This window comes from Eulemur rufifrons, chromosome 21 (assembly GCF_041146395.1).
Source record: "Eulemur rufifrons isolate Redbay chromosome 21, OSU_ERuf_1, whole genome shotgun sequence".
Taxonomy (NCBI): Eukaryota; Metazoa; Chordata; class Mammalia; order Primates; family Lemuridae; genus Eulemur; species Eulemur rufifrons.
Window position 1 is genome coordinate 17203406 of NC_091003.1, and position 143322 is coordinate 17346727.

Sequence of the window (143322 nt, forward strand, 5' to 3'; positions counted from 1 at the left end):
TCATCTAATGGGACGGTGGGGAAGGGAGCATTTACCAAGAACCCACATTCAAACCCCACTTAGCAGCCACAGGCTCTGCTACAGATGAGGAAATGGCTCAGAGAGTTCCTTCAACACCCACGGGCAACTCGGCCGGCACTGCAGGGCTGGGATTCCGCCCCAGGCCTATGGCCTCTGAAACCCACGATATTTCCACCACGAGGGTGGTTTTCAAACTGACTTTTCTGTCAGTGCTTCAGGAGTTCTCTGAAAACATTTGTTCTACATGTCATGTTAAATATTAATAACTCTAAACCACGTACCCTCAAGGGTTTAAAACACACACTAGCTGAGGCTGCCCGAGACCTCACAGTGAGGTCTCCACTGCAGTGTGGGTGTGGACTTCGCGGGGGTCACTGATGGGAGGACACTGGCCCGGTGCTGCGATCACGGAGCCCAGGCCCAACTCAGTGCTGGTGGCCCTCACCTTGGAGTCATTCTAATACTTACAACCTCTGGGTGTTTCTTACCTGGTACATGGAGGGTAAGGACTGAAAGCAGGTGTTGGATATTCTAGTAATTCCCCTTTTCACACTTCAGTGTTGTCAATAACCAGAGCCAGCAGGCACGCTGTGACTGTTACCATTGGCCACCACTTCTCTGTAAAACTCAGGATTTTTTCCCCAAACAAAATTCAGAAATAAACTGGATGCTGGGACAGTTCACAATAGCCATTTGCATTCATTAAAAATGCTCTTCCCCACCCAAGATGTTATGACTTGAACATAGATGATTCATGCTAAGAAAATCTCGCTTGTTTTTATGTATTTGAAATGGTAAAGAAAAACAGAAACACTGGATTATACTATAATATCATAACCTTTTAATTTTGGTTAGGAGGGAGAGGAGGGCTCTTAATTTAAGCCTTTTGGTAGCAACTATACTAAACTGCTCTCCAAGATTTCTGGCTTGGCTAACTCAGAGAGAACCATGTTATTAGTACAGCTATTTACATACATTTGTTCTGTCTTCTGGAAGCCCGAGAGCACAAGAGGGGGAGGAAGTCAGGAAAGTTTTCTTTGTTCGATTCTGCTATAAAACTCATTGGATATTCTGGATGTCTCTGCCCCTCTCTGGGCCTCAGTTTCCTCAATGAAAAAGGAGGTTGGATTAAATTGGTTTTCAGACTTTTATTTTAAGCACCAAAACCTTTCTTCATATGTTACTTGGAAGTCTAGTAAGTATTTGGGTGGGCCTGGGGCTCCCTCCCCACAGCAGCCCCACAGAACAGTGGGAAAACCATGGAAGCAGGAGATCTAAGGTCGCTCCCGCCTCTGAACGTCAGGATTTCACGTAGCCTGCCTCTGGAAGACAAATACTCACCTCTGCACCACCCCCTCCTCGCTGAGCTCCTCCCTCCTGAACTGAGTTAGGGATAAGCCGATTCCATCCCTCGAACCTAAGATACCGCCTCACAGCACTGGCTGGAGAACCAGAGTGGCAACCCAAATCCAGGGGCTGAACAACTGTTTGTGGGTGAAAATGAAGATTTATTCAACTTAAATGGTCGCCGAGGCTACAGCAGAATCACTGCTGTTACAATAGGCGAGCACTATTGTCAGCAGCAACACACAGTATATTTCTTAAACAGCATCCAAGCCTCAGGGTTATGCTTTCGTTTTTAAAAAAAATCTTACAAACGAGTTGGGAGGCAGTTAAAGGCCAATTTTAAACGCCAATGTAAAACAAATTTCACTGAAAATACAATTCAAATGCAACTGCTATGAGCACTGTAAGAAAAGTTGACTAAGAACTCGGATATAATAGAAAAGACCTTAAATGGTAAATAAAATACAATAGCAGCGTTTAAAAACTTTGTAACTCCCATTTCAGAAGATGCCCCTCCCCTGCCCATACCCCCCATGCCTCTAACACCTACTAGCGTAGGAGGAGGCCTTGTTCTAGCAGGGAAGCAACTGGTATCTTCACAGAACACGCAGATGAACTGTACAGCAGCCGAGAGGAACCAGGCCTCAGTGCCGTGTGTACAGGTCACCTCCTACTCACGACTAGAAGCATCTCATACATCTGGTCCTGCCCTCAAGAAATCTTGTCAATCTCAGTCACCTCAACTTAGAACAACCTCCTTGAAAATGTGACTACAAATTAAGCAGCTGGGACTCCTGCCATGTTATCCAAAATTCCAAATGGAGAATCAATAATTTTACTCCACAGCCCAGGGCCCGGTTTTAACTCTGCCGTTAGCCCTATCCTCAGCTAATGCAAGTGGGTGGGTACAGCTGCAGCCCTGGGGACAGGTCACTTGAATTGGCACCAGCTAAATGAAATCCTGCAACAGCACCTTCCAATCAGCCCTCATTCATTATAGATCAATGGAGGTCAGGGCCAGAGTCAACTTCAATAGGCCTGGGATCTCCTAGCCTCGAGTGCAAGCAGCCAAGTGTAGCAGCTGTCTCAAGGACAATAGCTTATAATCTAATTCTAGAATATACCTTCAATTCCCATTTTGATATTTGTTAATAGCCAGAGATTGGTTAGCAGATCCTCTGGCACACTCTGTTCATTCTCCTTTATATCTGCCACAGTACCGTCATTCATTCTTAAAATATTCTTTGCTAACATGGAAAGTAACTGAGCATATTAGCAAAATTACTAGAGAAAAAATTTACTACATATCCTCACTAGAAAATCTCGTTGGATTAAGGCAGCAGTATCATCTTTTTGGACTGAGGTTAAGGAGGCCAAAGTATAGAAAGGAAGGTAGAGCGAGTGCTAGGATAGGAGAGTTCTGAGATGAAGACATCCCGGCAGCTCAGGGTCACTGTTAATACCCCACTGCTTCAGACCAGTTTCCTCCACGTGATGGCCTGAAGAAAGGTGGCCTTGCACACAGAGAACCGCAGCCACCTTCACCTGGGCAATTCCTTGCCTTTGATCCACACTGTGCGTGTCTCAGCGGCATCTGGGCTCTTCATCTTCCTATACGCAGCAGCTCCCCATGTACGGACCCCCACGGCCTCGCTGAGCCACGCCAGTGTCTTGGTTCACTGGGGGCTAAACCACCAGACCTCAGGAACAGCAGTGGCTATGTGTAGACACACGCCGGCTGGGGCACATAGGTTGTTCACAACTCGGTCTGATACAGACTGGGTTCCCTGGTGAACTGAAGGCAACTGAGGTGACACCCTCACCCCCTAGAGGACAGACTGACTCGCAAACACCTGCTGGACCGCACTCGCAGCCTTCAGATTGGAACCAGCTGAGCTGTTTCTAAGTGCTTATATACTTTAGGCAGAGGGTACATCCAGAAAGTAACCCTAGAGAGAGACTGCCCCCAAAGAGTTGTTAAGGTCTTTGGGGGGGGGGGAGCTCTGAGCAGGTCACTCTTTGGGCCCAGCCTACTCACCACAGAGGTTGGGCTGGGAAGCCCAAGGCTGGGCACCACTCAACACTAACTCCTGAGGAAGGTACTACATAACGTATCTCACGCACAGACCCGGGGGGGTGGGTAAGATACCCAACAGTGACGTAGGGGAAAGAAAATTCACCTCTGTGAAGAGCAAGAACTAGTCTAGAAGTAACTAGATGCCAGTCTCGGTGGGAAGCAGAAGTCAAAGATCTACGGCGCAGAGGTTCCTCCCTGTGTGGGGGGACGGAGGGTGGGAGACCTCTCCTTGGGCACACAACCCAACCACATCCAATGCCGTGTCTGCCCCCAAGTTCTTTCTCTGCCCGCCCACATTCTGTCATCCAAGAACCATAGGCAGAAGCGTTTTCCAGTCCCCACCCCTCGTCGCCTTGCACTCACCACTGCACGCAGGGCTCTGTTCCTAACTGACACCGCAGGTGCGGCTTGATGCTCCTGGGGTGGGGTGGAATTAAGGGGCCACAGCACTGGCTGCCCCGAAATCAGAGCAGCAGCCAAAAGAAGGCCTAGAGGCCAGAGGTAGTTTTAATTATCACTGATGTGCAATTCTTCAGATAAGGACAGCTGACTGCTGAGATGTCTGATCGCTTTACCTTCTTTTAGCTTAGGAGATCTTAGAGGCAAAATCATGAAGGAAAGTGTTTCAGAGCTTGGGCTTCATGGTGGGGCTCCTTGCCATGGTCTAGAGCTGAAAAGAAATCCGTAGTTTTCCTTTGCCCAAGGCCAGTTTCCCAGCAGCACCTCTAACCACTTCTGTGTAAGAGGGAAAAGGGATGAAGAGGGATAAACCACAGGGCAAAGAATTAGAACGTGTTAGCAAATGCTACCATGCGGAACACTCAACTTTATTCACTTTATTTATATATTTAACAATTCTAAAGTATTTACTTCTTGCTTTGACAAAAAATGAAAAATATAGGAGCAATGACTGACTCCTCTTTAGGAGAAAAGGGTTATATGTACAGCTACGGAGAGTTACGGTTCCTCCTTTACATACAAAGGAAAATATTAAAAAAGTGCTTCATTGATCCAAAAAGGGCTAAAAGTCGCAAGCATTTATTCACACTGTACATCAGACCCAAGAAACCCGTATCATAACCTCTTGGCACCTGTCACTAGGAACTGCACAATCTTCAATTAGACCAACTTACCCCTACCTGCACGACCAGACCACACAGAGTGCGGAGAACTACACCTTGTTTCCCTAGACTCAAACTCCGAGCAACCTGCCGCCGCTGGAAGTCAGAGATGTGCGCAGATGCTCTGGGCTTTGCCTGGACGGACAGCGCCAGGAAAGGCTTCTGGGCCACACCTTAATCACACTCAGGCACACACAGGAGCCACCTTCCTGAGACACAACTTGCCCTTGGCCATAGAACTGCTTCCAAAGGGGAAGGAGAGTACAGGGCAGGGTCAGAACTTAGGCTTATCTGCCCTGTCACCAGTTAGCAGCTTTCAGCAGAGCCAAGCATAGCCCTTCCCCAAGAGGGAGGGCAGGCACAAAACATGGATGCCAAGATTACAAAGCACAAACCCTAAACTCCTCTCCACCCTTCCCACACTCACCTCCACCACAAATATTCTTGATTTAAAGCTCTTTCTGGGCCATATCAAAGCTCACTGAGGAAAGGTGCCCCAAGTCTCCTCCAGGCCATGCCACTTCTCTAAGGAACCCTGCAGAGTCACCAAGGGGCCCTTCACTGCTGGCCAGCAGCCAGACACATGCCTACTCAGGCAGCCAGGAGCAGGGAAGAGGACTGCTGGGCCCTTCCTGCTGCTCCAAGAGGAGGAGGAGGAGGAGGAAGGCTGATTGTATGGGGACTTGCCCCTTTCCAGAGGCTTGTAACTCTAAAGGCTGATTCTACCCTCAAGGGGGAGATCCATGATTTGTTTGGCTTGGGAAAGGGGGATTTTTGGAACCCTGAGTCTGGATTTCCCTGTGCTGGCCGAGGAAGAGAGATTATTTGGGGGACCAGGCTCTGGAAGAGGGACCCAGGTGTGCCTGGGCTCAGGGCAGGCTTTGGCCTTGGCCATCGCATTCTGGCCAGTCTGCATTCTTATGCCTGAGGGTGGGAAGCACTATAGAGCCTGGCCCAGGGAGGCAGCCCCCTGAGGGAGCCCTAGACAACCTGGGTCAAGTTCAAAACAGAATTCCACAGGGGACAACATGCTGGTGACCCATTCCCAACCCCGCTCACCTGCCTCAAAGGGGGCCCCTAAGGAGTGCCGTTTACCATGTGCCCCTCCCTCCGAATGCCAATCCCAGGTATCTGTGAGGTGGGGCTGGCCCAGCCCTCTCGGGAGGGAGACGGCACCAGGCAGTGCTCTCCCAGGCAGTGCTCTCGGGGAAGTTGCTTCCAGCCTCCCCAGCCGCGCAGGTTTCCCAGACAGCTCTGACGTGGCAGTGGCATGAGGAATGGTCGCAAATGTTAGCACTGGCTTTCTTCCCAGCTCACTGTCTCAGATCTCCACTCCTGGCTCTGACCAGCCTCCTCTCACCCAGAAGAGCCAACCACACCATCCCTCAGCATCACCTGACAGCAGGCGGCTCAGCTGTTACAGAGGGCCTGGCATCCTCTGGTCTTCCATCCAAAAAAAAAAAAAAAATTAAGACAACCAAGGGACTTTTTTGTTTTCTGAAGGCAGAGAGGAAGGATGGAAAAAGTAGGGGCGGCGGGGGTGGGGGTGAGGGACAGGAAAAGAAACATCAATCTACAATCCAGTGGTACATCCCAAATTTCTGTCACTCCGTACAGGTAGTTCCATGCCCCCACTCCAAGTGCACGGGCTCTCGGTCTGCCCAGGCTGTGTGGACCTGTCAGAGGAATAGCATCTTGGCCTCTGCCCGCCCCAGGTCACTGAGCTTCAGTTTGAAGTGGCAGCAATGGGCTTATCCAGTTCAAGGTCAATGCTGGAGCTTGTGGGATGTAGGCTGCTATAGCAAGACTTGCACACTCGACTGGGTTCAAAGAGCTGCTGGCTGGGAACCGGAACCTTCTGGTTACAACAACTGGAGCAGAATACGTTCCCACAATTCCTTGAGATGGGAAGAAGAAATAAAACAATGTTAGTTTCAGGTAGCAGGTACGGGGTGGGGAAACCAACTTCAGAAGGCAGACTTGGCTGTGTGTAATTTGGATGTGCTGGAGACTCCTCTGAGATCAAACACTTTCATTTGTCTAGCCCAGGAACAAAGTGAGCAGGAAGGACGTCCCTACCTAGCAGAATCACATGCCACTTTCACTCCAGGGCCAAACATACTTGGCTGCCTCACCACTATGACTCGAGGTTTCCAGGTATACAGGAGGATGCTGCTCAAGAGAGAGCTGTGAGAACAAAATGGACCCAATGATGGGTAAGTCCTGATCCAAGAAAACCCAGTGGCCACATCCACCTGGACAATGACCTCTGTGTAGCTTGTGATCACTGAGAGGCCAGAGTCAAATGGAGCTGCCTTCAGGCCCTTCAGATGAGAGAAACAACTACTCAGCCCAGCCGGGGAACGAGGAGCCTTGCCCGAGGGCCACTTTCCCAGGGGCTCAGAGGCAGCAACATGAAGGGTAGACTGCTGCCATCTTGGATTGCTCTGCCAGCAGCATGCAAAGCCAGGAGACAAGCAACCCGTGATGCATGCTCGGAGTGAAGAGGAGAGGTGGAAGGACAAGAGCACAGATGAACACACGTGCACACACGTACCCCTTATTAGATAGGTGTCAGTCAATTATGGCTCACTCCCCTGCTCCATGCATCTCCAGAGAAAATCAGAGCTCCACCATAAGGCCTGACTACACCCAGGGCCCAGGCCTCCCTCTCCTCCTCCCCTGAAAGTCCAGCTCTGATGCATCCGTGCCACACAGGTGCCCGTCACAGCTAACAAGAAAGGGAAGTGGCAGAGGATGAGCTTCTGCCCACCTTACAACCCTACATTTGCTGGGCCCTAAAATACAACTCGATCCCAATGAGCCCAAGAATAAGAAACCCCAAGGAGCCGGACAAGCTCACCGAAGACTAGGGGGAAGGCAGCTCAAGGGAAACCCTCCTTCTTGGCCAGTGTCACTAACTTCATTTACGTTCCTCAGAATGCAAACCTACTGCTGGATTAAAGGCCACTTAGGCACAGAAGGAGAGAATACTGAAGACCATTTGGGGATAAAAATACTGCAAAAGGAAAAGGTGGGAAACAGTGGAATGGAAGGACAAAGATCTAAAACAAAATCACAACCCTGTTTCTAAAAAGCATGAGTCAGCAAGAACCGTGGTTACACAGGAAAAATTCTGAATGTTTACATTTATTTAACATCCCTGCTGGAGTTCAGCTGGAAAGGCTGACACGAACTTCATCAGTTAAGCTTTTCTGACTTCTTTCAGGGGATCCTGAAAGACCCTAAATGGAGACTTCACGGTAAAGCAATTATCTGGAAAGATCACCTCTGTTCAGTCCTGGACTCAAAAAAAAAAAAAGAGGAGGAGCAGTGATGCTATTTGACCTGGAAGTTACTAGCATCATTCTGGCGTCTTAATGAACGACTGACCCAAAAGAAACAGCTCCGACAACCCAACTGGCTCCCACAGGAGACCAGCCCCTGCTGAAACGCTACTTTTTATCGCAAGCAAGATGGCCTGGCTGACCTGTGTGGTCAGGAGGGGAGGACATGGCTGCAGCCTGACCCCCTCAACGGTCCCCTCAGTCAGCTGCTTTCAGCCCCCCCACGCCCGCCTGCCTGCCTGTGGACCCGAGCCCAGGCTTCACCCCAGTGAGTGCAGAGAGGGGGGAATGACAGCGTTAGTGTGAAGTTATTGTAGATGTACAGACATCACAGATAGGTTGTTGCATATGCTCACCACGTTTGATCAACACAGTCAGCGTCCCTGCAAGGAGGGGAGAAAGAGCTCAGGAGAAGCCAACCAAAGACACTCGGGCACGGGGTGCAGGATGGGGAGATACATGGTCCCAGAAGCATCATAACTAGGCAAAGAGGTTGTTCCATTTTCAATCCAGGTTCACCCGTGTGGGTGAGCCATGGCGTGACTCAGATAAACGTCTTATCCCAAGAACACTGAACATCCGCCAGACAGCTGCCATCCCGGCTGGGGCATAGCATCCCCAGTAACTACTAGTCCAATCCAGAAGGAAAAAGAAGTCAGGAGCCTTAAGGATTGGAAGGCTCTGTCCTTAGCCTGTCCCTACTGCTCCCCCCAGCTACAGCTGCTTACCAATGGCACAAGGGAAAACAAGTTTAGAGTCAGGAAGCAGGGAAGGGGAGCAGGAAAATGCAGTTCCCTGCCTATAGCAAGAGAACTATTTTTGCTCATGGCAGCCATGTGGAATGGGAAGAAACTTTATGCTAGGAATAAGAAATGGTGGTTCCAGTGTTGGCTACTGCTCTAACCAATCTGGGAAACAAAACAAAAAAGGCTATCATTTGCACATTTTAAAATTTAATAGTGATCGTTCTGAATTGGGACAAAGATACCAAATGCAGTTCCGCAAACACTAATTTTGGAGGCCCAGAAGATCAGACCCTAGGGGTCTGCTTCAGACAGAACACTGCCAGCCAGACGCTCGCAACCCTCCACTCTGCAGGCTCTGTGGGCCAAACTTTAGCCTCCATACCCAGGCCCACCCTACCGCACCCCGCAATGGCACCTGCAGTGGTGCTTCCTGCTGGCGAGCCAGAAGGCACTGTCACACGAATAGCAGTGGGCAGCCAGGTGGTCAGGGAGCCAACGGGTCATCTGCAAAACACATGGGACCAGGTTAGTGCCAGGAGATGAGCCACAGAGCTGGAGCCAGCAGAGCCATGCTGGGGCAGCAAGAGTCGCAAGGACCACATCAGCTCCAGTGGCACCAGCCCAGTAGGTTTGATGTCAACAGTACAAGAAAGGCGTCCAAATCGTTTCCCTGGAGGGGACTCCAATCTCCCCTGAGATAAAATGGCAGGCAGCAGCACCCTGGGTCACTGTGAGAGCTGGCAAGGCTCCAGTTCATAGAGGCAAGGAAGAGGGAGAGCAGCTTGCTGAGTCTCCCTGGCTCAGAAATTCTAAGTTTGATGTGGGTTTACAGAAGCTGAGATGCCAAAGGCTCAAGGCTAACCGTGCTATGAGGTTCTTCCTTGGCCAGGGGGATAGGGTAGGGATGGGAGTGGAGAAGAACCACAAAATGTTAATAGTTGCATACACGGCACTTAGAGCAGGGGCTGAGCCTGTACCTCTGTGTCCTGTTTATCCACCTGCTCCCAGCTGGCTTCAGAGAAAATCTCTGTGCTGCAGCGAGACAAACAGCTCTGATCCAGATTGCTTTCCGAGTCGGGGATTGAAGTCTGTTGGCAAACAAACACAGCTGAACAGAATGAACCTGGTCTCCTCCCAGAAGGAGAACGGGCTTGGTAAAGGAGGGAACACTGAGGACTCTGGGTGGGCCCGAGTGATAGCGCTGCCGAATCTGCAGATGCATCGGCCATCAAGAACCGGGTTGGACAGGGACAGGAGTGGGGCTGGGCTCAGCTGGGAGAGGGAGACACGGGTTATGTGTAGTGACTGTATGCAGTGACTCTGGAGTGGAAAGATAGGCCTTAGGGTTCCAGAAAGTAAGCGAGAAAAAAGTGACCAAAATGGAATGGGAACTCAGAGTGTCAGCTGCTCCAGTGGGCCTGTCAATCCAACCCTGCCACTTAGTTAAAGCTGAGTGCTTTGGCCATGCCCTCCTTTCTTGGGAAGACTCTTTGAGAACATGAAAAACCATCATTAGCAAGAAGGAAAAGCCAAGAAGTCACTCAGAATTGAAAGTCATCGGATGTGCCCGCCTTTAATGTACGCTGACCACTTCAGAGCCAGGCTCACACTTACACTTCAGCCTACTGCGTCAGACCCGCCCAGAAGCACCTCCTTGAGAACCTCCCCTCTGGTATCCCCATTTCTAGCCACCAAGCCCCATCAGTGCTAACTCCTCAACATTGCTAGAAACCAATCCCTTCTCTCCATTTTTACTGCTAGCACCTGCCTCGGGGTGGGTACAAATAGCTGTTTAAAGAGAATGAAACCAAGCTGGACATAGCAGCTCATGTCTGTAATCCTAGCACTTGAGGCTGAGGCAGAAGGATCACTTGAGGCCAGGAGTTTGAGACCAGCCTGGGCAACACAGTGAGACCTCCATTTCAGAAGGTGGGGTGGAAGAGAGATGAGAGAGAGAGACTGAGAGAGAGACAGAGAGAGAGAGAGAGAGAGAAAGAAATAGAAATAGAAGTAAACCTTTCAAAGCTACAGCCCATGTCTGGGAGGGCTAATACTTTACTAGCTACTAAGGTAGGACAGGAACTACAATTTGATAGGAATACTTGGCATTGCCCTACAAATGTCATTCTACTCAGGAGTTCAAGCCTTTCTGAAGACACGTGATCCTCTCTCTGAAGAGATCTGATCAACCATGTAGTGCGTGCTCTCTTCCGTTCTCTAACTGCCTAAGATGACATCTGTGGAAAGTAAGCAAAGCAGAAAAGCAGCGGCAAGCTGCCATTTCCATAGCTGAGGCTGATCTCCAGCCTCTCTCCACAGGGCTACTCTGGACCTTCCCAATCCTTTTAGAAAGCTGTACTAATCACCACGCACTGAGCACAAACCGTGCCTGGCCTCAGTGTGCCCTGTCTCCTCAGGCAGCTATGGAGGAACCAAAGCCTACTCACCACTTCATCGCCAAAGTCCCCATTAAAACGTAGGGAGCTGGTCAGGTACTGGCTCTCCAGGCGACTCTTCAGCTCCTGCACTTGTTTCTTCAAGGTCTCCACTTCCTGCTGGTGGCCTGACTCAATCTGACGCAGGCGCTGTTGGATCGTGTCTGTGTACACAGGCAAGCCATCATCGTCCAGGTGGCTGCGGGAAGGCTGGTCAGGGCTACCACTTGCCGACGGCCTTCCAGATTGGCTGTGCAGCCACTTGTGGTGCAAGTTCCTTGAGTGTAAGTGGGCAGAGCTGCCGCTTGTAGCGGACAGCTGGCGGCTGAGCAAGTCCTTGTTCCTACCAGCCTCCCCACTGGCGCAGTGCCCGTTGGGTGCGGGGTACTTCTGGAGGGTGCTAAGCCTTGGGGGCTGCTCTGAGGCCTGGTTTTCAGTCTCTCGGGCACCGTTGCACACAAGCCCCTCTTTACATTCGGCTAAAGGCAAGGCACAAGGGGAACGTGTTGGACTGAGAGTGCTGCCAGGGGAAGTCCTGTGCACCAGAGACCCCACCTGGGGCCTCTCAACCAGGCTCCTCTCTGAAGGCCTGGGCTCCGTGGTTTGGGGAAGCACGTCCTTGCTACTGAACCTGCCAGTGTTCACCAGGCAAGGTCTACGGTGGCCTTGGGGCCCACTCTCTGACTTCACCTTATCGTCCATTAGCATGTCCATGGAACTGTCCAGGTTTGGTCCTCTGGTCTCAAATGGGACTTGGGAAGGTAGAGAATGTGACTGTGAGGTATCATAGCCAACTTTTTCATCTGTTGGGACTAGAAGAACTTTTTCCTCATTATCCTGTGCCATCTCTCCTATTGGAGGCTGCTCCACAGGGACCTCCTGGGAATTCTCTCCGCTGGGTGGGGCCTGGAGAGAACTGGGGAGAACACTGTGCCCACCCTGCTGTTCAGGAACACCCTGTGAGAACAGAGACGGGCTTGGGCCTGGATTGCTCTTCAGAGCGGCATCACTCAGTTCTGGGTCTTGCTGAAGTCCCACAGCTGAGCCCTCGGGCATCTTCCTCCTGCTCTCCTTTGCTAATAGAGCCTCCTCTTTGACTTCCTGCATCTCGGTGCTCCCCCTGTGGGCAGGCTCCTCTACCCCACTCTCCTCTTTGGTGGCTTCTTGCAAAATGTTCTCCATCTGCCCCTCGGCCACTCCAGCTGCAACAGACAGCTCAGCACCCCCCAGCGCTCTGGTGGGCTTCCCCAGGCTGTCAGCAGCAAGAGGTTCCTCTCCAGGGCCAGCCAGGCTGCTCAGTTCTAGCGAGCGCCGGTGCTCCTGCCACTTCTCATTCAGGCTAGGGTCACTGCTACGCCGGCTGGGCAGAGGCACTGTATTGTCGCAGGCTGTGGTCAGATTGTCAAATGATCTAGTCTTTGGTAGCCTAAAAGAAAGGAGTTTGGGTGAAATGAGAATCTCAGAGGCAAGTAGGAGACGATAGGTTTCAATGGGCTGTTGTTTCATAATTGGCCCCATTATAGCTACACATGGAACTGTGGCATTCCTGGAGTGAGGCTCAGACTGCTAGAGCAGCGAAGCTGAGTCCTCCTCCTGGTCTGCAGATTCCTCACACCGCCCTCACCCCATGCCCCGTACATACAGATAAGCTAACAGCAAATGCTATTTTTAAAAAGATGTTCTTCACGATGCTGCTGTGTTTCTCAGCTGGTGGCAAAGTAGCATTGTTGATTTTTTGATATTAAATTAATGTAATATCTATCAATCATGAATTTAATAAAGCTAACTCACAAGTGGCAAAGCCAAATTCTCTATCATCTGACTGCATTTGCCTTTCAAGCCTCAGATGACTAATCATGGCAAGGAAGCAGGAGCACAGAGCAGAGGGTGAAACAAAAACCAGGGGGTCACGGAGAACTCAGAGGATTTGCTCCATAACTGAGAAACTGCTCGATGCTTGCAAAAGGAAGGAAGGAACAGGGCCCAACTCACTTCCAGAAACAAGGCTCTTACTGTTTCATAGCCCAGAAATCGTTACAACTTCCCTGAAAAAACTGTAGACATCTAAGAAAGTTGTTGTAGAGTAAGACAATGGCATGATCTCTGGCCATTCCTGGGCACATCCCAACATAGGAATCTACCCAAACAGGACGTCAGGCCTGTGGCATGACCCCTGGGCTCACCGGCTCAAGGGGGGATCCTCAGGGCTGGTGCCTGGGGCTGGGTATGGTGCACAGCTGTCGTCCACGGGGGTGGACGGGGACGGGCAGGGCAGGTACACCGCATTCCACAGCATCAGGTTACGCACATGGCACACAGGGTACAGCACCTGAGAAAGAGGGGAGTATGCAGGCTTAAACACGTCCCAATAAGTCTTCCAGAAATGTCTGGAAATGAGGATCAAGAACAAGCACCCAGCTGGGACACCCAACAGGGCTAGCAGGGTCTCCACAAAGAGGCAGCATTGGTGGATGCAGGTCTATTTTCATGACGACCAATACAGGACTAGAGATTATGCATGGCAACATTTTTTGCCTAAGAGCCCCTTGTGGGCATGGATATCTAAAGGATTTTTTAAGGATTCCTTTCTCATTAACTATTTCTCAGGTCACCTTTATTGAATGAATGACTTTCATCATCAGCTTGATCTGTTGCTTTTACTGCATAAGAAAGCGAGTCATCCTGTTAAACAGTGATTGTCTGATCCTCTGATACAAAAGCTTGGCTTCAGTAGACACTGTCAAACCTGTTTTATAGGATCATTTAAATTAATCATGTGAAAAGGAGTAAATTTTCTTCCTGTACTGTTATTTCCCCAGCAGGCACAGTGAAGGAGAGAGAGAAGCAGTTAGCGTGTATCTTTTTTTTTTTTTTTTTTTTTTGACTACTTAAATGTAATGAGAAGCATATTAATAGTCCAGCAAAGCAATATAACCTCTAATTAGCCTCCCTTTGACTTCTTTAGGGTCTAAGGTACATTCTGACAAAGGGAACATTATCATGTCTTGACACACAGATGTACGTGCCTCCTCTTCTCTGCTTAACAGAAGGTTCCTTTGGGGAACAAAGTCTTAAGGGGCTTGCCAGATCTCCATGTGGGCAGAGACTCACAAAAACACATATGCCCGTGCCATACACAGTTTCCTGCTCCGAGACAGAAGCTGCAGTGGGTCTCATTGCCTGTTGACAGAGGGAGGGTACTATGGGCCTGGAGGCAGCTCCTTCTGAGCTCAGTGGCATCCAGGAAGCAACTTAACTGCCTTTTCCACCCATTAGACAGAACATGCTAGAAATATGCTCTAGAGGTGGTGCTGGAAAAGATTCCGGTTTAGGGTGGCAAAGTAGAGATGTATTTTAAACCAAATCACCCTGAGCAGAGAATGGCTGGAAGGTCAGAGCCCCACCAGGAAGCAGACCATTCTCAGGACAGAATGGTAGAGAAAGAATGGCACCAACCCACCTGGAGACAGCAGAGATGCCTTCACAAACACAGTCACTACTCAAAGGCTCCCGTATGCCCCCCACCCTCAAATTCCTTCCGATCACAGAGGAAAGGTTGATGGATACGTACGGCTTCTGACTGAGAGGAGTACAGTAGGTTTCTGAAAGCCTTATTGCCTGCCCGAAGAAGCGACCACACAGAACATGTCCGTTCCTGAGTATGCTTTTCCCCTCTCTCCTTGGCGTTGTTGCACAGGAATGTTCCAAAGAGGCAGGAGTAGGTATGCTGCACCAGTTTCACCTATGGGAGTCCAATCAAGCAAAAATTAAGCAATAGGGCATGCATTTTCTGAGAGAAGGTCAGCCCAGCCGAGTCACCCTATCCTGACATCCCTGAGAGCACTTCAGCTCACCATGTCACACTGGGGGAGCCCATAAGCCACTCAACAGCCTCCTCCTCACACCACCAATTCTAGGGCCTGACCCCAACCACCATCCAAAGACAGACTGTTGGCACCCCCCCTCTTCTTAGCTCCCCTGGTAAACAGTCTGAGATTCTGAGTTAACAGTCACTCTCGTAAGTGACAAAGCATATGAACTGAGTACAGGAGCAGGTCTAGGTACAACTCACATCTGAGCTGAGAGCACATTTGTAAAACTACTTGTTCACTCAACAAATCATTACTGAGCATTTCACATGCCCCAGACATGACTATGGGTGCTGGCTCTGCAGCAGTAACTGGCCGGCACTTCTGCCTCGATGGAGCCTGCTGCAGCTGCAGGTGAAGGGTAACCAGTGCGACCGTGTACAACAAGGCAGGGTGGGAGGAAGAGGGCAGTGTGCGGCAGCACGGGAAGGCCTCACTGGCCGAGACCTGATGGAAGCGAGAGCAGGTATGTGGGCATCTGGGGGCAAGTGCTCCAGGAAGAGGCAACCGCACACACACAACCTTCCGATTTTTGAGTAACAGCAAGGAGGCCAGTGTGACTAAAGGAGATTGCACAAGGGGAGAATGGTGGGAAATGAGCCTAGACAGGTAATTCTAGGCGGCCCTGTACGCCATTTTAAGGACTTTGGCTCTTACTTTGTGTGAAATGTAAAATCACTGGAGGTTTTTGAACAGAAGAACGACATTGTCTGTCTTATGTTTTAGAAGGGACTCTTTGCTGGGTTGACTCTCTGGAATTAGGGGAGGAGATGACGGTGGCTTAGACTAGTGTGGCATCAGTAGAGGTGGCAATAAGTAATTAGGTTTTAGACATATTTTGAAATCAGAGCTGCAGAAATCTGATAGACTGAACGTGGAATATAAAATAGAGATGAGGACAGCAAAGGTTTATTGCCCTAAACTAACGGAAGGACATAGTTGCCATATGGTGAAATGGAAAACTTCTGGAAGATCAGGTTTGGGGTAAGGGAGATAGAGAAATCAAGAATAAAGTTTTGAACCTATTAAGTTTGAAATACCATTAAGACATCCAAATGGAGACACTGAGTAGTCACATAGTTGGATATGTGAGTCTGCAGTTAAGTAGAGAGGTCTGAGCTGAAGGTGTATAAATGTGGGACTCATCAGCATAGAGATGGCAATTAGAGCCACTAGACTGGAGGAGAACTTTAGAGAGGAAGCACAGATGAGCAGCAGCCTGGAGGCTGAGCTGTGGGGCATTCCAACATTCAGAACTGGGGAAATAAGCATGAATCAGCAAAAAAGACAGAAAGGACGAGCCACCAAGGTAAGAGGAGACTAAGAGCAAGGAAGTGCTATAAGGTAACTGAAGAAAGCAATTCAAGAAAGCAGCGGTTAAACTGTGCCATATAGTATGACAGATCAAAGATGAAGACTGAGAACTGATCACAGGATTAGCAACATGAAGGTCACAGGTCACTGGTCACCTTAACAAGAAGAGCTTTGGTAAAGTGCGGGGGGTGAATGCCTGTTGGAGTGGGTTTAAGAGAGAATGGAAAGAGAGGAGTCTGAGATAGCAAGGGTGAAAGACTTAAGGAGCTCTGTTCTAAAGGGGAACAGAGAAATGGGATGATATCTACAGAGGAATTCTGGATCAATAAAGGGTTTTGATAAGATGGGAGACACTACATCACATTTGTATGCTGATGGTTGCAGTATGAGAGGGAGGGAAGCATGCTGATGCGGAAGGCAGAAAGAAGAAATGCTGGAGCCAGTCAGCAGAACAGTTTAGAGAGGATGGGAGCTGATGTACTGGAAGACAGAGGGGCTGGAAAAAGGCAAGGATAGGGTGTAACCTCTGTCAAAGGAGAGGGGTAGAGAGCATGGGACAGAAGTAGGGGGTTTGGTAGATGGATTGGAGGGAGCGTGGGATATTCTGATTGCTTCTATTTCTAACTGCTGTCTAGGTTTTCTATCATCCCTTTTAGAAGCTAAGCTTAAAAGAACTCAAGGACTTTACATAACCTAGTATACCTGGATTCACTGAGTAAACAAATGCCTGTTTACTGTTGTTTTTTCTTTAATAAAAATGGGAGAAAAATATTGCCCCTCTATTAAACTCTAAAAAGGCTGCATAGTTTCATGTGAAAACTGGCCCACTAACATTTGTACTGACACCCCCTCAAACTGAGTCTCCAAAACGAAGAATCATAAACCCAAACTCACAAGGAATGCTTCATTGAATTCAAAAGAGCAAGGAAATTGCCTCTGAAGCTGATGAACACAGTCAAGCCACTGCAGAAACACTGGGCAACGCTCATTCAGATCATCTGAGTTCTCCCCATGACCACACCGGTCAGCAAATTTATGGCCAAAATCCAGCCACTCCATCTCCACGAGGACCTGGAAACCCTGCAGGGAAGCACCCAGGAAAAGACCATGTGTGCTGGACTATCCAGACTGCGACAGTCCCGAGCCCGGTGTTACAGACAGTGATCCCCTTTAACGGTCTCCCAGTAAGCCCATCCAGCTCAGCTCCTCGGCCAAAGGCTCTATATCCCTGATGGGACACATGCTTAGGGAAATTTCCCAATTCCCTCAACTTCATTCCATAATCATTGAAAGGGTACTAGCTGTGCATTTATCTAAGCCTTTCTTGAGTCTGTTTGTATCTTTACCCTCTTTCATTCACTATATAAAAGCCACACCCTTTTTTCTAAATTTCTTTTATTTTTAAATTTCTGCCTTTGTTGTTATACTTACAAAGTCATGTTTGTAAAATTCTTCCCCACCTCAGATTTTTTACAAACATTCCCATACATTTTAGGGTACTTTATGGTTTTTCTTACATCTTTAACCCAACAGATGGTTATTTCAGAGTAGGGCTCCTTCTCCACAGAACACTGTGGTAATATCTAGATTTGCTATCATAGTAAGCATGCCAAGGCCCTTTTACAGAAGCCCCATTTTCCTGGGGTAGCCAAAACTTTTCCAAGTAGATAGGCTGCAAAAGAAAATATGTCTATATTATCAATACCTTGTTACCCACAATCTGCCCCATTTTACAAGGCACAAGAACTGTGGTAGGTACCATCGCAACTTAGCTCAAGGTAAAGGAACAATGATTAAAAACAAGAAATTTTACTGTCTTTAGACCTGATCATAAAACCCTCAGGTTTCCCCCACTCATCCCCTCCCCTTTGGACGCACTGACCTCTATGGTTCGGTAGTAAGGGTCCAGCAAGAGCTTAGCCAAGGCCACGATCTGCGGGGTACGGTCCCAGCCATCTGAACAGTGCACTAGCACTGGTCGCTGATCACGATCCACAGTGTGCACTACCAGAAGTGCTGATTTTAGAAGCACAGACAAGTGATGGAGCCATTTAGTGCTTTCAAGAGCTGAGAGCCAACTACAAAACAGGAGGAGATAAGGAGATACTGATTTTTGACTTATTGCATCATGCCCAATGCCTGTCAAATTAAAAAGCAATTCCTAAAGACTTTTCTCTCCAAATATAACACAGGCAAAACAAACAGAAAACCTCTTTGTGTTTATAAAGCAAGTCCAAGGATGAGACCCAAGCCCTACTATATAATAGAAGGGAACCTTAGAAATAGACTGTGTAGGTCAGGCACAATGGCACACAACCGTAATCCCAGCACTTTGGGAGGCTGAAGAGGGAGGATCACTTGAGGCCAGGAGTTTGAGACCTGGACAACATAGTGATACCTCATTTCTTAAAAAAAAAAACAAAAAAAAACCCAACTTAAAAATCAGCTGGGTGCAATGGCATGTGCCTGGCCTGTAGTCCTAGCTACTCGGGAGGCTGAGGCAGGAGGATCACTTGAGCTCAGGATTTCAAGGTTACAGTGATCTATGATTATGCCACTGCACTCCAGACTCTAGCCTGGGCAACAGAGCAAGACCCATCTGTTTAGAAAAGAAAACAAACAGACACTGATGAATAGGACCACCTTTTGTTCCAAAATCTATATGGATAATTTCTCAGAGAAAATATTTAATATTTTTCAGTACATGATAAGTATGCACAGTATAAGAAAAATAGCTCTTTCTGGAATCTTCTCCTGAAGGAAATATAGCCACTTCTGAGATATAAAACAGTAAATATTTAATAATCAGCAACTCTGCTCAAAAAATTCTCAAAAAAGTAAAGAAAACCCAAATGTATCTATAGTAAGATGCTGGATGCCATATGCAAAAATGGTACAGGCAATATTGCCTTTTACCCAGACCCTAACTCCTGCCACTGTTCAAGCCTTGAATGTTTATTGACTAAAACTGGATGGGCCCAACCTAATGATTTAGACTTATGCAAATTAGCACACCAATGGCCACACCCTATTGCTGGGCTTAACACAGACTGGATTCAGCAGGGATCTAAATGAATCTTTTTATGAAAGGCCTTCAGGAGTATCAGACAGCAAGAACTGCCCCTTGGGAGTAATCACAAGCAGATCACACTTGTCTTTTTAACATTTTGTTTCTTGTGCTTTCCCCCACCCCTCCCAATGCCTAAGGAAGAGTTCGGATTTTCCCCAAATGAGACCAGATTTGTAGTTAAGACCACAATATAGCCCTTCAAACGCTGAATATGAGGAAGGAATAAATACTTCTGCCAGGGACTCTGAGGAGGTTAGAAAGGCCTACTAAACCTTAGGGAATGAGTATGACTTTTGGGAATAATCTAAGGAGAGGGTCTTGCCAGGCAAACAGACAACAGAATGTCACGCATAAGCACCGGTTTCACATAGATTAGTTTGGTCTACCAACCAGAATGTGACTCCTCAGACAGCTAACACTGTGTCTCAGTCAAATGTACCCCCACCACAGTGCCTAGCACACAGTAAGGAGGCCTACTGTTTAATGAATTCTAAGTCTGTTGTTGGTTAAAATCCAATCTCAAGAAGGCTTTCTACCTCCCAGTTAGGTACCTGAAAAACATTTTCTTTCCCTGATCAATTATTTATTCTCATTCCTCACGCCTCAAAAGAAACTGAAAGATAAAGCTTAAGAGCAAATACTAAATTACTTCCTAGCCTCTGGAGAAACAATAAACAGGAGAACCAGTGTGAGGTTCTCCTGAACCTAACTGAACTATTATTCAATACCAGTTGGTGCTATCCCTGCCTAATGGAGAAGCTACACTCCAAAATCTACCAGCCAAGGAGGTACTGCTAAGAGACCCCAAACTCCCTTGTTCTCCTGGCAAGCTGAAGTAGAAGCATACCATCCCCTCACCCTCCAACAGCCCCAAACATGGGCCTGGGGCTTACTAGGTGTCCTATCACTGCCACAGCTGCTTTTAATTTATAAGACTTTAATACTGCATTATGATTTGATGCCAAATACATAAAAGCATTACCTCCTTCTTTAATACTGCCCCCCCCCCCCCAGATACTGATATGAACCCGGTTAGGGCTCCTATAATTACACCTTTTTGATTCTGAGTTTCAAAAACAGTTTAAGAAAGAATTTTAGTACGTGGAAGGTATCAGAGATCATGTAGTATTAATTATATCCTTGTCATTTTATAGACAAGAAAAATGAGACCCACAGTAATTAAGCCACTTGGCCAAGGCCACACAATCAGTTCGTGGCAGAGCTCCTGGGTCCTTGGCCAGGCTCCTTCTACAGCCCACCTTAGGAGAAAGAGTGCTGCTAGTGGGTCCTAGAACTGCGTAGCAGATGCAAATGGCTAAGCCCCGAGGGAAAGCAGCAAGCTCATTTCTTCCGTCAGGCTTTCCCCAAAGGACACCACTTTACCCTCTGGGCTGATTGCAACTATGATGAATTTAATCATTTGTTACTGGGAATCAGTACAAGTGGTTCAGGCAGCATCTGATTTGGTAAATCAAATAAAGACTGCAGCAAAACTTGATCATGAGATTTACTGAACAGGACCCAGGGAAACAACTATGGGCCGCAGCACAGACATCAGAAAAAAAAAATTCTGTCTTCTCTGGCACCGTATTTCTCTGGCTTCCTGAAATAGTAAAAGAGGGGCTTTTAAATATTTATCTGTCAATATTTATTTTACAGAACATTCCTCCTAATTTATCTTCTATTCAAACAGTACCCTTGGAGGAGGTGTTATTTCACCTTCCTCACTGCAAATGCCAGCCATTCATTTTTAATAAGCAATAAAAATCATGATAATGTATTGAGTAAACAAGAGAGACTAGTTTAGAGATTGGGAGATGTAAAAGGAACTGACCTAATAACAAGTTTAACCCTTTTAGAACATGATGAATAAATTCTCACTCTTCATGGTAAAACATTCCAGTTCATAGCAGGTAAGTGTCACTACAGGACATCAGAAATCAAAGAATTAAATTACTTTGGGCCGACAGCAATGTAGAAGGGAAGGGAGAGGTCTCCGAAAAACAAGAAGGCAACGTTTCTGTTTTAAGGGCTGAGATTTGTTCTGTGCTGCACATTTTAGAACCTTTCAAAGGGCTTGATTTTCTCCCAGCTCTTCCACTGTGCTGTCATGCTTCTGACCCAGGAAGGAGATATTCACAGAGACTGAAAGTGTAACTGAAGTTTACCAAGAAACGTAAGGAAAGCCACTTCCAAACTCATTTTTTTTTTTTTAAAGAGCAGTGAAAAATGAAAGCCGAGGTCTTACTTTCCTGGATCTGGCATCTGAGTGCACAGCAACCGCAGAGACTGAAAACTCCTCCGAATAGAATGAATGTTTGCCATCCCCATAAACACAACTTCACAGTTCGGGTAATACTCTGGAAAGAAAAACAATAAAGAGAACACAAATAAATATGTTGAATTTAAAGCCCACATGGTGAAATTTAAAAGCAGCACATTGGCTACAAAATATACCCATTACAGATGCTGCCTAATGAAACTGCAATGTTTCGATGCTTGACTATTTATTAGCCCAGTGCTTTATTATAAGAGGAAAACGGTGCTTTTGAATTTTAGCTGTCTTTTTGAAAAGGGTGAAAAAGGAAAGTTAGATTTGTGAAGAAGACATTGACATAAAAACTCATTTTTAAAAGAAAGACCTATAAACTTCTACCTTACCCAGGTTTACTTCTTGGGCCTCATTTAACTTGTGGCTCTCTCTTCGAAAAGAACCTGGCAGAACAATGCCTTTGTGCATTCAAATTTCACCTTGGTACAGATGCTTTTCAATTTCCAACTTAGATCACATCTAAATAAGCAGCTTGGTGCCTCTGCCTACATCATCAGCACACAGCCGGCATGGGGGTGAGGGGAGGGTTCTCTCCTTGGGGAAAGCCAGCATTGCAAGGGTAGGAGTGTTACAAGTCAGGACAGAGGCCCCTTACTGGAATTCTGTATTTACTGCTGCAATTTCCATCTCAGGTTTTCTGCGTAGAGGCCCTCAGTGAGGAGTCTGCTAGGAGCCAGTGATGAGGCATTCCCTTTGGTCAAAGGCAACAAAAAGCTTTTAGAAGGCTGAGAAATCGAGCCCACTAAAGCAGCAGCTTCCAACATGAACAAGCCTTATTAGGGAAGAGGATCTGCTTTCCTTATCATGTACAGGTTGGCACAGGGAAGGAAGATTATGTGGCTTCACTGCACCTCTTCTTCCATTTCTCCTAAGAACATACAGTGGTAAGAATCAAAAGAGAAGTTCTGGCTCTTTTAGGACAGGATAAGGAAGATGGCTTACCACTCATTTCAAATGAGAACTAAGTTTCAGCTGGGCATGGGCTAGAGTAGACGCTTAAGGAAAGAGCATGGGGGACAAAGCACCATACACCTCACCTGGGCATTCACAGCCGCCTCCTTTGGCTCGGTTTGCCACAGCTGCTGCATAGGAGCGTGCATCCAAGATCAAAAGCTTCTGCGGTTGAATGGCTAAACTCTCTGCTCCTGAAGTATTTGACAAAGAAGAATCTAGGGACACGGGGGTGGGGTGGGGTGGGGGAACCAATTGAACCTGTTTCTCCCACAACTGTGCAAAATTAGAACCATAGCACATATTGTGATACAAAAAAAGCTCTATAAAATGAAACTCCCTAACCCAAACCCTTGATACAAAGGACTTCTCCCATCACTTTATATTCTATCTTGCCTTCTTACAAAAGTTGATGGGGATTTATTCTCAAAAACCAACTCCCAGAGCACACATGGGGTCCACATAGCCCAATCTTCTGTACTTCCTTTCTACACCTATGGTCCTTTCACAAAGCCCAATATTGCCCACCATGGTCTGGAGACACTGCAAGTTCCCTATCACATAAATATTCCAAATCTTGTCATGATAGCAAGAAAGAAAACAAACACTCTAGTCTCTTAAACCAACTTTGAAACAAAGGGTCTTCTGGTCTTTGCCAAGACCCATGACTCCTCAAAACAATCCCATCAAGTTCAGCATCATACTCTCTTCTATAAAGTTAACCCTATGTTTTCTAAGGAAAAGGTCATTTCAAGAAAAGGTTCTCAGACGCTATAAAAATTGTCGCCATGGGTTCAGGGAGCACCTTACCAAACTCCACATCAGAAAGGTCTCCCCCATTGGGAAAGTCTCGAGAACTGTTCCTAGTTGACAGCTTGCTGCCACTCGATCGGGAGTCAGAGGCACAAGCTTTGGCTACTGACTGCACCAGGTGCTCATCATCTGCATTTCGCCAGCCCCACCAGCTAACCTCCGGCTGTCCGCAGCGGGCAATGACAGCTCCATTGCTCTGGTGCCTGTGCGGGGAATAAGAGACAACAACTGTACCCATCCCAGGGGCCCCCATTCACATGCTCTGTACTCACACAAGAAGTAAAAGCAGTGGATTTTAAGTGCCTTAATGAACAGCCTGTCTCCAGGTAAGTGCTGGGTTAGCTTTAAGTTCTCTCAGTATTAAAAAGGACAGAGGTCTTATGCATCAACAAGAATAAACAAAACCTATGCATATCCTTCCTAATTATCAGAGATTTTTGTAAAGTTACCAACAAAATGACTGTGTACTCTTAGAAAGAAATATTCATAACTGAAATGTTTTTGGATCTTTACCTTTTGGAACACAAGGTAAAAAATAATCTACAAATACTACACTAATTCTACTACCCAATAATGTCCTGGCAAAAGAGAGAAAAGTGTGTTGCCTCACTGACTTCTGAGGGTCCACTGCAGCAACCGTGCACTCACAGCGGGCTTGGGGATTCTTTCCAAAACAAGATCCCACCTTTGGGATTGAAACACTTACTTGGCCCACAATGAATTGCTTTACAAAATCTCCCACGATTTCATGAGTCACAAACTGCTTTTGTTACAGGCAGATGGCTCAATGAGCCAGCTATCCTTCCTCAGGCTCTTAGAAGTAAAGGAGCAGCACCAACCTCAGTAAACCATACTCTGACAGGTTCTATTTCCAAGCAGACAGACCAGAAATTGTACTCATAGTATACTTTAAGATGCTAGTAAAACCCAGGCTTTTCCTAATTAGGCAAACTTTAGTAATTAAAATGTTAGAAAAATTGTCTTATTTGGCAGTAAAAACGAATAAAGTTCTGATACATACTATAACATCAATGAAGCTTGAATGTTACGCTAAGTGAAAGAAGCTAGACACAAAAGACCACATACTATATGATTCCATTTATAGGAAGTGTCCAGAATAGGCAAATCTATGGAACAGAAAGTAGATTACTGGTTACCCAGGGCTAGGGAAGTTGGGGAGGGAATGAGGACTGCTAATGGGTATAGAATTTCTTCTTCAGATGATGAAAATGTACTAAAATTGACTGCGGTGATGGTTGCACAATTTGGAATATAGTAAGTTACTAAGTTGTACACTTTAAAGGGGTGAACTGTATGTGGCATATCTCAGTAAAGCTTTTTTTCTCTAATAAAAGTAATCAGTTCACTGCAAAAATAAATTATCAGAATCAAAACCCAGTAAGCAAAAAATTTAAATATCCCCCAATTCTATTCAAAGGAAACTCTCCATGTCTTATTTTCCTTTAAAAATTGTTTCCAAACACATATATACATACAAACACATATGTATGGCATAGATGCATTTAAATGAAACATACTACTGAATCTACTTGTCTTCTTCAGGGAACAATATGAGATTTTTTTTTTTTTAATCATAAAGCTCATGAGCCATAAATTAAATCTGGCAATCATCAAATTCCACTGGAACTACCCACCAGTCTGCTTGTAGTTTTAAAATCCTCCCTCACTGGGAGACAAGTAGCTAGAAGTACTTGTACATTGCTAACATGCTCAACCGGCTCACATGTTGAATGGAGCCAAACTAGAAATAAAACCTCACTGATTCTTAAAATGACCCCTAGTAAATAACAGGCACTGGGTAACTGCTGAGCTGAATGACTCCAAACCTTCACAGAAGAGGCTGGTGGGGCCTTTCCTAAGCATCCTCTTCCTCTGCAATGCTTCCCAGCAGTGCCCAAGACGAGCAGTAGATGGCACTCTTCAGCCTGGGTTTGGGGTTTTAAAGGCCACTGGCATTATGATAGATTTCAAATAAACTATTGCAATTAGCAGTTATGTTTTCTGCAGTCCTCTAAAATGCTTTAGACTGCACGAAAGAGAACTCAAACACTACAGTTAAAAATCACTGAAGAAAAGCATTTCTATCACTTTAATAGAACCAGGAAAAGTACAAAAATTAAGATGTCCAGTAGATAAACCCCCCCCCAGTAAAACAATGAATGCTTCAATTTTACATAGAAACATAATTGTTTCCACTATCCCTAACTTAGGGTTAAGCAAGCTCCCTAAATGACTAGGAGTTTCTAATAATCACCACACGCATAAAGGGGAGCTTGTGAATTGCACTACAGATGGGTGCCCTTTGCACCATCTTGCTGTGTTAGAGCAATCTCTGCCTTCAATAATAAATCCAATTAAGTGCTCTCTTGTCACAGTAGGAAAAAGCCCTAATCAGGCACTGGTTCAGCATGGTGTTGTCAAGTAAGTGCAGCTGGCAAACTCAGGAACCATTTACTGCAGCCTACAGAAAACTAAACTCGGTAAATGTAAGTCAGATTCAGAGGCATCCTGACACCCAGGCTGACAAAGCAGAAGAGTGGTAGTGTCCCATTCTTCAACATACCCCTTACAAAACCCGCAAATATAGCAACCCAGTTTGGGGCTCAGAGATACAAGACACATGCTCTGAGACAGACACCAGGTTCCAGGATGCCCATCTGATTTTACATGGACTACATATACAGAGAACTTTCATTTGTAATCTTTTGAAAGCAGATTTTCTCTAAAAAAAATTGCAAATAAAAATTTTCATTTATGTATTTTCTAGGGTCTCTAGAAAGGGAAAAAAATCCTCGTGCCCTCTAGAATAAATTTTTATTACACTCTAAGAAATTTTTCTTCAACTAGCACTCTTAGGCTTCTGGGACAAAAGAGAATTCACCTAAAGCCTCTCGCTCTCCAAAAATGAGAGTACTTCTCCCCTTTGTTCAAAGTCTGCAAGCCCCACAAATGCCAGGGCTGCTGACCTAACACAGCTATTGGCCAGAGCAGCAACTAGCTGCTTTCCCCATTCTAGTTGGGCTGATCAATGACAAGACTCATAAATCCCTTCAGCTTTCACTACTCTCTAATTCCTATATCATCCTTACCACTTGAATGATAAGTAAATCTAGTGACCTACTTTTCTAGGGATTTCTGAAAACAAGAGTGGTGAAAATTGAGATTGAAAACTTAATGGGTTCCCCTGGGCCAGAGCAAATACCTTTCCATCTCTCTATTCAGGGAGAGCATCAGAATTTGCCTTCAGTGGACTAAATGAACAAGCTGGTTACCTCCATGGGAATTCCACAAGGAGAAAAATCCCTTCCTACAACCTCAATATTTCAGGGGAATGCCTCCTGGCACAAAAGACTTATTTCTAACTAAGCCACTGCATTGGCCCAACTCAGGGAGAGTCAAAAAAGTCTGCAAACTAAGAAAATGGAATGGAGAATGTAAACATAACAAGATAACATTGGAAACGTTTCCAGGAGGAGGAGGAATGACTTCTGAAAAATTTAACACAATCCTGTGAGAACTGAGATATTCACTGAATTATAAAAAGCAGCAATCAGGGATACAACCCACTCCCAATGTTGCTAAGAGAAGCCCAGTGTTTACAGGCTGTCATTTAGATGTCACAGCATAACAGCAAATTAAGAACAAGTGTTCCCATTTTATTCATTAGGAACAGACTGAGGTCAGTTAGGGAACTAACTAAAGGTGCCACAGCAAGGAGTATCAGAATAGACTTGAACTCATGTCTGTGACTCCAAAATCTGCACTTCATCATCACGCCACTGTCCCCACCTAGAACTTGCATCCCTTAGCTCTCATGCCTCTGATCGCCGAAATCTTCTATCCAGTCAAGCTCCAGGCTTCTCTTCTCTAAATACTCTCTCTCAAAATAGAGTTCTTCCACGTATCGAAGTTTCAACCACAAAGACAATCACAGATGACTCAACTCTATACTCCCAATTCTCACTTTCTAGGACTCCCCTAACATCTGAAGCTAAACGCAGTAACCGATTATCCTGTCACAAAATAAAAGGAACATCTTGAAATAGCAAGTCCAGCTAACTTTTTTACTAAAATGTCCTCATCTGTGTCAGCTGAACCACCAGCTAGTGTTCTGGATGCAGTGAAGACCAGAGTGTCATTGGAGGAGCAGGTTTAGCAACAAGGAAGTAGAGACCTGCCTGGAAATTCTCTGAACCCTCCCCTTCCCAGGTTAGCAGCAGCAGAGGTGAAAGATCACACACAGCAGGGCAATGGCACCAGCCCAAGCTAGGGCTGGTCCAGCGTACTTACCTGTAGACGACGGCAGGGATGCGCTTCCAAGACCTGAAGCTTGCTACACTTTCTAGTTCTTTGTCAGTGATCCAGGCAGGGACTATGAGCTCTTGGGGATAGCTACCACATAACCTAACAGGGAAGATGAGAAAAGGGGAGAAGAGAAGAGAAGAGAAGAGAAGAGGGGGAGAGGAGGGAGATATACTAGGTGAGCCAGTATAAGGATGTTGATTATGCTACCAAAGAGCTAGTTATAAAAGCAATGAGGAGCATTACTTGAATTTTGGTCCATCAACAGAATGGGTTGCTTTAAGTGTTTGTTTATGTACATATCAAGGGATACTATCTTGGATTTCCACTTGATGCTGCCTTTTGGGAATGTGGCAATCTTAACTATCAACGGGAAAAAAGGAGCTGGCGTGGGCAGTCTCTTTGTTCTCCATTGTAACTCTGTCATAACAAATATATAGGTCATTTCTAACTCCACAAGTGCCCAGTCCAATTACAAAACAGAGTCTGCGCCATCTCTACCACACCCTCAGTCTTCCAGGCTTTTGTGAGAGGGAAACATGAAGGACATTAAGTCCACAATTTTAAGTTTCCAAAAACTTCACAGGATTAACTAATTTATTCTTTGATTTGAACCAAACAGAGTGTCCTACTTATAGGTAACAAGTGCAGCCATGGGTATGTGGAACCAATACCAAATGCCAACCTACTTGTTGCATACACAAACTATTGAGCCAGGTTAGTAATGTGACTATGCTATTAATCACAATTTCTATAAAACATACTTCAGAACAAACTATACCCAGCGAAAAAAGCTCTTTTTTCATTAGGGAAGACAGATGCTAGCTGCATGCTAATAAAGCTGGTGTCCTGGGAAGCACTACTTCTGATAGGTCTATACTTACAGGACAATGTTTCTTTATGGGTAACCAAATTTTCCTTTTCAATAGTGAAGGCAATAAAGCCTTTAATTCAAATCCTAAAAACACACAAACTGACCCGCCGCCCCTGCCCCACCTACCTCTGCTCTAGCCTGTCCTATGCATTAGGGGAAGAGGCAGAAAAATACAAACTAGCTTAGCAGTTGAGGATTTTGATCATTTTTTCACTAAATCTCTCTCCTTATTCTCAATTTCTCAAAATAAAGTATGGCTAATTTAAAAGCCACTGAACAAGGAGAATGGCTATGACCAAGAGTAGTTACACAAACTTCCTAACACCTAACCCACAAACTTCTAAAAATAACCTGGGACATAATGATCACAGCTAATACTCTCACTATGAGTTCCGTTTCTTTTGTTTTATACTCTCATTCTTCCTTTGCAGTATGAAGAACTTTCAACACCCTGAAGACTGCTTTTGAGGTGGAACTAGTAAACTCAAAGACACAAAGTTAATTTTTAAAACTCATATTAGGGATTTCCCCCCCCACCCCGCCCCCTAACAAGCTTGGTTTAATTTATAGTTTTCTGATTCAATTTTCTGAACATTAAGTTCATTGTCCTATAGGTACTCTACTACCTTACCACTCTATAAGGACTATCTGCTCTCTTGTGGATAAACAGTTTCCAGTGTAGGAAAGGTGGGTTACACTCAGGAAAGCCTGCGGCAGCGTCACACTTCCTGAGGCCCCTCCCTCCTCCTGTCTCCACTCTCCTTCTCTGCTTTGACTTATCACCGAGAATAGGCAAAGATAAGACAGGTCTGCAGCTGCTTACTTCTCACAACAACCTGGGTTTCTTAAGTCCTAGACCAAGGCCCATGTTAAAAGCTGTATATAATAATTAGCTATAGCTTTTCAAATGAAAAACAAAAACACTCTGATGGCTGGCCACAAATGGACCAGGAAAACGGCTATAGTAATTTAAGGCAGCTCGAAGGACCACAAGAATGATTGGTGCTGCAGGGAAACTCAGGAGAAGGATATATTAATTTAAATCTCCTAGACAACTTTCTTTTGTTTTATAAAAACTTGGATCACAGACATCACAGTAGTTAACTGCCTTTCCCCACCCAAAGCACTTAAACGTTTTAAGGAAACAGGTAAAGGCTAAATATTTAATAATGATTATATTAACATTTAATGGTTAAATGATCATAGCTGTGAAGTTGGTTTTAAATCAACATATTAAAGAACAGAGTAATACAGGTTGAGCATCTCTAATCCAAAACTTCAGAATGCTCCAAAGTCTGAAACTGAATGCTGACGTAACGCCACAAATGGAAAATCCTACACCTGACCTCATGTGATGAGTCATAGTCAGAACTTTGTTTCATGCACAAAATTATTTAAAATATTATATAAAATTACCTTCAGGCTATTAAGGTGTATATGAAACAAATGAATTTTGTGTTTAGACTTGGGTCCCATTCCCAAGAAATCTCATTATGTGTATGCAAATTTCAAAATCCAAAAAAATCCCAAATCAGAAATACTTCCAGTCCCAAGCATTTCAGATGAGGGACACTCGACCTGTACTTATGTCTATTTCATAGGATCTAGAATAAAATTACGGTCATAAAAACTAGCTCCTAAGTGTTTTGTCACTGCTGATGAGGTCACTGATCCTATCTCTAATGTGATGCTAAGTGGTGATGAGAACAATGGAAACTGCCTGCCTACAGGTCAACACAGTATTATCTAGTCATGCCTGTGCCAGGGAGAACGGAGGCCTGGGGGGAGGGTAGAAAGGAAGGTTCCAGGATCCCGATAAGGAAGGATCATTTTCCACTCCCAAAGACAGCAATGGGAACAGAAGATTCAAGAAGTACTCTGAAGATCACACAATTATACCAGTGGTCCCCAACCTTTTTGGCACCAGGGACTGATTTCATGGAAGACAATTTTTCCATAGATTGGGGTCAGGAATGGTTTTGGGCTGATTCAAGCACATTACATTTATTGTACGAACCTCTCTGCTAACGATAATCTGTACTTGCAGCCACTCCCCAGCGTTAGCATGACCCCCTCAGCTCCACCTCAGATCATCAGGCACTAGATTCTCATAAGGAGCACACAACTAGATCCCTCGAAGGCACAGTTTACAGTAGGGTTTGTGCTCCTATGAGAATCTAATGCCTCTGCTGATGTGACAGGAAGCGGAGCTTACGTAGTGACGCCAGCGATAGGGAACTGCTGTAAATACAGATGAAGCTTCACTTGCTCGCCCACCACTCACTTCCTGCCATGTGGCCTGGTTCCTACCAGGTCACAGACCGGTACCAGTCCTTGGCCTGGGGGTTGGAGACCACAGATTTAGACTTAATAAATATAACCATTTCAAAGAAAAAGTCTAAGTTCAAATGTTCTGCCACATGAGAATTGGAATTTCTGCAAAGGCACTGGCTGTGAAACACAGTCCACAGGGACCCATATAACTCACTTGTACTTCTCATTGATGTTGGAAATCCTCCAGGCGTTGTTCATATCAAAACCCATCCTCTCCACCTCGTTTTTAAACCTTGATGTTACATGCTCCCCTAGGGGCCAGAGATGAATAGCAAAAAAAGGAAGAAATAAATACCATTTTGGAAAACAGGTAGAATAAAAGCATTAGTTACCCTGCTAGGTTATTTTTTTTAAAGGCATAAATTGTATAAATAATAAAATAACATATATTTAGCTTTAGTTTAAAAAGATCCCTGTCAAGTTAAGACCATAAAAAGGAAAGAAACTAATTTTGATCAAGAATTATTCCAACCAAGCTGGGCACGGTGGCTCACGCCTGTAATCCTTGCACTCCGGGAGGCCGAGGCAGGTGGCTTGTTTGAGCTCAGGAGTTCGAGACCAGCCTGAGCAAGAGTGAGACCCCGTCTCTACTAAAAATAGAAAAAAATTATATGGACAACTAAAAATATATACAGAAAAAATTAGCCGGGCATGGTGGCGCATGCCTGTAGTCCCAGCTACTCGGGAGGCTGAGGCAGGAGGATTCCTTGAGCCCAGGAGTTTGAGGTTGCTGTGAGCTAGGCTGACACCACGGCACTCTAGCCTGGGCAACAGAGTGAGACTCTGCCTCAAAACAAAAAAAAAACAAAACAAAAAAAAAAAAAAAGAATTATTCCAACTAATCCCTACTATCAACTCAGAGCAGCATCACTGAACTCATTTGATAAAGGACAAAACCGAAACTGAGAAAGGCTATCATGGCAGGTCTGTCTGGCCCCAAACCCCATGCTCTTGTCACTACACTGGCTACTTTCCCACTTCCACACTCATACCAACAGTACACGTAGTAAGAAAATCAATAACAAGACCACCAAGAGTATTAATACAGACCTACAATTCCTCATCCAAAATCCTTTGGTGCAGATTTCAGAACATGAGTGTTTCCCAGATTTTAGAAAGGTAAGACAATACATATCTTATAATATTAGGCTCATGCCCCCAACAGGATCTACTTAATTTAGCATTAATATTTCTCATTTCAGTGAAATGTATGGATAATTTACACCAACTTGGATAAATAAAGCAATAAATAGCCTCCTGTCAGCTCATACCAGGATAAGTCACCAAACAGAGTAAGAAAAGCCTTTTGGTTTTCAGAGCATTTTACAGAATTGCAGGTAAGAAAGAGGTCATGGAATCATAACTGCCAGTACCTAGGAACCTCAGGAAACACCATACTACTAAGTGCTGATCATTTGTGATACCATCCACCCATATAGGTATAATGTGGCTACATTCACCCTAATGAATTTGGCTTTTTATTCCTTAAGACAGCAACAAAGGTAGAAGTGAGTCTAAGATAAATGTCAGTAAATCTAAAATAACTTTCTTCCTTGAAAACAAACAGTCCTAGAGCAGTAATTTTATTAAAAAAAAAATTAAGTAGTACCCCTAATGCATAGTGTTACCAATTATAAAATAAGTACTAGCGGGGGTTGGGGAAAACCAGCACAACAAACAAAAGCACAAAACAGGCTGCCTTGGTGATCAAGGTATAATGCTTTGCTCTCCCCTAGGAGAGGAGTTACAGAATAGGAAACAGCAATTACTTGAATGAAAGACAATTCTGTAAAACTACTTCTCATTTAAACTGCTTTTCTTGAGCTTAAGCTAGGTATTACACGTTTCCTGAAGAAGAGCTATAAAAAGAAGAGGTTCACAGATGCAGGAAGAAATAATAGCTAAATCCGTCCCATTTTGGAAAAGTTTTAGAAGCGATATAGTGGGCTTCCCAATAGGAAAAAAGCTATCTGAATTGGGGTGCCATCTGTCTGCAAATTGCAAGGAATATTGACCATCAAGAATACTAGACAAGGAGGCCAGGCGTGGTGGCTCACACCTGGAATACTAACACTTTGGGAGGCTGAGGTGGGAGGGTCACTTGAGGCCAGCAGTTCAAGACCAGCCTAAGCTAGACCTCTTCTCTACAAGAAATAGAAAAATTAGCTGGGCATGGTGGCACATGCCTACAGTCCCAGCTACTGGGGAGGCTAAGACAGGAGGATGGCTTCAGCCTAGGAATCTGAAGTTGCAGTGAGCTATGATGATGCCACTACACTCTAGCCTAGGAGACAGAGATCCTGTCTCAAAAATAAAAAATAAAAAAATAAAGGAATACTAGACAAGGAGTTTTTGATTCATAATGCCAATCTAAAAGCTGTAAAACTATGGCAACTTCCAAGTTCATTAAGAGAAGATTTTTTTCCCCACCCTAGGACATAGCTCTAAGTCTCTGCAAAAGGTGAAAACACTTCTATTAATGATCTTACATATCAATACCTCTATCTTAGGATAAAACACATAGATACCCCAAAAGAATCTTGTGATCTAAAACTAACACTAGAAAAATAATAACCACCACCACTATTACTAGCAATTTACTTTGTAGAACCATTAACCCCAAGAAGAGCTTAGAACCACCATCCAGAGCATGAAATTCTGAGCAATACATAAGAGAAATATATACTGAGTTGCAGGTATAGAAAATCTGTTATTTCAAGTTCCATGAGAACATGGAGTTTTAATATCTTTGTATCCTCTAAAGCAGTGACTTCATAAACTTGGAAACTGATCACCACAATCCAAAATAAGAACTATGTTTCACATCACAACACACGTTTATTTTTTAAAAGGGGTTTCACAAAACAATATCCACTCCTACTATGTCTGTGATATAGTATCTTAATTTTCTATTGTTTCATGTCTTTAAAATTTGATTTCATGACCCACTAGTGGATCACAACTTGTTTGAAAACCACCACTTGAAAAAAATCTAGGGGATCTTAAATAAATGAGTAATTTAATAAGCTTTTAAAAATTATGTTAGATGTTCACTTATGTTTATTTAGCCAGAAGAGTAAATACATCAATTGCTAGATTCTCCTTAATTTCCACCTCAGAATTCCCATGTCTCAACTGATTTAATATTAGATATATTGTAATATCCCAAATTATTTTAAATATTGGGGCTATGAAGTTTTTGTTTGGCTTTATGTTTCCATTTCAACCCTTCTTGTCTACTTCCCCATCCCCAAATGGGGATTTGTCTCTTTTCAACACTTAGTATTTCTTATACTACAAATACAGTCCAGCAATTCTCATTTTAGAGGAAATGAAAACTTTTTTTAAAGCAACGAACTCTCTAACCTCTATCACACACTGTGTCAACTGGCAGTCTAAAAATTTTCCCCAAGAAAGTCTAGCTCCCTGGTTGATTCTGAGTATTCAAGCCCACAATCACACACAGCTTAAAGGCCTGGGATAGAAGGCACAGGCCTTTACCTGGCACGTGAGGAAGCAGACCACTACCAGAGTTACAGATGAGAACTATCCCTCCCACATTTTCAAATACGGACAGAGGAATTACTCTTTTTTATGTAAAAAGGTTTCAAAAGTCCTGCACACTTCCTGGGCTGCATTCAAACCAGAAGACAGGTAGGCAGCTGCACAGCAGTGTAAGACCCAGAGTCATATGACATTTGTGGATAAACAAGATGTGTTTGATGGATGTTTCTCACAAGAGAGATCAGAGAGGTAGGCCCGACACTACCAAACTGAAGCTGAACTGACCAGTCATCTGTCAGGACCTTCAGATTAATGCTTTAGGACAGAGCCATCGCCAAGAAGCCAGCTGCAATGAAGACCAGGAAGTTGAGGACATGGGAGAGAAGCTTTTAGCTTTAAGCCCACTCCTATTTTAGAGTTAAGGGACTAAGAGCAGGGTCAAGTGTTTGCAAAGGCTTTTGTAGGTTTCACAGGTGAACTCCAATAGCAATGCTGAGATTTATTCCAAAGCTCGAGACCTAGAGCTGTGGCCACAGTATGGCTAACTATGAATATGACAGATTCAACAACTAAAAACTAGATTTATATGAATACCAAGGCAATGATGTAATTTTCCCATATCCCACCTCTCTCATACATTCTACCCTTAACAGGCTAGGTGGAGGAGAATCCATAAAAGGATTTATTAACTGCAGAAAGACTAAATTTCTACCCCTCACAATCTATGCTTGTGATCTCACGTACTGGGGAAGATTATAAAAAGGCATGACTTTGAAGTATCTCAAGTGTTGTCTCATCCTAAAGATGACTTACAAGAATGTGGTTGTCTGGTATGCTCTTGTTTGGTGAGTAATGCTATAGCCACCCAACAACACTCAACAATTTTGGGTGGAGACAAAAGAACCAGGTTGACTGGCTTTTAAAATGCCACCAAGGTGGGGTTTTTCTTGTTATTGTTTTTTGTTTTTTTTAATTAAAAGCGAGTTTTTCCTCTGTACTCCACAGTGAAAATACATAAAAGGAAAAAAACCACATATACACAAACACTCAACCAAGTCATTGAAATACAGTAAGACCGATTCCATGTGAGTGGTAGCAGGTTAACTTCAGTGTGGATGTGTACACTGGGAAGAAACAAAATGTAATCATTACTCAGTTATTTCCAACAAATCAGTTATGATGGCATTACCTTGTAGTTGCATAATTTCCTAACTGTTTTCACAAGCATGGCACAGAAGTGGCACTCAAACATTTACTGAATTGAACTATGTAGCATTAACAGAGTTGATCTTCAAGATACCCAGATCAGCTTGGGCAGGAAGAACATGAATGTTCCAGTATGAAGTACAAAGGAAACTAAAGTGCAGAGAGGAAAAATGGTTTGCCCAGTGCTTTGTTTTTTTTCCCCCGCAACTAAATAAGAGTATGTGTTTGAATTCAGGTTTCTGATTCCTAAATCGGCACTTTACCCCAACACGTTCCATGCATCACAAACCCACAAAAAGACAGGACATGTTGTGGATATCTCTGTCCTGGTAGCCAAATACCAGATATAATCAGGAAGGAAAGGGCCTAGGGACCAAAGTCATCCTACCTCAGGACAAAGTCACCCACAATTAAAAGACAAGAGTCAGGTTCTGAATTGGTACCTCTTAGGAAATAGCCAAAGGGTTGGCTCAAATCCAAAAGAAACAACTAAAGTTATCAAGGAAATAAAGTCCTCTTACAAAGATGAGGATTTTTCAGTCTGTGGTTGTTAAGAGAACAGGATAAGAGAAAGCAAGCCTTGTTGACTGAATGCTGACAACCCAAAATTAGGAAATGTCTCTTGGTATTAGGGGTCTTAAAGTTCTTCTAAAATAATGCAACAGGATGCACTCATTAAGTTCATTATCCTAAGAGATGATAGAGACTAAAAATTTTAAAAATAAGATGCAATGGTTAAAAACTCAGCAAATGTACATGTAAGATTTGTGCACTTCATTGTCTATAAATTTTGTCTTTTAAAAAAGCCAGCTAGGTGTGGTGGCTCACATCTATAATCCCAGTGCTTTGGGAGTCCAAGGCAGGAGGATCACTTGAGGCCAGGAGTTCAATACCAGCCTGGGCAATGCAGTGAGATTCATCTCTACAAAAAATTTTTAAAATTAGCCGGGCATGGTGGCACATACCTGTAGCTACTCAGGAGGCTGAGGCAGGAGGATTGCTTGAACCCAGGAGTTTGAGGCTGCAGTGAGCTATGATTACGCCACTACACCCCAGCCTGGACATGAGTGAGACCTCATTTCTTAAAACAACAAAAGCCCAAACTTGAAGAGTCATAAAGAAAACAAAAAAATAAATTTAAAATGTGATAGCACCCCAATAAAGATGAAAAAGAGAGATGCAATGGTTAAGAGTGTGAAGTGAGAAATAGTTGAAGCACATTCTCATAAATTTCCAAGGTTCCTGTGGTCTCTTGTGGATGTCTTTGGATTCCACCAGCCTGGCCAGGCTTGTGAGAAGTTTAAATTCTGAGGCTTCCCCTGAGGTTCCACGAGGGCCTCTGTTTTTCAAGCTCTGTATCCACAGCACCCCACACAGTCAGGCACAAGCTGAGCCCTGGTTTTAAATCCCAGCTCTGTCAGTGACTAGCAGTGGGACTTGACAACAAGCTTTACCTGTGAGCCTCCATTTCTTTGGCTCCCAAAACAGAGACACCAGGCTATCCTCCCTGTCTGATGAGGTCATGAGAATCAAACAAAAGTAAACATGAAAACATCTTTAAAAATAAGATAATGCTTATTTTTGTTATAAGCATTTAAACTGAACACAATAAAAATCTGAACCAAAAGCTTCAATCAGTGATGGACCAGGGAACAAAGTATAACTAGATTAGCTTCAAATGTCTAAAATAACCCAGGGCAGACTTGAAGATTCAGGATTAAAATTCCCAGTATAAAGAAAGAAGTTCCAAGAGTAAACTTACTTGAGGGAGGCTCACAACTTTTCACTGCTCAGAAATTCAAGACTTTGCCTCGAAGCCTAACACACTAAGAGTCAGTGTCAGACCAGCAAAGTTCTATTTATGGCAGCATAAAGTTTACAGAAAACTAAATGCAGAGAAGCAACATAACTTGGTCAAGGCAAAGACAGTGAATGGGACAAAGATTATATGAGAAGTCAGGATGCCTGGATTCCAGAACAGGCTTAACAGCTCTATCTGTCCTTGAGGAAACAACTTGGCCTCTCTGGACCTCTGTTTCTTCATCTATGGGATAAAAAGGGTGACAATAGGTAATCTATGACTTGAAAATTCTAAGACAGTGAAAGCCATTTTGTATTCCACTACTCTACAGCCTATCCTCACACCTCTGTGCCTTTGTTTATGACACTTTCTCTCATGTTCTTTTCCCCATTCTCTAATCAATGAACTACTATTCAACCTTCAAAGCCTACTCAAACGCCACTTCTAATGTGAAGTCTTCCCAAGCATGTACACAAAACTCATGGCTTCTTTCTATTAGGCTTCCATAACAACCACGAAGCCTTATAGCTGATTTTAGGCCCAGCAGATTGTAATGCCAAGCCTAGTGTTCTTCCCTTCCCTTAGAAGGCAGGAAACATGTTCTATTAAGCTTATAAGAATGATGGACACATCATTATGGTGCTCCATAAAATACACATTGATTGAATACATGAATGCTTAGGCCTCCTATGTTAACGGTACCTCCAGCAAGTAGCCTGACAAAGCCCCTTGCCATTTGTACATCTTAGGAAGGCCTACCTGGTCTGCACAGGTCTCCATGTTGCTCTTTTTCACTGGCATAGACCTCCATACACCAAGCGTGGTATGCAAATGAGAAGAGATCTTCTATTTTAGCAGGTGGTCGGATTGCATTATTCAGTCTCTTCAGCCACTCTTGACACTGCTCAAAGGTTGAGAACTGACACCTTTGGTAAAGCCAAATAAGTAATCAGAAGACAGTTGACAATGAACATAAGAAAAGCCACCATTTCAAGAGTGCCTACTCATGGTGAAATGGGAACTACAATCGAGAACGCATCAGAAGCAGTCATTCACATATTCATCATCATTTACAATAAAAAAGGACCCAACAAATTTTAGCCAACGATGTAAAATATCAAACAGAAAACTGGACGTGTGGAAAACCTATTTTTTAGACTAATGAAATCCCTTGAGATTAATGACAATTACAGAAAAATGGCAGTTATTCTCTTTCATGAACAGGATTTCATTCTACTTCTTCCATCAAAGTTTTCTGCTTGTCCCTCTCAAGAAATATGTTTAGAAAAATCTTTTTGGTTTTGTAATGACATATTAGGCCACGCTAAAAAATAAGCCACAGCACTACTTTTAGTCAGTTAGGGAATAATTTCATTATCTGCTTATTTAGCAATTAGGACAAATCAGATCCAAAATAAAGACAGATTACACTGAAATTTTCAGCTGTGACCACATAGAAAACAAAAATTCTATCATCAACTGCAATTTTCAGTATATACAACTAACAGGTCAAAATAATTAGTGTAAACTGATTTAAGAATTTGTTTAAATATTTTGCCTTTTTGAATGCAGTGTTAAAAACTGAGTAATAACCATAATCAAACTTTTTAAACTGAGTTGTAGCCAGCATCTATCAAAAGCCAATTCTCACTGACTAAAAAGTAACTATTTACCTTAAAACCAACGGGTCACTTAAACCTCTCCCTCATCCCAATCAATGTGACTCATCAATATGCCAACACACAATGTTTACTGGCACCCCAGAGTAGGTCAAAGAGAAAAAGTAAAAATGTGCAGAATTTAAAATTTCTAGAGCTACTAAATTTCAAAACGAATTTTAGGCATCATTTTGCAACTATCACAGTTAAAATTAGATCAGATAAAAACCATCAATGGATGCTAAACCTATAGAGAAATTTTGATGAGAAGTAGGAGATTTGCACTGTCTCAAAGTGCCTTCCACAGATTGTTTATTAGTTGCAAGGCAGAAAATATAGAAGTTATACAGAAATCAGGTGACATCTTGATTGGAGTAATCAAAATTATCATCATGAATGAGGGATAAGTGGACACCGTTTGCCTCCAGATGTGATACAATACCCTGGAAAGGACACATCATGTACAGTATTCCAGCTGAGAATACACAACCTCAACTGAGGAAACATTTGACAAATACAAAATGATACTAAAATAAAAGATTGTATTGCTCAAAACGTGAATGTCATAAAACACAAAGAAAGGATGTGTAAAATGTTCCAGATTAAAGAAGGCTAAATGTAATATCTGACCTAGACTGGATCCTATACTGAGTGAGGGGGTGAGGGAGAATGCTATAAAGGATATCGTTAGGTCAACTGACAAAATTGGAACATGTATAGTATAGATTGGATAAAAGTATTATCAATGTAAAATTGCAAAGTTGATAATGATGCTGTGGTTATATAAGAAAATATCCCTATTCTTAGGAAAGCACACTAAAGTATTTTGGGGTTAAGGGCCATGATTAGGTAACTTACTCTCAAATTGTTCAGGAATACAATCTCTCTCTCATACATACACACACACACACACACACACACACACACACACAGAAAGAGAAGGCCTCCACAAATAATAAAGCCAATGACAGTAAAGTGTTAACAATAACACATGGGCCGGGCGCAGTGGCTCATGCCTGTAATCCTAGCACTCTGGGAGGCCGAGGTGGGCGGATTGTTGAGTTCGAGACCAGCCTGAGCAAGAGCGAGACCCCATCTCTACTAAAAAATAGAAAGAAATTATATGGACAGCTAAAAATATATATAGAAAAAATTAGCCGGGCATGGTGGTGCATGCCTGTAGTCCCAACTACTCGGGAGGCTGAGACAGGAGGATCCCTTGAGCCCAGGAGTTTGAGGTTGCTGTGAGCTAGGCTGATGCCACGGCACTCACTCTAGCCTGGGCAACAAAGTGAGACTCTGTCTCAAAAAAAAAAAACAAACAATAATACATGAATCTGGGTAAATGGTATACTGATGTTCTTTGTACTATTTTTATTTTTGTACTTTTTTTGTAAATTTGAAATTATTTCCAAATAAAAACCAAAAAACATTTTTCTCATGCCTGTAATCCTAGCACTCTGGGAGGCCAAGGTGGGAGGATTGCTTGAGGTCAGGAGTTCAAGACCAGCCTGAGCAAAAGCGAGACCCTGTCTCTACCAAAAATAGAAAAACTTAGGCGGGCATGATGGCGCATGCCTGTAGTTCCCGTTACTGGGGAGGCTGAGGCAGGAGGATTGCTTGAACTCAGGAGTATGAGGTTGCAGTGAGCTGTAATGACACCACTGTACTCTACCCGGGGCAATGGAGCAAGACTGTCTCAAAAAGAAAAAAAGAAAAAAAAAAAAAAAAAAGTCTTTCAACATAGCAAAGTACACTAAAGATAATTAGATAAAATATTTTAGGCACTAACTACTCAGAAAAAATATTCCTAACAAGTCTGATTCTCAAAAGGTGTTTTGCTAAGTTACCAAAACTTGGATGGATCCATTCTTTAAAAATATTTTCCACACTAAACAGAAACACAAATATACCACATACCTGATAACTTTACAGTCTTTGCAAGTCAAATGAAGCTGAAATATATCTCGGCATTCAACGCTTTCTATAAGCTGTAATGGAACCTGTAATTAAAAAAGATGATGTCCCCTTAGTCAATAAGGCATTGACCCTGCAGTTCTTCAATGCGTCCAATGAGACTGATTAGAAAAAGCTCTATAGGGGAAAGAAGCAAATAGAACTGTAAACTTATCTGGATCAATAGTACTCAAGTGATTTACTACAGAGTGAACCAGGGCTTCCCTTTACCTCTAAATCAATGGCCTCAAGTCATGTCATAGCAGGAAGACAATGAACAAAGAGGCAGCATCACCTCTGGAAGAACAGAGGAATCTCTCAGGGAGCAAACTTACAAGATCAAAGTACTACACTTTTAGATGCTATTACTGGCTACAATTCACAATGACACAGAAGCTAAAGGGGACCAGAATGGTAATTCCATCTTGCTTACTGAAAAGAACTGCAGATCACAATGTAAGTGGGACTATATCTGTTGTCTGCCCCAAATGATAGAGTGGGCTCACAGATTAGTTAGTGTCGGCAGAGGAGGCTCCTGAAAAAGGCTGGAGGTCTAAACTGCCTGTAGGTTGCACAGAGAAGATGACAGGATAGTAGCTGCTGGTCAGGCTGTTTTGCTTGGTAGAATAGACCCACAGGTATCAAGGAGGAGGAAGAAAGCCACACAGTGATCAAATATCCTAGAACTAGCTAGGACTGACTTGCTTCTAAAGATCACTTAGGAGACCTGCTTGCCAAGTGGGGCTTAGGTCTGAGCATGCTAGAATGGTTCCCTCCCTGCCACTCTGGTCAGCAGACTCTAATTGAACATAGGATTACGTAGGATAGTGGACAGGGAGACAGATAGCAGGCAACACATCTGGATGGAGGTGCCAAATCCTCAGGGTGACAAGCATCCTCCTCCTGTCCCTCAAATCATCCTGATTCAACCCCTGGCTTCAAAAATCAATTTCCAGACCTTCAAAAGAACCTGGTAAAATAATAGTGCATTCTCTTATTCCTTAAAAAAGGGGTGGACTACTTGTCTCTTATACTGTATCTATCAAGCCCAGCCAGAATGTGGCCTGGGAGTTGCAAATAACATTCCAACAATTGTGTTTAGCATGAGAAGAGGAAGACAGTCTCCTCCAACGCAGACAGAAATGAGCTAGTGCTGCCTGCACAGGGTGGCCCTCATGTTAGCTGAGCAAGTTTCAGCAACAGCTTCCTGCAAACCCTGCATACTACACAGGTGCCAGAGTCACCAAAGAACGCTCAGAACAAAGATGTGGGGATCAAAAAGAAGCCCAATGCTGGAAGTCTGGGACAAAGAAACAGAAACTGGGGCAAGGATTAAAGAAGAGAAGAAAGCAAAATAATATTACCCAGATAAATGGCTAGGAGTTTCTACCTCAGGACTAAAGTCTTCTTGCTTTTAAGTCTATAATCTATAAAAATTCCCTTACGAATGTAATAGGACTGGGAGTAAGAGAAAGACTAAGAAATCTTGCCTGTGTTCTGAGAAAAAAGGAGATTTTGGCCCTCTGTTTTTGTTTAAGTCCTTAACCCCAAGGTGCTGTGAAAACTGCAGCTGATGCGGCTAAGAATTCTTTCAAGACCTGTATATCTAAGAAGGAAAAAAAAAATAGTATCAGTAGAGATAAATTATAAAGGAGGAATACAGAGATTAAGAAGATAGAGGTTAGAAGATAACAATGATTTGTTCTCAGGCCAGTCCTTTGGGTACCCTATAACAGACTCTCATATTTCTTTTTTTTTTTTTCTTTTTTTTTTTTTTAAGACGTACCCCCTTAACTATCTTACCCCCTTTACCCCAAAAAGGGCCAGATTGGCAATTAAGAGGTCTGAGTTCTAGTGTCAGTTTTCTAAAATCTTACCAATTAACATTTTGCCAGCTTCTTTGGGTGAACCTTCAGCCTTCCTATATGCTACCAGCCTCTGCTTTCTGAACCTTGGATGGTCACAATTTAGGCAATCTCAGGCACAGGGCCTGGAGTGAAGTGAAAGTGTACTTTACAAAAATCCACATGAAGAGGTTGCTCTCCCAGCAATTACCTGTACCCCAAGTACTCTTCAATTGCCTTTCCTTATAGCTACAAAACATGAAAACCAGCTAATGCTATCAGCAGCTGGGGGGAATGAATCAGCCAGTTCTACTGTACTACAAAAAACAGTAAGTTTTACATCCCTACTATTGAACCAGAGCCCTAGGGCCTGTGCCCAAACTTGTAGAGTAAAAATAATAAAACACTTCAGAGCATGCAAAATATTTGCTACCTAAAATGAATTCAATATACAAATTTTTCATGTATTTTAACATTGCAAATTTAAGGAAGCAGAACAAAAATGTTGGTTCTATGCATTCAAATCAGAATGCAGATACTACTAACAAGTCACCAAAAAACACCATGTATATGCAAGTCACAAATATGGAGAATAGCAGGTTTTAATATTCATGCACATTGTCACATGCAGGAAAGTTTACTGTGCAGCAAGAATAGGGGCATATGAAAGAGAAACATCGATCTTTTATGAAATAATTATCTCCCTTTTTGCTTCTCCTTTCTACCCCAGTGTTTCCCTTCAGTGCTCCCTCCACAAATGGCCTCATTTAAAAAGGCAGAACCGCCATTTTCCTCATACATCCAACCAAAAAACACACTATTTCTCTGCTTTTTAAAGGCCCACTCTATTGCTTTAGGTTTCTCAATTTTCCTCACATATGAGAACAATCTCTTACCATTTCTATAACTAGATATACCAAACAGTCAACCACACAGGCAAAGAATTACAAATTCAAGAGCCAGTCCATTTTGTAGCCCAGGAAGGTTAAACTACACTACAAACTATTATAGCAGCAAAGTTAGGACCAGAATCCATGTCTGTCCTCCAGCCTGGGCTCCTCCCACCACATATGGTGGGCCGTTCTTTCTTCCTCTATAATTGTCCTTGTCTTCCATATGAGCTCTACTTTATTTTTTCAAATACGTGGCCTTTCCCCACCAGGGATCTTCAAGAGGAAAACAGAATTTAAACCAAGATTTCTTAAAGGCAGTTCCATTTGTAGAAAAATAGCAAGTAGTCTAAAATCACTTTCGAATCCTCTCTAGCCCGCCAATTCAATGTCTCATAGCAACTTACTTTCTTTTTGCCCCTTTCTCCTCTATCTTCTGCCCGCCAGGTAATTCTATTTCCCTCTGCAATGCTTTTCCTAACATTAATTCCACCAAACTCATGCTCAGACAATGCATCAAACACATTCAGTGCTATTAAACAATTCCTCAAAAGGCCAAAAGTTACATCATGGGCACTAAAACCCTTTAGAGCATCAATCCAAAAAAGCAGAAGAGCAGCAGTTAAAAATTTTAACAGACATGCACAGGTATTAAAGATCCACAGTACTGTCACATTCCAGATGGATCTGATGTCATCATACCTTACCATATTTACCTCAATTCATTTTGGGTGTGCATGTGCGTGTGTATGCATGCATGTGAATTACTTTTAAGCACCAGAATTTAAAAGAGGGATAACTTCTACCCTTTTAAAAACAAATGCCCTTTTTGGAATTACTAATCTTCTATACACATAATGAAGTAAAAATGGCAGTAACAGAGTGAAAATAAAGTGATGAGTCTAAATCTGAAATCTGTAATAAACTATGGAATTCCTCCAATCAGAGGAAGATGACTGTCATAGGTTAAAGACCCAAACTATTGGTCACCTTTGACATGTGCAAACCTCTAGTATTGGTTTCAGAAGTCTCCACTGGTGTATGAATGCTACACCAAAGTACATTTAACCTCATTCTGGTGCATGGAGAACAAAAGCGCTTACTGTACTACAGTTAGACAATGGGAAAATGTGAAGAAATGCTAAGGAAAGGTGTTTCCAGCTGCTACACTTCCAGTTTTTCCTAAGAGGCATTGACAGACCAGCCTGGAAACAGAAGTATTATTGTCCTCTTAAATACTAATGTTGATTTTACAAATTATTTCTGGTTGAAACTTGGTCTACATTTTTTTGAAGGTCACAATTCTGTCTGCTTATGTATCAACTGTGGGGCTTTATCCTCCACCCCATGAATTGTTCTCACCATAGCATACAACTAGAACTTTGGTAAGAGGAAAGGGATTCATGCAGAGAGGACACATTCTGCTGATTTGCAAGGTGAGCATCTGACACTCAAAACCAATCTGCTCCAAGCACAGGTGCAGCAACCGTCTAGGATTCTCATGCTACTTACTGGGATTTCAGAAGCAGCAGATTGAGAAGCAGTCTATTGAATTACATAAAAAAAAATTGTTTTAAACTTTTATGAATTCCACTTAAACACTTGTTTATAAATTATCTAAGCTTCAAAGAAATATGCCCATAAATATGTAAAAATATGGTTTGGGAAAAGCACAGAATGGGAACAATTCATACCTTAAATGCCATACATGAACTCTACTGCAGAGCTTCTTTGCCCTAGGAATTGGAACTTGATGTTCCGTGAATGTGTGTAGATTAAAGTAATGATGTTTATGGTATTGAAATCTACAGACACATTTTACTAAATGTGCTGTGAAATTAAAAGAGAACACATGATATCAGGTAGCTATTTAAAACTTGATGGTAGGTAATTTTCTAAAGTGCTAAATGTGTTGATTTAAGCACACAAAATGATGCAAACTAGAGCACAGGCCACATCATATACTGGCACATTTGGGCTTTGATGGTTTAAGTGTTTGATGTAGATGCAGTAACCTTTAAAGCGGGCCTCTTGATCTCACATATATTACTGAACTACTTATCTGCTTAGGAAAGGAAGGAGGGAAGGAAAAAGGGAGTGACATCACCACTACCAACTCTCTGGTCTCTATCCAGGACATGATACAGCAGGGGCCATTGTTTCTTGGAGTAACCCTAGGTTTCAGGAAACTTACCACTAACTGTGATGAGATTAATTTATTTGTATGGAGAAGTTCTAGTCTCTCTCAACCTGAAACGTTTAAAGTCACCAATGCCAAAATACTTTTGCACAATCAATTTTCTGTGCAAAACCATTATCTTGGGCTTTGTAAGTGATATGCAGGCTCCATGCCTTAGAGCAGCAGTCCCCAACCTTTTTGGCACCAGGGACTGGTTTCACAGAAGACCATTTTTTCATGGGGAGCGGGGAGGAAGGGAGGCGGAGCTCAGGTGGTGATGTGAGGCTGCCCTAGTACCAGCTGTGGCCCGGGCAGTTGGGGACTGCAGCCTTAGAAGGTTACAATGTTAAGTAACAGAGAAAACACTTTCACATAAAGAACTGGATCAAAAATAAGAACAGTGGTAAGTTTCCTTAAGCATCACATCTCAATCACAATGGGGACCAACAATTCTAGTAAACAACCTACTCACACGGTTACCCTTAGAGACAATGATGACACAGTCTATTCACACAGAAATATATCGTTTAAATATGAGCTTTAAATCCAAAGTGGGGGAATGGTCTAATGACCACTTCAAATCCATACTAATTTCAATTCATTTAATATTTACTGAATATCATGGCACCAGGAGACATGCTGGATACAAAGACAAATAACCAAAATTTACAACAATCTGGTAAATGTTGTATTTTAAAAATATGTTCAAGATACAGAAGATGCCAGGAGAGTGTAATTAACTGTCAGAAAGGGAACAGGGACTAAGAAAGGCTTCACAGAAGAAATTATCACCTGAACTGAGTTTTGACAGATGAAGAGAAGTTAACTGGTCAGGAAAGAAGAGAGAATGCAGAGGTGTGAGGTATGGCTGAGTAGTACAAGGAAGCTGGTTTTACAAGTACAAAGAGGAGAAGGGGGAGAGGAGGGAAGCACACAGAAAAGCTGGCAGGAACCAAAGATCACCAACAGCCTTACATCACACCCTGCTACATAATCTAATCTCATCATAAAAGTAGTAAAGGAAACACCGAAGAGCTTTAAGCTGATGAGTGACATGATCAGTTCCATGCTTTCTCTCCAACAGACCTTATTCCCATACAGATCTAAAAGCAGTCTCTGAAATACTTGGCCATCAATTAATAAACTGATAAATAGGGAATGATATGTGAAAACGCAATGATATGAAACCAGCACTCCCACATGCAATTTAATCACAATTTCATTGATTCTAGCCATTTGAACATTGAAAGAGCAAAATTAGCATTGGGAAGTTCTACTAATCATTACTATCATCACTTCTACATAGCTGCTAGGGAATTTTTGGTTACTAGGACTTTACAGGAGTTTCCACCCTTTCCCTCCCCATCACAACCACTTAAATCCAAATGGACCCTTCTGAACAGAGTGCTATATAGTATGAAATAACAGCACTGCCCCTTTCCTTGATAAATCTCGTGTGTCCTTCTAGCTAATGGACAGAAAAATGACATAATAATAACAGCTATGACCACAGCTAGAAGCCAGAAGGAATTCAGGCCAAAACTGCCCCTGGACATAAATTCTTAACTACAAAGAATAAGAAGTAATAAATGCTAATTACGAAGAAAATGACAGCCACTGAGTCTTTTGACAAACAAAAAGAATGTGATTGAGGAGTTGAGTAACTTTTTGGAGTGCTGAATAAAATGAACAAGGTTCAAACAATCCCAAAATGAACCCAAAACATGATCTGAATGGAGTTATACTCGTGAGCTATTATAAGGTGTCATAATACACTTCTCTATGCTAAAACTGAAGTGCAGAAAGTCACATTACCAGCAAGTAAAGAAGGAAGAAGGCATTCATTTGATGCAATTACATGAACTTTCAGGCCTTTGTGGGTTTCATTTAAGACTACTAATGATAGCAGCACACTGGAAGAACCAGTTCACCGGGAGGACCCTCATACTGAAAAAGGGTAAATGTACTCTTGAGAATTGACAGCCTTCCTTTTCTTCAGTAATATATAGTCCATTATGCAAATAAACATTGTACTTAACATCTATACTTATACCACTGAGGAGCTATTAGAGTAACTTCATCCTATAATGAGTCTGCAGTGAGCTCAAAGTACATCTCATCATCTGACATTAAGGCCCAGGAAATTGTCTCGACTGAGGCAGTTGGTAACTGCTAAAGATTGAGGAAAAAAAGCCTATTCAGCCTTTTTATACCTTTTATAAAGCATAATGATATAGCATCTAGTGCAAATCATTCAATGTTAACTCAACAATGGACACCTCAGCTGACAACTACATGCATCTTTTAAAATCAGGCATAAGAGCTGCTAGCTAACCTAGTGTCGCTTGAGTGCCAATTTAAGAGAAAAGCAGAGCACACAATGCTTTCACACCCAACTCTGTATGACTCTCCTTTCTTCAAGAACATTAACAAGTTTTTTTTTTTACTCCCCTTCTCCATCCACCCTAGAAGGAAAACAGTTGGTAATCACTTACATTAACAAGAGACTCCTTGAACTTGATGTGAAGTCTATAATTAGAAAGGGCAATGATGGCATCCTCAGCACGGCCCACATACTCTGTGCTCTCTCCATGAAGTTCAAGGAAAGGGACCTTCAAAATGGAAGAAGAAACCCTTCAGAGTTCTGAAGTAGTAAATCAAAGTCTTCGAACATGGGTCAGGTGAATGACTGGTAAATCCTCTGCCACCCAAGTTCAAAATACAGTATGTAAGTGGGCAAAGAATCTAAAGAAGATAGCTTTATACCCACCTGACTCAAATATACCTACGTAGTCAATCAAATTCTAAACTACTAAAGGAATGACACAGAGAAGATCATCTTAAACAGTGAATTCTCAGGAATAAATCTTGATAAAATAAGACCCGTTTTCCAGCTTGCATTTCTACTGCATGCATGGTGTAGGAAAACATTACATAAGTGATTACTTCAATCCATTAGCTTCACTACATAGTTACTATCGTGCTAAATATTTTACAGTCAAAAGTGGCCTGTAATTTACCTGAAGATTCTCATCCTCCCGGATCAGCTGCTTCCTGGGAAAGATCTGATTGGCCTGGATGCACTCAAGGCTGTGCCGAGTCTCTTCATCCTGGAAAAGCCCAAAACCTTAAAATAATTTCAAAGCTTCCAGGCATCCATATTTGGTTCTTCTGCCATGTCTACTAGCATAATCATAATGACAGTCTAGACCAAAGTGAATAGGCAGAAAAGCTCAAGGAAAAAATATTCATCCCAAAAAGTGTTCCGTCCAATATATTAGGTGACTATAGCTTAAGAACACATTGATACAGAAAGTGTCAGAGCTTAGAACATTTCTATTAGGCACTAATAGGTTGTTAGTACATTACTTTCAAGAGAAACTAAGATATAGTGCTTTTTTTCCTCTCAAATTCCTATTTTTGAGAAATATATACTAATTATTTAAGAATAAAACATGATGTCTGGAATTTGCTTCAAAATAATGGGGGGGAAGGTGGATTAAGGAAGAAGTGAATGGAGCATAAATGAACAGGATTGTCCATGATAATTGATGAAACTGAGAGTTCACCATCTAGACCATTATGTCTACTTTAATTGCATGTGAAATTTCCATAACAGAAAGCTTTAAAAAGATTTTTAAGAAAAAGTAAGCTTAAGAACCGAATGTCCCAAGTAGAACCACTATTCCTCATTTACTCTGCCTTATATTATAAAATAGACCCATTTCTACTAAGTCAATTTCAAAACCAGCAATAAATTCTCATCTACATGGCACTTAAACTAATTATGATTTGTACAAAAAAGTGATCGTTTACATTATGAATTTTTATGATATAGGAATACACAAGAGACATGCCATCTATTAGAAGGCCTGACTATAAATGATAATGGCATCTGTTTCCACAGCAATTTTTGAAAGAGCAAAAGTCACGTCACGTTCGACTGACAGCACTAAGAATTATACCCACTAGTTACTGGTCATTTCTGTATATTCGACTTAAGCACAATTTCAATAATTTTGTAAATCCTCCCCAGAGGGGAAAAATCCCTACCTATAAACAACACTTACGGTTTTACCTAACAGCAAATATACTCATAAAAATGGTAATACTCTAACTAGGGTGGTTCTCAAAATGAAGTCAACAAAATCTGACTTCACAGGAGCCCTGTGAGGTCAAAACCACCTTCATGATAATATTAAGGCATCATGTGCTTTTTCTTGCTGTGTTGACGTTTGTACTAATAGTGCAAAAAGAACTGGTGCATAAAACTGTCGGCACCTTAGCACAATCTAGGCAGTGGCAACAATTTCACTAACAATGACCTTGATAAAGCAAGGAAAAATTATTTTATTAAATCTTGACCCTTAAGTAGAAGTCTTCTGTATATTGGAAATATAAGTACAACACCTCTGCTGCATACTGAAGTGTTACAGGTGTCTCAAGGTAAGGCACTTGTGTAATCACAAGCTGAACTAGCCATTTTTTCATTAAAATACCCTTTCTAAGTGGAAGAACTGATGGACAAACTACAGTAATTGAGACTAGGGCATTTGGCAGATCTTTTCGCCAAATGACACTGTTAGCTGCCAATGATAAAGCTTTTATGCAAAAATTAGATCGTGGAAAACCTGTTACCTCCCACCATGAACTTGACAGTTGCCCAATACTTGGGACTTTTATCATAAAAGTGGTAGTGATGTTATTAAATGTTGCTTTAAAAAAAAACCTATATAATGAAATGTGTCAACTTTAGAAGATCTCCATTATTCAATGAACCCATTACTTTCCTAATAACCAATGCATGATGTTACCAAATCATGCACGGATAAAAGATCCATTTAAACTGTAAGAAAGACTAATGGCTTTAATGTAGCATAATACAAAAAGTTCACTGATACAGTTTCAGATTCCACACTGCAACTAACCTTAAAGGAATTGCCACTTATCAAGTTTTAGTGTAGTATTAAAGAAAAATATAAACAATTATCTGGGAAAACGAAATATTCTCCCCTTTTCTAACTACATATCTGTGTGAGGCTGCATTTTCTTTATATATTTCAAACAAAACATTGTAACAGATTGGATGCAGAAGCAGATAAGAGAATTCTCTGTCATTTATTAAGCCAAGCATTAAAGAGATATGTAAAAATGTTAAACAATGCCACTCTTTATATTAATTATCTTTGGATGAGTAAGAAGTTATTTTTCATCAGAAATGTTATGTCACCAGGTAATTGCTTTATTGTTATTTTTTAAATATTTTTCAGATTTCTCAGTTTTAATTTCTAATAAGATAAACACACATACACCACATAAACAATCCCTCTGGAGAGGGGAGGGCTCAATATATTAAGAGTGTAAAATAGAGGTCCTGAGACCAAAGAGTTTCAGAACTGCTCTTCCAGTATAATACTAAATACCAATTAGAGCTGCCTCATTCTAAAAGTCAGGCTTTCCCTAAAACCATTCTCCCAGTGCTAACCGATGACAGAAAAAGCCAAACAGACTTGAATAACCACCACCCACCCACAAATCCAGCACCTTTGCTACTAGTCAACGGGGCCCATCCCAGCCCTTCCACAGGGCCATTTTATCTTGAGGCACAAGCTTTTCAAGGGCCTTTTAAAAAGTTTGATATTCAAAATTTAGAAAGAAATGAGTGGCTTCAAATTCTGAAAATAAAACTTTTACAACTTCACAAATTGTCCATGAAATGCAACAAATTACAAAACTTCAGTCACTATTAAACACAGACTATTATTTTAAAACAAGCTGTATGTTAATGTCACTTCCCTAGGATTATTTATAATTATATTGAATCAAATAATTTCAAAAGCAAAATCATAACAATCTTTTCAATTTATTACATAGCAAAAAGAAATGTTTAATGAAGTTGATATGTTTTAGTAAGGTTGATATGATGTGGCCTGGGATCTCCACAAGTATAATTATCTAGGGTGTGCAAGTCTGTAAATGGCTCCACTCCTACAGACACCAAAATAACTTGTTAGATGCAGACTTTTGTACCAATCTGCACCATTTTATCCCTTTCCTCCCTTTTCCTGAGGTCAATGAATGAGTGAAGGAGTAATAAGGGAAAGATTCAGGCCGGGCGCAGTGGCTCACGCCTGTAATCCTAGCACTCTGGGAGGCCGAGGTGGGTGGATCGTTTGAGCTCAGGAGTTCGAGACCAGCCTGAGCAAGAGCGAGACCCCACCTCTACTAAAAATAGAAAGAAATTATATGGACAGCTAAAAATATATATAGAAAAAATTAGCCGGGCATGGTGGTGCATGCCTGTAGTCCCAGCTACTCGGGAGGCTGAGACAGGAGGATCCCTTGAGCTCAGGAGTTTGAGGTTGCTGTGAGCTAGGCTGACGCCATGGCACTCACTCTAGCCTGGGCAACAGAGTGAGACTCTGTCTCAAAAAAAAAAAAAAAAAAAAAAAAGGGACAGATTCATATTTGAAAGGAACCCATTTTTTCTATCATAAGCACTAGCCTTTGTATAAAAAAAATTCTGTTTGCATTCTTAAGAGGCAGCTCTTGACTTAAAGAACACTGAGTAATTACACTTAAACAGAACTAAACAAAAAAGATGTGAGTAATCTTGAATTTAGGGAGATTTTTCTCATAAATCAATAGGGGGTAGGTAGAAAATGCTATAAAACATAAGGGGCTGGGAAGCTTTTAAAAATTATTACAAGTAAGAGTACACTTTAAATATGCCTTCCCAGTTTTTTTTTTTTTTTAGAGATGGAATCTCACTCTGTCACTCAGGCTGGAGTACAGTGAAACAATGACAACTCACTGCAGCCTCAAACTCCTGAGCTCGAGCAATCGTCCTGTCTCAAGCAGCTGGGACTACAAGCGTGCACATGACTGCACCCAGCTAATATTTTTTCTTTTCTTTGAGACAGGGTCTTGCTCTGTTGCCTGGGCTAGACTACAGTGGCATCATCATAACTTGCTGCAACCTCAAACTCCTGGGCTCAACTGATCCTTTCGCCTCAGCCTCCTGAGTAGCTAGATCTACAGGCACACGACACCACAACTGGATAAATTATTTTCTATTTTTTGTAGAGATGGAGTCTTGCTATGTTGCTCAGGCTGGTCTCGAACTCCTGACCTCAAGTGATCCTCCTGTCTCAGCCTCCCAAAGGGCTAGGATTACACACATGAGCTACCACCCAAGGCTTGCTTGCTTGTTTTTCTTTTTCTTTTTTTTTTTTTTTTTTAAAGATTCCGGGTATTGCTATGTTGCCCAGGCTAGTCTTGAACTCCTGGCCTCAAAGGATCTTCCTGTCTCAGCTTCTCAAATTGCTGGGATTACAGGTGTGAGCCACCACACCCATCTTGGGCTAGCTTTTTAATTCACGTAAATGTATAAGGCCTAAACTTTTATTCTCTTTAAGATCATTTTACAAAGGTGCCCATAACTTCTTTAAATGATTCCCTGATCTAGTTTTTTGCTGACCTTTAGAACAGAATTGAATGTAGCAGGCTTTACAAAATATATATAAAGAGAAGCCATTTATCTATTCATTCTTGCTGGCACACTCACCTGGGTGCTAATCCAGACCAAGGCATGTAACCTAAGCAGCTACTGAAAACAAATGATTTTCAACATAAGAGAAATGAGAATTAGGCCAGCAAGACAAGAGCATGAAGTACTTATTTTTCATAGTCAAATCAAATAAATGCTCTTTTTAAAAGCTGTTGTCTTGGTAGGAATTAAAACTGAGAAAAGGGCCAGGCGCGGTGGCTCACGCCTGTAATCCTAGCACTCTGGGAGGCCAAGGTGGGAGGATCGTTTGAGCTCAGGAGCTCAAGACCAGCCTGAGCAAGAGCGAGACTCCGTCTCTACTAAAAAATAGAAATTATCTGGACAACTAAAAATATATAGAAAAAATTAGCCGGGCATGGTGGTGCATGCCTGTAGTCTCAGCTACCCGGGAGGCTGAGGCAGGCGGATCACTTGAGCCCAGGAGTTTGAGGTTGCTGTGAGCTAGACTGACGCCATGGCACTCTAGCCCGGGCAACAGAGTGAGACTCTGTCTCAAAAAAAGGAAAAAAAAAAAAGAAGAAAAAAAAAAAAAAGCTATTGTCTCAGCTCACATAATCTGTAAGGCTGCAGAATTCTTCTCCCTTGTACACAAAAATGCATTTAATCCTCAAGGGCTTAATTAACATTAGGACCAACTCCATTGACTTTCATAGACAAAAGTTTATCCAAAAAACATTTCTCGGCTAAACAGTTGAATTTGGCAGTTGAATTAACAGCCTGTATTTATTATAGTTTCTGTAAAATTCATAGGTGAAAAAAGGAGGCCAAACTTGAGATGGTTAATGAGCACGGAGTTGGAAAGAAAAACTGGAAGGTATTAGTCTGATAAGAGTCTTGGAAACAAATTTCTCCTAGGATATAAGCAGTAACTTATTAGTATTAGAATGTATTCCACATCATTGATTTCCTGGTATTGCAGAGGAACAGCAGGCATCGTGGAATCTGGCACTTTGTAGTCTCCACCCAGCTCCCTAAGGTCAGTGGGGCCATCTATGAAAAAAAGGACCAGTCACCACAGTTCCAGGCCAGTTTATGCTACTGGCTAAACTATGTAGTTAAGAGAAGATAAGTGCATACCTCAGAGGGGAAGTCATTATTAGAGATAAATATTTAAAATATGTGGGGAGGAGAGACTGATGACCCACTAGTCCTATTAACCAAATTCACGTCTCGTGTTGATGTTGGCAAAATGTAAAAATGAAAGTAATTACCAGTCCAGTCCTACTGTCAATTTCAATGACTCTTCCTAAGACTGGTATTGAAGGCGATAAAAAAATATCACTTCTCTTGATAAAATGCTTGGGATTTGTTTCAAAATAATCCAAAGGGGTAGGAGTGAGGAAATCAGATAACAAGAGTAGCCATGAATTGATGATTACTGCAGCTAAATGATGTGTCTATGAGGGTTCACTGTACTTCTATCTTTGCATAGGCTTGAGAGTTTCCATAATATACCATGAAAACATTATTTTCCTAATACTTAACCTCTCAAAGACAGAATCCAACCTCATTTAAGAACCTTTAAGAGGCCGGGTGCGGTGGCTCACGCCTGTAATCCTAGCACTCTGGGAGGCCGAGGTGGGCGGATCGTTTGAGCTCAGGAGTTCGAGACCAGCCTGAGCAAGAGTGAGACCCCATCTCTACTAAAAATAGAAAGAAATTATATGGACAGCTAAAAATATATATAGAAAAAATTAGCCGGGCATGGTGGTGCATGCCTGTAGTCCCAACTACTGGGGAGGCTGAGACAGGAGGATCCCTTGAGCTCAGGAGTTTGAGGTTGCTGTGAGCTAGGCTGACGCCATGGCACTCACTCTAGCCTGGGCAACAAAGTGAGACTCTGTCTCAAAAAAAAAAAAAAAAAAAAAAAAAAGAACCTTTAAGAGTAGACAGAAGAGGATGTTATTCTCAAATTAGTACAGAGGTATACATTAAAAACAAAATTTGTGCTCCTGATTTCTCTATACAAAACTAGGGATTAAGGACATACAATCTAAACACTAAAACAATATGGCATATTGTTAAATCAATAGTTCAACTTGCAAAATGCTACAGAGCTAGTAAAATGATCTTTAGGTATCCAATGAGTTAATATGTAAAATGTTTAATTCATTTAGTGAAATAAGCAAAACAGAAACTTAGTATGTTATTCTAACTATATAAAACATATGTAACATGGACTAGTAAAAAGGAATACAATCATGAGTTCTGGTGGTAGAACTGTAAGTATGAATGTTTACAAATTTGTTATAATGCTGCTTTATGAGAAATTTTAAAAACAAAAGACACATGGCCATGCTGCTCCCCAACTGTTGCACACAGAAGCATCTCCAGGACATGTCTATAGGGCCGGGACAGGGAGAACACTAGGAAAACTGTCTACTAGGCACCACAGAGACCCCAGCAGCAAGAATCACCACGCTGTTGCTAGCTATATGGTATACAAGCCTCAATACAGAACCAAGCTGCTTTCATAAGCCCATCACTTGCTATTCATTAGCCTTGTCATACACACCATATAAATACTACGCAAGCACTTTTTCAATTCGTTAAAAACTCTGCAGGAAAAGCAATAAAATAAAATACAGTCTAGAGAAATAGTAAAAGGTCAACGTTTGGGTACAAGACAAATCAGAAAATTGTAATGCCCATAAACTAAGAAAAAGATGGCCCAGCTTTAAGATGGGAGCTGTTACCTTTCTCTTCCTTTTAATATGACATTTCTGCACAATTAGTTTGTTTTGTTTCACTTTGTTTTTAATTTTGAAAAGCATTTTCTGTACATGTCCCTAATGAAGCTTGAAATTAACATGGCCTTTTCAATTCCTTCCTCTGTGCGCCAGCATAAAACAGTTTGGATCTAGGAAACATCACAAGGTAGAAGTAGGACAACATTACAGATGACCATTTCTTTTTTAAGCCTTGAAGCACTGTTTACATATCCTCAGAGAATGTGAAAATGTGGTTGGCGCATTGCACCATCTTCCCTACTTGGACAGGGCCCTAAATGGTCCATATGTCACTGAAATGTGCCCATTATATCCTGGTTTTGGTCAAAGATGTAGGAGGGGGTGTGCAGAGCTGCTCCACCTCCATGGGATCAAAATACTGTCTTAAAGAGATAGAATAGGGAAGGTAGGGAATTGCTTCTACCCAGAAAGGTAAATTCATAAAACATATATGCTTGTGAGGCAATGTGTATGTCAATTAGCTTGATTTAGCCATTCTAAAATGTATACGTATTTCAAAACACATGCTGTACATTATATACAATTTGTCAAAAAATTAAAAAATAAAGAATATGCAGATGACCATCTCACAATTCTCCTACACACACCAAACACACACGCACACACACACACAAAAATGTTTTCACCACATGCTACTTCCCAGAAAAGGAATAAAAAACCTGGAGTCCAAGAACTGTGTGTTTTAGTGTTGATTCTACTTATTAGCTGACTGAAAAATAAGAGATGATATCTAGACTCACGGGATTATAGTTAATAGAAATGAAACTGCTCTATACTCCGGAGTACTCTATAATTATTATTACTAGTGAACAATAAAATAAAAGACAAGAGAGATCTGGGAAACGAAAAGTAAAATGTTTTCTCACAAAAAAACTGGGTAACTATGAATTAGCGTTCATTTAGTTTTCAGGACAGAGGGTTTTTTTACTCCAATTTCTTTGTTATTTTCCGTACTTACCATGACAGGAGGCCCAGACTAGGAGGAGAAATCCTCGTCCCTTCTTCAGTGTCTAACAAGGCTCTTCTTTTCCCTTATGCCGAGATCTAAAAAAAAAAAAAAAGGGGGGGCAAAATTGGCAATAGTTTTTCCCCTAATTGGTCATACCCTAATTAAAGAGGCTGTACATATGTAGACCTAAAAACCTAACCAGAGTCAGCCAAGAAAAAGTTGAGTATCACCCTGCCAATTCCCACTCATCAAATCCAAACTCAATAATTCCTATGTAAAAATTCTTTTGGTCTTAACCTATTTCTGAAAAAAAGTAGCAAAGCCTAACATTCCTAATGTTGACAGTAATAAAACTTGGATGAAAATAATAAAACATCTGTTAAAATCAACATGCAAATGCAAAAACAATATTCTTGTCTTTCAGAATGTTTTGTGGTTATCTGTAAACTCAAAATGGATCCCCCATCTGTGGAAACCAAACTGACTCAGTTTGATAAGCAGAATATGAAAAAATTACCTTATTACCCAAATATTCTATGTTCTTCTGAAAACTTACAAACTGTGCTAATAGCTTTACCTGATTTTTTAAGAACGAAAAAGGAGCTATTCTTCTAGTTGGGAAGAATACCCAACTAGAAACCCAAAGATAGGCTAATAAAAAAGTGAATGAGTTGCTGTTTTCTTTTGATTGCTCTCATGCAAAGCTAACATTTCTGGTTTGCTACATCTCTGTAAACAGAGGATATTTCAGGGAGCTTGGGCTTCAACATTCAACATAAACCCTTTAAGAGCAATGTAAGTGAGGGAACAGAGGATATCAAAGAAGTAGCGGGTCCCAGATCATGTTTTGGAGGATTATGAACAGAGGAGTGTCATGAGACAACTTACTTTAAAGAATCACTCTGGCTATTGGGTTGGGGGAACAGACAAGACTGATGGGGGTGAGGAGTAAAGGAGGAAGCAGGGAGACCAATTAAGAAGGCTACTTCAATAATCCAGGCAAGAAACAATGTAGTGTTTAAAAGGTAGTAGAGTGAGGGAAATGGGAGGATGTTGCTGGGTTCTGGATATACTTTGAAAATACCACCCATAGGATCTGAGCTGATGAATTAAATATGGGAGAAAAGAAGTTAAGCTTTTTGTCTCAGCAACTGGAAGCAAGGATTTCCCATTTATTGATGAGGGATATCCATAAGAAAAATGGGTTCCCCACCCCACGTAGAGATAGGGGACAAGGAACAAGAAATTAGGAGTTCTATCTGAGACACGGTATGTTTGAGATGCCTATCAGATATCCAAATGAAGATGCCAAGTAAAGTATAGATAAACCAGCCTAGATTGGTTTGTTGCCACAGGTTGCCTGGAGATCAAGGAGGAGGAGGCTAGAGATATTAATATAAATGTGGGAGATATCAGTGTGTGAATGGCATAAAAACCAAACAGGAGAGGTATAAACGGAGAGGCTAACAAGACCAAGCAGGGTTTCCCTGCTTCCTCCTTTTAGAGGCTAGAATGATGATGAAGAACCAGATGGTTCAGGAATAAATCAAGTCAGAGTCATCATTCTTACCATTCTTCAAACCCAAACCAAAGCTTGGTGATTTCACCTACCTCAAGAACCCAAATTAGTATAAAATTCTCATTTATTCATTTCAATAAATATTTACTCAATACCTACTATATTCCAGGCACTGTTCTACACATTAGGAAGATAGCTATGAACAAAAAGTCATGGAACCTAATTTTACTGTCTGCCTTCCCCACTAGAAACAAAGAAATATCTAATGTTAGGTAGCGGGTAAGTATTGCAAAGAAAATAAAGCCGGTTTTGGTAATACAGAGAAACAGAGAAGTGCTGTTTTAGGAAAGAAGGTAAGGGTGTGCAAAGAAGGCACTTGTTGGAATTAACTATAACAAAAAGGAGAGGGGCAAAGGCAAATAAATTATTCCTGAAGTTATGAAATTACTAGAACTGGATGTTGCTGTAAAGAAACCTCTGAAAAAAGGAAACACCTACTGAATTTTTTAGTTGTTCTACTGTTATACAAAAAGTATTTGTATTTTAGGATTAAATTTCTAATGACAGCATCATATACACATTCGTAATGCTGTATCTTCAACTTATATGGAAGTGAATTAGATGTATTTTGCACAACTGTTAGCTCAAACTGTTAACTCCAGTGTTGAAGATACTAATCTAAAAAACATAGATGGAATGTGAAGGTGAAACCCTCACACGTTGCTGGTGGGAATGTAAAATGGTGCAACCTCTGCGGAAAACAGTTTAGCAGTTCCTAAAGTTACACAGAGTCACCATATGTCCCGTCAATGCCATTCCTAAGTATATACCCCAGAGAACCGAAAACATGTCCACATAAAAACCTGTATACAGGCCAGGCGCAGTGGCTCACGCCTATAATCCTAGCACTCTGGGAGGCCGAGGTGGGAGGATCGTTTTAGCTCAGGAGTTCGAGACCAGCCTGAGCAAGAGCAAGACCCCCGTCTCTACTAAAAAGAGAAAGAAATTAACCAGACAACTAAAAATATATAGAAAAAATTAGCTGGGCATGGTGGCACGTGCCTATAGTCCCAGCTACCTGGGAGGCTGAGGCAGGAGGATCTCTTGAGCCCAGGAGTTTGAGGTTGCTGTGAGCTAGGCTGATGCCCCAGCACTGTAGCCCAGGCAAGAGAGTAAGACTCTGTCTCAAAAAAAAAAAAAAAAAACAACACCTATACATAAATGTTCATAATAGCATTATTCATAATGGTAAAACTGGAAACAACTCAAATGTGCATCAATTAATGAATCAACAAAATGTGGTGCATTCTGCATATATAATGTACATGCAATGGATTATTCAACAATGAAAATAAAATATTGATATATGATATAGCATGGATGAAAACATTATACTAAGTGAAAGGACCTGGGGCACAAAAGGCCATATATTGTATGGTTCCATTTGTATGAAATGTACTTTGTTTCTATGGATTTACCTATTCTGGACATCAGTGGTTGCCAGGGGCTGGGTTGAGAGGGGAATAGGGAAAGACTGCTGGTGGGTGCTTGGTATCTTTGTGGGGTGATGAAAAGGTTCTGGAATTAGGTAACGGTAATGTTTATACAACATTATGACTATACTAAAAACTACTGAATTATATACTTTGAAAGGTAGATTTTATGTGATGTGAATTATAGCTCAATTTAAAAATCAGTGAAAAGTATGAATATAATCAAATTCATGAAATAATAATCTACCACAGAAAAGCTATGGGATCAACCTAGCAGCAACAAGCATTCTAAGCACCTAGACTATGACCTCTAAATGCTAATTCCCACCTGAAAAGGAGCCAGAGCTCCTAAGAAAAAATAGCCAATTCTAGGTCTAGAACAGAAAATGTACAAGTTGATTCTGGAACATCTTATTTAAATTAGAAAGCAAGAAAACCATCAAAGACTACTGAAAGTATATCAAAAAGACTTTGGAGCCAACTTGAAGATACACTCACTGGCCAAAAATGGAATAACTTGAGCAAAAACAGTTAATTGCAATGGATTGAGTTTTAGTATGTTTAAGTATGAGTTCATAATGAAACACATTCTCTCTCTCTCTCTCTCTCTCTCTCTCCACACACACACACACACACACACACACACACACCCCACCACTGGAAGATGCTAGGAAACCAAACTCTCATTTCTGAAAACCGGTAAGAGGAAAGATCTATCTATCTTGCTTTTCCCTATACAAACTAAACCTGTATAGAATCAAGTGTTATAATTGATGAGGGAAATATTCCACCTGATACATGAAGGAAAGAATCAGATCACTATTTACAACTGCTAATGAAACACAGGATGCAATAATAACCTAGTCTATGGAAAACTACAGGAAGAAAACCCAATTTTTTAAGCAAATTTCAAAATAAAGGAGATGGAAGAGAAATGTATAGATTAAAAGAGACTTAAGTGACCATGACAACCAACCGCAATATGGAACTTTATAATCACTTCCACATGTACAACATTCACTTCATACTTCTAACTGATATATTAAATCATTAATATGATTGTAAGTTCTATAAGCAATTTGTAATGTTATTTTCTGACTCCATACCCTCTATGAAAGATCACAGGGTAGGCATCACTTCACTAAAGAAATTAAAAATTTTAAATCTAATTTTATAAAGCAGCATTTAGGTTCTCCATCTGAAAGGAAGAAATGCTCCCTATCTCCTAAGAAAGAAAAAACCCTTATAATTTAACAGAGAAAAAAAGAAGTACTTAAGTCTCAGTTGTTACAATGAAATCCAGGCATTTGATCACTAGAAATTAACTGAATTAAAAGCCAAGCAGGGTCATTTTATCTAAGTGCCACAGGTAGTTCAATATTTATAATTGCTATGGAAAGATCAGAAAGACTAGCTTCAGCAATGGAAAAAGGTTTCTTGACTTCTGTTCCTTTGACTAGTTCCAAGGTCTACCTTTGGGAAATTAACAGAAGGAAGATTCCTGCATATTTATTAATGTCCTGCCACTAGTTCTCAATTAACCTCCAGTGAAGTGGAAAGAAGTAACTCTGGTTCCCCCTACCCTCTTCCCTCTTTTCTTCCCTACTTTGCCCCAAATCAGAGTCCTACACCAACAATACCTAAATTAAATGTTCTATTTTTTTTTTTTAAAGGAGGTGGGAGGAGGATTTGAATTTCAGAAGTTCTTATCTCTCCACAGAAACTTAAATTTTCCTAATTATAATCTTGTAATGACTTTTGCCCCTCTTAATATATATAATTGTATCTTAAATAACATTAGACTGCAGACTCTGTCCCTCCTGCCTCCTACCATTGAAAGAATAAAATTTTAACCACATTTTCTTGGACAGAAGACCCAAAATGATCAATCCCTATGAAGAGGAGCTTTAAAAACAGGCTCAAAAAGTTTTCTTAAAATAAGGTTTAAATTAAGAGCTCCCTCCAAAAAAAATAAAGAAAACAAGAAAAGAGCTCCCATTTTTTATGTACTCAAGAGGAAAAACTAATCAATGAGACAGACAGCAAAGACCAAAACTGTGGGGTTTTTTAAGGCAACTAAAACACTAGGCAAAATTCATGATAAAAACATACCAATGTCATTTTGAAACATGCCAAGTTTACACTTCTGTTATGTTTTGCTTCTCGATCCTGCCATAAAAACAGAATCTCCAAATTCCATCCTTTTTATACCATCCCCCTAGTTTGCCACTGGAACTATAAAGTGTATGTTCATGTATAAATGAGCATGCTTTTTTCCTATTTTGCCTACATACATGAGATAGAATTCTAGAAAAAATTTGGAAGTAAACTACACTGAAAAAATAGCTATTTGTATCCCAAACCTAGCTAATCTGCATATTACTTATCAGTATATGAATATTTTATTAGGAATGTTAATGCTCCTTTCCCCATCTATAAACAAACAGACTCTCAAAAGTTCCGGCTCCTTCTACTCAGTTTTATGTAGAGTAACAAGCATCAAAATGGACAAGGACCAGAAAAGCTAAATGAAAATTCAGATGTATCCTTTAAGCATATGACTTAACAATGAAAAGAAGAAACAGATTTGAATTTTTAACTGCTGTCATAATTAAACACCGTCCAACTCCAGCTAGCCAAGAGGTATATTCAGAGAAGAGAGACAAAATTCAAACAGTAGAGGCTGTGTGAAATTATAAGAACCCACTCTTCTACTAGCCTAGTTAAAATTTATATTCTGGCAATTAGGAAAGGGGCTACTCATATTTTTGAGAACAAGCCAATAAAAATGCAAATAACCTCCAATAACCACACACCACAACGTGGGCTCTGTTTAAATAGTGAGCTCAAATACCTACACTTTCTAAGTTCTCCTCAGACTATTAAATGGCCAAAAGACCAGAAATTATCTTGACCTGAACACCATCTTCAATTCAACACTTCCCCAGAAAACGGCCCACCCTTTTAAATAAATAATATTTATCTCATGTAAACAGAGGGATACATGTAACTGCCATCCAAATATATTTTGGAAGAAAATGAACTTTTTCAGCTAAAACCAAAAGGCAGAATTCATCAACATGTTTTACTTAAAAAAAAAAAAAAAAAGGCAGGCAAAAGTACAAAGTTAAATCAGGGCTAACAAGAAGTTTTTAAGTAAAAGGGATTTCTCCCTTTACACTTTTAAATAATTGCATTTAAATCAACATCTCAGAAAACTTCAGACAAGCCTGGGTTCACACTGAAGACAAAAACTAAACTTTGAATTTAAAAAATTCTTACAACACCATTTTCCTTAACCTATTAATCAGAAACTGGGGAGGAGTGGTGTTTAAAAAAAAGCATAGTGGCTAAATTATTTACATTCATACTAAACATACTAAAATATTAGTGAAATACTCCCTTAAGATGAAAAATTTTCTCTAACATACAGCCTAATAGAAACCTATTCTGTATACATTACGGAGTATTTTAAGTGTATAGTTTATACAAAAACATTAATGTAAAGCATGAAAAACAATCCATACAGACAAGTAATTGGAATTCTCAACTTTCCAATAAGTGTGTGAGCTTAACTATTAATAATAATATCCTATCTCCAAGGTCACCTTATGTTTCTTGCATTTTCCAACATAAAAATAGTTTGTCAAAGAAGCTAATAATGTCTGAGGCCAGGCGGGGTGGCTCATGCCTGTAATCCTACCACTTTGGGAGGCCTAGGTGGAAGGATTTGAGGCCAGGAGTTCATGACCAGCCTGAGCAACATAGGGAGACTTCTACCAAAAAAAACAGAAAGAAAGAAATAGAAAAATTTGCTGGGTGTGGTGGTGCACACCTGTAGTCCCAGCTATTCAGGAGGCTGAGACGGGAAGATCACTTGAGCCCAGGAGTTTGAGGTTACAGTGAGCTAGGCTGACGCCATGACGCTCTAGCCAGGGTGACAGAACATGAAAGAAAGAAAAAAAAAGAGAAAGAAAAAAAGAAAAAGAAAAAGAAAAGGAAAGAAAGAAAGAAAGAGCAGAGCAGAAGCTAATGTCTGAAAGAGGAGAAAGGACTATAACATTTATGCATGCTTTCTGGTAACCATTAAGCCTATGACTGGACAACACATTCTGTACTCCTTGTGTTTCTGGTCAGGACATGTACATATGCTAAAATGTGAGACAATGTAAGGACCTCAGGAAGAACATACATTTTTTCCTTTCTAGTGATTTACACCTTCAACAGTTTTCTTACATCTAACCTAAACCCTATATTCTGCAGCATGTATTTTTCCAATAGGAATACTCCATTACCAGTGTTTCCACAGTGTAGTATACACATCACTGGTGATATCTGAGATTACTTAAATGGAACACAAATACCTTTAAAAGAAAAAAAACTATAGTTAGGCTAGTGAGCATTAAAAAAAATTCAATATTTTATTGAATCTGAGATGCCATGGAATTCAAGAGACACCATTACATATACTAACTCTGACTTTCAGGGCTGCTTTTTAAAATTTCGTCCATGAACTTTTTCTTATCACTATTATCTTTGCCTGATTTACATATCCCACTTTATCCACCTGGATAAATCCCATGTTTCAAGCCACAAACTGAAGGATACATTTTCACTGTGAAAGCTTTCCTGCAGAGTTTACTGTGCCATTTCAATAGAGCTCTTTCAATTTATAACCCTTACTACATGTCATAATTATTTCTCTCTCTGTCCCACCAGAAGGATGATTTCTAAGATAGGTCATTTTTTTTTCTTTTTTTTTTTTTTTTGAGACAGAGTCTCACTCTGTTGCCCAGACTAGAGTGCCGTGGCATCAGCCTAGCTCACAGCAACCTCAAACTCCTGGGGGGCTCAAGCAATCCTTCTGCCTCAGCCTCCTGAGTAGCTGGGACTACAGGAATGCACCGCCATGCCCAGCTAATTTTTTCTACATATTTTTAGTTGTCCAGCTAATTTCTTTCTATTTTTAGTAGAGCTGGGGTCTCGCTCTTAACTCAGGCTGGTCTTGAGCTCCTGAGCTCAAACGATCCTCCTACCTCGGCCTCCCAGAGGGCTAGGATTACAGGCATGAGCCACCTCCCCCAGCCAGGTCATTTTCTTAATCAACATTTGAACCCAAGGGCCTAGCACTATGTCAAACATGAGAGGCATTACAATATAGCTTAGTAAATAAGAGTACAGGTTCTGGAATCAGATAGTTTTGGATGCGAATTTTGGCTCCAAAATTTACTCATATCACGTTGAGACATTCATTCAGTTTCCTTATCTGTAAAATGGAGATAACATTAGAACATAGGGTTATTGCGCTAATGTCCTCAAATCAATGAATATTAATTCTAATGAAGAGGAGGAAGATGCTCAGTAACTATTTTTCAGATAAAAAACAAAAATAATCTAGGTGGGCTGGCCCAAATGCAGTGGTGTTTACAACTAATTGATCACAACCAGTTACAGATTTCTTTGTTCCTTCTCTACTCCCACTGCTACAACTTTACTAGTCTTTAAAAAGATTTTTTAAAAATTGATTAAAAATCTAGGCAAATGAGAGAAATTAACCAGGGCCCACTCAATAAATGTTTTTCAAGCAATCCTGTGTCCATTTAAAATTTCAATATTCTCGTTCTTACCATAAATTCAATGTTTCTACCTGCTGGTCTTCACATAGAATAAACTATCAGGAAAGATAAGTTTCCATTATTCACTATAAATTTTTGTTTAAGTCCTCATCACAGGAAGGTACATTATAAACTTTGAAAGCCTAAAATAATAAAGTAATGTGTGATTTTCCTTAAGCAAAAATTTTAGTCATAGGCATTTGAGGTCAAGTAAGAAAAAATTATTTAAGTGAGTGGGCCAATGCAACATGAACCATTATTCTCTACACATTCTCAGTTAACTCTCAGGGTACTATTATTGTATTATTGTTACACCTGCCAAGATCAACAACAAGGTCCCCCCAAAATTAGGACTTTCTCTCTCAACCACACAGTCTCCCCAGAATGAGGATCTTACTCTTCCCCTCTAGAACATTCTACGTTCATTTCAAATGCCTTGCCATTGTTTTTTATTTCCTATACCCAGACTGCCTTCTCTCCAAACCAGACCCTAAGAGCTCTCCGAGCATTCCAAGCCACTAAACTTTTACCGCATTTTTGCAAGTACACATGATTTAGCATTTATTCTCTTTTATCAATGTCTACCTCTCTCCCTCTCCCAACTCCTTTTCCCTTTCCCGCCACACTACAAGTTCCCTCCAGAGCTACTCAAAATGTTTGATTAATCAATGAAACAGTATTTCTAAGAGTTTTGGGACAATAAAAGATCTCAAAAACAATGAAAGCCAAAGCGGGAGAACTGCTTGAGACCAACCTAGGTAACATAATGAGACCCTATCTCTACAAAAAGCAAAAAAACTAGGCAGGCATGGTGGCATGCACCTGTAGTTCCAGTTATGGGAGGCTGAGGCAGGAGGATCGCTTGAGCCCAGGAGATTTAGGCTGCAGTGAGTTATGATCATGCCACTATACTCCAGCCTGGGTGACAGAGTGAGACCCTATCCAAAAAAAAAAAAAAAAAAAACGCAATTAAAAATAACTAGAGGCCGGGCGCGGTGGCTCACGCCTGTAATCCTAGCACTCTGGGAGGCCGAGGCAGGTGGATCGCTCAAGGTCAGGAGTTCGAGACCAGCCTGAGCAATGAGCGAGACCTCGTCTCTACTAAAAATAGAAAGAAATTATCTGGCCAACTAAAATATATATAGAAAAAAAAATTAGCCGGGCATGGTGGCACATGCCTGTAGTCCCAACTACTCGGGAGGCTGAGGCAGTAGGATCACTTAAGCCCAGGCGTTTGAGGTTGCTGTGAGCTAGGCTGACGCCACGGCACTCACTCTAGCCTGGGCAACAAAGCGACACTCTGTCTCAAAAAAATAAATAAATAAATAAATAAATAAAAATAACTAGAGGTGATAATTATCATAATCCATGGGAATACTGGAGTTTTCTACTTTCATGTTCCAGCATTAAGCTAGTAATAGATAATATGTGGTCATAACCGTAAAGTGTCATTTTCACGGAGCATGTAAAAAGAGTTCTTGAACCAAACAGAATAGATGAAATACTAGTCCTCATCTTTACTTCAGTTATACAAAAGTTGTCCTAATTCCTGAACTGGCAGTAACATAATGACACTTTTGTATAAAATGAAAATGGTTTTTGTAAAGAAAAAAATACTGCTTTAAAACAAGGATATAGAGTATGAAAGTTCAACATGCACAGGTATGCAAAAGTGACAGCGCGAAGGTGGTCTTACTCCTCTTTGATCTCTTCGAGGCCATCATATAAAATTAGGAGGCCATATAATCTTGCTTTGATTGAGTCATCCCTGAAGTAATTTTTTATGTTCCATTCTTTGTATAACAATTTTGTCTCAAATCTGAAAACTGACTTTCTTGCCTGTCCTTTTCCCAACCTTAGACAGGTTTCATCAATAGGTGAAACTATAAAGTGGTTTCTTCTAACTTGAAGCCAAGGTAATTTTGCAATCATACATATGTAATGCTTTCTAATAACTGGCAAAGAACCTGAATGGTTTTGCACCCACATGAATAACTGACTCCAAAGCATCAGAAAAGCATGGTAATAATATGTAGTATGCTACCCAGAAAAAGCAAGAGCTTTACATCTACACCAAATTATTTTTTAAATAAAAAAATAAATCTAAAAAAAAAATAACAGAACAAAGAGAAAACACTCCCAAATCAAGCAACATACAAGCTTAACCTCAGATTAATAAGTTGACCAGCTGTTAAGCTTGTATTATTAGCAGTTACCTTTTATTAAGCATTTCCCTATATGCCAGATACTGTTTTTAAAGTAGTATACATATTAACTCATTTACCCCCAGAATAATTGTATAAGGAAGCCATTATTGTTCCTATTATCTTTATAGCTGAAAAAAAAAAAAAACATACAGAGAAGTAAATTTCCCAAGGTCATACTAGCCAAATGGAAAGGGTAGAATTCAAATCCAAGCATTTTGGCTCCACAGTTTACATTGTCAACCTCTATTCCATACTCTCTCTCCATTCAGTAAGTTCAATAATATAGCATAATTTCATGTTATGTATATTGTTCATAAAGAGAAACCAATAAGAAGTCCTTGTGTACTGACAATATATTTCTTACATACATGTCCTATTACATTTTCAAAAAATATGGGCTTTATTCATATTCATTCTCCCACAAAACTAGAGATTTTCATCAATGTTTTATTATCCATTGTCTGAAGAATACTACTTGACATTTGTTCCCAAAAATCTTTATTCTTTACAAGCTCTTGTCACTTGTCAAGATAATTCTGAACTCTAATTCTATCCTCCAAGGAGCTGACAAGTCATCTGTGAACCTTCACTATATCACTGCTGATAATATATGAGAGTACAACCCTAACCCCTTTATAAAACCATTGGTTATTTCTCTCTCATCTGACAGCAAACCAACAGTAAACAAGAAATTGACCTCTAATCTGTTTTGCACCATTTAGCAATAAGACATTTTCATCTCTTATAGATGAAGGTACCACCAGGGATAAAGGCTTTTCTAAAGTTAAAATACAGCCATTGCTTGCCTGTGTTCCACAGATCTATTTCCATTATAAAATATATCATGTTGTAGGATAAATTGTTTTCAAAGCTCTCCAGTTTATTATTTCATCTTTAAGGTATTCAAAAACTTTTGGATCACCCAGATAGTTTTTTTTAAAAATTTTAAGGTATAATTGAACTGTAACAAATTGCACATATTTTAAGTGCATTTTTTCAGTTTTTTTCTGTGTTAAAATATGTTTACAATTTTAACCGTTTTTAAAAGTGTACAGTTTAATGGCTTTAAGTACATTCACATTGTTGTGTAACCGCAACTGCTATACATTCCCAGACCTTTTTAATCATCCCAAACTGTAAGCCTGTACTCTTTACATTACAACTCCCCATTAACTCCTCCCCTCAGCCCCTGGTAATCACTACTCTACTTTGTCTCTATGAATCTTATAGATACCTCAAATAAGTGGAATTATACAGTATTTCTTTTGTGTCTGGCTTATTGGAGCATAGTATTTTCAAGATTCATCCATGTTGTAGCATGTATCAGAATTACATTCCTTTCTAATAATGATATTCCATTATCTGTATATACCACATTTTTGTTGATAAATTCATCCATTGATGGATATTTAGGTTGTTTCTACCTTTTGGCTATTATGAATAATACTGCTAATAAACACTGGTGTACAAAAATCTGTTCAAGTTCCTAATTTTACTTCTTTGGGGTATATCTAGGAGTGGAATTGCTGAGTCGTCTAGTAATTCTGTGTTTACTTTTTTTTTTTTTTTTTTAGAACTGCCAGACTGTTTTCTATGGTGGCTGTACCATTTTACATTCCCTCTAGCAACATACCAGGGTTCAATGTTTTCTACATTCTAGGCAACATTTTTCTACTTTTTTGATAATGGCCATCCTAACGGGTATGAAGTAGTATCTCATCACTGTTTTGATTTGCATTTCCCTAATGACCAGTGTTGAGCATCTTTTCCTGTGCTTACTGGCTATTTGTATAACTTCTTTGGAGAAATGTCTACTCAAGTTCTTTGTCCATTTTTGTTCTTTATATATTCTAGATATTGATCTCTTATTAGATATATGATTTGCATATATTTTCTCCCACTCTTTGGGGTGCCTTTTCTTGACAGTATCCTCTGATGCACAAGTTTTTTTAATCTTCATTAAGTTCAATTTATATTTTTCTTTTGTTGCCTGTGCTTTCAGTGTCATGTCCAAGGTATCATTGCCAAATGCAATGTCATGAAATTTTTCCTGTCTTCTAAGAATTTTACAGTTTTAGCTCTGACATTTAGATCTTTGATCCTCAATTACCCAGATACTCTTAAAAGCACAAATATCACACTTTCAAATCTATAAATAAACTATTTTCCAGTTTAAGTGTGTGGTGAGACTTACTAAAATCTATGTTACAGAAAAAGTCACAGGTATGTAAGCATATATACAAGAGGTTGATTTATATTCCTTTAAAAATTGGAATTAGGTAAACAGATATACCATGCTATGAAATATTATGCCCCCTAAACAAAGGAGTGAGTGACCCAGGCTGACCAAATAATACCCTTTTCCCTTGACATGATCCAACGTGGAACCAACCAGAATAATTCTCTACTAGAACCATGGTTCCCTAGCAGTGCACTAAGGCACTCTGGGGTACCACAGTAAATTCACAGGGGCACTATAGGACTACCTAAATATTTTTAAGAAAAAAAGCAATAATTGACATTTAATGGACCACACAAACTACTATCTGAGGCCATTCATAGTTTCAACCTTAGCTCAAAAACATTCCTGTCGATGACATTTCTTAAAAAAGCTGGGTTTTTTTTTTTTTTTTTTTTTACCAGTTGCTATGACAAAAAAGTACTATGTAAAAATCAATGTGAAACAAAAAATGGAAATGGTAATGTCTGATTCCAAGATTTGAGAATATGAACAGTATCCAACAGGCACACATTGAAATAAAAATGTTTTCTTTCAATTATGTGTATTAATTTTTCAAATAGCTAAATTGTTAGAATATACATATTTAAGATGTTTGATCCTAACTACATAATAAATAGAACTGTCAGCTATTGCTTTTGGCCTAGGGGCACTGTGTAAAAAACTACTAAGACACTAAATGGAAGAAAATAGTTTGGACCGTGCATCCTCATGCCAGGAGAAGCCTGAGAGAATCACACCAATGTCCCAAGAGATACAAAGCTAGAGTATTTGAAACATTGTTTCCCCACTTCCAGTCTTTGTGGTCCCTAAAGCAGGTGCTACAATTCTTCCACCAATTATGTAAGATGCTTCAGTATCCTGTCAATAAATCCGTATCTTCCTTTTGGTTTATTTGTTAAAGCGCTAATTGAGTTTCTGTAACCATAAACCAAGAGCCCTAAATAAACATATCAGATGATTCACACATTTGGCCCGATTTTCTTAAATAAAAAAGTAAAACAAAATAGCTAAAGAATTGGAGACTTACTGTAACTCAATTACATATTATTCCACTTACTATTGCCTATACCAGCTGAACACAGGATACTTTTCCTAGTAACTATTGGGCTTTACCCATTAGACATTGAATATTTAACAAAATTTTTTTGAAGCTTTATATAGTTTGACAAAAAAATACTCATTTGAATTAATTTTTCATAACATGGTAATATAAACTATATGATATTATTTTCTCCTTCATACTAACATTAGAAATTCGATAATTTCTAAGCAATCTAGAATTCTAATATGCTCAAAAATTACAGCTTCAAAGAACAAAAATAAAATATTCTAAGATTAAATGTCAAATATTTACTTTAATATTTAAACAATTTATTGCCAGAAGTAAAATGTACATCTTGAATTTACTTTGATTTATGGAGAAATCTGCTACTATTTATAAATCACACACAGCAGCAATTTCAAAGAACACAATTTATAGCTCACTAATTGTAACTGATGACAAACTGTCTACTTAATATAAAAGTAAACATTTCTAAAAACAAGAAAAGCTTAAATCAGAAATACACTAATTAAAAATGGCAATTACAACTAATTTACATGTTCTGTAATGTAAGTTTATATAGAGCGACTGCAAATAAAGGTTTATCAGAATGAAATGCAACTTAACTGGCTAATCTACAACAGATTTACTACTAACCTGGTATTCTGCCTGGTTAAACTAACTTAAAAAAATCCTAACAGTGAACTCGCTCTTTGTTACTTTACTACCATCTGAAGAAATAATTTTCCATCTTGTTACCTCAGAGAATCCATATTCATATTCAACCTGTGTTCATATCAGTTATGATAAGAACTATGTTATCAGCGTTCATATCAGTTTATCCTGTGTTCATATCAGTTATGATAAGAACTGATCTAAGATACTTTATATATATTCAACTATTTAGTCTTCATTTATAACATGAAGTGTAAGCTTTTTCCCCGTGTTACTTGCCATCTGGCTGTTTATACTTCTCCTAGACAAATATTTACTTTTATGTAGCATTATTTAATTACCTATTTAATATTATTTCAATGTGTTTAAATAGCATTTAAAGTGCCTCTTCCCCTGATGCAACTGTGATCTGATGAGATTTCTAGGGTAAAATATAAGAGTCTAAAGTGTTTTAAAAGCTTAAATGGACATCTCCAAAGACTATCATTAATGTGCATTTAAACCTCCCCAAGAGAGAATCTGGACTATGCAGTTTGAGTTGTGAAAGTTCCCAGAGAGCTAAAGATGAAATGAGAGGAAAGAAATACATACATTAAACATTTACTTAAGAGGGGAAAAAACTAGAAAGGTATAGACAGAACTCGGTAATCTGGATATGTTTAAGGTACAGCAAATGGGGTTTGCAAATAGTCTGTTAGTGCCTATATCAGTCAGACAAAATTTAAAGGGAGGAAATGGGAGTAGGGAGTGGAGGAAGAAGGAAAAACTAGGCTTCTGGGGATAACCCGTAATTAGAGGAAGAATCAACTGATATTTATAACATGGTGCCTATGCATAAATTTAGGTCAATCACTTCTCCATCCCCAACACAAACTAAGTTAGTTCCTAGTTTATCTAGTAAGTATCTGGCTTTAATCTTTCCCATGCATTCACATCAGTTACTACTGAACTACTTTATAAATTTTGTAACCTGCATGTTTTGACAATCTATTTTCTAAATTATTCCTTTGTCACCTAGTGGGAAGATCCAAGAACCACTTCAAGTTTCTTTAGAATTCTAACTTCATCTTGAGTTTTCATCCAACCCTGAACAGAGCTATGATTTTTTAAGTATATTATAATATATTCCAGATTATCATTGGAATGAAGTGGCAGTTTCAAGGAGATTCAAAGTTTGTCCCGGATTCTCATCCCCTATTTTCATTCTGGCATTGCTGCATGTTTCTCTGGCTTCCATTCTTTATCTAATGCTTCTCAACCCAGAAGGATCAAGCTGCCTTTCAGTTCACTATAAAACTAATGGGAGCATACTATGTAAATTAAAACACCTTTCAGCACAGGATGAAGTCACAAAATGCATTTGATAGATAAATTTCACAGAATATCTTAAAACTGTACCTTGACCTGTAGTACTAATTCACATTGCCTCCCTGACCCCAGTCTATCCTACATTCCAAAGCAACTCCCTTAAAGTCTACCTATAAAGTCAAAGCCCAATTTTTAGCTGGAAGGAATTCATACAAAATATTATCACAGAATCCTAAACAGAAAATAAAATATAGGTTAAAACACTTCCAGTAATACCAAAGTAATTCAAATCACCATTCCCGGCTGGGTGTGGTGGCTCACACCTGTAATCTTAGCATTCTGGGAGGCCCAGGCGGGAGGATCCGCTTGAGCTCAGGAGTTTGAGAGTAGCCTCAGCAAGACCTCGTCTCTACAAAAAATAGAAAAATTAGCCAGGTGTGGTGGCACATAGCACATAGACCCAGCTACTCAGGAGGGTGAGGCAGGAGGATCACTTGAACCCAGGAGTTTGAAGTTGCAGTGGGCTATCATGATGCCACTGCACTCTTGCCTGGGCAACAGAGTGAGACCTTACCCACAACGACAACAACAAAAAAAAGGCCTCTAGCCAGGCATGGTGACATGTGCCTGTAGTTCCAGCTACCCGGAGGATCACTTGAGCCCAGGAGTTCAAATCCAGCCAGGGCAACACACCGAGAACCTGTCTCTACTAAAAAAGAAAAAAAAAAAACAAACCTGTTATTATTTATCGAGTACAGGGATTCTGTCTGGGATGATGAAAACATTCTGAAAATAGTAGTGATAGTTATACAACACTGTGAATGTACTTAATGCCACTGAATTGTGTATTCTGGTTAAAATGGCAGTAAATTTTGTTCCGTATATTTTCCCACAATAAAATTTTTTTCTAACTTTAAAAACCTCTACTTATCAAAAGATATCATTAGGAAAATGAAAAGGCGTCATGTATGAGAAATATTCAAAATCAGTCATCAGGGAAGTGCAAATGAAAACCACAATGAGATACTCTTAAATCCACTGGAATAAGTAAAATTAAAGAGACTGGCAAGAGCCAAAGTTGGTAAAGATACTGAGTAACTAGAAGTCATACATGGTTCATGAAGTACAAATTAGCATTACCACTCCAGAGGACAGTTTGACAACTGCTCATGAAGTTAAACATATGTCTACCCTATGACCCAGCAATTCTTCTCCTAGGTATTAACTCAGAAATAAAAGCACATAGTCACAAAAAGGCTTAAACAAATGTTCACAGTAACTTTATTCATAAGGGCCCTAAAGTGGAGACAACCCAACATGTCTGATAATGATCAGATAAACAAATTGTGGTATAGTTCTACAATGGACTACCACACTTAGCAATAAAAATGAACAAGCTACTTGCTGATACTTGCAACAACATGGATGAATCTCAAAAGCATTATGTTGACTCAAAGCAACAAGTTACAAAAGAATAAATACTGTTATGATTCCATTTGGATGAAATTCAATAACAGACAAAACTAATCTATAGTGGTAGAAACCAGAACAGTAATTTGGGTTGGGGGACAGGGAGACTAACCAGAAAGGAGCATGATGGAACTTTCTCATGTGATGTAAAAGTTCTACATAATGATTGAAGAGGTAGCTACCCTGATATGAACATTTACTGAAACTCAAACTGCACACTTGCATCTGTGCATTTTACTCTGTAAATTTTATTTTAACTTTTAAAATCCTAGAATAGTGTCCTAAAACAGAGGTTCTAACCCTAAATCCAAAAGTAGTGTAGTGTCTTTAGAAAAGATTATACAATCAGATTATATGCACTATTCTCCCATGGTCACCAGTGTTGACTGTTTCAAATCTCTTTCTTTCTTAGGAAATGCATATGAATTCCTGGTTTCCCCTATAACCAAAGAGTAAGCATTCACAGGTGACCAGTATTTTGGGCAAAGTATAAGGTTCCTCAAAGGTACCAAAATTTCCATAAATTTAACTAGGCTCCAAGGAGATCAAGTCCATGACACAATCAAGGGCATGTGTTTTATGATGGCATCAGTCACCTAGCCCCTTTAGTAAAATAAACCGTTCAACCACTTGCTAGTTTATTGGCAACAAGCAACAATTAAAAAAATAAAAGGGAGAAAGGTTGAACCTTAGGGATGTTCCAATTTCCTACTTGGAGGAAAAAAAGGGTTCTAGTTTCAGCTCCCATCAAATTTCTCATCTATTAAATATACAGTAATACTCTAATAATAAAGAGTTACTACACAGCTGCTATCTGAAAGTCCACACCAATTATTGTTCTTATTGTATAAAATGGTCATGTTACACCTTCATACACATAAAGTCACTCCAGGATACTGTCTACCTTGAAAAGTTTGAGCGGTTTCATTAAAACACTGTATCTCCAGGAATCGATGCTCAATTTCACTCACTGGGAAAATCAGCATTTGGCTATTGCTAAAAGCAGTTTCAGCTAATTCCAATTATTACGCCTGAAAAGGTTAATAGGGTTACCTCAAGAGTGAGGTAAGCATGTGACTTAAAAGTCACAACTCAGGATCAATTTCAGAAGTCTATCTCCATAAGACTTCAATGCCTGAATACAATAAACAATAGGCCCCCGAAAAGCCCCTTTCCCATCTTTTGAACCCACGGCGTTTTGTGTTTATTTAATTTAAACCTTTAACAAGAACAATTCGAACTGTGATATTCCTTAACTAGATCTTAAGTAGAAAACAAAATATTATAAAATAGTTTATTTTAAATTTTAGTATATATTTTCTTCAAATAAACATCACAAAACATACAATTATGCAACACAATTAGAAGATATACAGTTTTCTAAATCACCTGTTGAAGAACTGAACACATTAACCAGGACAGGGCCACCTTCATGGGAATGTAACCTGTACAGTCACACAGGGTTCCATACTTGGTTTAATACTCTGAGTATTAAAGGCCATCATGAAATTAATTTTTGAGCAAACAACCCTGCAAATTATGCAACCAGTCCTGAGAAAAAAATGCTACAGAAAAACAGGAAAAGAAGTTACACACACCTTTACACTAATGACCAAGAAAAATTCATTCCTGAGTTCACAAATACAAATCTTTTTTCTCCCGAGTATGACCAGAAGTGCATACATGGTTCCAAATCAGAGACTCGGATTTAAGAGAGGTCTGCACCTATTGAAGCATCAACTCAGTACAGAATGATGCCAAGTTAAGAACCATCAACAACAACAAAAAAAAATAAATAAATAAACAGGCTTTTGAAAGCTTATTTTATCAGGCAATGACTTTACATCTTTTTCACACACACATTTATGAAACACATTTTAATGTTTACTTGAGCCTCAAGAATTGTATGTAGTGCTATTATTCAAATTTTATACTTTAAAAACAAGTATTTTATAAAACTTTGAAGGTTTATTTTATGGAAGAAAAAAGTGACCAAGCAAAAAAAGTACAAACAGCTCCTAAGCCTTAAAACTGCTGTGAGTAAAGGTAGACAGTGTGTGGTAAAGAAAGAAGTCTCTACAAGAGGATGTCTTGGCACTCAATAGGCACTCAAACAACTAAGTGATTTTTATAATCATTTAAAGTGTCAGCATTCTCCAGAGAAATAAGATTCAGCCCTGCTGATAAGGATCTTAAAGCTGCAAATCCAAATGAAGTACAAGACAAAATAAAGCTAAAACAGTAGAAATGACTAGAAAGATAACATTAAAAATGAGGTAGTTTATAGTAACAAAAGCTTAAGCCAACATCAATAAGTATCTTAGTTTTGTCAGCTATAGAAGGGAGTGCCTGACAGAAAGTTTAAGAAAAGGTGGTAAAATATAATATGTAGCCTTTAAATCTACAACTCAGATCAAATTCTCCAGGATGCTTTTTGGCCAGGTCAACAATACGAAAAAACATAATCACCTTGAACTCAAATGGAAAGCATGAGAGGGTCCATATTTATTCATTTTTAATTTATGTTACTATTTTACATTCTACTCAAACAAATTCACTTAGAAAACTGAGGAAAAGACTTTGGGAAGATGAGAAAATATACAGAATTTACCAAGGCAAATAAATGGCTATTGAATTGAAAACTTGCTGTCACTACATAATGTTCGACTGCAGATTACCACTGTTAAATAGTAAGTATCATTAAAGCCAATGGCATTTTCAAGAAGTTAACACAGCAAGAAATCCATTCATTCTAAAGCTGAACGTTTATTAAATTGTCCTCAAGCCAGGCATTGCTTTCTACCTACCCACTTTCTCAGAGCCTATTTCAGCACTGAGATAATCTAATCTAACCCGAGAGAGTCAGGAAATCAGGTTTTCCATTAAATTCTCAGGCTCACCATCCTCAGAGCTGGCATCTAGTACAGGAAAAAGCTCCAGGGCAGGAAGGAAGTCTACTTGCCCGGCATTACTGGGCTGTAAGTTTATGTTGTTATGGGTACCAGCACAATAGAGCAAATATAAGAGCAAGGAAGCAAAAAGCTGACCGGATAAGACAATTTGGTCCATGTGATCAGTATATTAATGAGACTGCAACTACCTAAAAGTTCCCAAGCATAACCAAATTATCTGACATTCCCAAAAAAATTTATCATGGGGTTAGAGTCAGTAAACAGTATGAGCCAGATTAAGGAATCTTTCATTCTTCTTGAATCTAATCTTGGTCTATGATATAATTGTAGGCTACAGAAAAGAGATGCAAACCTAGCTAAGGGATTTCAGAATGGATAGCCAATATTGTCTTCATCTTCTAAACTTTTCTCCTCAAAGGGAGCAGAGAGAGAAGTGATTATTCAACCAGACAGTAAACTTCCATCAGAAATGCAAATTCTTTTGCAAAGGTCAGGATTTAAAACTAGATATCCTGCTTTTCTTCCTTCATTCTACTCCCCACAATTTGTGGCAATGTTATTTCTATTCTTTACTTTTTAGATGGCCTTGTGAAAGAATGACTTCCCCTTTTACACTGCCCTATCACTTCGGTTTTGCCTGTTTTTAACACATTGCCACACTAGAAAAAAATTTCCTTGGCACCATGGTGTTTTATTACGAAAACAGAGTAAAAACTTCAAAAACAAAATGATCCGTTCTAATTTAATGTAAATTTATTTTATTTTATTTTTTTTTTTGAGACAGAGTCTCACTCTGTTGCCCGGGCTAGAGTGAGTGCCGTGGCGTCAGTCTAGCTCACAGCAACCTCGGACTCCTGGGCTTAAGCGATCCTACTGCCTCAGCCTCCCGAGTAGCTGGGATTACAGGCATGCGCCACCATGCCCGGCTAATTTTTTGTATATATATATTTTAGTTGTCCATATAATTTCTTTCTATTTTTAGTAGAGACGGGTCTCACTCTTGCTCAGGCTGGTCTCGAACTCCTTACCTCGAGCGATCCACCCGCCTCGGCCTCCCAGAGTGCTAGGATTACAGGCGTGAGCCACCGCGCCCGGCCAAATTTATTATTTTTTTATTGTCTTTTGTGCGTGAGTTATATGCAACTTGAAAAACAGTTCTCGGGGCTCCCAAAGTGAAGAGACATGAGTTACATATCCTTCATGAGGCTTAAAACTGCTCAAAACTGGCAGTTAATGTTTTAAAGCTTTCAAGGGTAATACTAATGTTTAAGGTAAGAATTAAAAATGTACATTTGCATGTTAAAAAATATTAGTTTTTAACACATTCTCACATAGTTAAGGGTCCACCCTTGCCTCAAAACCCAATTCAGGCATCTATTAGTTCTGTAATCATGAGCAAGTCACTTTTTCTTTCTCATGCTTCCATGGCAACAGTATCTCATATGTTATTATGAGGATTATGTGAGCTAATAAATGGAAGCACTGAGAAGCGTACCGGGTATTTAATAATCACATACACATTAGCTCTGTTAACACTACAGTCCTGTTATGGGTCAATAACTAGCTGCACTACACAATGTCTAGGTATCTGCTTTTAGCTCTCAAAAGAAATGTAATTATACTCCCTGACCTAACAATCTCATGAGATTATTGGAGAACAAACTAAGGTATATTTTAAAATCTCTTAAAAGGTCTTCATTATAGAAGTGTCCGTTTCTTAGTTCACAAGAGAACAAACAATTAAAATAAATTGCACATAAAGCTCTGCTTAAATACAATATATGCCTAATAAAAGTACTCTAGATAACTATTACTTCTTAAGCAAAACCAAACTCCAAATAAATACCATTATTTTCATACTTTAAAGTGAGTATTTACTGAACTATGTGCCAATCACTGGGCTATGTACTTTTCATGCATTAGCTCATTTAATCCTCATAGGGTTGTTGAAGTAGGTGCTACTTATCCCATTTTAACAGTGAGGGCTTCAAGTTTCCTAAGGATTAAGTAACTTGCCCAAGGTCAAAAAGCTAGTATGTTTCTAGATTCTAAAATATCAGTAGAATGGACACCTCACCATGATGTGACAAGATCACCTGCATGCCCCAGTTTTCCTTAAAACAAGGATAGGAATTTTTTCAAATTCTCCAAATATTACAATCTATAATAAAGTACTGAAACTTAGATACTAAAGAAAAGAGATCACTTATTATGGACTTTATATTAAAACACAAATATGGCATGGGAAAACTTCAGAAGTTACATGTACAAGAGAAAAACTGGGCTCCAGAATGTCCAGACAGGGCATGACCTTCAAGTACTCTGAGATAGCTGCTCATTTGGTTAGATGTGTGCACTAAGACCTTTAGTGTCCTCAGTTTAATTTTCACAAGAAAATTTATTCACTTCCATAGATATATATATAATATAAACATCTTTATCCATAAATAAACTACCCTAAAAATGTATAATATTGTAGGGAGAACAGGTAGGAGAATAAATGTGGCTGGACAAGCAGAAGAAGGGACAACTAAAAATGCCTGTTCTAATTGAGTATGATGGCATGGACTTGTAGTCCCAGCTATAAGCTGCCTGGCCCCCTCATTCAGGAGGCTGAGATGGGAGAATAGCTTGAGGCCAGGAGCTCAAGGCCTGAGCAACATAGTGACATCTAGTCTCAAAAAAAAAAAAAAAAGGAAGAAAGAAAGAAATGCCTGCTCTGTTGGGTTACTACCATTGACAGACTAAAATCTGATTAGTACCCTCTCATTTCAAATATTATGTGAATATACTGGAAGATAACATACCAGGTGACAACCACCCAATGAAACACAAATACAGGTCTGCAAGATGTATTTTGACACAATAACTGCCATGTGAGTTGTATTTAACTCACACTAGTTTTGAGCCCGGGGCCTCATGAAGCATATGTAACTCACATGTCTCCTTACCTTGGGAGCCACATGGCATGCAGGCAACTCGGGCCGCCATGCTGTAGCATACATGTCACATGATGGGTAGCCTTCTGGGCAAAACCGTGCAGTTGGTTCGTGAAAATCTTGAGGTTCTTATTGTTACAATTAATACTGACAATTTAACTGCATATAACTCACATGCAGAAAATAAAAAATTTTTCGTGCTCGCTTCGGCAGCACATATACTAAAATTGGAACGATACAGAGAAGATTAGCATGGCCCCTGCGCAAGGATGACACGCAAATTCGTGAAGTGTTCCATATTTTTTTGTTTTTAACTTGCACTGTTCACTTAATAATTTATCATGAATATTTCCCATATTATTTCATATCATTGTACAAGAAATAATGTATACATTATGAGGACATACTGTATCTAACAAGATATACTGTTAGACTCTTTGATTCTGTAAAATTAAATTGAAAAAAAATGAAAAAATAAAAAAATAAAAAATAAAAAAAAAGACTATCATCAAAAAAAAAAAATTTTTGTCATTGAATTAGAAAGGATCATTTTGTTTTCTAAGTTTTTATTCTAGTTTCATAATAAAACACCATGGCCTCAAGGAAAAATTTTTTCCCTCTAGTGTGGCAGTCAACTTGTTAGTTCTCAAATTTCAAAATGACCTGACCAATAGAAAAACAAGCTACATTTACATTAACACTACTAAAACACACTGAACATTCTGATGGTATACAAATCTGAGGTAATATATGAAACATTTTGCCAGTTATGAGGTGTATCCAAAAACTTGGACATAAATTACCCTCAAAATTAATCTGTAAAAATTCATGCAGAATAGCCTGTGGTTATATAAGAGAATGTCCTTATTGTTAGGAAATAAACTCTCAAGTATTTAGAGGCAAAGGAGACAGTGCCTCCACTTTACTCTCAAATAATTCAGGGGGAAAAACTGGAAAGAGAAGTAAATAACACATATGAAACAAAATATAAACAACTGGTGAGGAGGACTGGGAGCTCCTTATGTTATTTCAAATTATACTATAGCAAAAATTTTTCTTTTTTTTTTTTTTTTTTTTTTTTTTTTTTTTTTTTTTTTGAGACAGAGTCTCACTCTGGTGCCCGGGCTAGAGTGCCATGGTGTCAGCCTAGCTCACAGCAACCTCAAACTCCTGGGCTCAAGCAATCCTCCTGCCTCAGCCTCCCGAGTAGCTGGGACTACAGGCATGTGCCACCATGCCCGGCTAATTTTTCTATATATATATTTTAGCTATCCATATAATTTCTTTCTATTTATAGTAGAGACAGGGTCTCACTCTTGCTCAGGCTGGTCTCGAACTCCTGAGTTCAAACAATCCGCCCACCTCGGCCTCCCAGGGTGCTAGGATTACAGGCGTGAGCTACCACACCCAGTGGCAAAAAGTTATTTTTAAAAATCTGAAACAGCTGGGGGACACAGTGGCAGGTGGCATATACCTGTAATCCCAAGAGCGGAGGCTGAGGCACGAGGATCCCTTCAGCCCAGAAATTCAAATCCAGCCTGGTAACATAGTGAGACCTCTATCTCTAAAAATAAAAATTTTTTTAAATCTGAAAAAGTATGACAGAAGACAACTATTTGCTAAATTAGGTTGTAGGTACATGAACATTCATTACATTACTTCATTATTCTTTTATTTTTTCAGTATTTTCCTTATGGTAGAACCCAAATAAAAAGGAATGTTCTCTACACATGTAATGGGTGCGATGTGCACTGTCTGGGGTATGGACACACTTGAAGCTCTGACTTCGGTGGGGCAAGGGCAATATATGTAACCTAAACATTTGTATCCCCATAATATGCTTAAATTTTTTAAAAAAGGAGAAAAAAAAAAAAAGAGGAATGTTCTCTAGTCCCAACTAAAGTACACTCTGACCATGAGGAATGCTACATAAGACCATCTTAGAATGACGCTATTAATCATCTGAATCATATAATCTGTCTTGCTCCCTTCAGAGCCTTCCAAGCAACCTTTGCTTATAACTTCACTAATAGGTTAGTTATGCCACAATTCAGTGCTGTTAAATTTACAGCCAAAAAACACGGAACATTTTGAAAAGAACTTTTACCATGAAACAAACAAAAAACAAAAAACAAAACAAAAACAAAAAAACAAAGGCACTACGGTAATAGAACACAAAACAGTGATTATCTCTTGAGGGTTTATACTGACTGAGAAAGAGTGGAACGGAACCTGGGCTATAAATGTTCTGTATTTTAACGTGGGTGTAGTTACATGGGTCTATACATATGTAAAAAGTTATCAAGCTTTAAGATTACTATATCATATGTATATTATATTTCAGTTTAATTATGAGAACATGCAAGAAAGACTTAGAGAACTGAGAACTTCTTGGTTCAAATCCAAAACCTACAATGTAATAGACTGAAACAGATTACACTGGCATTCAGATTCATAACCAGTCCTTGTAATCCTGGTCAACATGAGACTACCACTGAGATGAGCATTTTTTCAAAAGAATAACCGTTACAGCAGTTTGAATAGAAGGTGTGCAGTGAGATCAAGGCACATGTGCAAGGAAGAACGAAGAGCTGGCTGTCAGGAGTTCCTACCAAATATTAACAAGCAATCTCAACGAATCTGTACACTTTGTCTTACAAAAGTCTAGATATCAGGTTAGATATACTCTCCCTTCCTTCTCTCCCCACTCTTAATCTTTAAAAAAAAAAAAAAAAAGAGGAAGAAGAAAAAGAAGGTTCCCTTTCCCCCTCCTCCTTTGGTTAGACTATAGGAATAGAAAATTATTTTTTTTTAAAACATAGCTTTGGCAAAAATACTGTATCACTTTGGATGTTGTCCTTTGTTCAAAGCATAATCTGTATGTACAGGACAATACAGACCAAAAAAAAAAAAAAAAAAATCAATGTATGTAATGGATAACAGTACCATGAAACTAACATTTAAGAAGCAAGTATGGAAATAGATAGAGGGTAGATCAACTACTGCTATCTTCCTTCCACTGGGCTATATCTCATTTCAGAGATTTAAGTACTGTTAACCTTGTTGTGTCAGTATTTCCACAGCAGAATTTAAAGCAAAAATTTTTATTAAATAGTGAAGTAAAGTTCCCAAGTCACATTCAGAAATAACCCTCAACTCTAGGGAAATATAAATTTTTAAACCAACAATTCTTAAAGTTAATCATTTTTAAGTTCACATTCTTAATAACAAACTGAATACAATCATAAGCTCTGAAGTCCACATAAAATGTCTGGGAATGACCATTTACGTTAAATTCTGTAAGAGGCAAAACTAACCTACTGTGACAGAGATCAGATCAGTGGTTTGCTGGGGTAAGAAGAACTGTTGGCAAAAGGGCACTTGAAATTCCTTGCAGTGATGGAAATATTCTATATCTTGATTGGGTGGTGATTGTATAAGTGTATACATTTTTCAAAACATACTGGTGAATTTTGTTGTATACAAATTTACCTTAATAAATTAACTTTAAACAGTAAAAGTATACACTCACACACACTCTAAACTTTTTTTAAAAAGCTTTTATTGGGAAATCAAATACTAAGAAACTAATTCACTGATATTGATTCAACCTGAAGAAATTAAAAGGCCATTTATGTGGAACCCAATCTATGTCCCTCCCATGGGCCCTCACCACTCTCCACATATCACTTTCAGCCCTCAACCACTTCCCCAATGCCATAAACATTTCAGTCAAAATATGGACCTTCCCCTTAAATGTTAGAACGTCTTCAAAAATGACAAGTCAGAGTAAACAGACAACAAGTGTACACTTTCCTAAAGCCATTTTACAATAATTTAAAGAGTTGAGCATATCCAATAAAACACTTCCTATAATCCATGAGTGAGAAAAAAATACCAATTGAGAAACAGACAAAAGATAACAGGAAATTGCAAATGTTCAACATACATATGAAAATACCTCAACCTCATAATCATAAAAAATGCAAATTAAAAGAATGAAAACTATTTTCCATCCAAAGGATTGGCAAAAAGTCGAATATTGGTTAATTTCAAGTACTGGCACTAGTGGAAAAATGAGTACTTGTATACATTTTGGTAATGGTCTTGGTAGTATATTAAAACTACTGCTATGCATACCATATGACCAAGCAACTCTACTTCTCTTCATATACCTCAGCAAAGCAGTCACACATGTGCACTGGAGGCATGTTTTTTAAAAAAAAAAAAAAACTTCACTGTAAATAGGTTGTAAGAACAAAAACTGGAAACAGCCTAAATATCCACCAATGGGGGAAAATATGAGTAAGTGTTTAAAAAAGGAAAAAAAAGAATGTTACATATTATTTGGTGGTACGTACATACATAAAGGCATGGGGGGAGCCTGGAAGAAAAAAAACTGATTATATAGTGATTACCTATACAGAGGATGAGAAAAAGAACAGGACTGAAAATGATGTTTAAAGGGATTTTAGCCCTATGTTTTAATATTTTATAAGGAGCATATTTGTTCATCTACCTGAATACTGAAAATTAATTTTGGAAGGTGCTGATGCAAATAACAATATGATGTAATACATTTTCCTCCCTTTAGGAGTCCAAGAAACACCTCTATCACTTCACGTAAGTGTTGCTGTGCCTCTGGAATGCACCATATTGTGCATCACTTTAGACATCCCATCAATATTCAGGTTTTGTCTTTTGATAAACTACTACCACTACCACTAAGGAAGAATAAAAGTATCCTCTAATACAGCAGTCCCCAACCTTTTTGGCAACAGGGACCAGTTTCATGGAAGACAATTTTTCCCCAGACAGGTGAGGGGGTGGGGAGTGGAGCTCAGGCAGTGACGCAAGCCAGGGGGAGCGGCTGTAAATATAGATGAAGCTTCGTTCACTCACCCACGGTTCACCTCCTGCTGTGCAGCCCAGTTCCTAACAAGGCCATGGACCAGTACTGGTCCTTGGCCCAGGGGACCACAGCAGTCTAATACATCTCAAAATCCAGAAGAGAAAATGAAAAAACAATTTAAAAAAGTAAAGCTCAAAACTATAAAACATTATTGAAAGAAATTAAAGATAACCAAATGAACAGAAAGACATCTCATGTAGCAACATGCCCAAAAACCCTAAAAATAGCAGCTGGCTTTTTGCATATTATTTACAAGATGATTCTAAAACTCATATGGAAATACAAGGAACCCAAAATACCCAAAACAATCGTGAAAGAGAACAAAGTTGAATAACTCACACTTCGATTTCTAAACTTACTACAGTAACCGCAACAATTGCTAGTAGCTAGCATAAGGGTAGACATACAGACCAATGGAACAGAATTAAATGTCCAGAAACAAACCCTTACATACATGGTCAATTTATTTTTCACAGGATGTTAACTGAATGAGGAAAAGAATAGTTTTTCCAACAAATGGTGGTGGGACAACTGAATATCCACATACCAAAGAATGAAATAGGACCTCTACCTCAACACCATATGCAAAAATTAACTCAAAACAGGTCACGGGCCAAAACATGAGCAAAAACTTTTGTAAGAAAACAGGAGTAAATCTTCATGACGTTGGTTTAGGCAATGGTTTCTGAAATATGAAACCAAATGCATAAATAACTAAAGCAAAAAATAAATGAGATTTCATCAGAAGTAAATATTTTGGTGCTCCAAAGGGCACAATCAAGAAATAGAAAAGACAACCCAAGGATAAGGGACTTGTATCCAGAATATATAAAGAACTCATACAACTCAACAATTTTTTTAAAGTCCCAAATAAAAGATGGACAAAACATCTGAATAAACACATCTCTAAAGAGATACAAATGGCTCACGAGTGCTTGAAAAGATATTTATCATTAGTCATTAAGGAACCACAAAATAAAACTACGAGATACCACTTCAAACCCACTAGAATGGCAAGGATCAAAATTACATATAATAAGTGCAGTCAAATGTGGAGAAATTAGAACCCTAATATATTGCTGGTAGGAATAGTATAATAACTCCAATGTGGAAAACAGTCTGGTAGTTCTTCAAAAAGTTAAACATACAGTTAAAATATGACACAGCAATTTCACTCCTAAGTATACTCAAAAGGACAGAAAACGTGTACACACAAAAACTTGTACATAAAGATTCAAAGCAACAGTACTCATAATAGTGAAAAAAATGGAAACAATCCAAATGTCCACTGATGGATGAATGGATAAACAAAATGTGGTATATCTATACAATATTATTCAGCCACTAAAGGAATGTAAGTCCTGATAACATGCTACAACATAGACGAATCTTTAAAAACATCAAGCTAAATGAAAAGAAGCCAGACAAAAAGGGCCACATACTGTATGATTCTATTTATTTAAAATATCCAAAATAGATATATATCCATAGAAACAGAAAGTCAATTAGTGGTTGCCAGGGAATGAATAGGAGTGGGAAAGTAGAGTAACAGCTAAAGGCTACAGGGTATGGGGTGGGGGTGGTGAAATTAGATAGTGGTGATGACTGTACAACTCTGACTACACTAAAACCACTAAACTGTTCACTTTCAAAGGTTAAGTTTTATGGCATATGAATTGTATCTCAACAAAGCCTTTTTTTTTTTTTTTTTTTAAGGAAAACAAAAAGGTAACATTTTTTCATTTTACTTCTTGGTTCCTTTTTTAAAAAATGGGATTTATCCTTTTAAGATGTATGTGCAATTATCCACTCAAATTACTCTTCAGTTTAAATCAATTTATCTCCAAGGCTTAGGCCACTTGCAAGCTACCAGTCCAACATATCCAGACAGAACACAGGACACACAAATTAACACTGATCTCAAAAAATTTAACGGAAAAATGCTTTTCAAATTACTTCATGCCAAACATTTTTAAAGCCTATTACATAAGACAACCAGAGAAATTATAAACATTAATATGGATAACGAAGTTAGTTATAAGCTATAAAATCTAGCAATTCTATTCTTGGTCTAAGATACAAAAAAAATAATGAGCAATCCATAAAAGAAATGAACAATTCCAATACAAGAATTAAGAAAACAATTACAGGAGACAGATTTGAGGCAGCTTCTCTTGGTCTTCTGTTGTGACAAGATGTCTATCATATTAAAAACTCCCATCTTCTTTGGCAAAAAAAAAAAAAAATTACAATAATAAAAATAAAATACTAAGAAATAAACCTAACCAAGCAAGCAAAAGACTGATACGTTAAAAATTATAAAACGGGCTGGGCACAATGAATCAGGCCTGTAATCCTAGCACTCTGGGAGGCCAAGGCAGGAGGACTGCTTGAGGTCAGGAGTTTGAGACCAGCCTGAGCAGGAGTGAGACCTTGTCTCCACAAAAGATAGAGAGAGGGTGTGGTGACATGTGCCTGTAGTCCCAGCTACTCAGGATACTGAGGCATGAGGATCACTTGAGCCCAGGAGCTTGAGGTTGCAGTGAACTGTGATGATGCCACTGCACTTTAGCTGGGGCAACAGAGGGAGACTATCTCAAAAAACAAAAAAATAAAAAAAGAAGAAAAAAGGAAACTGTAAAATGTTGCTAAAAGAAAATAAAGAGGCCAGGTGCGGTGGCTCATGCCTGTAAACCTAGCACTCTGGGAGGCCGAGGCAGGAGGATCGCTCAAGATCAAGAGTTCAAGACCAGCCCGAGCAAGAGCGAGACGCCCGTCTCTACTAAAAATAGAAAGAAATTAGCTGGACAACTAAAAATATATAGAAAAAATCAGCCGGGCATGGTGGTGCATGCCTGTAGTCCCAGCTACCAGGGAGGCTGAGGCAAAAGGATTGCTTGACCCCAGGAGTTTGAGGTTGATGTGAGCTGGGCTCACGCCACGGCATTCTAGCCTGGGCGACAGAGTGAGACTCTGTCTCAAAAAAAAAAAAAAAAAAAAGAAGAAGAAGAAATACATTGCAAACGTAATTATATTGGGTTGAGTTTAATCTAGAAAAATATTTCCTAAAGATTAAATTTGAACTGGAAATATGCCCAAAAAGTGACTATAAATAGTCCAGAAATAGGCCTGGCCCGGTGGCTCATGACTGTAATCCTGGCACTCTGGGAGGCCAAGGCAAGAGTATTCCTTGAGGTCAGGAGTTCGAGACCAGCCTGAGCAAGAGGGAGACCCCCATCTCTACTAAAAAGAGAAAAAATTAGCCAGACGTTGAGGCGCATACCTATAGTTCCAGCTACTAGGAAGGCTGAGGCACAAGGATTGCTTGAGCCCAGGAGTTTGAGGTTGCAGTGAGCAACGACACCACTGCACTCTAGCCGGGGTGACAGAGCAAGACTCTATCCTCCGCCCACCAAAAAGTCCAGAAATATTTGTTAAACTTCAACAGAGTCTTACTAAACTTGAAGAGTCATATGTCTTATTAAGCATATATCACTGTTTAAGACAATAATTTTATTAACCTCTTGAGAAGAGTTCCCTTTCTCCTTTCTTGGCTAGCTTTTGTTTTCAATGTACATAAAATTGGACAGATTAAATCACTTCAGCCGATAATGTCAGTGAGAAATCCACAGCAAGACAAAATGTCATTTACTTTTATGTACAGTTATGTTGTTAAGAATAAAAATATGCCTTGCTGAATAATTAAGAGGTGGGGCCTACAGTAAACCTTTTCCCCCCCCTCAGAAAAAGAACAGGAAGCATAAAATGAGGTAACTTAATTAATGACTCAGTGACTACTAGCAAAACTATGTAGTCATATGATATTAAGAGCAATAATTTTAGATTTTTGCCTTACACTAAAATGTCCCTGGTGGGGAGAAAGTAAATTAGACAATTCAACTGACCATACAGACAGACTATTCTTTCTTTCTATTCTTAAAGGCAAATATTTTTTTTAACGCTTTTATTATCTACAACCAGTAGCATCACACTTTATTAAAATTCCCTTTACTCTTACCATATGACATATGACCTTTAAAAAGTGAGACAGATTCTCTTAAAATTCCTAGTGTACAAAAGTAAGAAACCTATCTTAATAATTCAGAGTATTTTATCCACTTCACTCAAGAAAGCAACTTAGACATGAGTATTTCTCCAATTCTTACTCCTTTTTCTTCATAGGCTACAAACTGAACGAGGAGAGATCTCGTTCACCACTATACGCACAGGGGCCTACAGAATATCAGTGCCTACTAAATAAGTGGCACATGGTAAAAATGTATCATATTAATAAGCCTAAGCGAAGTCCTACGAAGGAAAAACGCAAATATATGAAAGAGAAAGATGTTTCAAGGCACAGTGAATGCTTCAGAGAATGCCTACCTGCTATCAAAAAGAAAAATTAAAACTCAAAGTTAATTAGAGAACTCAAGGAAGCTGTTTTAAATCAGGTGACCAATTTAGGAATGCCTCCTTAACACCGTGGAATTATTTTTCAGTAAAACAAGAAGAAAAAATGTTATTCAGGCATATACTGGAATACTAGTGTAAGAAAGAACAATACATCTCTAAAGAAAGTTCTAAACAGTTCAAATACATGTCATGCTCCCCGACACTTCCCTTCCAGGTTCATCTCATGCCAGATAACACCAGCAGTTACTAATCTTTTCTAAATTAAACACTTAAATTCTCTACATTAGCAACATAAGACATTTCATGATTTCAGAGAGAAAAATGTATTTTACAATTTCAAAATAAATTATCAATATATTTCCTATATCAAGTGATCCTTTGATAGCTATTCTAATCCCATTTAACAGTGAGAAAATGCTATGTACTTACAAGATCTTCAAGCTACACAAAGACCTCACTTACCCATACATATCACGGACATGTGTCAATTTACCTATAAAATGGCTTTTTACCAAGACATTAAAGCTATAAAAGGAAACCCAAAAAAGGTATTAAGTAAATGCATATTTTATAAGCTTCTATTGTTTACCTACTAATAATGACATTAAAATGAGGGAAAACTATTTGTCCTCATTTGTCAATACTTAAATGCTAGCACTATTCCTTTGGTGATGCCAAATTTGGCATAAAGATTTGTTCGAGTGAAATAAAGGTACTGATGAACAAGGACTGTTCAATTTAGAAGGCAGATAAAAATTAAGCATTATGATTATAAAGCTATTATGTGGGTATTGCAACTTTTAATGCAAATCCCACCACAATTTTTTTCTTTTTAATTTTAAGAGATGAGGTCCCACTATGTTGCCCAGGCTGTCCTCAAACTCCTGAGCTCAAGTGATCCTCCCACCAGAGCCTCCCAAGTAACTGGGACTACAGGAGTGCACCACTGTGCCCTACTACTCCAGTGCAATTTTTAAAATCTTATATAAAAAGGCTGGGTGTGGTGGCTCACACCTGTAATCCTAGCACTCTGGGAGGCCAAGGTGGGAGAATTGCTTGAGCTCAGGAGTTTGAGACCAGCCTGAGCAAGAGGGAGGCTCCGTCTCTACCAAAAATACAAAAAAAATTAGCTGGGCACGGTGGTATGCACCTGTAGTCCCAGCTACTTGAGAAGCTGAGGCAAGAGGATAGCTTAAGCCCAGGAGTTTGAGGTTGCAGTAAGTTATGATGACGCCACTGCACTCTAGCCAGGGCAACAGAGCAAGAGACCCTGTCTCCAAAAAAAATAAAGTCTTAGGCCGGGCGCAGTGGCTCACGCCTGTAATCCTAGCACTCTGGGAGGCCGAGGCGGGCAGATTGTTTGAGCTCAGGAGTTCGAGACCAGCCTGAGCAAGAGCGAGACCCCCCCCCACCCCCGTCTCTACTAAAAATAGAAAGAAATTATATGGACAACTAAAAATATATACAGAAAAAATTAGCTGGGCATGGTGGTGCATGCCTGTAGTCTCAGCTACTCGGGAGGCTGAGGCAGGAGGATTGCTTGAGCCCAGGAGTTTGAGGTTGCTGTGAGCTAGGCTGACGCCACGGCACTCTAGCCTGGGCAACAGAGCGAGACTCTGTCCCCCAAAAAATAAATAAAGTCTTAGATAAAGGGATTTTTCTTGAGTGAGGAGAGAAGGGGGTAATATTATTGAGAAAACAAAACTTAAGTCCATAGTTCTAACCCTAACCCAATTATAAGAGATATCTTTGGCTACGGTTTTTCTTTAAACAATCAACATGAAAATTCAATGCTTCCTTCATATGAAAAATAGCCATTTACAATCATTTTTCCTCTTGTAATGTTAAAGCAGGTTTTTAAGAATGTCATCACAGCTCACTGCATGGACTAGCCCTTCCACCTTAAACAACTACAATACCAGACAAGATACACAAAACAAGTATTCTTAGATGTTGGACAATAGACAGCACAGAACTGTGAACACTGAGAGAAATAAAACAAATTACCTGAGCCCTGTGACTGCCCAAGCTTTGTGTTCTGAGGCACTCTCCAGACCACAGCCTGAAAGGGAAAACTGAGAATCCAACCAGAGCTGAAGCTTAAATAAGTATCAGAAGGCTAAGGCAGATGTAATTTATGGGGCATCCTTCATTGGGTGAAATTTCACGAGGGTGGGCAAACAACAATCATTGGGTAACAAGCAACTACTTGGGAACTATTAAACATAACTACCAGAGTTTACACAGGCGTTCTGGTTCTGACCAACCAGAGTAAAGAGACCTTACCAAACTCAGTGCGTTCAGCTGAGACCTCCTAATCAGGGCTAAACTAGCCGCCCTAGGGCAATGGCTCCTCTCTCAGCCCACCCTAATAAAGTTTTAAATAAAGACAAGCCTTGAAGAATTCAAATGAATAAAACCTGTTCCTCTTTAAAAGACAACTGACTGTTTAAAGCATATATATTATGAATGAATTACAGGTTTTGTAACATATTCAGAAGTAAAATGTATGACAATAGCAAAAAGAATAGGACGTGGGAAAACAGAGATACCCTACCATAGGGTTCTTATAGATAGTAGACTATGATAATTTGCATGTGCCTACTCTGGAACAGCCACAGAAAAAATAAAACAAGTATAGCTAATACACCAATAGAGAAGATAAAAGGAAAACTCACAAAATACTCAACCTGCAAAAAGACACGAAAAGAAAGAACAGATAAGATAACTGGAAAACATAGGAAGATGGTAGACTTAAACCTAACCATATGGATACTTACATGTAAATGAACGTTTTGAAGACAAAAATTAAAAGGTGGATACTGTTAGCCTAATAAAAAAGCAACACCTAACTGATTATGCTGATTACAAGAAACACGTGGGAAAAGACACACCAGGTAACCAGCTGTCCTAAGAAAACTACAAGACTTAAAAATAAATAAATAAATAAATCTTAAAAAAAAAAAAACCTGGCAGAATTGAATCTACAATCACAGATTTTAGCACTCCTCTTTCAGTAATTAATAGAACAAGTAGACAAAAAAATAAGGATATAAAAGACTCAAATATAATACTACCAACCAATAATTGATATCCATCTACAGAATACACGCTCTTTTCAAAGTCACAGAACATTCACCATGACAGACCATAAGTCTCACCACCAAACAAATCGCAAATTCAAAAGACTGAAATCCTCTGGAGTATGTTGTCTGACCACAATGGAATTAGAAATTAGTAACAAAACATCTAGAACAGGGCCGGGCGCGGTGGCTCATGCCTGTAATCCTAGCACTCTGGGAGGCCGAGGCGGGTGGATCGCTCGAGGTCAGGAGTTCGAGACCAGCCTGAGCAAGAGCGAGACCCCGTCTCTACTAAAAATAGAAAGAAATTATCTGGCCAACTAAAATATATATATAAAAAAAAAAAATTAGCCGGGCATGGTGGCGCATGCCTGTAGTCCCAGCTACTCGGGAGGCTGAGGCAGTAGGATCGCTTAAGCCCAGGAGTTTGAGGTTGCTGTGAGCTAGGCTGACGCCACGGCACTCATTCTAGCCAGGGCAACAAAGCAAGACTCTGTCTCAAAAAAAAAAAAAAAAATCTAGAACAACCCACATATGTGGAAATTAAACAACATACTTCTAAATAATCCAGAGGCCAAAAAAAGCATTACAAGTGAAGTTAGAAAATATTTCAAATGAATGGTAGTACACAATACATCATTTTGTGGAATGTAACTAAAGCATTGCTTAGAGGAAAATTTAGATATCTACAGCATACACAAAAAGAAACCTCAACCCTTACCTCACCCATTACACAAACTTTAATTTGAAGTATTTCACAGATTTAAATATAAAGCTATAAAACTTTCAGAAGAAAATTTCAGAAAATATTAGTGACCTTAGGTTTAGAGATGATTTCTTAGATAGACTATAGAGAGCATTAACTATAAAAGAAAAAAAAAAAACAACTTGGACTACATATTAAAATTTTGTGTTACCTGAAAGACACTGTTAAGAGAATGAAAGGGCAAACCACAAACTACAAGAAAATATTTTCAAATCTGTGATTTTCAAAACCTGTGATAATGGACTCATATCCAGAATACATAAAGAGCTCCCGAAATTTAGCAATAAACAAAAACCTACTTTTTTTCCCAATGTGCAAAGATTTGAAGAGACACTTCACCAAAGATACATAAATGGCAAACAAGCACATGAAAAGACAATCATCATTAGTCATCTGGAAATTACAAATTAAAACCATGATGATAAATCACTACAGACTCACTAGAATGAGTAAAGTTAATAAAGACTGACAATATCAAGTGACATGGATTGGAAGCACTGGAATTATCATAGGTTGCTGGTGGGAATGCAAAACAGGCAGTTTCTTATAAAGTTATAAACATACACTTACCATACAACCCTGCAATTTCTACTCCTAGATATTTAACCAAGAGAAATGAAAACACATGTCCACACAAAGATCTGTATGGAAATGTTCATAGGAGCTTTATTTATAACAGCCAAAAACTGAAAACAACCCAAATATCCATTAACTAGTAAATGGATAAATTGTAGGCCAGGAGCAGTGGCGCATGCCTGTAATCGTAGCACTTTGGGAGGCCCAGGGAGGAGGACAGCTTGAGGCCAGGAGTTCAAGACCAGCTTGAGCAACGTAAGTGAGACCCCCTCTCTACAAAAAATTTAAAAAATTAGCAGAGTGTGGTGGCAAGAGCCGATAGTTTTAGCTTCTCGGAAGGCTGTGGGAGGAGGATCACTTGAGCCCAGGGATTTGAAGTTGCAGCAAGCTATGATGATACCACAGCACTCTAGCCCAGGCAACAGAGTAGTGAGACCCTGTCTCAAAAAGGAAACGAAGGGAAGGGGAAAGGAAAGGAAGAAAGAAAGAAATTGTAGAATATCCATACAATAGACTACTACTTAACAATTAAATGGAATGAACTACTACTACTTTTAACAACATGGATGAATATAAAAGCATTATGCTAAGTGAAAGAGGACAGACATGTAATAGTATATCCTGTATGATTCCACTTATATGACATCCTAGAAAAAAAGCAAAATTTGTGCAAACTATTAAGCTGGGTTTGGTGCTGGTTTTTTGTTTTTTGGGGTTGTTTTTAACCATTTGGCAGCAAAAAAAAGTGCTCTGGGTAAGACAAATATTTTCCCTAAATCTTAGTTATGGTAGGGCTCTGAGAAGTTAATGACTTGCCCCAAATTATACCATTAGTAACCATTATAACATTATTGGAACTATGTTTTGGGATACAGACCATTTTACTGTAAATCTAAACTTGGAATGTATGCTTTAGAGATGACCATGAAGATCTGTGTAACTAAGACCCTTTCAACAGAGCTCCATGAACTTCATTTAACCCAAAATGAAGCATTAAAGGAAGTTTCAACTTACTTAGGGCAAGCCAGCTAAAACAGATTAGGCTAAAAGTTGGATGGTGTAGCAGACATCTCAAATACTTGGCTTACCACACTCCTGCCAATGGTCAAGTTTATTTTGAGACTGGAATATTTAAAAGTTCTTCATATTCCCTGCAAATCCTACACATTAGTCCCATTAATCAAAGACTTCCAAAACAAAAATTCTTAAACTTTTGAGTACTCACCTTTCATTCTCACCTAACGTGTTACCCCCAAGCAATTAGGATCAAGTAGAAGAACCACATGTTGATAGCCAAAAAACAACATAATGGCAACAACTTATTAAAAAGCAAGACAAGAAATATGCTCTTAAAACCTAATTGGTTAATCACATCAACTTTAACCTCAGTCTAAAGAAAACAAATTTTTTTCTTCATCTCTATCAGCAATTCATTTTACTGGAGTCTAGCATCACAGGAGTTTAGTATCTAACCCAGAAGAAGGCAATCCATGGAACTTAAAGCAATTATTAACACTAGTGGTTCACTAATGCTTAGCGCACACATCACACCTCTTCATTTCCTCTTGTCTGTCCTACCTTTCACTCAATTTTTCTTCCCCCTCTTTGTGTCCCTTTTATATGGTTACCACAGCTACTTCGTAAGAAAACACAGGACATTTATGCCTAATCCATGAAATTATTATTACAACCTGACTTGATATCATTGCTATTCTATTTATCATGGTGATAATCTCTTTACACTGTATAAATATATTAATACATACTTGGAAAGGAATACTGATCCATTCTATATACATTATAAACACTTTTCTGTCTAAGCAAAGGCCATCTGTAGATGGAAGATACTTTATTTTCACTCCACTGATCCTGAATAGTAATTCATATATACACTGAGTTTACCTATGTATATTAAATACTTACCTTGAGAATAAAGTCCAAACTGTCTTTAAATACTTAGAAAGCATACTGTAGGAACAGTATTAGTCAGAACTCTCAATTCTTTTTTTAATTTTCATTTTTTTTCAGACACGGTCTCACTGTATTGCCCTGGATAGAGTACAGTGGCATCATCATAGCTCACTACACCCTCAAACTCTTGGGCTAAGCAATCCTCCTGCCTCAACCTCCCAAATAGCTAGGACTACAGGGGCACACCACCATGCCCAGCTAATTTTTTCTATTTTTGGTACAGATGGGGTCTCTTGCTCAGGCTGGTCTCAAACTCCTGACCTCCCGCCTCGGCCTCCCAAGTTCTAAGATTACAGGCATGAGCCACCACGCCTGGTCAGAACTCTCAATTCTAAGTGAAAGAAACCCAACTCAAACTACCTTAAAATCAGAAATTACTGGCTCACAGGACACTGAGGTAGTGCATAGAAACAAAGAAAGCACTTCAGGACCAAGGCCTCTATGGCTCAGTGCCAATGGATCCATCTCTTTATCTCATGCTCCCCTTTACTTACCTGTTTGGCCTCATTCTCTGCCACTGCACACAGTCCTCCTGCCGGGGAAGGGGGGGTGGAGGTGGGGGACCTGAAAGCAGTCCCAGCTTCACGAGCCCAGAAGAAAACTTGCTCCTGTCATCTGTATATCAATACCAGTGAAAAATGCCTACTGGCCCTTTGTATCAAATATTAATCCCTTGCACCAATCAGTACTACAAGGAGGATAGGTTAAAAAAAAACTAGCCAGGCCTGGTACACATATTCAAACTTTCAACCACCAGAAAATGGGGAATGAGAAGCCTCGCTGAATAAAACAAAAACTGAATAAACTAGAAGCCTTGTTGAATAAACTTTCCATTACCTATTTAACTTATTTTTATTTCATGAATTAAACACGAGGATCTCAAAAATAAAAACTCAGGGAATATCCTATTCCTTTTACCATTATAATTAAAGGTTGAGAGTAGATTCCCCAAATGTTCAAATAATCTAGTTTTAAGGATACAACCTAGGAATTAGCAATAATTCTACTAAATGTAAAAAATAAGAAAATCTAACTCCCAAACTGAATTAACCTATAATTACAGAAAAGTCCTATCACAGGGGAAAAAAGGAAAAGAGGCATAAAGATCAATTTAATGGGCTTTATATTTATGATAGTTTAGCAAGAAACAGGGCAATCTCATTTTAACAATTTACTCAATAATGGCATCAATCTGAAACGAAAGTATGAGACTCCTGTTGGTTAGCATGCAAGATCACCAAAGCAATGGATAAAATTCATTAGCACTCAGGGAGCTAAATATCTCTGAAGAAATGCTTTCTTCTTCAAAAAAGGTTTTGGTTTTTTTTTTTTTTTTTTTTTTTTTTTGAGATGGAGTCTCACTCTGTTGCCCAGGCTAGAGTGCCATGGCATCAGCCTAGCTCACAGCAACCTCAAACCCCTGGGCTCAAGCAATCCTCCTGCCTCAGCCTCCCGAGTAGCTTGCACTATAGGCATGCGCCACCATGCCTGGCTAATTTTTCTCTATATATTTTTAGCTGTCCATACAATTTCTTTCTATTTTTAGTAGAGACGGGGGTCTCGCTCATGCTCAGGCTGGTCTCGAACTCCTGAGCTCAAACAATCCGCCCGCCTCGGCCTCCCAGAGCGCCAGGATTACAGGCATGAGCCACTGTGCCTGGCCCAAAAGAGGTTTTTGATGTGGAAAGGAATCTAAAATTTCCTAGCATATCTAGGATTTAAATTACTTTGTCTCAGGGCTAATCATTTCAAAAACTGAGTGTTAAATAAAAACCAGTAACCCCAAATTCTCTGCTGATCCATCACTTAATGTAACTGACAAAAGTTTGCTACTAACTACAATTTTTCTTTCCAGTGGTACTTCCAGGCCCATGCAAACTGTTTTGTTCTACATAACTGCACTAGATTCAGATATACACTCAGAATTCAATTCAAACAATGACCTACATTCAGTAGCATGTGGGCACCTACAAAACATAGAAAAGGGTCCACATCTACTAATTTCTGATCTTTCAAACTCAATGTGAGGCAAAAAAAAAAAAAAAAAGATACCTATTTTTAATAAGTAGCAAATTTATGGTTATTTATTATGATAAAGAATTAAATACAAGGAGATGTTTATTATTCCTTAATACAAAGTTCTGTTAGATTCTAAGAGACATACCATTTACCAAAAAATTACAAAAATGAAGAGCTGCAAATAGTATAGGGGAGAAGTCAAGGTCCTTGCTTATAATAATTGTAACAGCCAACATATACTGAGTACTCTTCTAAACTGCTTCACCATTTATTAGTCATTAATCTTACAACAATCTTACAAGGTAGGTAATATTATTTTCCTTATTTTATAAAGAGGGAAACTAAAGGGCATAGAGATTAGGTAACTTGCTAAACCATAAAGCTAGCTAATAAATAATTTACTGATACAAGTTTAAACCACATAAGAAATTAAGCAGGAATAGCACACATAAGGCAAATTCAAAAACAAAAGGGCCAATGTGAAACCACTCAATCTCAAAAAGGCAGAAAAGTGGCACAAATTTAAAAACAAATTTTTTTTTCCTCTCAGTGCAATGAAACCAGGTTCATATCACTGGTGGTGACAGGGACAATCTATATTTTAAATTATACAAAAATATCAAAAAGTAACATTTTTCTTAAAGAAACGCACTTTAAACTTTTGAGAAGCACATTCTGGAGAAAGCGCACATAAAGTAAATGATGGCACTTTGAAAACTAACTTTTCATTCCTAAAAATTATGCTTGACAGAATATAGCAAATAGCTAACAGCAATCCTCCATGATATTCTATAATAAAGTATTATTATGTTTAGCATTTTTTATTGAGAAACAGTTCTAAAATAAAATGGGTCAATCTATCACTGTGGTAATATTCACTTAGCCTTATCTCTGAAAAATATTTTCAGATTATTTAGGTGTTTTCTTATCTCTGAGACAAACTTCAACAACATGAAAAGCTATACGCCTGATATTTCTACACAGGGGCAACAGTTAAGTGATCTTTGCAATGATTAGAGAAGATTAATTTGCCACATAGAAAAACTTATGGCTATGAAATTGGATTTAGAAATGGAGCTGCAATCAGTCACCCTAATCCACAAAAACAATCAGTATCTACTTCACAGTTCTGAAGCAAGTCCACTTTCATACTATTTTTTACTCCTAAAATGTGCAATGCTAGTAAGCAAAGGGTCTTCTCCTCAAAACTGATCTGATTCTGGTTTTGCTTTGGTTTCTTCTAGTCTGTTCAAGTAGACAGTAGCTACAGTGTCCGACATGAACATGATACTTGTGCTTACTACCGAGCTAAGTATATTCCCTTAGCTCTAGAAAACTGATACGGCGAGCTTCTTGAGTTAACCCTTAGTCACTACAAGCCTATTCTCATCCAGCAGAGGGAAGGAAACAGCACTGCAGCCACACAAAGGTCACCATCATTGTGAATCCTCAATGTGTTCCCCACCCCCAAGTTTTACAAGATTGTTAGGCAAAAAAAAATCTTACTTGCATCCTACTATGGAAGTTCCTACCTATGTACCATTATTCCCAGGAGGTACAAGCAAGATGTCATCTTCATTTCTTGGCTGCCTTTTACTGATGTAATCATAGCATGAAGCTTTGAAATATGATCCTGAGGTAGATCACTCCCTTCAAAGTGTCTATCATTACTCCTTAGTGAGTCAGCTTCTGGACTGCTGCCAGTGTGCTTTCTGTTTGGTTTATCATGAAACCATATTCCTGTAGACTTGGCATGGTGGCCAAAACACTGCATTTCAAAAGACTCCCTCAAAGTATTTATCAAAGAAAGGATACAGATACATATCTAAGCAAGCTATTCAGTTGTTTCAGTAGAGAGGATGAATAAAACAAGGGGCGGTTAAGTAGTTATGTTTAAAGATTCTCTTAGGTACAGCACAAGTGCCCAAAACTGTTCTAATGATGTTGAGTAGATTTTATGTAAATGGATTCATTTAAAACATTTTATGCCCTTGAGGAGGTAAAAGTCATCTTAACTTTTCTGTATCAGGTAAGAACTTTGAAGTTAATAGAGGCTTGAGATACTCCAGAAATCTCTTAAGGTACATCAAATATCACCAAAGAAGAAAAACATCTACTTTATTGTACCTTTTTAGTGAAATCCATTAATAAAAAATTTTGTGATTCTTAGAGTTTGGAAAGTGAAACAGCGTTGGGAATGGGGGAGAGGTGAATATAGGGCAACTGAAGTAGTTCCACAGAGTAGCAATGGGGAAGCCCAGCTCTGAATAAAATAGATGATAATTATGCTTTCAGGGTATACAAAGTAAGATAAATAAATACTCATATATGGTATTGGTCTCTTGAGAAGACACTAATGTTTTTCCTATAAACTTTAAAAACAAGCTGGGTGCAGTGGTTCACCCTCATCAGCAAGACCCCAACTCAAAAACAAAAAAACCTGGCATGTGAGCAAATGTTCAGGATGAATCAGAGCTTGTTTCAGGTTTTTCAGTAAAGAGATACATAATGATTTTGAAAAAAACTAATAATATATTCAGATCAACAGGTTTAGGAAATTTACCAAAATTTAAAATATGCTTATGAAGTTTTTAGTGTACAAGTTTAAAATATGCACCAAAACTCATAAACACTGCTTTAAAGGGGAAAGCCATACAAATACAATAATAAAAGATGCAAGTTCAAAAACACTGAATACATAAAATATAACTCCATATAGCAGCTATTATGTTAAAGGCAAGATATTCCCTAACAAGTAAATTCAAACAACTTGCATTTAATTTAGAATACTTGGAAGAACATTATCTTAAACCAAGGAAGCACCTTATCCAAACAGGACCCAAGCACCAAATGGTATAACCCTCTTAACTTATATTTCAGAATTCCCTACGCCTTAAGAGTATACATATGAAATTTTATTTGTTTTTTGTTGTTGTTGTTGTTGCTGTTGTTGAGACAGAGTCTCACTTTGTTGCCCAGGCTAGAGTGAGTGCCGTGGCGTCAGCTTAGCTCACAGCAACCTCAGACTCCTCGGCTTAAGAGATCCTACTGCCTCAGCCTCCTGAGTAGCTGGGACTACAGGCATGCGCCACTATGCCCGGCTAATTTTTTCTATATAGATTTTTAGTTGTCCATATAATGTCTTTCTATTTTTAGTAGAGATGGGGTCTCGCTCTTGCTCAGGCTGGTCTCGAACTCCTGACCTCGAGCGATCCACCCGCCCGGCCTCCCAGAGTGCTAGGATTACAGGCGTGAGCCATCGCGCCCAGCCTGAAATTTTAAACAGATAGATCACCCTTTTATTTAAACAATTGACCCTTGAACAACATAAGTCTCAACTGCACGGGTCCACTTACACCAGGATTTTTTTTTTTCAACCAAAAAAGAATTGAAAATACAGTATTTGAGGGATAAAATACCCACATATAGGGAGGGCCAACTTTTCATAGAGGTGAGTTCCAGATGCCTGACTGAGGGACTCGAGTATGTGCGTATTTTGGCATATGTGGTGGTCCTGGAGCCAACCTCCACATATACCGAGGAACGACTGTAGGATATGTGCTTTCTGTATTATTCTCCGCATAACCACTAAAAATGGAAAATGTATGATAAGCTTCTTACATCATTCTGATGTAAGAAACAGCTCTAAGAATCATAAGTAATAGAGGGCACCAAGCTGGTGCTATTTAAATCTTGGTACAATGTAAACTTTCCTATGTCATCTGTGATGATGATTAAAAAGTTTTCCTCCAGCACTGGTCCTCCTTCTCAACCCTGTCCCTAAAGTTCCAACTGCCTAATACACCTGTACTTTATTGTCCAATTGCTTCCATATTTAAAACCAAAACACACACACACATCCCGAAACTGTTCATCTTCCTGCCAAAATCAACACCCCTTTGCTACCTATTGTATCATCTTTGAATAGTCTTACTTCTTGCATTTACCATCTTTCAACTGTTTAAGACTGATCCTTAGAAGAAAAAGGGTGTGTTATCGTTGTGTTATCACTGTAGTAACAGTAGGAACAACCATAACTAGCAAATATGGAATGCTTATTACTGGTTAGCTACCATTATATAGCACTTGCTGAATCCTCACAAGAGCCCTAAGAGGTACTGTTATCTCCATTTTAAAAAGGAAAGACAGAGAGAAGTTAAGGAAATTGCCCAAGATGACAGGAAGGTAAGCAGTAAAACCACAATTCAAACCCAAGTCTGAGCTCTTACACCAAACTGCAATAGTGGAGACAGCATCTAACTTGATGTCTGGATTCAAGCACTAGTTTGGCTATTCCCTAGCAGCACAACCTCAGAAAAGTGGGGACAGCTATGAAACACAATTTACTCACCTGTAAAGTGGGAGTAATAAATAGCCTTCCCTGCCTACTTCACAAGGTAGCAATGTAAGATTAAGTGTGCAATTGGTACAGCTAATTAAAATTCTATTGGTATTACTAGTCTCACAGTTGCTACCACCATATTCCCATGGTGTTAATTCTGGCAACCTTATCGTGGAATTCTAGAGCTGGATCACCAACACTGTACTTTCAACAAAAGTAAAGAGCCACAAGTCTTGTCCACATCAAGCAATCATATATAGAAGACCAACTGTTAATCTGCAATCACCGCTACTGGCAAGATTGGGCATCTCTGGGTAGGTATTGCAAAGTGAAACAGCCAGAAACAATGATAACCTACAAATGAGATACCCATTTTACGAAATGACCGTATTTGGTATCCCTTGGTTCCAAACACAATATTCAGTTTTCTGAATATTTTAACTCAGAAGAAATGTATCATACATTCCTGAGAAAAGCTCTGTAGCTCCGCATACATAGTACCTCAATTATACGATATATGTAAATTTGAAGGGCTTAAACTAAGATTATAGACTACACACACAAAAAAAACCATAAAAACCCACTACTATTCTCTAAAATGACAAACCACCTAGGGTCTCTGTAGTCCTCTTTCACGGTCAGAATTGGAATCTCAAAACATTAACTTGCAAAAATTGCCTGCAAACTCTTTTCCAAGGTAAGAAGTTCCCATCTCTTTACCTTGGCCTCATATTGCTGCAAAAGAAAGTTCACTACATAGGAACAAAAACGACAATTTATTCAAGTAGCTATTCAACCTAAGTTTTATGTCTTGTTCACATGAAACTCTGGTTATCAATATTAATACCTGCAGACATCCTGAGGGAGAGGAGGAAAGGAAAAGGGAACTTTGTAGTGCTAGAATTTTTTCCAAATACGTTTTACTTATAGACTTTGATAACCAATTACATAACCATTCTACTACTTAGAGGAACAAAAGAAAGTCAGAGGCTTGTAATTTAAAAGCTACTGAGAACACAAAATATGACATTATGCACTATATATGCCTACTTGTTTTTTTTAAATTCTTAATGATTTACAACTTACGCTACAAGATTATTTATATAAACACATTATTCTCATTCCAAAGTGGGCTTTTTTAGGGATGAAGTTTATGAAGCAATTTAAAATGTTCTGTGAAAATTACCAGCTTTTCAGGTTCTGCAGTAAAGTTATAAAAGCTCTAGGCACCATATTTTTAAAATCATTAAAAAAAACCACATAGGCACATGCACATATGTGCAAGTATATGTGCATGAATGCTTTTATAGCAGTTTTACTTGTAATTTACCAAAAACTAGAAACAACCAAAATGAGCTGGGGAATGAATAAAGAAACTGTGGTCTATCCATATAACAGAATGCTACTCAGCACAAAAATTACTGACATACAAAACATGAATTAATCACAAAATGCATTAAATAAGATGCCAGTCTCAAAAGTCTCCATACTGAGCTGGCAGAAGGATAGCTTGAGCCCAGGAGTTCAAAGCCATCGTGGGCAACATAGAGGGATCCTGTATCTTTAAAAAAAAAAAAAAAAAAAAGGCTACACACTGCATGATTCCATTTATGTATAATTATAAAAAAAGATAAAATATAGACAAAACAGATCAGCGGTTGCCAGAGACCGGAGATAAAAGAATGAGCTTTCTACATTAAGGGTAATGAGGAAATTTTTTGAGAAACTATTCTATATCTTGGTCATAGTGGTGGTTGCACAACTACATGCTTCCAAAACTATCAGAGCCATACCCAAAAAGGGTGAGTTTTACTGTATGTAATTATAACTTAGTGGAAAAAAAAATTTAACCATAGATATGACAGAATCTTAATTATTGCTCTAATACCAAGACCAGATAGATGCTGCTTCACACAATTAACTGCCATGTGAATTGTATTTAACTCACACTAGTTTTGAGCCCTGGGCCTCGTGAAGCCTATGTAACACACATCTCTTCACCTTCCGAGCCAAGAGAACTATTTTTCAAGGTGCATATAACTCATGCACAGAAAACAATTATAAATAACAAATATTTCATTAAATTAGGAAGGATCGTTTTGTTTTCGAGGTTTTTATTCTATTTTCATAATAAAACACAATGGCCCCAAGGAAAAAATTTTTTTTTCTAGTGTGACAGTCAATGTGTTAAACTGAAACAACACTAAACCTCTGTCTGGTCTGCCTCCAAATTTGAAAACTCCCTTCCATTAACATTTTGCCTAAAAATCTAAACAATATTTGTAAATTAGTCACAGATTCCCTCAGGATTAAAAAACAAATATATTTTTAAAAGAAAACTACCGAGTGCTTACGCATCCTAGCAGTTTTGAAAGAAAATGAGCTTTGTCAAGAAGGGAATAAAACCCAATAAATATTAGCACCAATTTTCTCCAGAATCATGATGGCCAAAATAAATGAGGCTCCTCTCTAAATTCTAGTTCAAAAAGCCAAAATTTTGACTTCAAAAAACCTCCAAGAGATGATTACAAGATCTTAATATATGCCTGAAAATCTTTTAAGTTTCCAATAACTAGGCAGTATAGCAAAATGGTTAGTAAAGAGCTCAAGCTCCAAAACTTAACCCACATGAGCAAGTTATTTAACCTCATTTTGCCTCAATTTCCTCATCTGTAAAATTGGAATTATTGTAACTACCTCTGGGAATACTCCTAGACAATTAAATGAGAGTAGTTAGTGCCTGGCATACTTAAGTAAGCCTCAGTAAGTATTAACCTAATATAAACAAATGATAATAATCACTAGCTATGTAGCCTTCATTTCACCTTTGTTCACCACAATTCTGCCCTATAAGGTAAGTGGCCTAAATTAAGACGTACCTAGTAACACTATTCTATATTCCTATGACTTTACACTAAATTGTACCTAGTCACATTGCAAAAAAAAAGGTAAATATTATCCCAGTTGTATAGAAAAAGCTAAGGCCTGAGTAAGTTAAATGACTTACCCAAAGACACAGTAATGTCAAGGCAGAGCCAAGATTAGGATCTGGTGTTTTGAGATTCCTTAAAACTTTGTTCCCAGACCAGGCGTGGTGGCTCACATCTGTAAATCCCAGCACCCTGGGAGGCTGAGGCGGGAGGATCGCTACAGGTCAGGACTTTGAGACCAGCCTGAGCAAGACCCTGTCTCTACTAAAAAATAGAAAGAAATTAACCAGACAACTAAAAATATATAGAAAAAATTAGCTGAGCATGGTGGCACATGCCTGTAGTCCCAGCTACTCGGGAGGCTGAGGCAGGAGGATTGCTTGAGCCCAGGAGTTTGAGGTTGCTGTGAGGTAGGCTGATGCCATGGCACTCTAGCCCGGGTAACAGAGTGAGGCTCTGTTTCAAAAAAATAAATAAATAAATAAGCCATTCTTCTTCTGAGTTCCATTCTGATCTATTAGTGTTGTCTGTTTTTTAAACTTTATAAAAATGGAGTCACAAAGTATGTTCTCAAGTGCATGGGTTCTTTCATGAACACTTTTAATTTTTCTTCTTGCAAACAAAATAGGTAAGCCAGAGAGTAAGAAAAGTTCTATCAATACTATCAAAAATTCAAATTTAAACTACAAATTATCAAAGCAAACTATTTCTCAAGCAATAAAATATCTAAGATATTAATTTACATGAAGGCAAGTATAGCTGGCAATTCCTTTCTCTCCAACGAGATTACTAAGACAAATTTTCCAAATTACTTTTAGTTGGAGATAATAGAGACCCAAAATGTTTCAAAAAATATATTCTTTCATCAGTAAAACCTGAATAACTTTTTTTTTAAGGCAAGACAGCAAGAAAAAAAGGGTAGAGAAGTCATGAAAAAATTTCAGACCACAATTCTCTTAAAGCTACATTCTTTAGATTTTGTCCTTATAATATAGAAGAGTTGTCAATCAATTATGGCCAACACTAAACATCAAAACAAGTAAAAATGTGAATATCTGAAAAACTAGAACACAAAATTCCAATAGCATTTTGATAGCACTGCAACAAAATTTTTAAAGAACTAAATGCTTCTACTTTATCCTGCGATCTCCCACTGCTAACCTACATCATTGTTTCATTTTAAAAGTATCTATAATCACCACTGTCCAATGGCTACATGGTAGCCATTAGCAACAAGTGACTATTTAAACTTCTTAATTAAAATTAAATGAAATTTTTAAATTTAATCCTTGGTTGCAATAGCCAAATTTCAAGTTCTCAATATGTAGTAGACAGCACAAATATCAAACAATAGAACATTGGTTCCATATTATGTTGTTTCATCTCCTACTCACTTCTTAGCCCCTTACAGCCTATTCTGCTAAAACTAATCTAAGAAAATTATGACCAATGACTAATATGGATCACCAAATCCAATTATTTCCTTAGCTCTCATCTTCCTTGATCTCACTCAAACTCAGTTAATTATCACTCATTTGGAAAGCCTCTCTTCTCTTTGGCCTCCTATATACCTCATTAGCTGATTTTAAGCCTTATTTTAATTCTATCTTCTCCCACCCCCCCTAAATGTGGTCCTCAATCTGCTCTTCTAGGTTCAAGATCTAATCCAGAATAGGCCTACCTTTCTTCTTACTTCAAATTCTCTATCTCCAAGCTCCTGCAGGACATTTTTATTTGGACATCTGCTGGCCTCAATGTTAAATGTATGAAGGGCTTCATTTTGGTCCTTTTCCAAAATCAACTCCTTCAAATTCCCACATTTCTGTACTATCGTTATTCTCCTAGACCCAAAATCCATCAACTTTGAATCACTGGTCCTAACCAACCATTCATTTAGTCACAAATATTTATATATTTCCTTTTTAAGGTGTCAACTAACAATGTTCCACCTTAATCCAGCCACGTGAATTACCATTTTGCCACCACCTTAATTTTTTCCCACCACCTTAATTGAGGTCCTTATTACCTAATTCTAAGTACAAGTTGTTCACTGCTTTACAGTCTTTGCCTACTCCCACTTCACACACTGCCACCAGATCCATCTTCCCCAATGCTGTCTTTCATATCAAAAGCTGAAAAGAGCTCAGTACAGACAGTAAAAGAAAATTCCAACACTTTAATGATTTGATTCCAACAATCTAGAGCAGACACACTTTACAAACTTACCTTTAACTACCTTCTATTTTGTGCTAGCAAAACTAAAACTGTTCCCCAAACACAATTTTGTGAGCCTTATCTATATAAACCTGGAAATCCTCCTAGTCCCTCCTGTACAATTTTAATATATTAGTTGCTTTATATTATGAAGCTATCCATCTCAGCACCCCTTATGTAGTACCCATTTTGAATAGACCTAAGTGAGCAGATCAGGAATAAGAAAGTTACAAATAAATATACTGGCTTAGCTTTAATACAAAAGCATCAATATTTATTGCATGCAATTCTATTCCCCAGGAATTTATTCTGCAGAATTATTTCTGTAAAAATAATCCCACGGTTGTTCAAAAGAACAAATGCAATAATGTCCCTCACAGATAGCACTTTTTCTGATAAAAAAAAAAAAAAAAGATACCCAAAAAAACCCTAGATCCATCAGTAAGAGACAAGATAAATAACTGTAGAGGTAAAAAGTTCTTTTAAAAAAAAAAAACACAGAGTCCTGAAAAAGCAGATAAATCTATATTTTGTGATAGGGTAAATCACCTGTAATATACTATTAATGGGAGAAAAAAAGCTAATTACAGAACTATATACACATACATATATATACAGTTTAATCCTACTTAAGGAAAATTTTTACATTTACATATTCACTGAAAACCTGTATTGTATGAAAGGAGAATAGGTTAGCACTCCCCTTGACAAGGATGGAAGAGGCTCTCGGGATAAATATAAAAAAAAGAAAAGAAAGAAAGAAAGAAAACAACTATCAATAGAGGACTAAAATTGTGTTCTATTCATATAACTGAATACTACACAGCTATTAAAATAAATGAAGTAAACATACATGCATCAACATAAATAAATCTCAAGTTTTTCATATGTATTTGAAACACAACAATACTACATGTTAAATATATAAAGATATTTGTACAAAGAATACAAGAGCATGGGCTAGGAAGAAACATATCAATCTCTGCATAAGGAAATAGGATCTAGGACAAAGGCAAGAAGGACTCCAACTGCATCGATATTTTACTTTTTAAAAACAAATATAAATATACCTTTTGAGGCAAATCCAAAAAGATGTCTACATCTACTAAATACATTAAATAAGCATCTAGAATAATGTAAGGGCAGATAATTACAAATGTCTTAACCCAGAAATCTAACCTTTTTGAATGTTCCTCATTCACAGAAGTGTTAAGGTACTACAAATGTGCAGTAAACATCAAAAGCTCACAAGCTCTAATTACTTAAACCCTGAAGGATACATTACATAGATCTTCCTAAAACATCACCAGATGAGTATGTAAACTTATAGTGGCTCAACTCCCAGGTACATATTATCCCCAAAACTCCAATGAGCCTATACTATCATAATAAAAATAATTTGCCTAAGTATCTTCCAATTCATATCACATGTACAAAATCTGTATAACATCTGAGTTGCTACAACCCCACTTGATATTTAAAAGTCACACACAGCCTACAGAACTTGCTCAAGACCACATGGCAAGTAGCAAGAGAATTGGAGTCCCATGACTTTGGTTTGCTTGTTTGTTTTCTTTTGGCCATGGTAGTACCAAAGGGAATCCTGCGTTTACAAAGTTCACAGAAACTAATTTTTTTTAAGGTATCATTCATAATTCTCAATCAACTCATTAAGAAGAGAAAAATTACTTGGAAGTCCTCTTGTGTTTAATTATGATTAAAGCCCAGACTATGTTAAGTCATAGTGGAGTTTACAATGAGAAAGTTCAAATCAGCTTGCCTGCTCCATTCTTCCCAGACCACTTCCTACAGCTGCCACTCTGCTTAGGAACTGACGCCAGTTAACCACCCACTTTCTCACTGGTGACTGAAACAACTCAGATATTCTTCAACAGGTGAATGGTTAACCGAATTGTGGTATAGTCACCCCATGGAATACTACTCAGCAATAAAAAGGAACAAATTATTGACAGATGCAATAACTTGCAAGGATCTCAAGAAAACTGTGCTGAACAAAAAGGCCAATCTCAAAGGGTTACATACAGTATGAATTCTTTTATATAACATTCTTTAAATAACAAAATCATATAGATGGAGAACAGGTTCTTGCTTGCCAGTGGTTAGTGATAAGGGGGTGCGTAGTGGGTGGGTACAAACACCAAGAGGCAACATGAGGGAGATCTCTGTGGTGATGGAAGAGTTCTGCATCTCAATCATGATGATGATTATACAAATCTACACAAATGATAAAACTGTATAGAATGATACACACACAAACAGAGCACATGTAAAATTGGTGAAATCTGAATAAGCTCTGTGGATTGTACCAATGTCAGTTTCCCAGTTGTGTAAGATGTAACATCATAAAATCGGATGAAGGGTCACAGGACCCCTCTGTACATTTTGTTGCAACTTCCTGTGAAACTAAAATTATTTCAAAATAAAGTTTTTTTTAAAAAAAGACTTTTAAAATAGCAATTTTTCCAAATTATAATAATAATACATGCTCATTATAGAAAACTAGGAAACTACAAAAGAATAGGTAGCAAAAAAGTCTCATCATCCCACCATACAGAAATTAATCACTACTAATATTTCCATTCATGTCCTTCCAGGGTCTCTGCTGTATAAAAGTTATTAGTTCATTCACCAAACAGGATTTTAAGTACTTCAGAACAAGAGAGAAATAGCACACTAGTTCTTTGGAAGATTAATTTTCTTCAGTGTTATTCTAAGTTAGTCAAACCCATGTGTACAGGGAAGTAGAATAACACAGGTGGCCCAGGAGAAGTGGTTCACGCCTGTAATCCTACCACTCTGGGAGGCCGAGGTGGGAAGATCTCTTGAAGACAGGAGTTCAAGACCAGCCAGAGTAAGAGCAAGATCCCGTCTCCACTAAAAATATAAAAAATTAGCCAGGTGTGGTAGAGTGCACCTGTAGTCCCAGCTACTCGGGAGGCTCAGGCAGAAGGAGTCTGAGGTTGCTATGAGTTAGGCTGATGCCATGGCACTCTAGCCTGGGTGACAGAGTGACACTCTGTCTCAAAAAATAAAAAATAAATAAAAATAAATAAATTTAAAAATTTTTAAAAAAGAGAATGACACAGGTGAGGGAATCTTACTTGCTCCTTTTAATTCACCCCCAGCAAACCATGGAGACCATGTTTTGAGAGCCATTATATACGCAAAGACCAATTAACAAGTATGTTTCCTTTTTAAATAGCAGCCTACTATATAAATAATACACACATATATATATATATATATATAGTCTTGCCAGTAAGAGTGATACACACAGTAAAAGGAATTACATTAAACTTTTTTGTCACCTGGAAAATATCTTAAGAGAAAGTAAAGGGATGTCTGAAAGGTTGATCTAAAATTAATGACCTCTCCCACAAAAATATTTTGTGTGCACATCAGACTGAAGGAACAATCTACAGAAAATTTAAGTGTTGGTTTTACAACAATATAACTTATTTACATGTGTAAATAAATATTTAATAGTTTAAACAGTTAGTCTATAAATATTGATAGCTTTACTCTGTACGAGGCAGTGTACTAGGTGCTAGGGAGTGAGGGAGAGAAAAGCCACCCATCCTTACTTCTGCAGCACTCTCAGTCTCTCTTTAAATATGATGTCAAACACTAGGCATGTGGCCTCAAGCAAGTCACAACAGCCCTAATTAAATGATGGTCTCAAATCCATGTGATGATCTAAGATATATCTGAAAGTACCTTATAAATTGTGTTACCTAAGGTAAAAAGGGATACCTGGCCTTTTGTCCAAAACACTGTATATAGCAATCACCGTCAATATAAATTCTCTCATTTCTTTTACTGGCAAAAAAATCATCACTCAAATTGCTTAATATAATCTCTTCAGGATCTCTAAGATTTTAATATTACCTTGCTGGGACAATGACCCTATGAAATAACTGACATTAAGTTCCCCATAAGGGGAGACATACTCATTTTTTCTAGTACAAAAAGCTACCAATAAGGTTAAGCCCGGCATGGTTACTCATGCCACGGAGGAGGGAGGATCACTTGAGACCAGGAGTTCCAAGACCAGCCTGGGCAACACAGCAAAACCCCATCTTTACAAAAAATTTAAAAATTAGCTTGGCATGGTGGCACATGCCTGTAGTCCCAGCTATTCAGGAGGCTGAAGCAGCAGTAACACTTGAGCTCGGGAGTTCCACACTGCAATTGAGCGATGATTGCGCCACTGCACTCCAGCCTGGGGACAAAGTGAGACCCTACTCAAAAGAAAAAGAAAGAGAAAAGAAACGCACTGTTTACTGATTTCATAACTTAAGGGGGGTGGGCAGCCACAAGTAAAAAGTAATTTATTCAAACTCAAGAAAAAGTTATCTTTTAATCTAAGAATTATCATGGAAAGTTTCAGCCCAAGAAAACATTCCTAAAATGTTACAGGCTCAGGCTCTTCCAAATGGAGTTAGAGTGACAGGTTAATTGTGGTACTTTGCAAGCAAAGGAAAGCAAGTAGCAATTATGCATCCCTTCACTCAGTCCCTAAGACTTAAGCTCTTAAAAAACAGGATATATATTATAACAAAACTGCTTTCTGTAAAGCATGAATTTTTTTAAATATACTCTACACAATATCAATTCTTCATATCTAAGAGTAGTAGACTATTTAGATTGTTTCCTATGATTTGTCCTTTTCAAATTCTGCCACCTCAACGACAAAAAGTATCAAATTGATGCTTTAAGTTTATATTTGCCAGTATTGCACGTGACTCCCAAGAGCACCCGACATTTAAAACACGATCATAATCCAACAAAACTGGACCATTTGCAAAACTAGTGAAATGCCCAAAAACAATATTCCATAAATGCCCAATATTAAATCTTGAATCTAAAGCAGTGTGGTATCCAAAGCAGACTATAATATACCTCAAAGAGTATCCCAGATGTTCCACTGGGATAAAAGAGAAAATTTCTGAATTTTATGTTTACTTTTTACCCTTATTAATAACTTTTTGGTTTATATTTCATAAAATACCCAATAAGCAGTTACTATATGTAGAGTATTTGTAAATTAAATACCAAAAGATTGAGGATTAATGCTCAATTTTTTTTAAAAGATGGGGCCCAGTTATGTTGCCTGGGCTGGAGTGCAGCAGCTATTCACAGACATGATCACTGCACACTATAGCCTCAAACTACTGGCCTCAAGCATCCTCCTCCCTCAGCCTCCTGAATAGCTGGGACTACAGGACCATGCCACTGCACCTGGCCTAATGCTCCAAATTTTTTACTGATGGGGTGAGCAACCAAAAAGTTTAAAGACCTCTAGTCTAAAGCATTCCTTTGTCATTGAACTTTCATTTTTACCAGCCCCTCCATAGAGTTAAGTTGTAGAAGTAAGTTCCAATGCTGAAAAAAGAACAAACGAAAAACTATTTCTTACTATTTTAAATTCCCAAGAAGATAAAGATGGTAAATCAGAAGCAAGAATTTATGGAATTTGACACTAATATGCTATTGATGGGAGTTTAAAATAGATATTCTATCTTCAAAGCACCTTGAGAATATCCAAATTTAACACATATCCTTTGACCTGACATGCCCACTCTTAAGAATTTATCCTAAGGAAATAACAGCACAATTGTATAAAAATGTCCAAACGAGTCCATCACAGCACTGCTTTAAGACAAAAATTTGTCATGTCCATTAACAGAGAATTGCTATAAACGATGATGTATCCATATTACAGAACACTAAAAATGCATTAACAGAAAATCAATTTCACGTGGAAAGTTGCTCTTTAAGTATTTCAATAGATAATGTATTTAAATGCTAGGTCCAGTGGCTTGCACCTATAATCCCAGCTACTCAGAAGGCTGAGGCAGCAGGACAGCTTGAGCCCAGGAGTTCAAGACCAGCCTGGGCAACAGAGTGAAACCCTCATCTCTTTAAAAAATATATATAATATATATTTATATTATAATTTTAACATTGATATCAATATATAATATCAACATTATATTATCAATATATTGATATTAACATGTTATCCATATCAATATACAATATTGATATTTATATAACATATAAATATTACATATTGAAATATAATTTTGTTATATATTTATATAATATATAAAATAAATATATTCACATATAATGAATATGTTCATATATATAATGCATAAGGAAAAAAACACCAAACATTACATCGAAGTGTGATTATAAATCATCTCTACTTTTTTTATTCTCCTGGGTTGTTTCAAGTGTTTTTTGGTTTGGGGTTTTTTGGGTTTTTTTAATACTGAGTATGTTCTGGAGCCTTCATAATCAGAAATAATTTCACTTTGAAAATAAAAATGAGATAAAGTTAAAACTCTTTTTTAACTCATTATTATTATTGTCCTGTATCACTTCCATGTGGTTTGTGAAATCAGTCTAAATACTTAACGATTATATATTTGGCTTACCCTATAAAAAGATGATAGGCATGGAAGAAATAACAACCCTACTTCAAGCTAACCATCTTGTCTTTATACCAATTCTTTCCAATTATGTCAGAATTTATCAATATACTTATAATTTCCTTACATTTTACCAGATTATCACTCTATGAATAATTCACAGAACCAAATGAATTTCTATTTCTCTTCTGCAACTAAATTACAAAAGCATTAGCTACTAAAGAAATTAAATTTAAACTCCAGATAAATGAAATCAGAAAAGCTTGCTACCCTCTCTCATAATAGAATCATGTTGAACACTGTGTGAAGATGCAAATGAGCACATAATAGATCCAAGCCCAGACATATGCAAGACGATGCTCTGTAGTAGTCAGCATCAAGGTAATACCTCTGTGGTTACCAAGTATTCCATCTTAAGGGAAAAGAGTACTTAAGAATATTAGCGTAAGTTTATGTGCCTTGTTCATTAAATCAACAATTTATAACAAAGCTAGGAGGTATTTCACTATTAGCAGAATAGCTTTAAGGTAATCCGACTTCACAATTTTCTTCTTTTTCATTTGTTTTATGACTTACTATCTTACAGACATTCTACCTGCATTGCCTAGGTACCACATCCCTAAACAATGGCTTTCAAAGTTTTACCACAACCCATAAGAAAAAATGCATTTTAAATCGCAACGAAGTACACATAAACATATTTTTAAAAAGAAACAAAAGCTTCCCAAATCAATACTTCCTTTTACCTTATGCAATGTATTGATATATTCTTTTTTTAATGCTTTTTTAAATAACCACATTGATTTCGTTACTTTATGACAGTGCCACCTGCTATTTAGAAAACACAGCCCTAAAACTTTACACAGAATGTGCTAAGCTCCTCTCTCCTACCACCTTCCACCATGGCTCCAACATAAGAAAATAGGTGAAGTCTAGCAAGTCTATTCCAAAGTATATACCTTGGATAAATGTGAGACATCCCAGGTCCCTCTGAAGTCCCTGCAGCACTGTGACTACTGCTATTGGCAGGCAGGACGCAAGTGCTAAATCTTTCTCCATCCAGGCAGAGTACTGAAGCAGATTGCCCTATCACTGACATTAGTGAATTCTGCACTTGACAACACGTATCAGGTTACCACTGCTCCACAAGCCAACCCTTCAAGAAAAAATAGGATTCTAATACAATCTCTTTACATTTTTACATTGCTTTTCATATACACCATTTCATTTGATCCTCCCTGACAGTCTAGTGAATTAAGTAGATAGGTTGCTCTTCTTCCTTTTGCTAATGAGGGAACTGGAGCTCAGAGGGGTTATGTTGTGCCAGAAACAAGAGGGCTAATGAAGAACACAACCCAGTCTTGAACCCAAGAATTACCAGTCTACCCACTCTCTTGCTACAATTGTCATTTTTAATATATGATACAAATACGAACTTAAAAGGCACATTAAGCTTCTATATACAACAATGAAAATGAAAGTATGACACTAGTGGGCATCATAAAATTAAGATTAAAAATAGCTAGGCGGAGGCTGGGCACAGTGGCTCATGCCTGTCTGTAATCCTAGCACTCTGGGAGGCCAAGGCTGGAGGATCACTTGAGACCAGGAATTCAAGCTCAGCCTGAGCAATACAGTGAGACCCTGTCTCTAACAAAAACAGAAAAATTAGCTGGGTACAGTGGCATGCACTTAGAGTCCCAGCTACTTGGGAGACGAGGCAGGAGGACCCTGTCTCAAAAAATACTAAAATAAATAAATAACAATGAGGCCAGGCATAGTGGCTCACACCTGTAATCCTAGCACTCTGGGAGGCCAAGGTGGGAGGATTGCTTGAGGTCAGGAGTTCCAGACTAGCCTGAGCGAGAGCAAGACCCCATCTCTACCAAAAAAAAATAATAATAATAATAATTAGCTGGATGTAATGGTGCTTGCCTGTAGTCCCAGCTACTCGGGAGGCTGAGGCAGGAGGATCATTTGAGCCCTGGAGTTTGAGGTCGCAGTGAGCTATGATGATGCCATTGCACTATAGCTGGGGTGACACAGTGAGACTCCGTCTCAAAATAAAAAATAATGACATGTTAATATTAATAACTTTGGTAGCCTCTAAAATTTCTGGGAGTCCTAGTTCAATCCAATATGGATTTGATCTTGTAATTTGTCTTAAATCAATGTTTCACTGATTATGAAATTACATGTATAAATTCACCACAGAAAACGACAGAAGTGGGTGGTCTGTAAGAAACAACTAGCCACTAAATTGCACAAACTTCCCCCAAACCATTCTTAGTCTTGTGGCTTCACACTAAATTATGAAGTTCCCTATGTGAAACTCGATTTTATTTCAACACTAAGTGAATTACAACAGCATAAGCACGTCATTTCTGCATACTTGCAACATACATTCAATTTCTAGAGCACTTCTGAACACCATCTAAAATCCATAAGCTGAAAGCAGAACCCAAGACAGAATATTCTTTGTTTCTAAACAAAAAAGGTTTATCTACCCATATGAGATGAATATCAAATAACATAATTAGAAATTATTAAAGATTTGCAGAATCAAGCTGGAGAAGCTACTTGAGGTCAAAGACTATAGGCCTTTAATTGTATAGATGAAGAAACTGAAGCCCGGAGAAGTTAAGTGACATTCCCAACAGCAATTAATGACACAGATGGAATCAGAATCTGTCTGCCAATTCAGAACTTCCCATTACTCTACACTATCTCTGCATTTAATAAAATGTGCCCTTAAAAAGAAGTCACTAACATCTAAAAAACTTAACTGCATTAAGACTGAAAAACTAGGGGACAGGATAGTGTTCACTGACAGTCTTTAGAAGACAGAATCTCTTAAAAGAATCTCAAAAGTTCCAAACAAGCACTGAAAACTGGCTCTTTAATCCAATGCAAAATATCAAGCAGTTTTTAATAACTAACGCTGATATCAACTACCATAACTGTTCTTCTTCCCATATCAATACTACCCATTTACTTAAAAAACATGAGAGCATAGAATATGCTGAGAACTGTACTAGGGACATCTCGGAATAGACAGACATGGCCTCTGGCTCTTGTAGTGGACAGCTGGGTGCACCTCTCTAAAAATACTACTTTATGATTTGACAGGATATTTACCAAAGTCTTTCACTACCTTACATAACTATAACAATACTTTCTTCCAAATTTAGAACAACGCTCACCATACATGAAACATGAATGCTTCCTCTGGTAACTCAGCATTCTACTTTACCACAGAAGGTGTGAAGGTGTTAATCAGAACTACAGCAGATTTTTAAACTGACTTTACCACTCCTCCTGGCCTGGGGCAAATTTCAAGAACTTTTCACAACCCACAGTAAATCTTCCTGGTTCACAACCCTGGTCTCAAATGACTTAACACACCCATCCTACCCTCCACTTTACTAGAAACCTGAGTCATAGTTTAGCAGCAACCACGATATTGGGATATTGGGAAGCATTTTTAGTGGACCCCTGTGTAAGCCAGAAGCAGCCTCTCCTCCTCTGCTTCCTTTCCTCTGGATTCCTCAGTATATCTCTGGATGCCATATATCTCCAGTTAAGCAGCATTTAATTTTATCAAGTATGTTCCTAATGACTTGTGCACAAATAACTTTAACTAGGTAACCACAGACTAAAGAAACTGGCCTGAGCTGAAAAACTAAGATTCTCCTATGTCTTGCCATTAACTACAAGTGGGACGGCACCACTGCACTGGTCACTTGCACTGCTCTGGGTCACCTAAAAGGTAAGGCAGGTAATCAGAGGCCTTCATAGACAGCCAATTTAAATTCTAGAACTCTCCAAATTTAGTTTAATATCACATACCATACTGGGTTTACTCAAAACAGTATCATTCTGTAAACTCTTCTGCCCACCAAGTCATAGGCCCTAGAAGACATTCTTCACGCCATCAGTGTCTCTTGCCCTACTGAAACAGCCCTGAATCTGAAAGGGGAAGGTCTGTGTCAACTCTCCATGGACAAATCACAAACATTTTACATCTCCTGTAATGCAACCCAGGCCTCTGACGGCATTATAGTTCACATTATGAGAAACTAAGCTGATCCTCAACTGGAAGAGTATGTGCACTGTTTTTGTGTGTGTGCGATGGTTGGGAAAAAACAGATTATCAGCCAACAAAGTGGATGTCAAGATACTAAAACAGTAAGAATTTAGGCCTGGGTCTGGAGAAGACACCTGAAAATCAATACCTAATAGTAGCCCATGCGCAAACTCACACAAGTGAGATTATCAGACTCCAGAGGAGTGCCTATTAAAGCGGCCATAAAATCTACAGCATAATTTTGAGATAAGTTTTCCAGCCGAAAGTACAACCAACAATATCATCTTATGGGTCCTGAGATGCAATACATCAAGCAAAATTTCTATCCGAGAAATAACAATGTAATCTTTTGCGGAGCTGTCTGACCAGTGACCAGTGTTCCCAGAGCTCCCTCAACCGCCCCGAATCATCATCCTTCCCACCCGAGTAATACCAGGCCAGGAGGATGCCCTGCTGCACAGTCAGGCGGCCACTCCTCCTTCCCACAAGGCCCAGGCCCGCACCGCTCGCCCCGGGACTCCCATGGCCCCCGACCTCCGGCCTCTTGCCACCGTAGCCCCCCACAGACCCGATCGGGGGCGAAGGGCGCACACCCACCTCCCGGGGATCCGTGGACATTTCCCCCGAGGCTCCTGGCGTAGTGCCCCACACCCTTAGCCCCACCGGCCTGTCCGCGCCAGGTCCGGGAAGGCCGCCGGCGCCCGGGACCCCGCCTCCCCCGCGACCAGGGTCCGGGCCGAGCCCAGCCTCTGTGGTCCCACTCCCACTCCCGGCGCCTCCCTCTGGCGGCAGCACGGCCACCCGGGACACCCCTACCCGGGCCCTGCATGCAGTCCCCAATCCCCCGCGGGCCGCCGCCTCCTCAGAGGGTGACAGCCGCCGCGCCGGGGTTGAGGCCGGCCCCTCCTCCAGCCCCTCCTCACACCCCGAAGAGACGGGGCGGGGGTGGGCTTCTTACCGAGCGGCAGGACATGGCGAGGCTCGCCACGGCACGGCCTCCTCCGCCACCCCACGAGGCTCCCAGCCAGGGCCGGCGGGGGGCAGCGCCTGGGCCACTGGACCGTGTTGTCCGGCTGCTTCTCCGCCGCCGCTGCCGCCTTCTCACAACCACAACAACATGGCGGCAGCGGCCACACAGAGCGCGCTCCCGACGCCGAGCCGGGCCGCGAGCGGGGACGCGCGCGCACGCTCAGGCGCTCAGCTGGCGGGTCGGGAAAAAGGGGGCGGGCCTCTGCGAGCCGGACGGGGGCGGGGCCTGGGCCGCTGGCCACGCCCCAGGAGGTGGGCGGGGCTGCAGACCAGCCGAATTCTCGTGGCGCGGGAGAGGCCCGCGGAGTACCTCGCAGCCAGGAGAAGGGCTAGATGGGAGATAAGCGGAGGAAGAGCAGTGACAAAAAATCAGGAAGAAAAAAACCAAAAGTGGTCCCACAGATTTTTAGGAGGCATCTTTTTCAAGCTCTGTAACCCTGCACAAGACGTGGCTCACTTTATTTACCAGGAAAAACAGAATAATGTGGTATCTTTCACTTGGAATTGTGGTCAGAATAAAACTAATTTAATATAAGGCATGTAAATATAGAGTGCTAGAAATCATACTCAGAATACAATTTCAAACTGATTCAACCTCAGCTCTTAATCAAAGGTTCAGCTGGAAAGAGTGAGTTTTCAAACGAAAAAAAAAACCACCCAAAATTGTAACCTACCCACACTAGCCTGTAGAAGAATTCCACAAACCGGGGCTGCGTTACCTTTAGGCCCTAACAGATTCATCTCCTCTGAGTTCCATTTTAACATTATACCCTTGCCTTTTCTGGAAAATGGCAGAGAGAACCAGTCAAATGAAATCTATTCCTGCATTTGTTGTAAAGTTTTCTCCACAGCAGTTTCTGAGATTATTTATTCATTTGTTCAATGTTTATTGTCTTTCTACTCCGCTAGAATGTAAAGCTATTTGAAGATAAGGATTTTGTTTGTCTAGTTCATCACTATTTCCTCAGCGCCTGGAACTGTGCAAGACTAAAAGTAGGCAGTCAAATTTCTTGATTGCCTGACTAATAGCTAACATTTATTTATACAACTCATCTAATTGAATCTTCACAACTTTATTTTATTTATTTTTTTTTTTTTTGAGACAGAGTCTCACTCTGTTGCCCAGGCTAGAGTGAGTGCCGTGGCGTCAGCCTAGCTCACAGCAACCTCAAACTCCCGAGCTCAAGCGATCCTCCTGTCTCAGCCTCCCGAGTAGCTGGGACTACAGGCATGCACCACCATGCCCGGCTAATTTTTTCTATATATATTTTTAGCTGTCCATATAATTTCTTTCTATTTTTAGTAGAGATGGGGTCTCACTCTTGCTCAGGCTGGTCTCGAACTCCTGAGCTCAAACGATCCACCCACCTCGGCCTCCCAGAGTGCTAGGATTACAGGCGTGAGCCACCACGCCCGGCCCACAACTTTAATAGGTAGATGCTGTTATCTTCATGTCACAGATGAAGAAAGTGAAGCCTGGAATAAACTGCATATATTAAAACAAAATTCAAACCCACTAACAAAAGGAAACAAAATTGTGCTCTCACCCTCTAGGCTATACTGCCCAATGCATAGCAGAGTTGCATGAGACATAATAAAATCTGAAGTAAGAAATTAGAGTGCAAAATTAGGAAAGCCTTTGCTTTATTCATGGAGAAATTGGTACGCTTCCTCCTTTCTGATGACTAGTGTCATGAGGCTGACTGTGTCTCTCTTTTCTCCTTGGCTTACAGAAAACCAGGGCTAAATTTGAAGCTCGACAATGGCCTCTTCTTGGCCTTTCAAGTCTGTTCCTCCTGCCTCAACTTTGTACCTTTATATGTTGCTGTCCTGATTTTTCCTTTCTGTTATATGATTGTAGCCTTTATGGAATTGGAGAATAGTAAATATATAGAATAGATGAATAACTTAAACTAAAAAAAAGGAAAAAAAATTTTTAAAGGTTTTCCAATTTGTTTTTCCCATTGTCTACTAAACTAAGTTTCCTACCAGCCACCAGTCCCCTCTGTGCAAAAATTCCCTTACCTAGCCCTCTGCTCAGGGAAAGACTGAAGGATGGCCCTCCACAGGTGGGTGGCCTCTGATTGCACTTAAGCTAGTACCTGAATCCAGTACAGCCCATCCATAAACTAGCCAGCTCCCAATGAGATAGCACAAGGCAAAAAGTTCAGCCAATAGGCAGTCAGTATCTACTCAGCCAATCCCACACCTCCCCAGGAATCCATATGGAGAGGGCTGAAGGGTTGGCATATCACTTTGACCTCTTTTTAGACAGAATATCATTGTGTTTGCCTTTTAATCTGGGGGAAGCAATCTTCAATTAAGTCCTTAACCAGTGTTTAGGATGTGGAAGGAATTTCTCTATGCCCATGAAATCACACTATTTGCCCTTCCTTGCTCTCCTAATAGCTGACGTGGATGTATTAAAGGAATCTTTTTTGTTGCTTTGTAGAGACCTGGAGTCTATGTTGCCCAGGCTGGAGTGCAGTGGCTATTCACAGGCCTACAGCCTCGAACTACTGGGCGTAAGTGGTCCTCCTGCCTCAGCCTCCCAAGTAGCTGGGACTACAGGCGTAGGCCAAGGCACCTGGCTGGATTGAACCTTTTGATTGTACTCGGTGCTATGTGAGCACTTTCTGTGTATGTAATCTTCACAACAACCCTATGAGCAGGTATTGTTACTCTCTTGCACTTGAACCCTGACACTTTGACTACAAGTTTGTGCTTGTAAATTTCATACTACACTTCGTCCCCACCTGCTTACCTTTAAGGCAGACTTTAGTAACTTATTTCTAAGTTAGGAAGAGAAAAACTGGTGCGTGGCCTTGAAAACTCACCTCAAGGAGAAGGGCTTAAGGAGACACAATGGAAAGAAAGCTGGTCTGAGTCTAAAGACTTAAATTTGAATCTTGGTGCTTCGATATACTTGCTTCTCATTTCCCTTTTCCATGCCTCAGTTTACTCATCGCCCTGTGGGGTCGTAATCACCACCCTGCTTACCTCACAGAAGTGTATAAGGGCTCTTTTAAGTAATGGGTTTGAAAACATGTTGTATCCTATGAAAGCCCAGTGGACAGGGTGCTTGTGTGCTTTGGCTGAAGACAAAGCCCTAACTTTATGCAGTGAGTCGAGGAAAGAGAAGGGAAACCAACCCAGGCTCCACGACAGCTTCTTCTCACCACCCTGATTCTCATGTGAGGGGCCACCTCTACAGGCCTGGCCTTCCTCTCTTTCTCCTGCTATCCTTTCAGCCTGACTCCCCCTGCTATCTTCAAAGCTGAAAATATTCTTCCAGCTGCTCAGGGACCCTTTGAAGTAGCCTAAGACAGACAGAAAAGCTGATTGATAGAGAGTGGAGAATTTCCAAAGTCATGCAGGGCCCCTGGAAGGCAAAAGTCTCCCAGCCCCCAAAATGCAGACTTCTCAACACTAGGTCCTGCTGCTTACTTATATAATAAGTCATTTACATCAGTGAGAGCTTTGCGTGGATTAGCCCCAAACTCTCACAGTGCTTCAGCATCTCCTTCAAATCCCAGTGCAGCTAGCAGACAGGGGGAACTGTGGCTTTCAGACTTTGAAGAACAACTTGCCCAAGGTCAGACAGAAACTAGAATTGAATCATGTTTCTGTGATTCAAAATCTCCCAGAATTTTCCAGATACCACACTGTACCGCTATTGCTGGCATGGGTTGTTTCAACTCAAATTCAAAATAAAGTGGTAGTTCTCAAAGCATGGTCCACAGGTCCCTGGGGGATCCTGAGACTCTTTCAAGAGTCTATTGGGGTCAAAACTATTTTCATAATAATACTAAGAAATTATTTGCCTTTTTTCCCAGGCACAGTGGCTCACGCCTGTAATCCTAACATTTCGGGAAGCCAAAGCGGGAGGATCACTTGAGGCCAGGAGTTCAAGACTAGCCTGAGCAACATAACAAGACCCTGTCTCTGAAAAAACATAAAAAATTAGCTGGGCAGGGCGGCCCGTGCCTATAGTCCCAGCTACTCAGGAGGCTGAGGCAGGAGGATCGCTTGAGCCCAGGAGTTTGAGGTTGCAGTGAGCTATGATGACGCCACTGCACTCTAGCTCAGGCAACAGAGCAAAAACTTATCTGAAAGAAAAAAAAAAACAAGAAATTATTTGCTTTTTTTACTGTGTTGACATCTGCGCTAATAGTGCAAAAGCAATGGTTGTGTAAAATTACCTGCACTTTGTCACAAATCAAGGCAGTGGTATAATATGTACTAGTAGCCATTGTAGTTTTTACCAACACACACTGGTAGTAAACAAAATGCCAGTTTCACTTAAGAACATATTTGATGAAGCAGTAAAAAAAATTTATTAAGTCTAGACATTTGAGTACAAGTCTTTTTACTATTCTGTGAGATAGTCAATCAATTTTCAATGAAGATGCCAAGAACACAATAGAGAAAGGACAGTCTCTTCAATAAATAGTGACTATCATAGTGACCATAGTTAATAACAAACAATATATTGTATACTTGGTGTTGCTAAGAGAGTAGATTTTAAGTGTTTTCACCATGAAATATGATAAGCATTTGAGGTAATGCATATGTTAAACAGGTTAATTTAGCTATCCCACAATGTATATGTATATCACTACATCATGTTGTACACCATAAATATATGCAATTTTTACTTGTCAACTAAAAAACGAAAAGAAAACAATATTACCAAATCATCATATGGAAAGATTCAAAGAGAACATTCATAATATTGTAGGAAAAAAAGTATAGAAATGTGTCAAGCAGTTAATTAAAAAATAGTATGCTGGCCAGGTGTGGTGGCTCATGCCTGTAATTCCATTGCATTGGGAGGCCAAGGCGAGAGGATCACTTGAGGCCAGGAATTCAGGACCAGCCTGGGCAACATATTGAGACTCTATCTCTACAAAAAAATTTTTTTTTTTTTTTTTTTTTTTTTTTTTGTTGAGACAGAGTCTCACTCTGTTGCCCAGGCTAGAGTGCCGTGGCGTCAGCTTAGCTCACAGCAACCTCAGACTCCTCGGCTTAAGCGATCCTACTGCCTCAGCCTCCCGAGTAGCTGGGACTACAGGCATGCGCCACTATGCCCGGCTAATTTTTTTTTTTCTATATAGATTTTTAGTTGTCCATATAATGTCTTTCTATTTTTTAGTAGAGACGGGGTCTCGCTCAGGCTGGTCTCGAACTCCTGACCTTGAGCAATCCACCCGCCTCGGCCTCCCAGAGTGCTAGGATTACAGGCGTGAGCCACCGCGCCCGGCCTCTACAAAAAAATTTTAAAATTTGCCAGGTGTGGTGGTGAGTGCCTATAGTCCCAGCTGCTCAGGAGGCTGAGATGGGAGGATTGCTTGAGCCCAAGAGTCTGAGGTAGCAGTGAGCTATGATCGAGCCACTGCACTCCAGTCTGGGTGACAAAGTGTGATCCTGTCTCTAAAAAAAATAAAAAGAATAGTATGTTTAAAAAAATGTTATATTTATAAATAAACCACATAGTATTTTCTCAGTTTTAATTCCTACCAAAGTAACTATCTGTTGACATAACCTACATAAACAAAAGCTTTTTCGTGTCCTCAATAGTTTTTGAGAACCCAAGTTTGGAAACCACTGGTATAGAGGATTCGCTGGAGTTTTTCAACAGCAAAGGCATCTTTAGTCAGTATGTGGATTTTTGATTTAAATAGTTACATTTAAAATATATTTAGAAAAATGTAGCAGATCAAACTTAATATCACAGATATCTTTTCTTAGGATGAGGCTAAATTTATTTATATAAAATGATAGACCAGGTGCAGTGGTTCATGCCTATAATTCCAGCAATTTAGGAGGCCAAGACGGGAGGATAGCTTGAGCCCAGGAGTTCAAGACCAGCCTGGGCAACATAGTGAGACCTCGTCTCTACAAAAAATTATTAAAAATTTGCTGGGTGTGATGATGGGCACCTGTAGTCCCAGTTACTCAGGAGGCTGAGGCTGGAGGATTGCCGGAGCCCAGGAGTTTGAGGTTACAGTGAGCTATGACTGGGTGACTGAGCAAGATTCTGTCTCTAAAAAAATAAATAAAATGATGAATCAATTTAAAGAAAAATATGAACTAAATACTAGAATAAAGCAAAATTATGTCAAAAATTCATGAGGATGCTGCCCAAATGACTCGACTTTGAAAAACACTCAAATAGTGTTTGAGCTTTTGAATCAGGCAGACCTGCCACCATTGCTTAGTATGTGGGTGGCCTTCATCTGGAAAATGGATTATTGTGGAGGTTAAATGAGTTAACACTTGTACAGCAGCACTCAGTAGATGTGGTTCCCATCATGCTCCCAGGGGGAGGTACCGGGCAGCCCAGTGTCAGGAAAGGCCTGGATTACTGATCCGGCTGAGCCACTGACTCACTGACTGATCCGACCCCACCCTCAAGGCCTCAGTTTTCTCATCCAGAAAATGACAGGGTAGGATGGCATCCTCTCTCTGGAGCCTCCCAGTCCTACCAGCCATCCTCTGATTAAAGCATCAGCCTCACCTAGTTTGATTATTGCATCAGGGAATCACAGAATTGCAGCTAGAAAGGACTCAAGAGCTCCAAATATGTCTTCCTGGCACTGCTGCCCCACTTCATAAATGAGGAAACTGAGGCCCAGAGAGGTTAAGCAACCTGCTCAGCCACATGGAGTGGGTGGCTATTGGGAAGGAAGTCAGCAGGTGCTGCCCCTCTGTCCAACGGGGTAATGAGATTGCTTCCTCTACATTTTGAAAAATGACTTAGGTGTTTGGTGGTTTAGCCACCACCCACCTTAAAAAATATCCCCAAATTCTGCTGGGGATACAAGTACCATTTCAGTCTGAGAAAATTAATGCCATTGGGGTGGGAACACTGTTAACCGGACTGATGGATCACATCATGTTACAAACTAAATCCACCTTTAAAAGTTCAGGCACCCCCTCTAAATTCCCCCAGGAAAGACACAGAAGATGAAATTGGCAAGAAGAGGTTAGAAAGCAATGGGGCTGGGGGTGGGGAGGAGCGTGGAGGAGGGGATGAGTGGGAGGTGGCTTCCCTCCTTCTCCATTTGTCCTCTCTGTCTCCTTTGTGTCCTTTCCCTCCCCTCCCCAGTGTAAGACAACACACCCCTCTCAGCGCCCAGCTTGCTCTGCCCAAATCTTCTCTGCAGCCCGGGCCAGCTCACCAGCTACAAATAGAACCAGAACCCACTGAAAATAACTCCTCCTCTCTTCTGCCCAGAACTTCCAAGTGCACTAGGACACTCTGCCTCCACCAAGCGGGCCCCAAGCAAGAAATTTAGGTAGAGAGAAACCAAGTCCACTGTTGGGGACCATTTCAGGAAGAACAGTCCCAGTAACAGCTGACTCACATTGTTATAAGGGCTGGCTCAGTAACAGTACCACTCCAAGAGCCTGGCTACACTTCCCAGCCACCCAATGAGGAAGGTCCCGGTGATTAACCCCATTGTGCAGATGAAGCTCTGGGAGACGAGGAACTTGCCCAGAGCCCCACAGCCAGTGGGATGTGGAGCTGGAGTCTGAACCTGCCCTGGGGACTGGAGTCTACAGGGTTAACCCTCACACTACACTGCCTCTCTCCATGCAAGGTCACTGTACCAACTAGCTCCAGATCTTTGGAGGCTGTGGGGAGCTCAAACCATCCAGACTCTTCTTTGACAGCCAGGGAAACTGAGGCCCAGACAGAGGAAAGTCTTGCCCAAAGGTACTCAGTAAATGAGTGAATCATGCACCCAGGTCTCTTGCCTCAGAGGCCAATTGTTTTTGCAGAGGTCAAGGCAAACAGAGCCTCCCTTGTTCCTTTTATGTGGAAGCCCCATGGGTCTTTTTTTTTTTTTTTTTTTTTAACTTTTCAACCTCCCTTTTCCCAACAGAACAGAGAGCTCCCCACCCCCAGACACCCGTCTGGCAGCCAGGCATCCTGAGATTACCTCTTCCCCCTCTGCTCAGGGTGTTTAATGTTCTAGGGGAAGAGAGCAAACAGCAGGGCATAAATCATAGGTGACACAGGCTGGCTTTCTCCTTTGCTGAATATGTAGCAGACGGGACCCAGCAAGGGAAGAGAATTAGCAGGGATTTGCTGGCTCATTTAAATTCAAGGTCCAAAGGCGCACATTTCTCCTACCCCTGAGAGTTAGATAAATTTCGCTCTACTCCCAGATCCCATTTATTATGAAATAATTCTCTGAAACAGTCTTAACCTCTGTGGGGATGACAAGCGAGAACAGAATAAGGCCACAGAAGCTCTGCTGGGGAAAAATTTAAGATGTGGTCAAACAGTATGAAAAAGAGTCTCACACCTGGTGTCAGAGGATCTTGATTTCCTTTCCAGCCCTGCCACACCTCTATGGAGTGTGTTAAGCTGCCTCAGTTTCCCCAATGTGTCTAAAAGCCAAGGAGTTCAAAGACATGCATGCGTTCACTCAATCTCTTTATTGCAAATGCTTCTTGAGCGTGTCCTTTGTTGAGCACTAAGACAAGCTCTGCCCGTGCAACAGGGAACAAGACAAAACCAGTCTCTGCCCTTTGCAAGGCTTACAGTCTAGCTGGCAAGACAAAGTCAACAGAAGCCCAGGTAGGTGCTCAATTGGAGGAGATACAGGATTTATAGCAGCAATTATGTAAAGGAACCTACCCCAGACTTACGGGGGTCTAGGTAACTTTGATGCAGAGACTGGAAGGAAGGGCAGAAGTCAATTGGGCAAAAGTCAAGGCAAAAGGTGACTCAAGGAGAGGGAACAGCATATGTGAAGACTCAAAGGCAAAGGAGAGCCAGCCTATTCACCCAACCAAGCCATAAGAACAGGTATATATTTATCTGGGCACTTTTTTGTGAGGCAGGGTCACCATTCTAAAGGGAGAATCTTGCTGAAGTTCCATGATTTAACGCTGTGTTAATCATAGAGTGCAGACTGAATTCTACAATGGTCACATTCTTTCAATATCACAAATTCTTTCATCAGCACCTCTAGGAAATAATCAACCCTGTCCCAACAAGTCACTGGATGTTGACAAATCCTTTTATTGGACATATTCCATTTGTCTCTGTGGGTCCCACAGTCTTGACTTTTTAAGGTCTAGTTTTCTGGAAACTGACCTCCTTTGTCCTCCCTTAAGAGGGCACGTGTGGCATAGAAGGGCAGTCAGTGTGATGTGGAGGGCTTGGACTTTTCAGGAAATCATAGAATTATTATGTCCCACCAGAGAGGATAAAAATAAAGCTCATTTTCTACTCCCAGCGCGATGGCTTGGAAGATGGTCAGCAGACACCGCTGTAGGAAATACAGCTCTAAAGGCAGGAACGAGAGGATCAGAGATGTAGCTAGAAATGAGTCTCTGCTTCCCACGGATGAGGCTCAGAGAGATCGGGTGACTTCCTCAGGGTCCCACTCAAAGAAGTGGCTGGGCTGGCTTTCAAACCCAAGTGATTGGCTTATGACCTCCGCATTTCCCAAATGTTTCTGAGGAATGATATTACATAGCTATCATCAAAATAAACAGAACCAAAAGAGAGATTCCCAGCTGAAAATATTTGGGACATGCTGAGGTCAACAAGGTAACCAGGTTTTTTTTTGTTTGCTGCAGAATTTCTCAGATTCTTGATATGCTGATGCACAGGGGCCTTCTAAGGAGAAGTTACAGAGTTCAGAGTTTCCAGAACTCTCTTTGAGCTGAGGACACCTTTCTGGGCAACTCTTGAGATCTGGACTCCTTGGAACCCACTTTGGGAAACACTACTACCCCATGATTTTTATAAGCATTTATATCCTTATATGTAAAGGATGCCTAATCTATATATTTTGTATGGACGAATTGATACATAGCTTGACCATTTCCTTATTTTTTTTTTTTTTGTTTTGGTAGAGACAGGGTCTTGCTATGTTGGCCAGGCTGGTCTTGAACTCCTGGCCTCAAGTGATCTCCCTGCCTTGGCCTCCCAAAGTACTGGGATTACAGGTGTGAGCCATCATGCCCAGCCCCATTTCCTCGTTGTTTGACCTCAGGTATGTGACATCCTCCCCTTTTTGAGCTTCATTTTTATCCTCTACAACAGGAAGCAAGACACTTTTCTGTAAAAGATCAGGTAATAAATAGTTTATGCTTTGCAAGCCACATACATTTCTGTATGATTTTCTTCCTTCTTTCCTTCCTTTGCTGAATTATTTTTTTTCTTTTTTAAATTTATTTTTAATTGACAGATAGTAATGTATATTTGTATATTTACAGGGTACAAGGTGGTGTTTCAATACATGTATACGTTATGGAATGATCAAATCAGGATAATTAGCATATCCATCACCTCGAATATTTATCTTTTTCTTTTTGTGGTGAGAACACTTAAAATCCTCTCTTTTAGCTATTTTGAAATGTACAACACATTATTATTAACTATAGTCACCTTACTATGTGATAGATCACCAGAATTTATTCCTCCTAACTATAACTTTGTACCCATTGACCAACGTCTCCCATTTCCCTGTCCACCTCCTTGCCCCCACCAGCCTCTGGTAACTAGCATTCTACTTACTATGAGTTTCACTTTTTTAAATTCCACATATCAGTGAGATCATATGGTATTTTTCTTTCTGTACCTGGCTTATTTCACTTAACATCATATCCTCTACATTCATCCATGCAACAGCAAACAACAGGGTTTTCTGTTGTTGTTGTTTGTTTGTTTTTTAATTGAGACAGGGTCTCACTGTGTCACCCCAGCTAGAGTACAGCGGCATCATCATAGTTCACCGCAACCTCAAACTCCTGGGCTCAAGAGATCCTCCTGCCTCAGCCTCCCAAGTAGCTGGGACTACAGATGCACACCACCATGCCCGGCTAATTTTTCTATATTTTTGTAGAGCTAAGGTCTTGTTCTTGCTCAGGCTGGTCTCGAACTCCTGACCTCAAGCAATCCTCCCACCTTGGCCTCCCAAGGATTACAGGCATCAGCCACCATGTCCAGGCTTTTTTTTAAAAAGGCTAAATAGTATTCCGTTGTCCATATATATACCACCCTTTTAAAAATTCACTCATCCGCTGCAGGACACTTAAGTTGTTTCTGTATCTTGGCCATTGTAAATAGTGCTGTAATGAACATGAGAGGGCAGACATCTCTTCAGCATACTGATTTCAATACTTTTGGACAGATACCTCGTAGTGGGATTGCTGGATCATATGGTAGTTTTATTTCCAGTTTTTTGAGGAGCCTCGACACTGTTTTCCAAAATGGCTGTCCTATTTTACAGTACCACCAACAGTGTATAAAGGTTCCCTTTCTCCATATCCTCGCCAACACGTGCTGTCTTGCATCTTTTTGATAATAGCCTCTACAGCTCTTTAAAATGTAAAAATCATTCTTGATTCTCAGGCCACGAAAACAGGCTAGAGGGAGGGGTGGGGGCAGTATTCTGGCCTGAGCCATAGACTGCTGTCCCACGCTCAACAGTGCTTAATACACGTAAAATGTGAGGAAATCTGCCAAGTACTCTGCATTTTGTTACTTGTTAGGCCTCCTAAGCCACCTTAGGAGCTAGGCACCAAATTTCTTCCCCTTTCTAGGGAAAAGCTGGTGTCCAGAGGAAAACAATGAGAACCTGATTTTCAGGGTGACTCAGTAGCCAGAGGAGATTGAAATGGGGACCCTTAAATGACAGTCCTGAGGAGAAACCCACCAGGCTCTGATGCACAACAGAAAAGATGGCCAACCTATAGTGTAAATGTGTAGTGTCTCTGCAATTTCTGTAAGACAAGGGCTTAAGAGCAGCAGCTTGGTTGGACGAAGAAACTAGGGAACTTGTCTCCAAGCTGTATTTGTAAGGCATATTTGCATAGCACACACACTTCTTACTTAGAGTGGATGTTTGCTTTGGATGCTTGGGAAGGAGCTTATAGAACATAGGATAAAACCTCCAAACCATTCCTTGGATGTGCCCCTGTTGTAACTACTATGGACCCAGCTTAGTGTCAGCCTCTTTGCAGGCTCCATCCCATTGGTCCTGAAAAGCAAGTTATGTGGTCTCCTCTGAATGATGCAGAAGTTGAGGCTCCAGGGCGTTAGTTCACTTACTTACCTGCCTAGTGTCACTCAGGTGATAAATGAGGAAATCACAGTCCAATTGCAGATCTCTTGGCCCCAAAGTCAAGGCCTATTTCAACATATCCTGCTGCTTGGAACCACTTCTCTGAGCCTGTGTTTGAATGATCGAGGTACTCATAGCCAATGTCTTACAGCTTCATACTTAATTACTAGGGCATTAGATTGTTTGATAAATGTTTCGCATGTTAGTCTTCATTCATTCTCTATATGGATTGATTTCTTGTGCTTTATTCACCTGAGTTCAATATTTGAGTTAAAATTCCTTTGGGTTCTTGGCTCAGAAACAGACCCATATAAATCTGCCCAATTGATTTTTGACAAAAGTGCAAAAGCAATTCAAAAGAGGAAAAATGATTCTTTCAATAAATAGTGCCAGAGCAATTAGACATCCACAGACAAAAGAGTGAACCTGAACCATAATCAAAAATTAACTCAAAATGGATAAGGACTTAAATGTAAAACATAAAACAATAAAACTTTTAGGAAAAAAAAAACACAGAAGAGAATCTTTGGGCTAGGCTAGTTTTTAAACATGACACCAAAAGCACAAGACATAAAAGGAAAAATTAATAAATTGAATGACATCAAAATTAAAAACTTATGCTTGTGAAAGACCCTAGGAAGAAGATGAAAAGATAACCTACATACTGGTCATAAAATGTTTGTAAACTACATATCTGACAAAGAACTGTCAAAACTCAACAGTAAGCCAGGCAAAGTATGCTAAGTGAAAAGAGCCAATTTCAAAAGGCCACATACTGTATGATTCTACTTATATAACATTCTTGAAATGACAAAATGATAGAGATGGAGACTAGATTAGTGGTTTCCAGGAGTTAGAGAAGCAAGGAGGAAGGGAGAAAGCTGTGGCTATAAAAGGGTTGCGTGAAGGACCCTTTTGATGGAACTGTTCTGTGTCTTGATTGTTGTGATGGTCAAACAAATCTACATGAGATAAAGTTGTGTAGAACTGAACACATACACACAAATGAATGCATGTAAAACTGGTGAAATCTGTATAGGGTGGGAGGATTGTATCAATGTCAATTTCCTGTGATATTATATTATAGTTATACAAGATGTTACCAATGAGGGAAAATGGATGAAGGACACAGGGAGTCTCCTCTCCTTACCCTTTCTTACAACTGCATGTACATTTACAGCTATCTCAAAACAGAATAGTTTCTTTAGGCCAGGCACGGTGGCTCACGCCTGTAATCCCAGCACTTTGGGAGGCCAAGGCAGTATGATTGCTGGAGGCTAGGAGCTCGAGACCAGGAGCTCGAGACCAGCCTGGGCAACAATGCGAGACCCCCTTCTCTACAAAACATTTTTTAAAAGTTGGCCAGGCCTGGTGGCACACTACTCAGGAGGCTGAGCCAAGAGAGTCACTTGAGCCCAGGAGTTTGAGGTTGCAGTGAGCTATGATGGTGCCACTGCACTCTAGCCCAGGCAACAGAGCAAAATCTTGTTTCTAAAAAGAAAAAGAAAAAAAAAAAGAGGGGATTATTTTGGTTTGGTTTTTAATTCCTTTGAGTTCTTGGCCCAAGATGGTTCCTTTCAGGGGTTAAGGTGCATTAACTATTCATTTTTCTACTAAGATCACCTGATAACCTTTAGCAAAGCCTATGTCTGCCAGGCACAGGGCTAAATACTCTTCGTAGATTATTTCTTTTAATAGAACCTAGTGAAGGTGGAAGCACTGTTATTATATATCCATTTAACAGATAAGGAAACCGAAGCTCAGCAAAGTAAAGTTATATGCCCCAATCCTTATAGCCATTAAGAGCCAGGAATAAAACCAAAGCCTCTGAGTCCAAGGCCCATACCCTTAACCTCTATGCTACACACCCCCACTGGTTAGATGCCATGTGGCATCAGTCTTTGGCCTAGGCTACCCTTAAGCCTGGGACAAAAAGCCAGGGCTCTCCTTTGAGTCACCACCAGGCGTGGCGGTCCAGTGGAAAGAACACTACATCATTCCACTAGATTCCCCTAGACCATTCCAATTCCTGAGACCAAGTTTAAGTCTTAATGGCATCCCTTGCAGGCTGTGTGGCCTTAGAAAAGTCACTTCTGTCTGAACTTCAGTTTCCTCGCCCTTAAATCAGAGCCTGTAATTCCAGCACTGTCGGTGGATCAAATAAAGTAACACATTTCAAAGGGCTTTGGACACTCCAAAGGGGGCAGTTATTATTAATAACAGGGCACCGTGAAGTAAATTCTAAATATAGGCCACTCAGTCCCATTTATCTTCTGGTTTGATGGTAAATGCTTTGAGGGCTTGGGCTGAGTATTAGCCTTTTATTTTATCCTAACCTCTCCTTTTTAAAGTGCTCCAAAAAATGGTAGGTTTCTAAAAGTTATTGTTAGCTGCGATATCGGTAGAAATGTGATCAGAATGCAAGAAGAAGAAACAAAGTATTGATGGTAAAAATAAAGAACCTTGTAATGAAACTGCATTTTTTTTCTTGTAAATTGTGAAGAGAACTGAAAATGCTCTCAGCCAAGCATCGGCCCCTGAATTTCCTGCCTTATAAGCCCAGGTAAACTCCATATTTTCAATTTTGGAATTGTGGGTTCTATCTTTTCAGGGGCATGGAAGAATGTGAAATTTACAAAGTACTTTGAGGTACAGCATGTTCTTGCTATTTATACCAGCTCGGATCTGTGGCTGTTTTTTGGGCAAGGTTTTTCCACATAAAATCTATCTTTTTTTCCCCCCTTTTCCAGTTATGACAACCTTACAAACTCACAAACAAATTCCTCAGCTTTATTACTAATGCCACTAACGTGGACTTTTCAAACTACCTTTCATCTCCCACGTCTTAAGCAATGTTGCAAACAGTAATTAAAGTTCAACACCCTGGTGAAGGAGACATCTATTACTCAACCCATTTTCCCAACAGGTAAACCCAGACTTGGAAATTGAAGGCCTGCCCACAGGTCACCAGGGATTGGAGCGTGGAATTAAGAATTCTAGACTTCCCAGCTCTCGGATTCACCAAGATGTGGGGTAGTAAGGACCTGAGGGCAGCAAAGTGGAGATGGCTTCTTAGAGCAGTCACTGAGGTGGGATGATCTAGAGGTGACAGAAAAGAGGAAGAGGCCAGATTCAATGATACTCTAGGAAAGGATAGGGAAGGAGGGAAAGACCCGAAACCACTTAGAAAAGAAAGTAAATGTGTCTATGACCACACCACCCTGAATGTACCTAATCTCATCTAATCCTGGAAGCTAAGCAGGGTTGGGCCTGGTTAGTACTTGGATGGCAGAAAAGAAGGTAAATGTATTTGATCCACAGATTTGGTTGAAGGTGGTGAGGATTGTAATTAAAAAGTAATATATTTAAACTATCAGGTTTTTTAATGAAGAAAAGGGAGGATAAGATTTTTTTAACTTTGCATTTTGAAATAATTATAGAGTCACAAGAAGTTGCAAAAATAATATAGATAGGTTCTGTGTACCTATCGCCCAACTTCCCCCTGGTGTTATCATCTTACATAACTATAGATCATTATCAGAAAATGAATTCACACAATGCAATTAGTAAGACTACAGACCTTACTCATATTGCACCAGGTTGAGGAGTGTAATATGTTTAATATTTCAGTTCACACATAAAGTGCACAAATCTTAAGTGTACAACCTGATACAGTTTTAGTATGTAAACACCGTGTAACCAACACCTCCTTCAAAATGGTGTTATCAGCCTCCAATGTGCTCCCTCATGCCCCCTATAAGTTAATACCTGCCCTCCTACGTTACCACTATTCTTTTACCACTGTAGATTAGTTTGTCCTATCTTGAATTTTATATAAATGGAACCATAAAGTATATTCTCTTTTATATCTGGCTTCTTTCATGCAACATTATGTCCATGAGACTCATTTATGATTTGACATGTAGCAAAAGTTCACTGTTTTACATTGTCGTGTAGTATTTTTATTATATGAATAGATCATAATTATGTATGCATTCTACTGTGAATAGATGTTGGGATTGTGTCCAGTTTTTGGCTATAATGAAAAAAGAAGCTAAGAACATTCTTATACATATTATTTGTTGGACCTACGCACTCATTTCTGGTGAGAGTATATGTAGGAAAGGAATTTCTAGCAGCAGGTTAGGTAGATGTTTAGCTTTGGGAAATACTCTCATATTTTCCAAAATGGTTGTACCAACTTAGTTTACCCTCCCACCAGCAGCATGTGAGAGTTCCATAGGAGTATGAAATTTCATGTCATTAAACTCTAACAAATGATTGCATGCGACTCCGACTATCATGCATCTATGCTTCAGAATTCTCATTTCAAAGTACTTTTCTGTTCAAAACGAAAAGTGGGGAAAGTGTCTAAGAAAATCCCAAGGGCTACAGGGCAGGAAAGTGACATCAGAGGTCAGAAAGTTAAGAAACTAGACTTGTCATTTTGTTGGGAGACTTGGAGCCTGTCACCACTCTAGGCCTTTATCACTAAAAATAAAGCAGATGGATGAGATCGTTTCTAAAGTTCCTTTTAGCTCCAAAGGGCATGGTTCCAATATGAAAAACGCTGGTGTTGTAATGTTAAGTGAAAGAGGAGAAAGAGCATGTGCTGCAACTTAGGAAAATATAGTTGACCGGAGGCAAGGGCTAGAGGAAAATACACAATGCTTGTGTTGTTAGATTGGTACATATTTATTTTCTTTCTATTTTTAATAACACAGTATTTTCAAAATTTGTGGTTATGTGACTTTTAAAATAATTGCCTATGCACAGGGGTCCCCAACCTATGGTGAGTTATATAATTATTTCATTATATATTACAACATAATAATAGAAATAAAGTGCACAATAAATGCAATGTACTTGAATCATCCTGAAACCATCCCTCCCATCTCCAGTCCATGGAAAAAAATTGTCTTTCATGAAAATGGTCCCTGGTGCCAAAAACGTTGGGGACTGCTGAAATATGTATTTGATATATTAACAACTTGATAATATTAACACACCATATTAACATATGAATTAATAATTTTGCCACTATTTTCCATATTATATAAAAGCTGAGATGTCACTTATTGGAATATACCCTCAAGTCAAATTACTATACACTGTGAAGCCTCCTAATATTTATTCAAATACTTCCTAAGGCCAGGCATAGTGGCTCACACTTATAATCCCAGCACTTTGACAGGCTAAGGTGGAAGGACTGCTTGAGGCCAGGAGTTTGAGACCAGCTTGGGCAACATAATGAGACCCTCATCTCTACAAAAAAATTTAAAAATTACGTGAGCATGGTGGTGCACACCTGTAGTTTTAGCTACTTGGAAGGCTGAAGCAGGAGGCTCACTTGAGCCCAGGAATTCAAGGCTGCAGTGAGCTATGATGGCACCAATGCACCCCAGTCCATTCTGGGTGACAGACAGAGCAAGACCTTGTCTCTTAAAAAAAATTAATAAATACTTCCTGAGCACCTTCTTTGTGCCAGACACAGGGCTTGGCGCTGAGGACACAGTGGGTGAACTGGATATAGTACTTGAGTGTCTAGGAATTTATCACCTGTTGCAGAAGACAAACACATAAACAGATGAGTACAAGGCAATGTGCTAAGGTTTATTTTAGGCAACTTGGGAACTTATAAGAGGAAACTTGCTCAGTTTGGGAAGGTAAGAAAAGCTTCCTAGAAGAGGTGGCACTCAGCTGAGACCTGAAAGATGATTCAAAATATGCCAGGTGAAAGGGAAATAGGAACCCCCTGCGCAGGGGACCAGCTGGGGCATTGGCATGACAGCTACAGGGAGCGTGGGATGGTCATGGAGCCACAGAAGATTCAATGGCAGGTGGTGGTGTGGGACAAGACAAGATGAGGTTGAAGAGGCTAGAATGTCCCACATGGACCCTTGAACTGCCCTGGGGAGCCACTGAAAAGTACCAGTCTGGAGCTAATCAGTAACCATTCAGTTCTGTCCCAAATTTCCCAGGCATACCTGACCATAAACTGCCTTCATGCCCTGCTGGCCTTGCTGGGGTTTTCTGCTAGAGAGCTAGAGGATTGTTAAGGGCAAGAAGTACAGGGCCTGCTGACCTCGTTGGCAATCAGAAGGGAGCAAGGTGTGAGCCTGGGGAGGCTGCTGAGGGTTCTACCAGGAGGGGGGCATAGGGGCTGAGAAAAGGTGGCTGGGCAGGGGCCAGAGGGCTGAGAAAATGAGGCACTCACCTGAACTGTATCAGGAATTGTCAGTGGGCATCGGTAAAGGAAACCGAGCCCACGGGAGCAGGAAGCAGAGACATAGTGTGACATGTGTTTATAGTCAGTGGGGGAGAGGCAAGGCTGCTACAGACAAGGGGGCAGCCCATTCTCCAGCCCCTCTCATTTTCTCTGCAAAGGCTACTTTGTGCCTTGTCACCAGCAAGCCACCCCAAGTAAGCACTCGATGCCCGAGTGGCATTGAGAACATGTTGGTATCCTGATACGTTGGTCAGAAGCACCGGGGCTCAGCTGGAGGCAGGGCAGCCTTCCCTGTTTGACTGGTGACATCTTAATAAAGTTCTCAAGGTCTCTGCAGTCAGCTCCTGACAGCTCTCTCCGGGCAGCGGCTCATCTTGGGACAATTCTGCCACCCACCTGCCCACCCTGGGCACAGCAGCTGGCAGGTGGCTGCCTCCTGGCAGGAAAGGCCTGGGCCTTGCTGAGATTCCAGAATCTTGACTTTCAGCCCCTTCATGCAGTGTCCTCTGAGCACAGCCCCCAATCAGCAGGCAGGAAGCCAATTTAAAGGCACAAAACCTACTTTTATTTGTTTTTCATATAGCTAAAAAGAAGAAAGGCAAATCTAAATCTCAAACTAGCTAAAATCTTTGACTTACCTTGGGTTCACCCAAAAGTAGAATCTGAGACAAAGGCTTCTGTGTGAATAGTTTATGCAGGAAGTGGCCCCAGGGAGCAGGAGTGAAGGACAGGCAAGAAGGAAGAGCCAGGATCAGGACGGGCCATGAGTGGCCCTGATATGGGTGACTAGTGGCTAAATCCCTCAAGACCTCCTGAGATGCTGTAGGAAATATATCTTGGAAACTACCACTGTGAGGAACAAAGGGAGAAGCATTTATCCACCAGCTCCCATCCCTATTGGTAAAGGGTTGCCTCGTGGGGCATTAATGTCCTGCACTTCTTTGTCGCATGTAGGCGAGTACTGAGACTGGCAGGCACCCCACACTCACAGAGCAAGAGATGTGAGGTGCTGTCAAGTTGCCCTCAGAGCACCTATCACGAGTTGGAGTAACAGGTGAGTCCAAGAGGATCTAAGTGGTGCAAGAGAGACATCTGATCCATTCTACACAGATGTACTAACATGCTCCTCTCCTTGCTGGCCCTCTCTTGTCCCCATGCAAGAGGACAAGGATTGTTAAAGCCTTTGCTCTTGCCTGCTACTATGGTTTGAATGTGTCCCCCAGAAAGCATGGGCTGGACACTTAATCCCCAATGCAACAGTGTTGGGAGGTGGGGTCTAATGGGAGATGTTTAGGTCAGGAGGGCCCTCACGATTGAATTAATGCCAATTATAAAAGAGCTTGAGGCTCTTTTCAATCTCTTGCTTTCTCTCATCCTCTCTTTGCCCTTCTGCCATGGGATGACACAGCAAGAAGGCCCTCACTAGATGCCAGCCCCTTGAACTTGGACTTCCCAGCCTCCAGAACTGTGAGCCAATAAATTTCTTTCTATTATAAATTACCCAGCCAGGCATGGTGGCTCACGCCTATAATCCTAGCACTCTGGGAAGCTGAGGCAGGAGGATCACTTGAGCCCAGGAGTTTGAGGTTGCCGAGAGCTAGACTGATGCCACAGCACTCTAGCTTGGGCAACCAAGTGAGACTCTGTCTCAGATAAATAAATAAATAAATAAATAAATAACCTATCTCAAGCATTCCGTTATAGCAGCACAAAATGGACCAAGACACCTGCCCAGCATCTATTCCACCTTTTCTGGTAGGAGCATCTCTATTTTGGAATTGGGAAACCAACCCTCCCCTACTTCCAGTCCCTGTGGTTGGGTGAGGCTGACTTCTGCACCTCCCATGCCCCCAACTCCAAGTGTTAGTCAAGTCCTAGGTCCAGCCAATCAACATAGTCTGTTCCTCCCCTCTAGCTGCAATAATTGCTTTAGGAGCAGTCACTGGATCCTATCGGTACTTAAATCTTAATTCTGTCATATATTTGGGGGATGCAATTCCATCTGAAGTTCCATGGGTGGGACCTGATAGGTTTAAGCCAACCAGCACAGCCCACTGAATGTGTACACTAATATCAGTGTGGGCATGTGACCTATAAGTGGCCCAGCCAGCCTCTCAGGACTCTGGCTTGGAATGCTGGAACAGATGTGTTCTTTCTGCCACTGAAGCCCACAGTGCCAACCACTGCTGGAGAGCATCCTAAGACCATTTGACAGATGAGGAAAAAAAGACTCAAGGAAGTGAAGGCCCTTACCCAGTGGTTCTCAAGCAGGAGTAATTTTGCCCTAAGGGGACACTTGATAATGTCTAGAGACGTTTTTGGTTGTCATAACTGAGATATGGGGAGCTGTGGTACTGGCTTCTAGTGGGTAGAAACCAGAAATGCTCCTCAACATCCTATGATGCACAGAAGAGTCCCCCACAACAAGGAATGATCCAGGCCAAGATGTCAACACAGCCAAGCTTGAGAAACCCTGCTTGACTAATGGTCACTTGGACTGTGGGCTCAGATTCAAACCCAAGTCACTCTACTGAAAGCTGCTTCAGCCCACTCTGCATTTGCATTGCAGGTCCACGCCAGAGACAACCAGGGGTGCTACAGCAAAGCTCCAGAAAGCAAGAGGCCTGAGAGCTGGAGGATAGCAGAGCCCAGCCATTTCAGGGGCACCATAATCTTGTGCCAGCTTCACCCTCAGTCAAGTGCATTCCAGGGTGAGCCCTTGTGGATTCCTGCATAATTTCTTGGCCCCAGTGGCCTGTGCTTCAGGGAACCTGGGGAGGTCTGTGGCTCCATGCCCAGAATCCCAACTCCATTTCTACCTGTTTGCCTGGTATTTGCTGTACAAAATTAGAAATTAATAATTCATTTCACAGGATGAATAATTCAACAGAGGGGACAAAGGGCCACTGGCAGTGGTTGGCATCACAAAATCAGCCTATGTTTTCTTCTAAAGAGGAAGGGAAAAAAGAAACTCTAGAGCCAGGCTGGTCTCTGGGAAAAAGTGACTCCAATGCTGGACAATTTAAACAGGCTCTCCTTTTGGACATGGCAGTTGATGAAGACATTGGGGCTACCAAAAGGGATTTCTGGACTCTATTCCCCTCCCCACTTCACTTCCAGTCTCTCGAAACTTCTCAGTCCACTACAGCCTAGCTTAATTGGCAGCCTAGCTTAATTGGCTACTCCAGGAAGCTCTCCCTGACCCCCCAAACCAACTGAAGCCAAAAATGCATTTCTCTGTGATCCCACCTGTTAGCCACTTTGCTCTGACCATTGCTTGCCCACGGCCTGACACTAAGCTACATTTCTGTCACCAGGGATTGTTGAGCCTTGGAATGACTCTCCTAGCTAGAAGAGAAGAAGTTCAGAATAATGCTGGTGTGAGTGGTTCTTAGTATTTTGAGAATGCTCCTTTGAGGACCAAATAAAAGCCTTGAACCCTCTCTATTGAAAAATGTTCCTTAACACATCTGCATACAATTCAAGGGGTACATAGATCCTGGAAGCCCCCTTCAAGGACTTGGGCTCGGAATTCCTGCCTCATGGGCAGTCTTCTGTTAAGGAAAGGAAGTACAATTGTCCAGGGAATGTGCTATAGTTGGAATGTGTCACCTCTAAAATTCAGGTGTGGCCATTGTGATAGTATTAAGAGGTGGGACCTTTTAAGAGGAAATTGAGTAATGAGGGGGTCTGCCCTCATGAATGGAATTATGTACCCTCATAAAAGGGCTTGATGGAGGAGTTCAACCCTCTGCCCTTCTACCTTCCACCATGTTAGGACACAGCATTCCTCCTCTCCAGAGGAAGCAGCATCATGGCGCCATCTTGGAAGCAGAGAGCAGGCCTCACTGGACAACCAAACCTGTTAGCACCTTGATCTTGGACTTTCCAGCCTCCAGAGCTGTGAGAAATAAATTTCTGTTCTTTATAAATTACCCAGCCTCAGGTGTTCTATTATAGCAGCACAAAAGGACTAAGACAGCATGGAAACCAGTTCAGTCTCTCGAAATGCACCTCCTCGAAATGCTTTTCTTGGAATTGGAAGAGTTGGTCTAGATTATCCAGGCACTTTAATTCAATCATTCATTCAGCAAATATTTATGGCGTACTAGTAGATGCCAGGTACCATTGGGGATACTGTTGGTGAACAAAACAGATGAAGTCCCTACTTTATCAGAACACACAGTCTAATGAGAGAGACAGTCATTGATTAGATAATTGCACAATAAATACAAGATGATAAGCTGTGACCAGTATTACAAAAGGGAAATGAATAAGCTAGCTAGGAATGTGCATATCAGGGGAATGATTATAATCTGGGGAAGGACCAGATGAAGAGGCGGTTTTACTTTGACAAGGAGAGCAGGGGGGTGTTCCAGGCAGAGGAAGCAGCATGGCCTAAAGGCCTGAAGTGAGAGGGGTGGTTGCACTTAAGGAATCCGAATGTCAGAGCAGCTATATTCTGGAGTCCTCTGGGGACTGTGCAAGCCCAGAGGGTAGACACCCAAGAAGAAGAGAAAGTAGCGTTCTCCTCTTTTTGTGATGGTCAAGGCATATCTTCCAGTAACTTCTTTTCATTTCAAGGAAAGGTTAAAGAGCTGGCAATATTCCACTGGGTTGAAAACCCAGGTTTAATGGATAAAAACATCCAGTATCAACCTTCCCCATCACCGGGGTATCTGGAAGTGTCTTGAAAATCCTTCATCTCAGAACCTACATGAAAAGTACACGACGCTACCGAATTAAAAATGTTAAATCTTGACAAGAAGCAAAGATCTCCCTGCCACAGACCTTTCTGCAATTTAAACCATATCCCAGCCCTTGAGGAATCGTTTCCACCTCCTGGTTCTGTGGCTCCATCGTCCCACACTGGTGATTATGGAGAGGCTGGGATGCACCAATTGCCACTTTGATGGGTGGTCTGAGCGCAGTCTCCAGGCTGCATGGGGCAGAGCTACCCTTTCATCTTCCTGGGCAGGGCTTTAGGCTAGAGCCAGTGTGGAGACTTCAATTCCAATGCCCATTCTGCCACTCTCCTGGCTACCAGGTGACTCTGGGAAAGCCCTGTTCCCTCTCTAGGTCTCAGTTTTCCTCACCCATAAAATGAGAGGTTTGAATTACATGTTCAATAAGATTCTTCCTCGACTTGGGGATTCTCTGCCCTTGATTTCTAAAGTGTGTTAACTCGGACATTGTTTTCATCTTTCCGACTGTTGTTCACAGACCAGTGACAGGAGACAAGACAACCCCTCTTTGTAAATTATAATGAGTGGATAATTAGCTGCCTTCAAATGAAACCTCCCTTCTTGGAAGCCAGGAGGTCTGGTTTTTAAGTTGTTTACCATTATTATCATTTAAATACTGTTTTCTCACTAAAACCCAGAGGGGCAAGGGAGAATGACAAGCAGATGTTTTGTTATTAGGGGCCCTGGGGGATGATTTGAGACTTTCACTGCAGTGATCATTCTCTGGATTCTTCTAGAGTCAGCAGA

The 143322-nt window shown here is 40.1% G+C and overlaps 1 protein-coding gene, 1 non-coding gene and 1 pseudogene across 5 annotated transcripts; 2 read left to right on the forward strand and 1 right to left on the reverse strand.

Moving 5' to 3' along the window:
- Positions 1 to 4266: 4266 nt before the first annotated feature.
- On the reverse strand, positions 4267 to 119574 carry MTMR3 (myotubularin related protein 3). 4 transcript variants are annotated; one of them, XM_069496779.1, is made up of 19 exons: positions 119436 to 119574; positions 57291 to 57376; positions 49033 to 49122; positions 48508 to 48624; positions 41064 to 41146; positions 38245 to 38411; positions 31129 to 31225; positions 27755 to 27868; positions 23441 to 23646; positions 22717 to 22824; positions 21596 to 21707; positions 18160 to 18355; positions 17172 to 17357; positions 14666 to 14836; positions 13278 to 13423; positions 11107 to 12520; positions 9637 to 9747; positions 9075 to 9163; positions 4267 to 6464 (listed from the first exon to the last, which is right to left on the reverse strand). In XM_069496779.1, the coding sequence occupies exons 2-19, from the start codon at positions 57291 to 57293 to the stop codon at positions 6293 to 6295; spliced, it is 3582 nt and encodes a 1193-aa protein (XP_069352880.1). In that variant the 5' UTR covers positions 57294 to 57376; positions 119436 to 119574; the 3' UTR covers positions 4267 to 6292. The 4 variants fall into 4 exon arrangements, with proteins under 4 accessions (XP_069352880.1, XP_069352879.1, XP_069352881.1 ...); XM_069496778.1 differs by having other exon boundaries at positions 22717 to 22848; XM_069496780.1 differs by lacking the exon at positions 9637 to 9747 and having other exon boundaries at positions 22717 to 22848.
- On the forward strand, positions 80901 to 81007 carry LOC138401985 (U6 spliceosomal RNA). Its single transcript, XR_011236579.1, has one exon. It is a non-coding gene; the product is annotated as a U6 spliceosomal RNA (small nuclear RNA).
- Positions 108599 to 108656, forward strand: LOC138401956 (U6atac minor spliceosomal RNA; annotated as a pseudogene).
- Positions 119575 to 143322: the final 23748 nt, after the last annotated feature.

Excerpts from the sequence above, each read along its gene's own strand:
- MTMR3 (XM_069496778.1), bottom strand. Across the intron at positions 48,625-49,032 it reads GGGAGGATGAGAATCTTCAG|GTCCCTTTCCTTGAACTTCA; the intron begins GTAAATTACAGG and ends TCCATTTTGAAG. Across the intron at positions 18,356-21,595 it reads CAGATGCCAGATCCAGGAAA|TTGGCTCTCAGCTCTTGAAA; the intron begins GTAAGACCTCGG and ends CCTGTTTTGTAG.